Source organism: Entelurus aequoreus, linkage group LG21 (genome assembly GCF_033978785.1).
Source record: "Entelurus aequoreus isolate RoL-2023_Sb linkage group LG21, RoL_Eaeq_v1.1, whole genome shotgun sequence".
NCBI classification, from domain to species: domain Eukaryota; kingdom Metazoa; phylum Chordata; class Actinopteri; order Syngnathiformes; family Syngnathidae; genus Entelurus; species Entelurus aequoreus.
This window is the reverse complement of record NC_084751.1, coordinates 1045700-1189878: the sequence shown is the minus strand read 5'-3', so window position 1 is coordinate 1189878 and position 144179 is coordinate 1045700. Positions and strand designations below refer to the sequence as shown.

Below are 144179 nucleotides of genomic sequence, written 5' to 3'. Positions count from 1 at the left end.
GGGGAAGAGCTCCTCCTGCTACAGGCTGTGAGGAAACGCAAAAAAAGGTATGATAAAATATAATTTTTATCTAATCTTGGCATGTGCATAATAGCACCAAATGCAACATACAGGGACATAAATGCTGCTAAAAGCAGATTTTTTATGCGAAGTCTGAATTGATCAGCAAGTCTTCAGGTGTACCTAATGTTGTGACCAGGTGAATCTATATAATGTTTATGAAGTTTATTTTCGATCTTGTCTGGAAAAAAAAATGGTGGTAACGGCTTATAGATAAATTTAAACAGTGTACATTTTTAAAAGATAAATTGCAGGGTTTCCCCTCGGTTGCCAAGATACCTGTGGCAGTGGGGGCGTGATCAATATGACATGTAATTTGCTATGATGCATATATTTTCTATAATAAGGCAAAAAAAAAAGTATGCAGTACATACATTTAAAACAAATCTGTGTTATTATTAATTAGTATTAACATATATTTTCTTACATAATATCACTTTGTTCTATTTTTCAATTGTTGCTGCCTATTGTAAAATGTGTTTTGTTGAGTTTTTTAAGACTCAAGAGACTTGTCCAATCCTTTTAGTCACTTTATCTTTATTAAAAACGATTAGCAACAAATCTAGCATATTTTTCTGGTGTTATTATAGACTGCACTAGTGTTTAAAGACTCTTCTGTCGCTCACACTTGCTTTTCCTCCACTGTCTTCTTACACTTTGTAGATTGCTGAGCGCAGGTATATCTGGGATATATTAAAGTACGTCCATGCTGCCTCCGTTCCAGACATTGCCGTGTGTCTTGCTTACATCATCACAACATCCGGCTGTTCCGATGATCAAAATACGTCTTTTTTCGGTGTCCGAATTTACATTGCATCACTAGTCAATAGTGCCCAAATAATAAACTGTGTATAACCATTCATACTGTAACTACTTGCTCGTGTTGACGTGTACGTTTGTGTGTTACGATGTTCATTGTTCCAATGGTCTGTGAACACACCGTGTTAGTGCAGAATGAGGAAGTGGTTTTGTGTGTCTGATGTGTGGCACAGGAGGGAATATGTGTTGGAATTGGGCTTGTTGACAATAAATGTTAAAAAGAGCGTTAGAACTTCTGTGGTTCCTTTCTGCATGCTAAAATACATTATATTACTTTAATTTATTTCCACGGAAAAAGACCTAGTTTTTTAGGTGTGGCGGTTATATTTATCATCGTGGGTTCGAGTACATTATGGGGAACACTGATTTATGATACTTGTAGAGAGGGTGGGGCGTGGTTTCGTTTTCATTTACATCTTGTAGACACAAATTGGGTGATAAAAATACCGTATTTTTCGGACTATAAGTCACAGTTTTTTTCATAGTTTGGCCGGGGGTGCGACTTATACTCAGGAGCGACTTATGTGTGAAAGTATTAACACATTACCGTAAAATATCAAATAATATTATTTAGCTCATTCACGTAAGAGACTAGACGTATAAGATTTCATGGGATTTAGCGATTAGGAGTGACAGATTGTTTGGTAAACGTTTAGCATGTTCTATATGTTATAGTTATTTGAATGACTCTTACCATAATATGTTACGTTAACATACCAGGCACGTTCTCAGTTGGTTATTTATGCCTCATATAACGTACACTTATTCAGCCTGTTGTTCACTATTCTTTATTTATTTTAAATTGCCTTTCAAATGTCTATTCTTGGTGTTGGGTTTTATCAAATACATTTCCCCAAAAAATGTGACTTATACTCCAGTGCGACTTATGTTTTTTTCCTTCTTTATTATGCATTTTCGGCCGGTGCGACTTATACTCCGGAGCGATTTATACTCCGAAAAATACGGTAAATGATGCAATACTGCATACGCTGTAGCCACAGGAAGTTCGAATTAAAGGAAGAAAATTATCAATTAAATATAATACAGTCGGAATATATAAAACTATACAATATATAGTATAATAATTATAGATGTATAAATAATCGATTTATAATCGAATCATAGCCCCTGAATTGTAATTGTAATCGAATCGTAAGGTGCCCAAAAATTCCCACCTCTAAATGCAATCAGACCTTAACAGCCCTAGGTTAAACAAACATCTAAAGAACATTACGCATTTTTAGCACCTTTCGGAAGGGATCGAAACAGTCTTGTCAAAGCAACAGGTGGTGTTATGACCCCCATTTGTGAGGACATGTTGTAAACAACAACACTGCCTGGGCTAACCTTTCATGTTTGGTCTCCTGGGCGGCCCTTAGAAGCTCCTGAATGTTCTTGGTGATCTGCTCCGTCTTGCAGATGACGTCCTCGGTGCATGGCAGGGTGGGGTCTTCCTCAACATCCAACTCGCTCTCTGCTGCCTCAGAGGCCAGCGGCGGGCTGAGGGGAAAGGCCGTTAGGAATGTTCAAATGTTACTTTCCAAAACATGTCCTCTTACTCAGCGTCCACTGCTTCAGAGTGGTTGGGTGCAATGTCACATTTGAGAATGGTGCTCTGTCCCTCCAAACTGCAACCCTGCAGAAATATTCAACTGTTACCATCCGGTCAATCGGAACAAGCGCCTGTGCAGTAAAAAAAAAACAGCAACATGCATTGTAGAGACACAAAAAGCGAGTATTTAGGTAAGATACAGAGATGCAATTAGTAGATGCAAAGATGGCATAAATTGTGAGTGTTCTTAAAGTGCACTGCAATTGGACGGTTTGGTTCAAAGAAATTGGACGCTTTGTCTGGATTAAAGCAGCTCCACCACTCAGTGGAAAAGCAACAGGTTGTTCAGAGTCGTAAGAAAAAGAATAGTGGCGTGTTCATCCAACCAAGCTGCTTTTAGGAGACACACGTCAGTTGAAAAGCAAAACTACAGCCCAAGCACGAAGAGGGAGGGCTTTCAAAATCTCCTGCCGACCACAGGAGGGGTACACCAGTACTTAACCCTTCGAGATCTCTCATCCCACGACCAGGACGGGGAAGAGGGCAAGGATGGGAGGGAGGAAGCGGCCGTTCCCAAAGGACCCCTCCCAATCTAGGAAAGGGTCAAGTCGAGCAAACTCTAATGAGATGCGATGAATAATCAACCACTCCAAAAGAAATAAACAACACCAGCTCCAAGCCAGGCACCATCACGGTCACGTCAACAGCCGAGCGGGAGCCGTAATGCCTCAAAAGTGCTTACGTTCGCCGGGAAGGGTTGTAAGACGACTCCGTCTTCACGCCGGGCGCTTTCTTCGCGCTGAGGGTACTGTCTGGGGGAGGAGCCGGTCTCGTACATGGACATGGCGCGACCTCCGCGGGTCTGGCGTCGAGCGACAGGCCCGTGGCCGTGGTGTTGTCCGCTGGGGGCCTGCCATCGTAGAGTTGTATTTTCAGTTTGCAAGCAGGTCAGCTGAGGAGGACAGGAACAGTTCTTAACTAGAGAAGGACATCAATAATGGAGCAGAATGCAGCCGAGCTGAAGGAAATGTTTTAAGCTATTCTGTTGTTGTGTAGAGGGTTTGCTTTTAGGTAAAATGGCACTCGGTGAAGAGCCAAATTCAGACTTAATTTTAGGCTCACATAGATACACGTAGGGCTGGGCGATATATATCGATATACTCGATATATCGTGGGTTTGTCTCTGTGCGATATAGAAAATGAATATATCGTGATATTCGCGTATACGTTCTCACGTAGTTGCTTTTAGCTGCGGGCATTACATTACAGACGTTTCTCACTCTTTCTTGTCTCTCCTTCTCAATAAAACAAGCGCACCTTCTTACATCCGTCACATACGTATACGCCCTCGCGGAGCAGAGAGGTAGCGGCATGGGTAACGTTAGCTGTGGTGCGAGTGGTAATAGGAGAGAAAGAAGGTGCGAATATGGTAACAAATGAAGGAAGAATTCATTCCCAAGAAAAACAGCACCGGGTCCATCGTCTGGCGGTGGTTTGGCTTAAAGCGGGAATATGTCGAACAGACAACCGTAATTTGTCAAGTGTGGGGCAAAAGCATTTCTACAAAAAGTAGCAGCACTACTAATTTGTAGCATCATTTTGAAAAGTCACCCGCTAGAGAATGAAGAGTGCTTAGAAACAGATGTTGCCATGTAATCAGGGAAAGTCCAAATACAAGAGGAGGCGTACAATCTTTGGTCAGAGCGTGGGACGACACTGTAGGGTACAGTGTCTACGCGTTTCTCCTCAACTGAGCTACCGTAATTTCCGGACTATAAGCCGCTACTTTTTCCCCTCGTTCTGGTCCCTGCGGCTTATACAACGGTGCTCTTATTTACGGCCTGTTCTTCTCCGACACAGACGAAGAGGATTTCGGTGGTTTTAGTACGCAGGAGGAAGACGATGACACAATGATTAAAGACTGACTTTTCATATACCGGTAGGCTGGTTATTTTGATAACGTACAGGCGAGCACTTTGTATTACTTTGCACCGTTGTATTATTTGTACTCTGCACGAATGCTGTTCGCCATGTCAAAGATGTGAAAGTTTGATTGAATGATTGAAAGATTTATTGTTAATAAATGGGACGCTTTGCGTTCCCAAACAGTCATCTCTGTCCCAACAATCCCCTCCGTGGTAGCAGGAACCCCTATATACTGCGGTAATTACACATCAAAACCCTGCGGCTTATAGTCGGGTGCGGCTTATATATGGAGCAATCTGTATTTTCCCCTAAATTTAGCTGGTGCGGCTTATAGTCAGGTGCGGCTTATAGTCCGGAAATTACGGTAAATTGAATTCTGTCTCTGTTTAATTCCTTGCTTCTTGTCTTGTTTAATAGATGTCATCAGTGTTTGAACCTGACAATTGTAAAACCCACATTCTCTATTTTCATGTACATTCTAGGGGTCTCATTCAGTAAAACATTGTCAAACATTTAATTCCCTTTTTAAGGCTGTCTGTTATAACATATTTAGCATTCAATCAGACATTATTGTGAGGTTTTGTATCAGTGTTCCTGAAAATCAGATATTTTTTAAACACGTTTTTCTCTCAATTTGGCCCCCCGAGTCAAAATAATTGCCCAGGCCTGACTTAAGCCTACTACACTACTGTATTCTAATGTTGGTCATTATGCTGGTACTTGGAGAGCCCAGTTTTTTCTGAAGCGGTACTTGGTGAAAAAAGTCTTTTAACCACTGATGTAGATTAAAGCCAACTTGATGGCTTCATTAGCCAGCAGGGAGCATAAGTGTGCACTATACCAGTCAAAAGAAAAGGAAACAGGGCTGATGGATGTTTTTCTGTGAGCAAAGTAACAGGAAATGAGGCAACGTCTGATTCACTGAAACAGACTTGGTGTCAACACAAAGGATTCATGTCTAAGGGTGAAGGCAATCAGTAGCGGAGGACTTGCTTGACTAACCTTGCCTTGCATCGCTCGCAGCTCCTCGCTCAGGTGACAGTTGACTTTGAGCAGCTGCTGTATTTTGGCTTCCGACGCAGTGAGGGCGCTCTTTACCTCCATGAACTCTTGCACCGTGATCGGGCCGTCTGACATGTCCGACGACTCCGAACTCTGCAGCGAAGACCGCAAGATTCATTGGACGTGTTCAGACAGAAATCAAATAAAAGGCATCTGTGTTGTTAAAAACCTTGGTCCTCCCATCAACGCAGTTGTTACCACAGGTGGCTTCCTGGGCCGGATCTTCATCCGAAGCCACGCTGTCGTAGTCCGGCTGGTCGTTGTCCTGGCAGTCACTGTTGTGGCGACTGTTTGTTCCCTGCAAGATCAGCTCCACACTCTCTGTAGGCAGTACACACATCAGTACCTCGAAGAAGTCTAAATATACTAGGGCTGTCTTCATTTACTGGAATTGTCAACAAAGGGCATAATCGTCAATTAAACAAATAATTTAGAATTATTTCAAATTGCATGAAACTGATTGTTGATGAAAAGCATCTTGAAGAGTTTGGGGTATATTTGAGTGCACTAGTTAGCCGCAACCAGCAGAGGCGCTGTTGATTCAGGCTTAACTAGTTCGCATGATGATACGCTTGTCGTCCAATGGCAATTTACTTCATAAATTACTTATTTATATAAATTATATATATATCGTCGCCCCTTTTTTTAGCGATTGGTTCCGGACATGACTGCGAGGAGGAATCATTATTTAATACCTATCATACCTAAATACCTTTTAAATATGTGTTTCAACATTACGAGAGCCATCTATACATAAAATAAGACCCTTTAGTCACATTTACACTCTTTCTATAAAAATGGCACCCATTACCTCCCTGCTTGGCACTCAGCATCAAGGGTTGGAATTGGGGGTTAAATCACCAAAAATGATTCCCGGGCGCAGCCACTGCAGCTGCAGCTGCTCACTGCTCCCCTCACCTCCCAGGAGGTGATCAAGGGTGATGGGTCAAATGCAGAGAATAATTTCGCCACACCTAGCGTGTGTGTGACAATCTTTGGTACTTTAACTTTTTTTTAATCCAATATAATAATGCTGTCTGAGGCTGAGCCAATTAGTGCTAACGATACTGAGCAGCGCGCACTAATTGGTTTGGTCTCCTCTAATGGCCAGTACTACTGTAGTATCAATATTTTAGTTCAATTGAGCTATTTCTATGATTAAAAATGACTACGTTAAATCAAAAATGTTATATAATTTGGTTTAAATAATCTGCAATGTGGATATACAGTACAGGCCAAAAGTTTGGACACACCTTCTCCTCATTCAATGCCTTTTCTTTATTTTCATGACTATTAACATTGTAGATTGTCACTGAAGGCATCAGAACTATGAATGTGGAGTTATGTACTTTACAAAAAAAAGTGAAATAACTGAAAACATGTTTTATATTTTAGCTTCTTCAAAATAGCCACCCTTTGCTCTGATTACTGCTTTGCACACTCTTGGCATTCTCTTGATGAGCTTCAAGCACACCTGTGAAGTGAAAACCCTTTCAGGTGACTACCTTTTGAAGCCCATCGAGAGAATGCCAAGAGTGTGCAAAAAAGTAATCCGAGCAAACGGTGGCTATTTTGAATAAACTAGAATGTAAAACATGTTTTCAATTATTTCACCTTTTTTTTTGTTAAGTAAATAACTCCACATGTGTTCATTCATAGTTTTGATGCCTTCAGTGACAATCTACAATGTAAATAGTCATGAAAATAAAGAAAACACATTGAATGAGGAGGCCTGTACTGTATATAACTAACATTACTTAACATAAAAAAGCACAGAGATTGAGTCACCAACACGTGAGCTTCTTTGTTTCAGCACTTGATTAGTTTGTTTAGAAAAAAACTAAATCATACAAAAACTAACAGACCATTGTATATGGGGAGACTCACTGTTCCCTCTACAGTAAAATACTGTTCTATATTGAAAAGTATCGTAAAAAAATATGTATAAGCTATAAGCAATAAGAAACAAGTAAGTTGCCTAATGTGGGTAAGGTAACCATTTAGGAATGTTTGTACCTTTAGGACTTTCGCAGGAATTCCCCCACTGCCGACGTTTGGCATCTGTTAGGATATCGATGACCAAGGTAGCAAACTCATGGGCGCTAAACCTCGCCAACTTCTGACGACCCTTTAGAGAGAAGGTCATTTGAGTATGACAATTATATCACTAAAACACAAGTGAAAGGTTTAAAAGAAGCAAAACAACTTGCCTGGTTTCTGGTTGAGGAGTACTCAGGGTTGACCGGCAGGAAAGGAACAACTGTGGTGTCCGTTACAAGTGTGCTGTGGTTCTGCGTGGCTAAACACACTGGACAAAAAAATAAAATAAATAAACATTACAGTTTTTTGCACAGGACCAGAATATATCTGTTCGGCGGGCTTGACGTGTAAACGACGTGTTTGTAAACCTTATTTAACAACAAAAAATGACGTTACTGACTTAAGGGTTTTGCATTCAGAGCAGCAAAAAACACAGTCGATACAAAACATTTGTGATTTTTCCTAGGGTCTATGTAAGCATGCGCTGATTTTAAAGCTAATGGACACGTCATTGTACGTCTGATATATCTGTATATTGATTAACAGAGAGGGACAAGCGGTAGAAAATGGATGGATGGGTTATAATGTGCGACCAAGTCAGCTGTGTATAAGGTGTGTTAGAAGGGGCTGTTTGCAAGTTGTTTAAAGTAACATTTTTCAAACCAAAACATATACCATATCATACCATGCCAACTTTATTTATAAAGCTCTTTAAAAAGAACCACAGTTGAAGAACAAAGGACTGTACACCACAAAGAAATACAGGCAAAGGACAGACTAAAAAATAACATTTAAAACAGAGGTAAAATACACATTAAAAAAGCAAATACACATTATTTTAAGAACAATTTGTTAGATAAAAAGCAGTTAAAAAGTTAAAATCCGTTAAAAAAGTTAAAAACAGTTGAAAGTGTCAGGTTCAAACACTGATGACATCTATTAAACAAGACAAGAAGCAAGGAATTAAACAGAGACAGAATTAAATTTGGCTCAATGGAGAAGAGACGTCTGGACTGTACTCTTTGTACACCACTCTGACGAAAGATTGTACGCCTCCTCTTTTATTTGGACTTTCCCTGATTACATGGCAACAGCTGTTTCTAAGGGGCGGTGGTCGTAAACAGCCATCGTCTTTGATTACAAACCGTTCAAAGAAAAGGTCGTAAAACCGTTCAAAGAAAAGGTTGCCTGGAGGTGAGTCTGGTCCTGCTTCCTCTCTGCTTTGAAGTTCTCGGGTCAAGACAATATATTTATGTTGATTACAATACATGAAAGAAACAGAACACCTTCATGTTGCTTCCCATCCTACACAGTGGAGTTTTACAAGCCTTCTTCTTGGTAGGATCAAAGACAGCTTTTGTCTTCTAGCCGGGCGAGCTGAACTCAATGTAACACAAAGTTTTGTGATGACTTAGATACAATTATTCTGACAGAAAGTCTCATGCTGGGTTAAAAGCCAGTGAATAAAGATGGGTTTTAAGAAGGGTCTTAAAAGTAGCCAAAGAAGGGGCCTGTCTCACATGGAGAGGGAGATCGTTGCTGAGTTTGGGACCCGCAACAGAGAAGGCTCTGTCCCCTCTAAGCTTGCGCTTTGAATTGGGTACCTCCAGGAGCATCTTGATCAGCAGACCTGAGGGACCAGGTGGGGGCATAGAGGTGGAGCAGCTCAGAGAGGTAAGGTGGGGCAAGATCACGTAAGGATTTAAAAAGGAGTAAAATCATTGTAAAATGGACTCTAAAAGACACAGGCAGCCAGTGGAGGGAGGCTAAAACAGGAGTAAAGTGCTCTCTTTTTCTTGTGTTGGTTAAGAGTCGGGCAGCTGCATTTTGGACCAGCTGCAGACGTGAGAGGGAGGATGGACTAATTCCAAAATACAAAGCGTCACAGTAATCCAGCCGAGATGTGATAAAGGCATGGATTACTGTCTCAAACTGTTGCCTAGGAAGAAGGTTTTTTAACCTTGTCCAGCTGACGTATAAAAATATAACAAGGACACCACCTGCTAGCGTATGTTTTAACAAAACATATATTCATTTAAATGTCCAAATTTTTCACAATTACTAATTATATTGAACAAAAACCTGCTCGTCCATCCGAGGAATTTGTTTGGCGTTCAGGCTTGTCACTGACTGCTGCCAAGCCACACGTACGCGCAGCAAGCACGTGTGCACATACACAAAAGCATTCTAAGAGAACAACTAACAATTTGCAGTCGTGTCGTCGTTAGGAAAAAATATACACTTAATGTTAGCTATCCAGATCGCCATTATTGGCGAACAACACACAAAGCTAATGTGTTACGTACAGGCGTACTCTCTGCTGGAAGCCGTAAGAGGGCGGGATTTAATGCTTAAGACACATTAGAAAGTTAGCGCCCTCTAGGCATTTGCGCATATTACATAAAAATAAATAAAGAAAGAAACAAATAAAAGACTGTGGAGGGGGGCGTGGCCTGCGGACCTGCAGCGAAGCGGGGTGTGCCAGGACCGGCTGCGAGATCGGCGACAGGTGCGTAGATGGCCTACCTGGGCCTGCTTATCTAATCACCTGTCGCTCTGTTAAAAGGCAGCAGCCGGGGAGGAGAGAGGTGGTGGAGCAGGAGCGAGAGCGAGAGCGAGAGAGAGACAGAGACGGAAAGACAATTGCTGAAAAGCACAGAGACACTTGGAAGACAAAATAAAACAGTGTTGTAACTCCGAACCTGAGCTGTCATGTCAGTGCTTGGTGGTCCGAGGAACCCGGAGGAGAGAAACCTCCACAAGTTGGCGCCCAACATGGCCGGACCACCTGAGGCGGAAGAGGCCGACCCCCTGACGGCTCTCGCAAGCGTGCTTGCGGCGGTGGAGGCAAATTGTGGAGGTTTCTCTCCTCCGGGTTCCTCGGACCACCAAGCACTGACATGACAGCTCAGGTTAGGAGTTACAACACTGTTTTATTTTGTCTTCCAAGTGTCTCTGTGCTTTTCAGCAATTGTCTTTCCGTCTCTGTCTCTCTCTCTCGCTCCACCACCTCTCTCCTCCCCGGCTGCTGCCTTTTACCAGAGCGACAGGTGATTAGATAAGCAGACCCAGGTGGGCCATCCACGCACCTGTCGCTGATCTCGCATCCGGTCCTGGCACACCCCGTTTCGCTGCAGGTCCACAGGCCACGCCCCCCTCCACAAAGACATATAAAGTATATTTAAAGACAAAACGTTGTCAGTTTCATGTTATTTGTGACAAAGTGTATTATTGTTAGCTATTAATGGTAACATCACATATTTTTGCTTATTGTTCTTCCATTATTACTGTTCTTTTTTTGCTTGATTTTATTTCGACATTATACCCTCGGCCAACAAAACTAGAGTTGGGGGCCACAAATGGCCCCCAGGCTATACTTTGGACACTCTTGGCATTGAGGTTGCAAACAGCCCCTTTAAGAAGCAAAGCTACTGAACGGAGTTATAACAGCAACCTCCACAGAAAATGTGTTTGTGAGTGAGGGCGAATGTACAAAGTCTTTGAAAAAATCTTTCTGCGGCAGTCCAAATTTAATTGTGGCGTGCTGACACAAATACAGTGAATCCAGAAAGTATTCACAGCACTTCACTTGTTCCACATTTTGTTATATTAAAGCCTTATTTCAAAATGGAATAAATATCTAATTGTCCTCAAAATTCTACACAAAATACCCCATAAACGATAATGTGAAAAGTTATTTTTTGCAACTTTATTAAAAATAAAAAACTAAGAAATCACATCTACTCATATCCTTGGCTATATACGTTGTTGATGCACCTTTGGAAGCAATTACAGCCTCAAGTCTTTTTGACTACAATGCCACAAGCTCGGCACACCTATCTTTGGGCAGTTTCGCCCACTCCTCTTTGTAGCACCTCTCAAGCTCCATTAGGTTGGATGGGAAGCGGCGTTGCACAGCCATTTTTAGATCTCTCCAGAGATGTTCAATAGAATTTAGGTCTGGGCCCTGGTTGAGCCACTCAAGGACATTTACAGAGTTGCTGTGAAGCCATTCCTTTGATATCTTGGCTATGTGCTTAGGGCCGCTGTCCTGCTGAAAGATGAATCGTCACCCCATTCTCAGTTCAAGAGTACTTTGGAGCATGTTTCCATCCAGGATGTCTCTGTACATTGCTGCATTCATCTTTTCCTCTATCCTAAATCGTCTCCCAGTTCCTGCTGCTGAAAAACATCTCCGCAGCATGATGCTGCCACCACCATGCTTCACTGTAGGGATGGTATGGCCTGATGATTCACACCAAAGACTGCAATCTATGTCTCATCACACAAAATAATTTTGTTTCTCATGGTCAGAGTCTTTCAGGTGCATTTTGGCAAACTTTTAGGAAGGAATGGCTTCCGTCTGGTCACTCTACTGTACAGGCCTGAATGGTGGATTGCTGGAGAGATGGTTGTCCTTCTGGAAAGTTCAAAGTGTCCGCCTTGAGATCGGTAGGTTGTGAGTTCAAACCCCGGCCGAGTCATACCAAAGACTATAAAAATGGGACCCATTACCTCCCAGCTTGGCACTCAGCATCAAGGGTTGGAATTGGGGGTTAAATCACCAAAAATTATTCCCGGGCGCGGCACCGCTGCTGCCCACTGCTCCCCTCACCTCCCAGGGGGTGAACAAGGGTGATGGGTCAAATGCAAAGAATAATTTTGCCACACCTAGTGTGTATGTGTGTGACAATCATTGGTACTTTAACACTACACACAGTTTGAACAGTAACATTGTGTTTGAATGTAGGAAAATAAAACACTGTACTTTCATCAAGTGATTATTCGGCATACCATTAGACCAGACCTGGGCATTCTGCGGCCCGCGGGCCGCATCCGGCCCTTTGTGCGTCCCTGTCCGGCCCGCGTGAGGCCAATTATAAATTACAAAATAAATTTTAAAAAGTATCTATGTCGAGTGTGCAATACAACGGTGCTGCTTTTGTTTTGAAAATCGTTATTTGTATTACTTCCGTGTGGACGTATGCGTGATTGTGAGTGAATGTGAACAACTGCAATTACAAAATAAAGTTGAAAAAACATCTATGTCCTGCGCGCAATACAACTGTGCTGCTTTTATTTTGAAAAGTATTATTTATGGGCGTGTGTCCGTGTGTAACCTGCGAGTGAAGGTGCACATGCAGCGACAAGTGATGCACGGTTTACACCCGAGACGCTAAAAAGAGAAAAGTTGATGAGGAATGGCGTGTTTTCAACAACACATGAACTGCAAAGCAACGTCCCCTCACCTAAGGTGCGTGCCTGCGCAATTGCGCACTGCTCAAGCGTCCGCTGCACGCAGCAAGTATATGCCGCGCACCAAATCAAATCCCATCTGAATTATAAACAAAATAAACATATTTATTCTATGGAATTTTGCAATGCAACTTTGAGTGACAGTGACAACAAGCGGCCCTAATGGTGTTCGTCAACACCGTTCAATTGAACACCGTTCAATTATTGTAACGTCTATCGAGATGCTTCGAGGACAGGAATTATATCGATCACTTTATTGAACAAAACTGTTTATATTCGGACACAACCACACCAAAAACATGAGTAAAACAATTCTATCTCGAAAAACTAGTCATTTTCTGCCGTACAAACCAGGCCAAAACCAACTTGTCATCTGTCACCAACACGCATAGCACTAAACCACTGGTGCGTTTAAGGCCACACAAAAAGTCGGACAACTCAAACACCACACAAAGTTACACTATGACTCCTCAGTCATACGTGTGCTTATTTTACTGTCATTTATTATTAATGTTAATTGATATATATTAGTCATGGAATGCTGTTACACACACTATGTTGAAGTATTACTATTATTATTATTATTTATCTTACGGTATATATCAAAAATAATATTGAGCAAAATTTAATTGAAATATTGTCGATGTGGCCCTCCAGCAGTGCTCGGGTAGCTCATGCGGCCCCCGGTAAAAATTAATTGCCCACCCCTGCATTAGACGGAGCCTGCATATTGTACCACACAGAGCCGTGTATAGAGAGAGTTGTTCCTAAACATGACGCCCTTTAGTCATGTGGGAAGCTCACTTTTGAACTTCATGGCAAAGGCTGTGAATTTCTAAAAAAACGACTTCACAGTATCATTATGGGGTATTGTGTGTAGAAAGATGAGGACAAAAATGTATGTATTCCATTTTGGAATAAGGCTGTAACATAACAAAATGTAGAACAAGTGAAGCACTGTAAATAAATGTTTTAGAAACATTAATATCAATCCATAACAGGTCATAACAACAAGGTTCATTCTTTGACTCCTGCTGCAACATGCCAAGACTCTCAAAACAATAACAATTCAGCAACAATTTCATTTTAGGAAGGAGGATTAAGCCACAGGATGCCAAATCCACACTACAGAATGAGAAACTCGCAAGACGTGCACGCATTAGCGTTGCATTCAAGGTCTTTTTCGTTGCCTTTGTTGTCACTCAGTGAGGCAGTTGAACATTGATAATGACACTGTCAGGAACAGAGTGACGCGGCATTTTCAAAAGGTTGAGCTTGCGAATGCCCACAATGAATGACACTGCGCCTTCTCCTGCCGCAGACATTTGCTTGAGGTTTTCCGGTTCATTAAAACGCTGCAATACGAGAGGTTTTCGCTGCAACAAACTGAGCACCTTGAATTTAAAAGCCACATACCTGCATCTGTTTCCCTCCTGTCGACTTCATCGTAAACATCCATGGCGAGTTCTTCAAACTGATGATTACTTAGCTAGAAGAGAATACAGCAAAACTCAATGACAAATACTGTGCAACCAGGCAAAACAAATCCAGGGTTTTTCCTGCGTTCAAAATTGCGTGCCTCCCCAAGACAGAGCGATTGATATCGCTCAACACAGCGTAAAGCTCCGGCTGTGTTGATTGAGCACTATATCGACAGCAGTGCACCGGAAAGACCTGAAGCAACTACCAAAGAAGAAACAGATCAAATTGTGTTTTTTCTTGCTCCTTGGTGCAAAGCATTGACTGCCGTAACAAGTGAATTTCTGCCAAACGGAGCACGATACGGAGGGATCACTGGACTCCTACAGAACACTCCAGACTGTGCTGTGAACATTTTGTCTCTGGTAAGTGAACACGGCTAGTAGTGTTAGCTTCGTTTCCAACCTTTTCTGACTAATCATAATAGATCGATTACATTGAAAAATGTATTAGAAGTCTGCATAGGATCAGGTAGAGTTTCATGACGGTACAGATTGACTGGTACCAGGTCAACTAAAAGGAGTTAACCCCATAAAAGCATTACAAGCATGTCGTGTTTATTTTTAAAAAGTTTCCTCTGTGCCGGAGTAACGTTTATGTTTATTAGCATTGCAAATATGGCAGGCAAAATCAGCCACTACTTTAAAAAGCGATCTCACGATGACAAAAGTCAAGAGTCCAGGTGAAACAGAGCAGAGAAATTAACATAACGGGCAGTTAAAACGTAATAATTCATGGTGGTGACAACATGTGGACATTTTTGTCCACAGAGCGCTAGAAGGCTGCATCAAAATCATCTGTTAGTGTCACAAGCAAAGTGGCCCCACCTCACAAGCTATGAGCCCATCATTCTCTTATGCAAGCGCTTAGGCCACGGGTGTCAAACTCAAGGCCTGGGGGCCAGATATGGCCTGCGACATCATTTTATCTGGCCCGCAAACACCTGGAAATTATGTGTCAATAAAGTACTTAATATTTTCTCACTAAATGTATTAGATTTTTTTCATTTTGACAGAAAAAATATAAGTCCTGCTTGAAATTGCATGCCTTTTAAACTTTATTAGTATCCATTAATGCAACAAATATTACAGTATAATATCATACTTTCCAAACATGTTTTGTCTAAATAAAAATAAATACTTAAATATCTGCTTGACTTATGATTTTATAGCAAACTACTCATCAAATTAACAAAAATGGCAATACATTTTACGGTGTTTTTTTACAGCATATTACTGTAAATTGAAAAAACCTACCATTTTTTTGCGTTAAAATTCTGTCGCATCGTCAGGATTGTACCACCTCGCCTCAATTTGAGCCAGGAAAAACCCTGAAATCTATATAAAAAAAGGGAAGGGTCTTACAGACTGGAGCTTCTTCTTTGCAGCCTTTGCAAATTCTGACAAATCGAGACTACTTTGGAGGGGGAAAAAAATGTGCGAGTTAATTTCCAGGACACAAAGAGATATCACATCATGACAGATACTTACTTATTCCTTTAAGCATCACAAGGCAGCATTGAACAAATATGCTTGCAATTACTATCATATAATGGCTTTTATTCATTTTTTATCATAAAATCAATAAAAAAATATATTACCTGTCTGCCATTTGAGGAATGATGAAGTGTTGCCCAAATCTGTGATCTGCAACAACAAAATGGCAAATGAATTCTGAGGACAAAAAAGGAGGAGGCAGAAAGTGCCGTTAGTCTGTTTACCTGGTCGTCGTCCACAGAGGTAAAACGTTAGGCGGTCAGTGAGTTCATATTGGATCTCCACCAGGCGCTCGGCTACTTCCTGATGCCCAGCTTGCCTGCAATATAAGGTAATTTTTTGAATAATAAGTTGGATATTTATATATTGTACAATATCCAAAACCAGTGAAGTTGGTGCCGCTTTTTATGCAGTACCGCCTGAGGGATCGAAGGTCAAGGGCATTCAATGTTGATTTTCAGCCTTGCTGCTTACGTGCAGTGATTTCTCCAGATTCTCTGAACCTTTTGATGATATTACGGACCGTAAATAGTGAAATCCCTAAATTCCTTGCAATAGCTGGTTGAGAAATGTTGTTCTTAAACTGTTTTGACAATTTGCTCACGCATTTGTTCACAAAGTGGTGACCCTCGCCCCATCCTTGTGTGTGAATGACTGAGCATTTCATGGAAGCTGCTTTTATACCCAATCATGGCACCCACCTGTTCCCGATTAGCCTGTTCACCTGTGGGATGTTTCAAATAAGTGTTTGATGGCCTTCTTCAAATTTCTCAGTCTTTTTTGCCACTTGTGCCAGCTTTTTTGAAACACGTTGCTGGCATCAAATTCCAAATGAGCTAATATTTGCAAAAAATAACAAGGTTTTCCAGTTGGAACATTAAGTATCTGGTCTTTGCAGTCTATTCAATTGAATATAAGTTGAAAAGGATTTGCAAATCATTGTATTCTGTTTTTATTTACCATTTACACAACGTGCCAACTTCACTGGTTTTGTACATATGAGTGTAAGCACAAATATGAATGCCAAAGCATATGATTCCGATTATTTAAAAAACCATGAAAGCATTCACTATGATTTCTGTTAATATGGAAGCGGTAGGCTCCATCGCAGCTAAACTAAATGCTTCAGTTAGCGTTCTTGTCTACTGAATTATGTTTAACTCTAATGCGATTAGTCAGACATCATGTGACGTCATCTTCTGTTTATTGCGTTGCAAAGCTGCATGCTTTAGCCACTGTTTCTATTCAAGTTCAGTTTCTAAAATATTTATGCGCTTACCTTCTGATATGGGAGACTACACATGTGATATGATCTAAGAATAGCATGCACTTTGTTTTTTCCTCTCAGGGATGTGCTTCATATCCTGTGTGTTGATAGTTGATGGTGAGCAAGACAATACTTGCTTTCTACTGGAATAATGTATTATTAATTATTCAGCAGAAAAAGCAGGTATTGTACTCTAAGCTGGTCTGTGGTCTGTGGGACAGGGTAACGGATGATAGCTGGTGTTGCTGTGCAATAGCACTGTGACGACCCTGGATGTGGTCAGGGAGATATACGCTTTATTGACACCAAGTAACAACATACAGTGTGCATAAAGGGCCGCTATCAGCCCTTGGATGAATATACAGCGCATCTGGAAAGGTGAGAGGCATGATTTATAATCTAGAATGAACTTTCACTAGCACCCTCACTTGATTCATTATGACAATATAGCAGCAGCTCTCTGTGATCACGGCACGGCTGAAAATAGTTTGTTAGCGCTTACAATAACATAATCGTTAATATTCAAGTCACGAGATGTACTTTACTTCCATTCGCTGCATGGTTAGCCACCTCGTACTTGCTGTATTTTATGACTAAGAATGCATACAAAAAGAAAAACATGCGTTCTTGTCTTACATAAAGATTGTGAATGATAGGCAAAATTCCAAAAAAGTGCAGTTCCCTTTTAAGTTGTGCATGTAATGATACGGCAGCTAGTTGTAGATCATATAGTACTGAGCAGCAATGCACATTCCTTTGTTGCAGTAATTTCCTGTTATATGGTCATCATTACACTTCCAGACTTTGTCATCAATGGCACCGTTCTGGGGTGGCATAAAAAACTACTTTTAAGGCATTTCAAATTTAAATACGTGTGGGATGTTTGACTTTGGAAATTCCACTGCAATTGTTTTCCAGAGTAGTTATGGTTAGGGATGTGCCGAACGATCGGCCACCAATCGGTATTGGCCGAATTTCCTAAAAAAGTAACAGATCGCCATTCACGATTAACTAGACTAACCATACGTCCTCTTTTCCCCGGACATGTCCTCTTTTGCGGGGCTGTCTGGGCCGTCCGGCGGGGTTTCTTAAATGCCTCAAATGTCCGGCATTTTGAGTCAGGGTTGCGTGTATTTTCAATGTACGTCCAGGGTTAAGAAGGGGTTAAAAACAAAACAAATTGTGAAGGTGTGCGCACGCAGCTGCATTCGTGAGGGAGGGGCAGAGACAGAGAGAGCGAGGGAGCGGATTGATTGACATACTTGCCAAGCCTCCCGATTTTCCAGGGAGACTCCCGAATTTCAGTGCCCCTCCCGAAAATCTCCCGGGGCAGCCATTCTTCCGAATTTCTCCCGATTTCCACACAGACCACAATATTGGGGGCGTGCCTTAAAGGCACTGCCTTTGCATGCCGGTCCAGTCACATATTATTTATGGCTCCCCACACATGCAAGAGAATGCAAGGCATACTTGGTCAACAGCCATACAGGTCACACTGAGGGTTGCCCTACAAACAACTTTAACACTGTTACAAATATCCGACACACTGTGAACCCACACCAAACAAGAATGAAAAACACGTTTCGGGAGAACATCCGCACCGTAACACAATTTAAACACAACAGAACAAATACAGAGAACCCCTTGCAGCACTAACTCTTCCGGGACGCTACAATATACTCCCCCGGCTACCCCCTTTCCCCCCCCCCCACTTCAACCCCCCCCCCCCAACCTCAACCTCCTCATGCTCTCTCAGGGAGAGCATGTCCCAAGTTCCAAGCTGCTGTTTTGAGGCATGTTAAAAAAAATAATGCACTTTGTGACTTCAATAATAAATATGGCAGTGCCATGTTGGCATTTTTTTCCATAAATTTAGTTGATTTATTTTGGAAAACCTTGTTACATCACAACAAAATTAGGCATAATAATGTGTTAATTCCACGACTGTATATATCGGTATCGGTTGATATCGGAATCGGTAATTAAGAGTTGGACAATATCGGAATATCGGATATCGGCAAAAAAGCCATTATTGGACATCTCTAGTCGATAGTAGTTTATGCTTTTGTTTAGTTATTGTGTACTATCAAATTTGTTTGGTTTAAACAATTGGATGTAATAAAACAATAGTGTGCTGATATTGTTAAACTGTCAATAGCATTCACTATAAATAAATTGCAAAATTTCAAGTTGATACATGTGATCAGTATCTGTATCAGCCGATCTCACTCACGATGGAATTAGCAGCATCCAGTAAATCTCTGATCGGAACAACCCTTGTTATGGGAATAGGTTTTGTGGTACATTATTGATATACAGAAATAGCAAGTCATGTGGTGGATTTTATGAAAGTTATGAAATAGCAATAAATCTGGCTTTACCTTGCACAATCAATTGGTGTCTTCCCACTGGAGTCCAGAGCTCCTGGATCTGCTCCATAAACCGCCAACAGCTCGGCTTGTAACAGTTGTCCCGCTTTGGCCGCTATGTGCAGCGGTGTGTTTCCTTTCTCCTGTGACCCACCCCACACAAAAAACAGATTTGTATTATTATTATTATTATTATTATTATTATAAGAAAAAGGATATATGAGATAATGCAATAGTTTTGTTATCCACTCACTGGATGGAAGAAGTTGGCCTGCGCTCCCAAAGATAAAAGCCTCAGGCAGGTTTCCAGGTTTCCCGTGCGAACACTAGAATGCAGTTGCTGCACACACCCACACACATACACACAGAGAAAGAGAGCCAAGTGGGTGCAAGTTAATTAACCCTTGTGGAAATATCAAAGAGAATGAAGAAAAGAACAGAGGGATGGAAATCTCACCTTGCTAAGGTCTTTGGCGGTCACGCTGTCATCTTCCCGGCAAGGCATGCGATGGACGTACGCCAACATCTGGTATTTGGCCTTGATGAACTCGGTCTTATTGGGGCTGGACACAACAGGGCGTGCATGTTAAACAGGGTTTATTCACCATTGCAAGGTCAATTGCATGTCCATGTTCTAGCAAATTCTGTAGTGTGGTGTATTACACCACGGTGCAGAAATATACACATACACTGCAAAAACTAAATATCTCAAATAAGGGTGATATTTGCTTATTTTTTGTCTGATAAGATAATTCTTCTCACTAAGCAGATTTTATGTTAGAGTGTTTTACTTGTTTTAAGGGTTTTGGTCCTAAATGATCTCAGTAAGATATTACAGCTTGTAGCTGAGATTTGATGACCTATATTGAGTAAAACATGCTTGAAACTAGAATATCAAGTGTTGCAAAGCTGTGTCATCAACACTCACAAGTATAAAACTACTTTTTTAAAGTAATAATTTCTTACTTGAAGCATGACAAAAAAAATCATGATGCCGAGCGCATATCATTATGTCAAGATAATGGAACTAGCATTTACTTAATTTAAGAATATTTTTCAACATATTGAGCAAAAAGGTTGTTTTTTTTCTACCAAGAAAAGTGCACTTGTTATTAGTGAGAATATTCTTATTTTAAGGTATTTTGGGGTTCATTGAGGTTAGCTAATTTTACTTGTTTTGAAAAGTCTTGACAAGCCAAATTTTCTTGTTCTATTGGCAGATAATTTTGCTTAGTTAAAAAAAACAAACCCTCATTTTTGTTTTGTTTTTTCTTGTTTTTGAACACTTGACTTTTTGCAGTGTACATGACATGAGAATGAGATCAAATATGTTATAGTATTATAGTTAAGTTAAAAAGTTAAAGAACCAATGATTGTCACACACACACTAGGTGTGGCGAAATTATTCTCTGTGCACGCTGCCTCCCGCTGTTTCCGACATCTACAACGCAATTAGCGACCTGCTGCCACCTACTGATATGGAAGAGTATTACACGGTTACTCTGCCGAGCTCTAGACAGCACCGACACTCAACAACAACACATCATTTGCGGACTATAATTACTGCACTGCAAAAAGTCAGTGTTCAAAAAACAAGAAAAAAAAAATACAAAAATGAGGGGTATTTTATTTGAACTAAGTAAAATTATCTACCAATAGAACAAGAAAATTTGGCTTGTCAAGACTTTCCAAAACAAGTAAAATTAGCTAACCTCAATAACACAAAAATACCTTAAAATAAGTATATTCTCACTAATAAGTGCACTTTTCTTGGTAGAAAAAATAAATGAGAACTTTTTGCTCAATATGTTGAAAAATATTCTTAAATGAAGTAAATGCTAGTGCCATTATCTTGACATAATGATATGCGCTCTGCATTACATTTCTTCAAACCAGCAAACTTATACTAAAAACTAATTTAATGTTCTTAATGGGAATTCAACAAGGCAACCGCTTGTTACTCTCGTGGTCTCCTAGCCACTCAGGCAAATCCTATGGTCTAAAAATACATTTTTCCATCGATAACATGACATCATCGCGCCAAGTGCGTGCTCTTTCAGTCAATTAGTGCGCAAAACTGCGCATATATACAGCCTGGAACCCCGGCCAAAAAATGTTTTGATTGTGATTTTGAAGAATTTATCTGAATGTACATGAACTATTTCTGTTCAAAATTGTTAGAAATGTCACGCGTTAAATGTTTAAATATTAACTGGCAGTTTACTGTACTGTGCAAAGACCATTTGGCTGTCATCCGTTTTAATTATGAGACACAATTGTGTCAAAGTCATGATTTATTTCTTTGCGTGCTTGAAATAAGAAATGATTACTTAAAAAAAAAAGTAGTTTTATACTTGTGAGTGTTGATGACACAGCTTTGCAACACTTGATATTCTAGTTTCAAGCATGTTTTACTCAATATAGGTCATCAAATCTCAGCTACAAGCTATAATATCTCACTGAGATCATTTAGGACCAAAACACTTAAAACAAGTAAAACACTATAACATAAAATCTGCTTAGTGAGAAGAATTATCTTATCAGACAGAAAATAAGCATATATCACCCTTATTTGAGATATTTAATCTTACTTAGAGTTCAGTTTTTGCAGTGGAGCATTCTACACCCAAAACAAAAACACCACAATTATGAGTGAGGCGTCCCAGTCCGTCAGCTGAAAGGTTGACATTGTGCAGCACGCGCAAACACTTACTGAACACGGTCCTGCGGGCTGGCTTTGCGTTTCCCACTCGCCGAGGAGGAGGGGTCCAAAAGGCTGTGCTCCCATATGGAATTGGCGCCGTTGCCGTAGAGCGTCTGCACCATCTATAAAATACGGCGGAACAAGTCTAATTGTGCCGGGATAGAACGTTGTGTGCTCTCTGCACGGACAAGCACAAGTCACCTGGAACTGGGAGGGGGGCCACATTAAGTGGGTCAGATGCCTGACTTGGGAGCTGTGTCGTCCCAGGCCTCGATGGATACTGCAGCACTCATCGCAGATCAACACACCTCTGTTGACGGAAGCCCAGCGAGGCTCTGGAACACACAAACAATCATAACTGTCAGAATAAAAAATACCACCCTTGTGTGGTGTTTGGGTCTGTGGGACCCGTTTTCATTTTTTATTAAAAGAAAAATGATACAATTAATACATTTTTCAAACAGACTCACTGACTTTGGCTCATTTTCTGTGAAGAACATATATCAGAATACATATTTAATGACCACACACCATACACCCCTTACACATTTCTATTACATATAAGATGTCCGGGTCCACTGGACCCGCGGCTAATAGAAGTGTGGAAATTGATGTTCTGTGTGCCGCACACACACACACAACAGGCCTAGACAGGAGGAGGACAGACAGAAAGTACACAGAACATCATAGGGTCAAATGTGCGAGAAAATGAGAGCAGACAGCGTTGACAAACAATGGTGCAACCTTGTGTGGGAACCACAGGTGCAGAAACACAAAAGAAGAATCCCTCTGGGATGCAGAAACTGGCAGAGAAATTTTCCGTGCAACGTTCATATTGTTGTCACTCAGCCAGTGTTTGTGGGTCTGATGGACCCGTTGCTTTTTGTGGCTTTTTAATGCCTCACAATCAAACACTTGTATGTTAAAATACTGAACAAATGTTTATTGGGATAAAGTAACACACACACACACACACACACACACACACACACACACACACACACACACACACACACACACACACACACACACATACACACACACACACACACACACACACACACACACACACACACACACAGCAGGCCTAGGCAGGAGGAGGACAGAGTGTAGGTACACAGAACATCAGAGGGTTATCCGTTATTCAAGTTTATTCACAATACCATAGAACAATTACAATAGTAGTGAATATCATTTAAGGATGTTGGTAAGTCAAAGGGTCCCCCAAATAAGATAGAAGCTTTTGGCAGGGCGTCCAGAGGACGGTATGTACATGGAATGCTGAAACATGGTGGCAAGCACAAAAAACGCTATATGATAGACACAAAATAATAATACTAAAGCAAGCATACACATACATACATACATTCATTCATTCAACCATGCAAAAACCCAACAGTAGTCTACCCCACATGAGGCATTAGAGATAGGTGGTTTATAGGTAAGTTTTCAGTTTCTTTTTGAAGTTGGAGAATGAATACAGCATCTTGAGGCTCTCATCAAGCCGGTTCCAAATCTTGGAACAGGGTCAAATGTGCGAGAAAATGAGAGCAGACAGTGTTGACAAACAATGTTGCAACCTTGTGTGGGAACCGCAGGTGCAGAATCAGAATCACAAATACTTTATTAATCCCCGAGGGGAAATAAAAATTTTCAGCACAATCCCATTCACGATCAGACAAACATTACAGGGAGACAGAACAGGATCAAACATTAAAGGGAGACAGAACAGGATCGCTGACTGGTCTGCCAACTTCTGGCGCCCCTTACAAAGAAGGTGAGATACAGGTAAACAATGGGTGAGGGGGGGTCTAAGCTCCAATAAACATCTAACAGATGTTTATCGGGATAAGGTAAACATCTGTTCAGTATTCTAACAAAAAAGTGTTTGATTGTGAGTAGGGCTGGGCGATATATCGATATACCCGATATATCGCGGGTTTGTCTCTGTGCGATATAGAAAACGACTATATCGTGATATTTGAGTATACGTTCTCACGCAGTTGCTTTTAGCTGCTGGCATTACACTAAAGGCTCTCCTCACTCTTTCCTGTGTCTCCTTCTCACAGACGGACAAGCGCACCTTCTTACATACGTCACGTCATACGTCACATACATATACGCCCTCCCCGAGCAGAGAGGTAGCAGCATGGCTAACGTTAGCTGTGGTGCTAGCGCAGCCGTGCGAGTGGTAATAAGAGAGAGAAGGTGCGAATCTGGTAACAAATGAAGGAAGAATTAATTCCCCCAAAAAACAGCAGGGGGTCCATCGTCTGGCGGTGGTTTGGCTTCAAGTGGGAATATGTCGAACAGACAACCGCAATTTGTCAAGTGTGGGGCAAAAGCGTTGCTATAAAAAGTAGCATTACTGCTAATTTGTAGCATCATTTGAAAAGTCACCCGCTAGAGAATGAAGAGTGCTCACTCCGCATGTCAACATCTCCGTTCGGTGCCACACGCCCACACCATCAAAATGCAGAGGCAAACATTTCCAGATCAACACCGTATGAAAAAAAATAGTGATTTTTTTAGTTGTGATTTCCTTCTCTGCATGAAAGTTTAAAATGAGCATATATTAATGCAGTATGAAGAATAATGTTTTAATGTAGACACATAGAATCATCATACTGCTGTGATTATATGCATCAAGTGTTAATTCAAGGCTAAGGCAAAATATCGAGATATATATTGTGTATCGCGATATGGCCTTAAAGGCCTACTGAAAGCCACTACTACCGACCACGCAGTCTGATAGTTTATACATCAATGATGAAATCTTAACATTGCAACACATGCCAATACGGCCGGGTTAACTTATAAAGTGCAATTTTAAAATTCCCGCTAAACTTCCGGTTTAAAACGTCTATGTATGATGACGTTTTTGCGCGTGACGTCAATGGTTGAAGCTGAAGTATTCGGACACATTGTATCTCAATCCAAACAGCTCTGTTTTCATCGCAAAATTCCACAGTATTCTGGACATTCATATTACAATAGTGGTGTAGGTGGTAGCTTAAATATTATGTAAATATTACTTAAATATTGCTCCGAATAAAGTAAAGAAAAACTGGTTAAATTATCCTGAAAATCAAGCATTTTTAGAAGGGTTTTGTAAGTAGATACAAAGGTAGTTTTGAGTCAAATTTACTATCAAAGAGTGAGTACATTTTGTCTCTAAGAAAGAAAATCTCTAGTAATGTTTACTTGAGTGTTTTTGATTTAAAAAAAAAATTCTTGCTGGCAAGTAAACTTTACTTGACTATTTCCTAAGTAAAAGTTACGGTATAGCTCGGTTGGTAGAGCAGCCGTGCCAGCAACTTGAGGGTTGCAGGTTCGATCCCCGCTTCCGCCATCCTAGTCACTGCCGTTGTGTCCTTGGGCAAGACACTTTACCCACCTGCTCCCAGTGCCACCCACACTGGTTTAAATGTAACTTAGATATTGGGTTTCACTATGTAAAGCGCTTTGAGTCACTTGAGAAAAAGCGCTATATAAATGTAATTCACTTCACTTCACTTCACTTGTGTTGGTGAATCTTTTGCAATTTGTTTAATGAACAATGGAGACTGCAAAGAAGAAAGCTGTAGATGGGATCGGTGTATTAGCGGCCGGCTGCAGCAACACAACCAGGAGGACTTTGAGTTGGATAGCAGACGCTAGCCGCCGACCGCATCGATGATCGGGTGAAGTCCTTCGTCGTGCCGTCGATCGCTGGAACGCAGGTGAGCACGGGTGTTGATGAGCAGATGAGGGCTGGCGTAGGTGGAGCGCTAATGTTTTTATTATAGCTCTGATGAGGTCCTGTAGCTAAGTTAGCTTCAATGGCGTCGTTAGCAACAGCATTGCTAGGCTTCGACAGGCGGCACAGCATTAACCGTGTGGTTACAGGTCCAGTGTTTGGTTCGGTGTCTCCTGATAGTAGTATTGTTGATTTTCTGTCTATCCTTCCAGTCAGGGGCTTGTTTCTATCTGCATTTAAGCACGATGCTATCACGTTAGCTCCGTAGCTAAAGTGCTTCACAGATGTATTGTCGTGGAGATGAAAGTCACTGTGAATGTCCATTTTGCGTTCTCGACTCTCATTTTCAAGAGGATATAGTATCCGAGGTGGTTTAAAATACAAATCCGTGATCCACAATAGAAAAAGGAGAAAGTGTGGAATCCAATGAGCCCTTTTACCTAATTTACGGTCAGAGCGAAAAAAGATACGTCCTGCACTGCACTCTAGTCCTTCACTCTCACGTTCCTCATCCACGAATCTTTCATCCTCGCTCAAATTAATGGGGTAATCGTCGCTTTCTTGGTCCGAATCGCTCTCGCTGCTGATGTAAACAATGGGGAAATGTGAGGAGCCCTTCAACCTGTGACGTCACGCTACTTCCGGTACAGGCAAGGCTTTTTTCATCAGCGACCAAAAGTTGCGAACTTTATCGTCGATGTTCTCTACTAAACCCTTTCAGCAAAAATATGGCAATATCGCGAAATGATCAAGTATGACACATAGAATGGATCTGCTATCCCCGTTTAAATAAAAAAAAGTCATTTCAGTAGGCCTTTAAAATATAGCGATATTAAAAAAAGGCCATATCGCCCAGCCCTAATTGTGAGGCATTAAAAAGCCACAAAATGCAACGGGTCCGTCAGACCCACAAACGCTGGCTGAGTAACAACAATATGAACATTACACAAGGGTTAAGAGCCCAAAAATTGATTTCGCTTCCTTTTAAGATATCGGCAAACAAAACATAAGTGACCTACTAGTAACAAGCGTTCCTATTGGTTCTCGCCAGCGAGCCTATAGATAACAGACGGTTTTCATTTTTTAATTAAAAAAATTAAATAAAATTAAAAATGAGCAGAAAAGTTTGTGCCATCTCCTACACCCACAAAGAAACGTTTTAACCAAAACAAACATTTCGAAGGAATTCGAGGGGAAAATGAGCCATTCGCGGAGCTAAACTAGGCTAGCGAGTTAAGTGTTGTGCTAGCATGTTAGCTGGAGCGGCTACGGCTAGCTTGCCTGACATCACCATGATTATTATTATTATTCATACCCGGAGCACTGCAGTCGGCGCAGACCTCCTTGCTTCGCACTCGCTTTGACATCCCTCTTCAGTCAATGAGAGACGCTTTGGTTTTTGGCGAAAGCCGAGGTGAAATAATCCGGAGCGACTGACTGACTGCGGCTGGCAAAAAGCAACAACTCTGCCCATCTGCCCTGCCTACTGTTGAACAAAGATGGGCCGCGTTCGAACACTAGTGGAGGGGGCTTGCCGGTGCGTCCTTGTTCGCTTCCTTGCTCGCGTCCTTTTTTGCAAATGTAACATTTTATCTGCTTATGTTGTAACGTAACACCTACAGAGGGGTAATTCAATGAAAACCTAATCTACAAATAATCATTAAGTATAACCGTGACAACCGTTATTCTTATTTTGTTATGGCTATCTTGTAGGGGTGTGGGGGGGAAAAATCGATTCGAATTCGAATCGCGATTCTCACGGTGTGCGATTCAGAATCGATTCTCATTTTTAAAAAATCGATTTTTTTATTTTTATTTATTTATTTTTTTAAAAATTTAATTTTTTTTAATGAATCAATCCAACAAAACAATACTCAGCAATACCATAACAATGCAATCCAATTCCAAAACCAAACCCGACCCAGCAACACTCAGAACTGCAATAAACCGAGCAATTGAGAGGAGACACAAACACGACACAGAACAAACCAAAAGTAGTGAAACAAAAATGAATATTATCAACAACAGTATCAATATTAGTTACAATTTCAACATAGCAGTGATTAAAAATCCCTCATTGACATTATCATTAGACATTTATAAAAATAAAAATAAATTACACTTGCATCGCATCTCATAAGCTTGACAACACACTTTGTCCAATATTTTCACAAAGATAAAATAAGTCATATTTTGTGGTTCATTTAATAGTTAAAACAAATGTACATTATTGCAATCAGTTGATAAAACAGTGTCCTTTACAATTATAAAAGCTTTTTACAAAAATCTACTACACTGAAAAAAATGATTTTTTGGCCTTGTAATTGTTACCACAGATATTAATGTAAATTTTACAAGGATTTATTATTTCACTTCTTTTACTTTAAAATCCCACCTTTTATTTAATGTCTTACTTGATGGTTGTTTGTAACTTTGTATCCTCACTTTTATATGTAAATTTGATCATTCATTCCAAGTAAGATAATTTAATTTAATTAACAGTAGGCCAAGTTAAAAACACAACACATTCATATTACAATAGTGGTGTAGGTGGTAGCTTAAATATTATGTAAATATTACTTAAATATTGCTCCGAATAAAGTAAAGAAAAACTGGTTAAATTATCCTGAAAATCAAGCATTTTTAGAAGGGTTTTGTAAGTAGATACAAAGGTAGTTTTGAGTCAAATTTACTATCAAAGAGTGAGTACATTTTGTCTCTAAGAAAGAAAATCTCTAGTAATGTTTACTTGAGTGTTTTTGATTTAAAAAAAAAATTCTTGCTGGCAAGTAAACTTTACTTGACTATTTCCTAAGTAAAAGTTACAAAGAATTTCTGTGTGGAAATTGTTACCTAGCTTTTTTAAAGTAAATGGCACTCCAAATTTTTTTCAGTGTACTCTGCTTGCATGTCAGCAGACTGGGGTAGATCCTGCTGAAATCCTATGTATTGAATGAATAGAGAATCCTTTTGAACCGGTAAAAAAAATAGTTTTTAAATCGAGAATCGTGTTGAATTGATAAAAAATTTGATTTTGAATCGAATCGTGACCCCAAGAATCGATATCGAATCGAATCGTGGGACACCCAAAGATTCACAGCCCTACTATCTTCTAATAGATACTATTCATGGTACATTTTGAATAATTTAGTTCATTTTCTTTTTTTCCATTTTGAAAATTATATAAGATAAAAGTAGGCAAAAAGAAGGTCAAAAGTAGATTTAGGATGGTAAAAAGAAAAAATGCTAAAAAAAATCAGAATGTAATTTGAGAAATGCTAAAATGTTGTAATAAAAATATACTTAGTTTTGTCTTTACATATATAGAATATCCCCTTTTAGCATTAGGGGAGACCGGATGCAATGGACGTCGAGTGGGTCTGACATAATAGTGTGAAAGTCCAGTCCATAGTGGACCTAACATAATAGTGTGAGAGTCAGTCCATAGTGGATCTAACATAATAGTGAGAGTCCAGTCCATAGTGGATCTAACATAATAGTGTGAGAGTCCAGTCCATAGTGGATCTAACATAATAGTGAGAGTCCAGTCCATAGTGGATCTAACATAATAGTGTGAGAGTCCAGTCCATAGTGGATCTAACATAATAGTGTGAGAGTCCAGTCCATAGTGGATCTAACATAATAGTGAGAGTCCAGTCCATAGTGGATCTAACATAATAGTGTGAGAGTCCAGTCCATTGTGGATCTAACATAATAGTGTGAGAGTCCAGTCCATAGTGGATCTAACATAATAGTGAGAGTCCAGTCCATAGTGGATCTAACATAATAGTGTGAGAGTCCAGTCCATTGTGGATCTAACATAATAGTGTGAGAGTCCAGTCCATAGTGGATCTAACATAATAGTGAGAGTCCAGTCCATAGTGGATCTAACATAATAGTGTGAGAGTCCAGTCCATAGTGGATCTAACATAATAGTGAGAGTCCAGTCCATAGTGGATCTAACATAATAGTGTGAGAGTCCAGTCCATTGTGGATCTAACATAATAGTGTGAGAGTCCAGTTCATAGTGGATCTAACATAATAGTGAGAGTCCAGTCCATAGTGGATCTAACATAATAGTGTGAGAGTCCAGTCCATAGTGGATCTAACATAATAGTGTGAGAGTCCAGTCCATAGTGGATCTAACATAATAGTGAGAGTCCAGTCCATAGTGGATCTAACATAATAGTGTGAGAGTCCAGTCCATTGTGGATCTAACATAATAGTGTGAGAGTCCAGTCCATAGTGGATCTAACATAATAGTGAGAGTCCAGTCCATAGTGGATCTAACATAATAGTGTGAGAGTCCAGTCCATAGTGGATCTAACATAATAGTGAGAGTCCAGTCCATAGTGGATCTAACATAATAGTGTGAGAGTCCAGTCCATTGTGGATCTAACATAATAGTGTGAGAGTCCAGTTCATAGTGGATCTAACATAATAGTGAGAGTCCAGTCCATAGTGGATCTAACATAATAGTGTGAGAGTCCAGTCCATAGTGGATCTAACATAATAGTGTGAGAGTCCAGTCCATTGTGGATCTAACATAATAGTGTGAGAGTCCAGTCCATTGTGGATCTAACATAATAGTGTGAGAGTCCAGTTCATAGTGGATCTAACATAATAGCGAGAGTCCAGTCCATAGTGGATCTAACATAATAGTGTGAGAGTCCAGTCCATAGTGGATCTAACATAATAGTGAGAGTCCAGTCCATTGTGGATCTAACATAATAGTGTGAGAGTCCAGTTCATAGTGGATCTAACATAATAGCGAGAGTCCAGTCCATAGTGGATCTAACATAATAGTGTGAGAGTCCAGTCCATAGTGGATCTAACATAATAGTGTGAGAGTCCAGTCCATAGTGGATCTAACATAATAGTGAGAGTCCAGTCCATAGTGGATCTAGCATAATAGTGTGAGAGTCCAGTCCATAGTGGATCTAGCATAATAGTGTGGGAGTCCAGTCCATAGTGGATCTAACATAATAGTGTGAGAGTCCAGTCCATAGTGGATCTAACATAATAGTGTGAGAGTCCAGTCCATAGTGGATCTAGCATAAGAGTGAGAGAGTCCAGTCCATAGTGGATCTAACATAATAGTGTGAGAGTCCAGTCCATTGTGGATCTAACATAATAGTGAGAGTCCAGTGCGAAATCCTATGTATTGAATGAATAGAGAATCCTTTTGAATCGGGAAAAAAATAGTTTTTAAATCGAGAATCGTGTTGAATTGAAAAAAAAAATCGATTTTGAATCGAATCGTGGGACACCCAAAGATCCACAGCCCTAATAGGTTATCATTTCAACCCCAAATTTTTGCTATTGTTTTTTTTTTTTTAATGACTAAAAAAAAAACGAGCTGAGGGCCACACATGGTCCCCCAAATACCGTATAACGCTCACAACTCTCACAGAGTGACGATTCCACGCAGCGATGTTATTCCCTCTTGCGTGGTGTCGCCTAATTATGATAATTGCAGCAAGTCCATTTAATGGGGCCCATTAAGTTGAGGGCTCCTGTGGCGACGAACCCTGCAGGCTCCTGTCGTGTACTGCGTGCGAGGGGACCCGGAAGTCCTCATTTCTTTGTCACTTTAAATAAACAAGTGATTCACGCCAGGAAGGGGAGTGGGGGGGGATAGAACACGCCGCTGTGGCTTTAAAGGGGTGTTGGTTGGCGGAGGAGAGGTAGCACACAGGTCGCGTTTAGCCGCAAAAGAACACTACGTACGCTCGTCTCGTCTGCCTCTTTTCTCTTTTTTTGTTTTTGTGTGTGTGTGTGTTTGGATAGTTGACGCCTCGTTGTTGTTGTTGCGAGAAGCGAGAAGAAGCCGAGCATCCTGCATCCCGCCTGCAGCGATGGGAGGTAAATGCATTCACGTCTTTTAATATCGGCACGATCACCTTCTGTACTCACACGTATCGACTGTGTTTTTGTGCCGTGACAGAAGCTGAGACGCGGCAGAAATTGCTGCGCAATGTGAAGAAAGAGGTTCGTTTGTACCACCCCCCCCCCCCACCACCCTCCATTTTTTTGTTATTATTGCATAATGAATAGATATGATTAAAAATGGCACACTATGGTGATGACGACGGTGGTGCTGATGAGAGTGATGATGATGATGATGTGTGCATCCTCCATAACCTCAAATGTGTCACGTTCTGTCTTATATCATTAACTGTTATTATGCTGCTTTTTGCAAATGAAATAGCACGTTGCAAGCGAGACTAAGGGGGGAAAAAATAGGATGATTTATTCATGCCGGGTACTTCCAGGCGTATGGCGTCTTTGCTCCCCCTCACCTGTGACTCATTGCCTCTCAAACGTACACATGACTCCTCGCTGCGAGCTCCCGCAGCAGTCCGTTTGAAGTGTGAATTTTGGATTTTTGGAATGTAACTCGACGAGGCAGTTCCTGGAGGAATTGCGTGCGGATGCGTCAATGCTGAAGTTGAACTGAAATCCTGGAATTTTTTTTTTTTTTTAGAATTGTTGAAGTAGAGCACCTATTTTGAACAGACTGAATATTTTGAAGTTGGAAGAGTTGGAATCGGATGAAAAATGTGGGAGTTGTGGAACTTTGAAGAATGCCTCATTGATTTAAATGGGAATTTCTGGAAAAGCGGGAATTTTTTGGAAGATGGTAAAAAAAAACTTGAATGGTCTTGAATGAGTTGAAATGGTTGGTGTTGACATTTTTCAAATCGGTCGAGAAATGTCGAAGTGGTAACATGTTGAATTGAGAAATAGTATTACGGAATTCCTGGAGTTTCGGGAAAAACGGGAATTTTTCCAGTTAAAAAAAACAACTTGTTTTTTTTGTCCTGATTAAGAGGAATGTTTTGACGATGGAACGGTTAAAGTGGGTTGAAAAATGTGGTCGCCAGAAAAAAAGGGGTGGAAATAGGGCTTTGGAAAACCAGGAATTCTGGAAAATCCTGGAATTTTTTTTTTAGAATTGTTGAAGTAAAGCACACAATTTTGAACAGGCTGAATATTTTGAAGTTGGAAGAGTTTGAATCAGATGAAAAATGTGGGAGTTGTGGAACTTTGAAAAACGCCCTATTTCCCCAAAAAATTAGGGAATTTCTGGAAAAGCGGGAATTTTTTGGAAGATGGTAAAAAAAACTTGAATGGTCTTGAATGAGTTGAAATGGTTGGTGTTAAAAAATTTAAAATCGGTCGAGAAATGTCGAAGTGGTAACATGTTGAAATGAGAAATGGTATTACGGAATTCCTGGAATTTCGGGAAAACCGGGAATTTTTCCAGTTCAAAAAACAACTTGGTTTTTTTGTCCTGATTAAGAGGAATGTTTTGACGGTTGAAGTGGGTTGAAAAATGTGGTCGCCGGAAAAAAAAGGGTGGAAATAGGGCTTTGGAAAACCAGGAATTCTGGAAAATCCTGGAATTTTTTTTTTTTTACAATTGTTGAAGTAGAGCACACAATTTTGAACAGGCTGAATATTTTGAACTTGGAAGAGTTTGAATCAGATGAAAAATGTGGGCGTTGTGGAACTTTGAAGGATGCCCCATTGATTTAAATGGGAATTTCCCCCCAAAAATGTGGGAATTTCTGGAAAAGCGGGAATGTTTTGGAAGATGGTAAATGGTTTTGAATGAGTTGAAATGGTTGGTGTTGACATTTTTCAAATCGGTCGAGAAATGTCGAAGTGGTAACATGTTGAATTGAAAAATGGTATTACGGAATTCCTGGAATTTCGGAAAAACCGGGAATTTTTCCAGTTCAAAAAACAACTTGTTTTTTTTGTCCTGATTAAGAGGAATGTTTTGACGGTTGAAAAATGTGGTCGCCAGAAAAAAAGGGTGGAAATAGGGCTTTGGAAAACCAGGAATTCTGGAAAATCCTGGATTTTTTTTTTACAATTGTTGAAGTAGAGCACACAATTTTGAACAGGCTGAATATTTTGAACTTGGAAGAGTTTGAATCAGATGAAAAATGTGGGAGTTGTGGAACTTTGAAGAATGCCCCATTGATTTAAATGGGAATTTCCCCCCAAAAATGTGGGAATTTCTGGAAAAGCGGGAATGTTTTGGAAGATGGTAAAAAAAAAACTTGAATGGTTTTGAATGAGTTGAAATGGTTGGTGTTGACATTTTTCAAATCGGTCGAGAAATGTCGAAGTGGTAACATGTTGAATTGAGAAATAGTATTACGGAATTCCTGGAATTTCGGAAAAACCGGGAATTTTTCCAGTTCAAAAAACAACTTGTTTTTTTTGTCCTGATTAAGAGGAATGTTTTGACGGTCGAAGTGGGTTGAAAAATTTGGTCGCCAGAAAAAAAGGGTGGAAATAGATAGGGCTTTGGAAAACCAGGAATTCTCGAAAATCCTGGAATTTTTTTTTTTTAGAATTGTTGAAGTAGAGCACACAATTTTGAACAGGCTGAATATTTTGAACTTGGAAGAGTTTGAATCAGATGAAAAATGTGGGAGTTGTGCAACTTCGAAGAATGCCCCATTGATTTAAATGGCAATTTCCCCCCAAAAATGTGGGAATTTCTGGAAAAGCGGTAATGTTTTGGAAGATGGTAAAATAAAACTTGAATGGTCTTGAATGAGTTGAAATGGTTGGTGTTGACATTTTTCAAATCGGTCGAGAAATGTTGAAGTGGTAACATGTTGAATTGAGAAATGGTATTAGGGAATTCCTGGAATTTCGGGAAAAGCGGGAATTTTTCCAGTTAAAAAAACAACTTGTTTTTTTTTGTCCTGATTAAGAGGAATGTTTTGACGGTTGAAGTGGGTTGAAAAATGTGGTCGCCAGAAAAAAAGGGTGGAAATAGATAGGGCTTTGGAAAACCAGGAATTCTGGAAAATCCTGGAATTTTAGAGTAGTTTGAATTTCCAAGATGGTGGAATGTGTTGAAGGTGGGATGGTTTGAATTGGTTGAAAAATGTGGAAATGGGGAAAGTTTGAAAAATGGCCAATTCATTTTAAATGGGAAAATGTCCCGGAAAACCTGGAATTCTGGGAAATCTGGGAATTTTTTGAAATTGTCAAGGGAAAGCCCGCGATTCCAGAATAGGCTGAATAGTTTGAAGTTGGAACGGTTTGAATCAGATGAAAAATGTGGGAGTTGTGCAACTTTGAAGAATGCCCCATTGATTTAAATGGGAATTTCCCCCCAAAAATGTGGGAATTTCTGGAAAAGTGGGAATTTTTTGGAAGATGTTAAAAAAACTTGAATGGTCTTGAATGAGTTGAAATGGTTGGTATTGAAATTTTTGAAATCGGTCATAACATGTTGAATTGAGAAATGGTATTACGGAATTCCTGGAATTTCGGGAAAACTGGGAATTTTTCCAGTTCAAAAAACAACTTGTTTTTTTGGTCCTGATTAAGAGGAATGTTTTGACGGTTGAAGTGGGTTGAAAAATGTGGTCGCCCGAAAAAATGGGTGGAAGTAGGGCTTTGGAAAACCGGGAGTTCTGGAAAATCCTGGAATTTTAGAGTAGTTTAAATTTCCAAGATGGTGGAATGTGTTGATGGTGGAATGGTTTGAATCGGTTGAAAAATGTGGAAATGGTGGAAGTTTGAAAAATGGCCAATTCATTTTAAATGGGAAAAATGTCCCGGAAAACCTGGAATGTTTTGACGGTTGAAGTGGGTGGAAATATGTGGTCGCCAGAAAAAAAGGGTGGAAATAGGGCTTTGGAAAACCAGGAATGCTGGAAAATCCTGGAAATTTATTCAACTTGGTAAAAGAGTAGTTTGAATTTCCAAGATGGTAGAATGGTTTGAATCGGTTGAAAAATGTGGAAATGGTGAAAGTTTGAAAAATGGCCAATTCATATTAAATGGGAAAAATGTCAGTGAAAACCGGGAATTCTGGAAATTTTTGGAACTTGTCAAGGGAAAGCCCGCGATTCCCGAATAGGCTGAACAGTTTGAAGTTGGAAGAGTTTGAATCAGATGAAAAATGTGGGAGTTGTTGAACTCTGAAGATTGCCCCATTGATTTAAATGGGAATTTCCCCCCAAAAGTGTGGGAATTTCTGGAAAAGCGGGAATTTTTTGGAAGATGTTAAAAAAACTTGAATGGTCTTGAATGAGTTGAAATGGTTGGTGTTGACATTTTTCAAATCGGTCGAGAAATGTCAAAGTAGTAACATGTTGAATTGAGAAATGGTATTATGGAATTCCTGGAATTTTGGGAAAACCGTGAATTTTTCCAGTTAAAAAACCAACTTTTTTTTGTGTGTCCTGATCAAGAGGAATGTTTTGACAGTGGAACGGTTGAAGTGGGTTGAAAAATGTTGTCGCCAGAAAAAAAGGGGTGGAAATAGGGCTTTGGAAAACCAGGAATTCTGGAAAATCCTGGAATTTTTTTTTTTAGAATTGTTGAAATAGAGCACACAATTTTGAACAGGCTGAATATTTTGAAGTTGGAAGAGTTTGAATCAGATGAAAAATGTGGGAGTTGTGGAACTTTGAAGAATGCCCCATTTCCCCCAAAAATGTGGGAATTTCTGGAAAAGCTGGAATTTTTTGGAAGATGGTAAAAATAACTTCAATGGTCTTGAATGAGTTGAAATGGTTGGTGTTAAAAAAAATTCAAATCGGTCGTAACATGTTGAATTTAGAAATGGTATTACGGAATCCTGGAATTTCGGGAAAACCGGGAATTTTTTCAGTTCAAAAAACAACTTGTTTTTTTTGTCCTGATCAAGAGGAATGTTTTGATGGTGGAACGGTTGAAGTGGGTTGAAAAATGTGGTCGCCAGAAAAAAGGGGTGGAAATAGGGCTTTGGAAAACCAGGAATTCTGGAAAATCCTGGAATTCTTCTTTTTTTGGAATTGTTGAAGTAGAGCACACAATTTTGAACAGGCTGAATATTTTGAAGTTGGAAGAGTTTGAATCAGATGAAAAATGTGGGAGTTGTGGAACTTTGAAGAATGCCCCATTTCCCAAAAAAATGGGTGAATTTCTGGAAAAGCGGGAATTTTTTGGAAGATGGTAAAAAAACTTGAATGGTCTTTAATGAGTTGAAATGGTTGGTGTTAAAAAAAAATTCAAATCGGTCGTAACATGTTGAATTGAGAAATGGTATTACGGAATCCTGGAATTTCGGGAAAACCGGGAATTTTTCCAGTTAAAAAAACAACTTGTTTTTTTTGTCCTGATTAAGAGGAATGTTTTGATGGTGGAACGGTTGAAGTGGGTTGAAAAATGTGGTCGCTAGAAAAAAAGGGGTGGAAATAGGGCTTTGGAAAACCAGCAATTCTGGAAAATCCTGGAATTTTTTTTTTTTAGAATTGTTGAAGTAGAGCACACAATTTTGAACAGGCTGAATATTTTGAAGTTGGAAGAGTTTGAATCAGATGAAAAATGTGGGAGTTGTGGAACTTTGAAGAATGCCCCATTTCCCCCAAAAAATGGGGGAATTTCTGGAAAAGCGGGAATTTTTTGGAAGATGGTAAAAAAACTTGAATGGTCTTGAATGAGTTGAAATGGTTGGTGTTAAAAATTTTTCAAATCGGTCGTAACATGTTGAATTGAGAAATGGTATTACGGAATCCTGGAATTTCGGGAAAACCGGGAATTTTTTCAGTTAAAAAAACAACTTGTTTTTTTGTCCTGATCAAGAGGAATGTTTTGATGGTGGAACGGTTGAAGTGGGTTGAAAAATGTGGTCGCCAGAAAAAAGGGGTGGAAATAGGGCTTTGGAAAACCAGGAATTCTGGAAAATCCTGGATTTTTTTTTTTTTAGAATTGTTGAAGTAGAGCACACAATTTTGAACAGGCTGAATATTTTGAAGTTGGAAGAGTTTGAATCAGATGAAAAATGTGGGAGTTGTGGAACTTTGAAGAATGCACCATTTCCCAAAAAAATGGGGGAATTTCTGGAAAAGCGGGAATTTTTTGGAAGATGGTAAAAAAACTTGAATGGTCTTTAATGAGTTGAAATGGTTGGTGTTAAAAAAAAATTCAAATCGGTCGTAACATGTTGAATTGAGAAATGGTATTACGGAATCCTGGAATTTCGGGAAAACCGGGAATTTTTCCAGTTAAAAAAACAACTTGTTTTTTTTGTCCTGATTAAGAGGAATGTTTTGATGGTGGAACGGTTGAAGTGGGTTGAAAAATGTGGTCGCTAGAAAAAAAGGGGTGGAAATAGGGCTTTGGAAAACCAGCAATTCTGGAAAATCCTGGAATTTTTTTTTTTTAGAATTGTTGAAGTAGAGCACACAATTTTGAACAGGCTGAATATTTTGAAGTTGGAAGAGTTTGAATCAGATGAAAAATGTGGGAGTTGTGGAACTTTGAAGAATGCCCCATTTCCCCCAAAAAATGGGGGAATTTCTGGAAAAGCGGGAATTTTTTGGAAGATGGTAAAAAAACTTGAATGGTCTTGAATGAGTTGAAATGGTTGGTGTTAAAAAAAATTCAAATCGGTAGTAACATGTTGAATTGAGAAATGGTATTACGGAATCCTGGAATTTCGGGAAAACCGGGAATTTTTCCAGTTAAAAAAACAACTTGTTTTTTTTGTCCTGATTAAGAGGAATGTTTTGATGGTGGAACGGTTGAAAAATGTGGTCGCCAGAAAAAAGGGGTGGAAATAGGGCTTTGGAAAACCAGGAATGCTGTAAAATCCTGGAATTTTTTTTTTTAGAATTGTTGAAGTAGAGCACACAATTTTGAACAGGCTGAATATTTTGAAGTTGGAAGAGTTTGAATCAGATGAAAAATGTGAGAGTTGTGGAACTTTGAAGAATGTCCGATTTCCCCCAAAAATGTGGGAATTTCTGGAAAAGCGGGAATTTTTTGGAAGATGGTAAAAATAACTTGAATGGTCTTGAATGAGTTGAAATGGTTGGTGTTAAAAAAAATTCAAATCGGTAGTTACATGTTGAATTGAGAAATGGTATTACGGAATCCTGGAATTTCGGGAAAACCGGGAATTTTACCAGTTAAAAAAACAACTTGTTTTTTTTGTCCTGATTAAGAGGAATGTTTTGATGGTGGAACGGTTGAAGTGGGTTGAAAAATGTGGTCGCTAGAAAAAAAGGGGTGGAAATAGGGCTTTGGAAAACCAGGAATTCTGGAAAATCCTGGAATTTTTTTTTTTTAGAATTGTTGAAGTAGAGCACACAATTTTGAACAGGCTGAATATTTTGAAGTTGGAAGAGTTTGAATCAGATGAAAAATGTGGGAGTTGTGGAACTTTGAAGAATGCCCCATTTCCCAAAAAAATGGGGGAATTTCTGGAAAAGCGGGAATTTTTTGGAAGATGGTAAAAAAACTTGAATGGTCTTGAATGAGTTGAAATGGTTGGTGTTAAAAAAATTTCAAATCGGTAGTAACATGTTGAATTGAGAAATGGTATTACGGAATCCTGGAATTTCGGGAAAACCGGGAATTTTTCCAGTTCAAAAAACAACTTGGTTTTTTTTGTCCTGATTAAGAGGAATGTTTTGATGGTGGAACGGTTGAAAAATGTGGTCGCCAGAAAAAAGGGGTGGAAATAGGGCTTTGGAAAACCAGGAATTCTGTAAAATCCTGGAATTTTTTTTTTTAGAATTGTTGAAGTAGAGCACACAATTTTGAACAGGCTGAATATTTTGAAGTTGGAAGAGTTTGAATCAGATGAAAAATGTGGGAGTTGTGGAACTTTGAAGAATGCCCCATTTCCCCCAAAAAATGGGGGAATTTCTGGAAAAGCGGGAATTTTTTGGAAGATGGTAAAAAAACTTGAATGGTCTTGAATGAGTTGAAATGGTTGGTGTTAAAAAAAATTCAAATCGGTAGTAACATGTTGAATTGAGAAATGGTATTACGGAATCCTGGAATTTCGGGAAAACCGGGAATTTTTCCAGTTAAAAAAACAACTTGTTTTTTTTGTCCTGATTAAGAGGAATGTTTTGATGGTGGAACGGTTGAAAAATGTGGTCGCCAGAAAAAAGGGGTGGAAATAGGGCTTTGGAAAACCAGGAATGCTGTAAAATCCTGGAATTTTTTTTTTTAGAATTGTTGAAGTAGAACACACAATTTTGAACAGGCTGAATATTTTGAAGTTGGAAGAGTTTGAATCAGATGAAAAATGTGAGAGTTGTGGAACTTTGAAGAATGTCCGATTTCCCCCAAAAATGTGGGAATTTCTGGAAAAGCGGGAATTTTTTGGAAGATGGTAAAAATAACTTGAATGGTCTTGAATGAGTTGAAATGGTTGGTGTTAAAAAAAATTCAAATCGGTAGTTACATGTTGAATTGAGAAATGGTATTACGGAATCCTGGAATTTCGGGAAAACCGGGAATTTTACCAGTTAAAAAAACAACTTGTTTTTTTTGTCCTGATTAAGAGGAATGTTTTGATGGTGGAACGGTTGAAGTGGGTTGAAAAATGTGGTCGCTAGAAAAAAAGGGGTGGAAATAGGGCTTTGGAAAACCAGGAATTCTGGAAAATCCTGGAATTTTTTTTTTTTAGAATTGTTGAAGTAGAGCACACAATTTTGAACAGGCTGAATATTTTGAAGTTGGAAGAGTTTGAATCAGATGAAAAATGTGGGAGTTGTGGAACTTTGAAGAATGCCCCATTTCCCAAAAAAATGGGGGAATTTCTGGAAAAGCGGGAATTTTTTGGAAGATGGTAAAAAAACTTGAATGGTCTTGAATGAGTTGAAATGGTTGGTGTTAAAAAAATTTCAAATCGGTAGTAACATGTTGAATTGAGAAATGGTATTACGGAATCCTGGAATTTCGGGAAAACCGGGAATTTTTCCAGTTCAAAAAACAACTTGGTTTTTTTTGTCCTGATTAAGAGGAATGTTTTGATGGTGGAACGGTTGAAAAATGTGGTCGCCAGAAAAAAGGGGTGGAAATAGGGCTTTGGAAAACCAGGAATTCTGTAAAATCCTGGAATTTTTTTTTTTAGAATTGTTGAAGTAGAGCACACAATTTTGAACAGGCTGAATATTTTGAAGTTGGAAGAGTTTGAATCAGATGAAAAATGTGGGAGTTGTGGAACTTTGAAGAATGCCCCATTTCCCCCAAAAAATGGGGGAATTTCTGGAAAAGCGGGAATTTTTTGGAAGATGGTAAAAAAACTTGAATGGTCTTGAATGAGTTGAAATGGTTGGTGTTAAAAAAAATTCAAATCGGTAGTAACATGTTGAATTGAGAAATGGTATTACGGAATCCTGGAATTTCGGGAAAACCGGGAATTTTTCCAGTTAAAAAAACAACTTGTTTTTTTTGTCCTGATTAAGAGGAATGTTTTGATGGTGGAACGGTTGAAAAATGTGGTCGCCAGAAAAAAGGGGTGGAAATAGGGCTTTGGAAAACCAGGAATGCTGTAAAATCCTGGAATTTTTTTTTTTAGAATTGTTGAAGTAGAGCACACAATTTTGAACAGGCTGAATATTTTGAAGTTGGAAGAGTTTGAATCAGATGAAAAATGTGAGAGTTGTGGAACTTTGAAGAATGTCCGATTTCCCCCAAAAATGTGGGAATTTCTGGAAAAGCGGGAATTTTTTGGAAGATGGTAAAAATAACTTGAATGGTCTTGAATGAGTTGAAATGGTTGGTGTTAAAAAAAATTCAAATCGGTAGTTACATGTTGAATTGAGAAATGGTATTACGGAATCCTGGAATTTCGGGAAAACCGGGAATTTTACCAGTTAAAAAAACAACTTGTTTTTTTTGTCCTGATTAAGAGGAATGTTTTGATGGTGGAACGGTTGAAGTGGGTTGAAAAATGTGGTCGCTAGAAAAAAAGGGGTGGAAATAGGGCTTTGGAAAACCAGGAATTCTGGAAAATCCTGGAATTTTTTTTTTTTAGAATTGTTGAAGTAGAGCACACAATTTTGAACAGGCTGAATATTTTGAAGTTGGAAGAGTTTGAATCAGATGAAAAATGTGGGAGTTGTGGAACTTTGAAGAATGCCCCATTTCCCAAAAAAATGGGGGAATTTCTGGAAAAGCGGGAATTTTTTGGAAGATGGTAAAAAAACTTGAATGGTCTTGAATGAGTTGAAATGGTTGGTGTTAAAAAAATTTCAAATCGGTAGTAACATGTTGAATTGAGAAATGGTATTACGGAATCCTGGAATTTCGGGAAAACCGGGAATTTTTCCAGTTCAAAAAACAACTTGGTTTTTTTTGTCCTGATTAAGAGGAATGTTTTGATGGTGGAACGGTTGAAAAATGTGGTCGCCAGAAAAAAGGGGTGGAAATAGGGCTTTGGAAAACCAGGAATTCTGTAAAATCCTGGAATTTTTTTTTTTAGAATTGTTGAAGTAGAGCACACAATTTTGAACAGGCTGAATATTTTGAAGTTGGAAGAGTTTGAATCAGATGAAAAATGTGGGAGTTGTGGAACTTTGAAGAATGCCCGTTTTCCCCCCAAAATGTGGGAATTTCTGGAAAAGCAGGAATTTTTTGGAAGATGGTAAAAAAAACTTGAATGGTCTTGAATAAGTTGAAATGGTTCGTGTTAAAAATTTTCAAATCGGTCGTAACATGTTGAATTGAGAAATGGTATTACGGAATTCCTGGAAAACCGGGAATTTTTCCAGTTCAAAAAACAACTTTGTTTTTTTGTCCTGATTAAGAGAAATGCTTTGACGTGGGTTGGAAAATGTGGTCGCCAGAAAAAAGGAGTGGAAATAGGGTTTTGGAAAACCAGGAATTCTGAAAAATCCTGGAATTTTTTTGAACTCGGAAAAAGAGTAGTTGGAATTTCCAAAATGGTGGAATGTGTTGAAGGTGGAATGGTTTGAATTGGTTGAAAAATGTGAAAATGGGGAAAGTTTGAAAAATGTCCCGGAAAACCTAGAATTCTGGGAAATCTGCTTTTTGAAGGATCTACTGCATAACCAGTCCAAGATCCTTGATTTGACCGGAGTGCCCTGGGATCTATTTATAGTCAAAAATCCTCAATTAGACAGGAATACTCTGCTGTTGTCGGGATCTACTGCATAACCAGTCAAAGATCTTCTACTATATATAACTGCAAGTTCTGCATGTGTTGTATTTTGATGGAAGACTTTAGCGTGTCACTGGACACGCGTGTTGTCTCCCCACAGGTGAAACAGATCATGGAGGAGGCGGTGACCAGGAAGTTCGTGCACGCCGACAGCAGCCACATCATCTCCTTCTGTGGTAAAACCGGCGCGCTGTTTTTGTTTTACGGAGAAAAGCGCAAGCTCAGCGAGCCCCCCTGACAATCCCCATAGGCCTTTTCAATTATAGGCTGAATGTGTGATTATCTTCTGTGCAAATTGAAATGTTGGGAGGGCAGACTGTAGTCGTTATTAGAACATATTCTCCTCAGATTGCACTTGTGTGTAGGAAAAGCTGGCCTGATGTATTATAATAAGTAGGATTACACCTCCTGGAGGTGTTACTAACCAGGAGTGTGTTCACATCCCTCATATCCTAGCAACAGTGTTTTGCCCTCTTTGTGCCACCTGTGCCTTCCTGTCACCTGATTTTTAATTGTCAACCATTCTGCCCAGTGTGAGTAAAAAAAACCAACCTTATTGTGCCTTAACGAGTCTGTGTTTCAACGTGTGCAGCCGTGGTGGAGGCCTGTGTGCTGCATGGACTCAAGCGGCGCATCGCGGGGCTGCTGTGCAGTAACAAGGTCGCGGCGCTCTTCATGAAGGTGGCAAAGAGCTGCTCGCCCGCTGAGCAACTTTGTCACAAGGTCCAAGAGCTGGAGCGCCTCATAGAAAACAGGTGACGATGCAATTCCGGGTGTTTTTTCCCCTCAACTGCAGGGTCCGGGTCAGCCCATTTGTTCATATTGTCTTCCATGTTTGAAATAATAGAAGTAGAACTCATCTGTGCCAAGATCAAGTTGGTTCCTGTCAGGTTCAAACACTGATGACATCTATTAAAACAGACAAGAAGCAAGGAATCAAACAGAGACAGAATTCAATTTGGCTCAGTGAGGAGAAACGTGTACATCTGTACCCTTGCACAGTGTCATTACGCTCTGCCAAAAGATTGCACGCCTCCTTCTTTTATTTGGACCTTCCCTGACCACATGGCAACAGCTGCTTCCAAAGGGACGGGGTCGTAAACAGCCATCGCCTTTGATTACAAAACAGTTCAAAAGAAAAGGTCGGTTCAAAAAAGAGGTCGTAAGAGAGTTCAAAAAAGAGGTCGCCTGGAACTTGGGCAGATCCTGCCTTCTCTCCGCTTTGCAGTTCTTAGGTTAAAACAATATATTTCTGTTGATTACAATACATGAAAGAAACAGAAACACCTTCATGTTGCTTCCCCCCCTACACAGTGGAGTTTTACAAGCTTTCTTCTTTGCATTTGTTGACAAAGTGGTGACCCTTGCCCCATGTTTGCGAATGACTGAGCATTTCATGGAATCTACTTTTATACCCAATCATGACACCCACCTGTTCCCAATTTGCCTGTTCACCTGTGGGATGTTTCAAATAAGTGTTTGATGAGCATTCCTCAACTTTATCAGTATTTATTGCCACCTTTCCCAACTTCTTTGTCACGTGTTGCTGGCATCAAATTCTAAAGTTAATGATTATTTGCAAAAAAAAAAAAAGTTTATCAGTTTGAACATCAAAAAACTGTCTTTGTAGCATATTCAACTGAATATGGGTTGAAAATGATTTGCAAATCATTGTATTCCGTTTATATTTACATCTAACACAATTTCCCAACACATATGGAAACGGGGTTTGTACCTTTCAGCATTAATGGTGCCTTCACAGATGTGTAAGTTACCCATGCCTTGGCCACTAATACTTTGTCTTTGAATGATTATAATAAGCTTATTAATGGAATGTTTTGCGTTTTCCAGCAAACAGAACAACTCTTCGCAGAGCAACAAGCGCAGTCGGCAGTCCAAGTTGAACAACCTCCCCCCTCAAGCGCTCAAACACTTGTGGATACGAACTGCTCTGCTGGAGAAGCTGCTGGACAAGATCGTCTTGTATTTAGTGGAGAACTGCAGGTATCGTCAATAGGATCACAAGAATCATTGTGCATATGTTGGTCAATGGCCACTGGTCTGTTTCTTCTGGGTTTCCTGCAGTACGTTCTATGAGAAAGAAGCCATGCTGATGGACCCTGTGGATGGGCCCATTCTTGCGTCCCTATTGGGTATACTGTTCCTGCATCAATCCCTCTCTGTATTTGTATTATTGTGTACTTTTCGCCATTTACATCATTTTCTTTTCAGTTGGTCCTTGTGCTTTGGAGTACACCAAAGTCAAGACAGCAGACCACTTCTGGACCGACCCGTCTGCTGACGAACTGGTCCAGAGGCACCGCATCCACAGCGGCCACTGTCGACAAGACTCTCCCTCAAGAAGACCAGCCCTGGTTAGTCATTCTACGTAATTAAAAAGGCCTCCATAAGGGCCAACCCACCCTTAACGCAGAACGCGCATTGTGCTTAGGGGCCCGCGATTTTTGGGGAGCCCCCGTTTTGTGTAAGGAAGCACATGTCAGTGAATGACACAGCACTTTTTTTTGTAGCTGTGTGTATATATATATATATATGTGTGTGTCTCTCTCTCTCTATATATATACTGTATATATATATGTATGTCTCTCTCTCTCTATATATATATATAAATATACATATATGTACGTATATATATGTGTGTGTGTGTATATATGTATGTGTATGTATATATCTATGTATGTATGTATATATACAGCATATGTGTATATATGTAAGTATATATGTATATGTACAGCATATATGAGTATATGTATATATATGTTTATTTGTATATGTATATGTGTGTGTGTATATATATATATATACATATCCATCCATCCATTTTCTACCGCTTGTCCCTTTTGGGGTCGCGGGGGGTGCTGGAGCCTATCTCAGCTGCATTCGGGCGGAAGGCGGGGTACACCATGGACAGTCGTCACCTCATCGCAGGGCCAACACAGATAGACGGACAACATTCACACTCATATTCACACACTAGGGCCAATTTAGTGTTGCCAATCAACCTATCCCCAGGTGCATGTTTTTTGGAGGTGGGAGGAAGCCGGAGTATCCGGAGGGAACCCACACAGTCACGGGGAGAACATGCAAACTCCACACAGAAAGATCCTGAGCCGGGATTGAACTCAGGACTACTCAGGACCTTCGTGTATATATATATATATATATATATATATATATATATATATATATATATATATATATATATATATATATACATATACATATATATATATGAATGTATATATAGTCGAGGTTTCTGTGGTTTATCAGTTACACAGTAATCAATACCAGGGTAGAGCAGAATATACCTTAGGTCAGGAAAAAACACAGGGGCTATATCATCCCTACAAGCCTGTCAAGAGAACACAGAGCTTAAAAAGTGATTGTTTGAGCGCCTCTTCTCTCAAAAATGGACCAAACAATTGATGTTAGATTTTTCTCACACTTGGTGCTTAGAAAATAGGCCTTAGTGACACATACAGTATTAGTGTAAAAGCATCATTTTGCATGACAGGGGACCTTCATGGTGGACTGATGTATAAACTGTAATAATCCTCTTGACAGATCCAGAAGAGACAGTCCAGTGGAAGCATGGACGATCGCCCTCTGGTGTGGGCGAGAGAGTATGTGGAATCTCTCCACCAGAACTCCAGAGCCACTTTGCTGTTCGGCAAGAACAATGTTCTGGTGCAGCCGGTACGTGACTGTATGTACGTGAGGACGTTCTCAGTAGAACATGTTGGGAGTTGTGCGGTTTGTGTCTCAATGCAGAGGGACGACATGGAGGCCATCCCGGGCTACTTGTCTCTGCACCAAACCGCAGATCTGATGACACTTAAATGGACACCAAATCAGCTGATGAACGGCAATGTCGGGGAGTTGGATTCTGAGAGGAGGTCAGACCGACACAAAACTGCTCACGCTAGGAACTTGTCTTTACATCGATATGGTCTTGCAGTGTCTACTGGGACTACGCCATGACAATTCGCTTGGAGGAGATTGTGTATCTACACTGTCATCAGCAAGGTAATCTTATTCTGACATCCAAATCTATTTTCCAACATTTATTTTTTTATTATCAAGCCATTTTGGCTGAGTCGAATAAATATAGGACATTTTTAAAACATTTCAGAATTGTTCTGTTTTTTAGATTTGCCTAAAATGTCAATGGTACAGTACACACACAAATGACACATTTATTCCTCATTTGCAATCTAAAATGACATTTTTGATTCAACATTCATCTAAAGTCCTTTATGGTAAGATTTACATTTTTTATATTTTCCCACTAGATGGCGCTACTTTTCGATCCCTTTCAAAGCACCAGCAGAATTTGACACTTTTCACTCTTATTTTTTACTCCTGATGGGTGTACAGTAAACCTTTGTTTATTGCCGTTACTTTATCTGGGGCTTGGCTGTGGTAAATACATTTTTGCAAAGTTTCAGGGGACAAAGAGTGACATTTTAGTTATTTCAGTAAATTTCCGCTGTATTTTTGGCCATCATTTTTGTTGTTACTCATTTATGCATGAATTTTCCGAAGAGGTTTTTTTTTAATGTTACATTTTACAATTTCAATGTCCAATTCTTTCACAGGTACTGTATATACGTACACTGGCAGTTATTCCACAATACATCAAAACCACGCAGGACACGTAAAGTCCTTCATTTTTCAAAGGGTATAAAAACATTCATTATATATTACAACTTAAGGCCTAAACAAAAATACCAGACGTAATGTTTTTTTTTTATCCCTTCGAAGGCATTTTGATCAAATATACATTTGCATAAAATTAGTTATTTTTATAATTTAAACATGTGTCATTATCTAAGCAAAAGTCCTTCAAAATGGTCAAAAAACAAACAAAAAAACCTTACATGTTTGATATTTTTTGTTTAGGACTGAAGTTTATTGAAACATTTGAGCAAAAAAGTAAACAAAAATTGAAATCCAAAATGTTTTTACACCCCTCAAAAACGTAAGGACTTATTTCCTGTTTGTCTGTGAAGATAATCGTCCATCTGCCTTAAGTGTTTATAATATCAACATCACTCAGATTTGGTTAATTTTCAGGTCACAACATGTAAATGGAGTATTGTTAGAGCTTTCTGGATGATCTTAGAGAGAGTATAATGAGTAATATAATGAGGACCCTCAATCTTTTTACTCAATTGTTAGCTATTTATTTACGATTTCGAACGCATTAAAAAAATGATGTGTTCTTGTCTTACATAAGGATTGTGAACGATAAACAGCCCATCCCTTTCCAATGTTGACGTATTTTCCAGTATGACTGATCTGATAACATGGTCAGAGTGCAGAAGCGTTACTACCGTAATGTCAAACTCTGCCAAAGGTATTTGGAGCGGAATATTCAAAATGGCTGACTGAATTTGTGACATTTTGTGATTTTTAAAGTGTTTTTTTGGTATAAATCATGACTGGTACTGTACTTCTGAAGAACAGATAAAGAGAAGAACAATTTAAATATAACATTTTTACTGCAGTTCTTGGGATGCTGGCATTTTTTCAAGCTTTGAAAGCATTCTCCCCATTTAGTGAACAGCGGCGGAACAGTGGTTTTGGTGAGCCAGGACGGTATCCAGAGACCCCCTTTACACTTCCCTAAGGGGGGCCACCTGCTTCAATTTCTCACCTGCCTGGAGACTGGCCTGCTACCTCACGGCCAGTTGGACCCGCCGCTCTGGAATCAGAGAGGGAAGGTCAGCATGAATGCAGGACATTTCCTATTTGACCTTGTGTATCAAGAGTGTGTTTTTGTCTTTCATGCACAGGGAAAGGTTTTCCCCAAATTGCGTAGGAGGAGCCCACATGGGTCATGTGACTCGGTGTCTGATAAAGAGGATGAGGAAGCCACCGATTATGTGTTCCGGATCCTGTTTCCTGGGAATCAAATGGAGTTCAGTAAGTCATCAGGGGTTACAACTATTGGTGCAGTACTAATTTGTCATGAGGAGGGATGTATATGGTTAGGATTTTATCGATACCGGTATCCCTTATCGACACCAGTATTCATCGGTACTCTTAACTTTACTATTTGTAATTGGTGTAAATAAAGATGTGAATAAATGTATGTTTATTAGTTTTTTTTCTTTTTCTTATTATTGCTTTCTTATTTGTCATTATTTCAAGCTGATTATCAGATCCTAGGGCTGGGCAATTATGGCAAACCCCCCCCCCCCCCCCCAAAAAAAAATCATCCTATCTATATTAATATCCCAATTTAATCTCACAGTTTAAATGCATAGGTACTAAAAACAAATAAACTAGGGATTAGTTCAAAATTTTATTAACATTCCAAGTAAATAAAAAAGTTAATTAAAGGGGAATTGCACTTTCTTTTTTAAAATTTCGTCCACAATAAATATGAAAGACATGATGGATGGATTTAAAATAAATATATTTTAAATATTAAACGTAAATAAAAGTCAGCTTACAATAGAGCCAATGGGAGCTCCAGTATTTCGCCCATATAATCGGATAAATAACCATTCAAAAAGCACAAACAATACTCTATTTATTAGATTTTGTGATTCTAATATTAACCAAGTAGGGATGATGTTCGAAACCGGTTCTCCCGATTGTTCGATAAGAAAAGAACCGATTCCATGGATTCGAATCCCTTTTTAAGAAACGGTTCCCGTTATCGAAGCCACTATACCGTATTTTCGCGACCATAGGGCGCACCGTATTAAAAGGCTTTTACGTCAGTTACGGGTGCTATTTCTGTATTTAACGCATAAATAAGGCACAGCGTATTTTTGGGTGCAGGCATGGTTAAACATACGCTATCTTAAAACATACGCTAGTTTAAAACATACGCTATCTTAAAACATACGCTAGTTTAAAACATACGCTATCTTAAAACATACGCTAGTTTAAAACATACGCTATCTTAAAACATACGCTATCTTAAAACATACGCTAGTTTAAAACATACGCTATCTTAAAACATACGCTATCTTAAAACATATGCTAGCATGCAGGGACGCTGTTTTAAAAAGGTAGCAGGAGCAAAGCTGAGTTGGGTTGTACTTTATTGAAGTATTTATCAATGTACTCGGATTATTTTTTTGATCAATCCTCATCCACAAATCCATCAAAGTCCTCATCTTCTGTGTCCCAAATGAACAGCTGTGCAAGTTCTCCATCAAACACGCCAGATTCCCTCTCCTCATTTTCAAAGTCAGTCTTGTTGCCCATTAGCATAGCAAGCTAGCACAACAGTAAAAGCCGACTTCTCTTGCCCCGTTGTGCGTATGGATTGGCTACCGTACTGGTCCCTTTTTCTCCACAGTGTGCTTCACCGGGATGTCAAAAGTGAGCGGCACCTTGTCCATGTTGGTGATGTGTTTGTCGGCAATTTTTTAATTTACAACGCACATAGCAGCACTATATGCTCACTGGGGGCGTGCCTTTAGCGTCCTTGCTCACCTGAAACCTTCACTCTATAACGGCCGCATGCTGTCCTCAGTCACGTCCGCTTTTCCTCCATATAAACAGCGTGCCGGCCCAGTCATATAACATCTATGGCTTTTGGAACTCAGTGCACACACAACTACCTATCTGGATTCGATAATGAATCGGATCGATGAGAGGATTCGAAAATGGGCTCGAACTCGATAATTTTCTAACGAACATCATCCCTATAACCAAGTATTAGTGACATTGTTGTTATAAGCTTAAGTTTGTTGTAGATCATAAATCATGCATCTCACCTGGACAGAAGGTGGCTGGTCATATAGTCTGACAAGATGGGACACTTTGACCGCCACTTAGGACCTGGAACTGGCGAGAAGGACACAAAAAGTGATTTCATCAATCTCCACCACTTTCCGCATTAAGATTCTGTTTTGGCTTCCTTCCACCTCCAAAGACATGCACCTGGGGATAGGTTGATTGGCAACACTAAATTGGCCCTAGTGTGTGAATGTTGTCTGTCTATCTGTGTTGGCCCTGTGATGAGAAGGCGACTTGTCCAGGGTGTACCCCGCCTTCCGCCCGAATGCAGCTGAGATAGGCTCCACCACCCCCCATGACCCAGATCGGGACAGGCGGTAGAAAATGGATGGATGGATGATTCTGTCTGCGATTCTATTGACGCGTAAATCTATGATTCTGTTTACTTCCACAAACCGGAAGTGGGGTGGTTAACGGTCGACTCCAATTGGCTGTTCCGCCATGTCTTTTATTATGCTTTGCAGCGGCACTTGAATGAATGTGACAACATGCGCATGACATATTTACGACGGATTAAAAAAGCACCGACCCAAATAACCAGTACTAAAAAATACTGCTACTCAGTATACATCCCCAGTTATGAGCAGAAGTACACAATTAAAATATTTTAAAAACGGTGTGTGTGTGTGTCACTGTGTGCAGTGGCTTTAGAGCTGATGGACCAGGGTATGACCATGTGGCAACCAACCGCCAGGAAGTCATCCTGCTCCTCCTGCTCACAGAATGGATCATCTGACGGCTCTCTGCCTAATGGCTGCAATCAAGAACGGTACTCGAGCGTCATGTTTTCCCAGTAGGATAGAACTAACGATCTAACATTTCCCCTACCAGGGCTCCTCTAAAGCTTCTTTGCGACACCATGAAGTACCAGATCATCTCACGGGCTTTCTACGGATGTGAGCGTCTATTCAGCCAACGGTTGACCTGAACGAATTAGTGAAACAATAGCCCTCTTTCACACGCTTATCTTTCCACTGCAGGGCTGGCGTACTGCCGCCATCTGTCCACAGTTCGCACCCACCTCTCGGCTCTGGTCAACACCACTATCGTCGTCCCCGATGTGCCTTCGGATGCCCAAGGAGGCCTCTCTGTGGACGTCTGGGCCAAGTTCCTCCACGACAGCTCTGTAAGATTCATGTAACGACTTAGAAACAGACGAAGCTCTCCACATTTAATTTTTGAACTAAAGATTTCAAATTCAGGCCTACGAGGAACATGAGATACACAGGCTTGTGTATTTTGGCGGTGTGGCACCTTCTCTACGCAAAGAGGTGTGGCCCTTCCTGTTGGGACACTACAAGTTTACAATGAGTGAGAAGTGCAGGATGGAGGTATTTGTACAACAGTTCATGGATACTATGCCCACCATATGTTTATTATTGTGGATGTAACTTACATAACATTAATAATATACAGTACATAGTTGTATACTACATAACATAAATACATATATATATATATACACAGTATATATATATGTACATATATATACACACACAGTATATACATACGTACATATATACACATATCAATATACATACAGTACATACATATACTGTATACACATATGCATATATATACATATACATATATATATATATATACATATACATATATATATATATATATATATATATATATATATATATATATATATATATACACACACAGTCGTGGTCAAAAGTTTACATACACTTATAAAGAACATAATCTCATGGCTGTCTTGAGTTTCCAATAATTTGTACAACTCTGCAACAATCCTTCAGGACAACCTAAAACCATCAGCCTGGAGGTTGGGTCTTGGGTGCAGTTGGGTGTTCCAACAGGACAATGACCCCAAACACACGTCAAAAATGGTAAAGGAAGGGCTAAATCAGGCTAGAATTCAAGTTTTATAATGGCCTTCCCAAAGTCCTGACTTAAACGTGTGGACAATGCTGAAGAAACAAGTCGATGTCAGAAAACCAACACATTTAGTTGCACCAATTTTTTCAAGAGTGGTCAAAAATTCAACCAAAAGCTTGCCAGAAGCTTGTGGATGGCTACCAAAAGCGTCTTATTGCAGTGAAACTTGCCAAGGGACATGTAACCAAATATTAACATTGCTGTATGTATACTTTTGACCCAGCAGATGTGGTCACATTTTCAGTAGACCCATAATAAATTCATAAAAGAACCAAACTTCATGAATGTTTTTTGTGACCAACAAGTATGTGCTCCAATCACTCTATCACAAAAAAAATAAGAGTTGTAGAAATTATTGGAAACTCAAGACAGCCATGACATTATGTTCTTTACAAGTGTATGTAAACTTTTGACCATGACTGTATATATATATATATACAGTAAAGGCCAAAAGTTTAGACACACCTTCTCATTCAATGGGTTTTCTTTATTTTCATGACTATTTACATTGTAGATTGTCACTGAAGGCATCAAAACTATGAATGAACACATGTGGAGTTATGTACTTAACAAAAAAAGGTGAAATAACTGAAAACATGTTTTATATTCTAGTTTCTTCAAAATAGCCACCCTTGGCTCTGATTACTGCTTTGCACACTCTTGGCATTCTCTCGATGAGCTTCTAGCACACCTGTGAAGTGAAAACCATTTCAGGTGACCACCTCTTGAAGCTCATCGAGAGAATGCCAAATAATAACAGTATTAACTACATCTTTACATAGACTAACTCTTGTTAGATTCGCAGGTATACTGTTTCTTTCTGTCAGTGTATTTTGTACTTTTTAAAAATACTTTATAGTTTAAATTGGTATGCACTGACGTGTTTCAGACTGACCAGCAGATGCGCGCCTTGTACGAGCAGAACATGAAGGAGTGGCAAGGTTGTGAGGACATCGTGCGCCAAAGGGAGCGAGAGAAACACGTCGAGGCCCTCGCTAGATGTTCGTCAGGCGCCAGCGTCGAGAGGGGGCCTGTCGAGCGGGACTCCACCATCAGCACAGATGTAAGTCAACCTTTTGGTATATTATGGAACAAGTGTAAGAAAGGAAATTAAGTATTTATAGTTTTACGAGCAAACTTGACTTACAGTTCTCCTTTCCACTTTAGTCGTCGCTCAGCAGTAACTCAGATCAACAAAATGTGCAGTCACAGAGCGACTCCAGCAGTAGTGCACTGGTAAGGTCCATCTTTAGTTCAAGTCTCATAAGCATCACATAAAGTAGGAATCAACTGACAGAATCGGGCCTTGTTGCTGAAATGCTACTCTGAATTATATGATACATCAACTCAATCAATTTTGGCTTCGGTCACTGACCCTTCTTGTTCTTTAGGTGTTCGTATCGGTCGATGCCGGCGATCCGATGGAGACGAGACCGGAAGAAAGTCAAAAGCAGCACAACAGTCCAATTAAGGACATCCCTGCTGGTCCTGTTAGCTCCAGCAACCGATCCGACCCTACAGGTTCAACGGAGCCAGTGATTGGATCTTCTCAGCAGTCAATGGACACATCAGACGTCTTCAACGTACAATCTGTGGATGAATCACTGCCAGACAGTGAAAATATTCTAGACTCAAGGGCAAAGGACGGCTTCTTAGGGATTGAAAGGATGGAGACTGAAAGTGACGGGGGTGAGGATTCTGGAAACACAATGAAACTAAAGTGCTCTGACGCTGAGAAGTCCAAAAATGCTAATGAGAAATCTGGTATGGTAAAAAGTATAATTACAAAGAAGGATGTAAGATCTCCCCCAGGGAACACCAATATTATCAAGCTGGAAACTGAGATTCAGAACAAATATTTCCAAGCCCCTCCGATGGGTCAGGCTTTAAATTTTCAAGCACAAAATACAAAAGATCAGGACAGTAAGTCAGTTTCTCTGCTAACACCAGACGGAATTCCACAAATTGGGGCTGAACCAGAGTGTTTAGAAAAAGCAATTTCAGTTGAGGCAATGGATTCTGTGTGTGAAGCCAGAAAAGTATCAGACATCCCATTTGAGAAAGGCTCAAACTCACCTGTAAGGCAAGTCCTCAATGCTCTCCAGTTGGCATCCCGCGGGAGCCTTTCGCTGTCCTCCCACACCCGGCCGTCTCCGGACTCGGACGATTCCCCCTCCGCCTTAGAGATGGAGGACATCCCTGCCGGGGTGACATGTTTGAACCTGGAGGAAATTAGCATTAGGCCTTTGACTGCCCTTGCCGCCCCTCCGGCTTCGCTGGCTCGGAGAGGGAAGACAGCACCTGAGGACCTCGTCTTAGATCACCATCTGGACACAGCTTGCAACACCAGTCCTGAGGGCACGGACCTGGGACTTTCCGAAGATGAGCCTGACACCGAAAATGTGTTTACAGCACCTGAACCTGTAGAGGCCGCAGTAGAGTCTAAATGTGACAAATCCTTGGTGCACAAAACCTACTCTGTAAGAAAGCTAAGTTGTTCCACTGTATTTAAGCTTTAATCCTAAACCTAAACCTGCTTTCTCTCTCTTGCTCTTCTGCAGCAAGAAACACTGGACATGTATCTGATCAACTTGCATCGCATCGACAAAGATGTCCGACGGTGTGACAGAACCTATTGGTACTTCACTCCCGAAAACCTGGACAAGCTGAGGAACATCATGTGCAGGTGATACCATTGGAAACACATCAAGTCTATAATTGTTTTAATCTACTGACTTTTTATCTTCATAGCTATGTGTGGCAACATCTGGACACGGGTTACGTGCAGGGCATGTGCGATATACTGGCTCCCCTTCTGGTTATTCTGGATAACGGTCAGTTGTTTTCATGCATTTGTAGGAAATTGTATAGTATGCAGTATGTTTTCTAACAGTGTCTTTCTGGAGAAAATATATGAGTAGATTTCCTTACCGACTGTATACAGAAAATAAACTTGTGTTTGCTTCACAGAGGTGACGGCGTTCAGCTGCTTCACTGAACTGATGAAAAGAATGAACCTGAATTTTCCTCATGGGGGCGCCATGGACTCACATTTTGCCAACATGCGTTCTCTGATCCAGGTACCACTCATGCACATACTTGCCAAGTGTGGTCTTAATAATTATTTGTATTTAAACTAGATCCTGGACTCTGAACTGTTTGAACTGATGCAACAAAACGGCGACTACACTCACTTCTACTTCTGCTACCGCTGGTTCCTACTGGACTTTAAAAGAGGTGACCACATGTAAACACGGGTAGGATTTTATGTGACGCTGATGGATTTTGTACTTTCAGAAATGGTCTATGACGATGTGTTCTCCGTTTGGGAAACCATCTGGGCGGCGGCGTACACAACCTCTGAGCATTTTGTGCTTTTCATCGCATTGGCGCTGGTGGAGATGTACCGGGATATCATCCTGGAAAACAACATGGACTTCACGGACATCATCAAGTTCTTCAATGGTGATTTTTTTACTCTTATTGGCTGTTATAATTGTTGAGGTTAAAACATGGACAATTAAATGACAATATCGTATGAATTTCAAATGGGGAAATTAGTTCCAACCAAATCCTAGTTGTACCTAATTATTTTTTTGGATGCTTTCACAGAAATGGCAGATCATCACGACGTCCCGCAGGTCCTGATGATGGCCCGAGACTTAGTCCATAAAGTGCAAACACTTATAGAAAACAAGTGATCAGCGTACTCCCCTGTTTAGGTTGTTTTAAAGATAATGACACACACAAAAAGCTAATGAAACAATGATCAATATATACAGTTGCAAGAAAAAGTATGTGAACCCTTTGGGATCACTTGGATTTCTGCATAAATTGGACATTAAATGTGTTCTGATCTTCATCTAAGTCACAACAATAGACAAACAAAGTCTGCTTAAACTAATACTGCACAAAAAAAAAAAAATCGTCATTTTTTTATTGAACAGTGCAGGGTGGGAAAGTATGTGAACCTTTGGATTTAATAACTGGTTGACTCTCCTTTGACAACAATAACCTCAACCAAATGTTCACTGTAATTGCAGGTCAGACTTGCACTACGGTCTGAAGGAACTTTTGACCATTCCTCTTTACAAAAGTGTTTCAGTGCAGCAATATTCTTTGGATGTCTGGTGTGAAATGCTCTCTTGAGGTCATGCCACAGCACCTCAATCGGGCTGAGGTCAGGAATCTGACTGGGCCACTCCTGGAGTTCTGTTGATTTACTTTTATGCTTTGGGTCATTGTCCTGTTGCATCACCCATCCTCTTTTGGGCTTCAGTTGGCAGACAGCTGCTTCTAAGTTTTTCTGTAATATGTTTTGATACAATTGGGAATTAGTTTTCCCGTCGATGACAGCAATCCGTCCAGACCGAGACACCAAAGCAGCCCCAAACCATGATGCCTCCTCCACCATATTTCACTGTTGGGAGGAGGCTTTGATGTTGGTGTACTGTGCCTTTTTTCCTCCACACATAGCGTTGTGTTCCTCCCAAACAACTCAATATTGGTTTCATTTGTCCACAGAATATTTTATTAGTAGTGCTGTGGAACATCTAGGTGCTCTTTTGCAAACTTCAAAGGGGGACCAATATTTTTCTTTGATAGCGGTGGCTTCCTCCGTAGTGTCCCCCCATTAACTCCACTCCTGTTCAATGTTTTCCTTATTGTTGGTGGGTCAACACAAATGTTAGCATGTGCCAGAGATTTTTGTAGGTCTTTGACACTTGGATTATTTTTCCCTTCATTGAGCATTCTGCGCCATGCTCTTGCGGTCACCGAGAGAGAGTAGCAACACTGCTGAACTTTCTCCATTTGTAGACAGTCTGTCTTACCGTGGACAGATGGACATCAAGTCTTTTAGAGATACTTTTGTAATCCTTTCCAGCTTCATGTAAGTCAACGATTCTTGATCATAGGTTTTTAGAGAGCGCTTTTGTGCTAAGCAACTGTTCACATCAGACAAGATACTTTGTGAGAACAGTGAACTCAAAACTGGTGTTTTTTTATAGGGCAGCTTTAACTAACACCTGTAATCTCATCACATTGGTTGGACTCCAGGTTGGCGGACTCCTGGCTCCAATTGACTTGGAAAAGTAATAAGCTTAGGGGTTCATAGTGTGAAGGTTTACACATTGTGTTGAAAAAAAAAACAGGAAAACATAACATTTTAAGTGCAGTATAAGTTTAAGAAGATTGTTGTGACCTAAATATAGATCAGAACTAATTTAATGCCCAAATTGTGCAGAAATCCAAGTAATCCCAATGAGTTCACATACTTTTTCTTGCAACTGTAACTAAAATGCAGTAACACATGAGTGCAGCGGTTTAAAGTGGTTGCTTCTTTCTATAATTGGTGAGATGCAATTGAAGGGCGAGTAAATGTATTTTCCAAGCGGTGTTCACCTTGTGAATGTACTTTCATTGAAACTGCTTCAAGATGTTATTTTGCCTTAAATATTTTTTCAGGGATACGGCAAATGTCAGATCATTTAATCACACCGCCGCATTCAATTGTTAGGATTCAAATTGGGTGCTGCTAATGACCAAGAAAATTGATTAGTGTTGGCGTGTGTCCAAGTGGCTTGTGTAATTCCTGGTGTGTTAGTCAATAACCATTAGGCTTGATGCCTCCTAAGCCATCTTATTTCTGTCCCAATCTTTTACATCTTAACAAAAACCGTGTTGAACATTTTTTCTGTGCAGTTACATTTTGGTGCTCACCGACTCACTTTAGTGTGCTCAAACAAAGCGGATTACTAGATTTATCACTAAACACATAAATCAGTGAACTCTGGGATTTTTGTGTGATGACTAAGACAATGTGATCTTGCTTTTTGAGGTCAAATATTTTGCATTTTTAAAAGAGGTCAGTTCAGTGGTATCTTAAGTTGGGTCTGTGAATGTTGTCATGTCAGGCTTTTAACCAAATAGATGTACACTATAAATGGTAAGGTTCAGGCATCCAAAAGGGGTACATTACATCCATGGGTAACACCAAAACCATTTAAAAATTTGCCAGTCAGTTACAACCCCTCAGTGTTTAATTATCACTGCTTTAAGTGTTCCCAGACGTTCCTCTGAAACAGGCCAGTGTTGTTTGTGAATTGTCGTGCTGCTCTTTGTCAGAAGATTAACCGTATACAATGTGAGATCCATTGTAAAAACAAAGCTAGCACATATGAAATGCAATACAATGTCTATAAATGGGATTCATCTGATTATAATGAAGAGAGTTGCTAAACATATTTAATTGGAGACATTTATTTTTTTCCTGTCTTCTCAAAAATGTAAGCTGTTAGAATTAATTTATTGTGAATTAAAATATTCTATTTTGCATTGGATGTGTTGTGTGTGTATTGTTGAGCATTAAAATGGGGACAAAGTTCTGAGCTTTTAGGTTAGGTTTAACCTAGGAACAAATGCATATTTAAAAAACAAACAAACAAGCTTGTAGCAGAAAGTCTGTAAATCAAACATTTTATTGGTAAAGAAAAAATGAGTGAACAGCCAGCATGAGTCAGCATTTGAAAACATTCAGGAATTTGGTTTAGAAGATACTGATTAGCATCACAGTTTGATATTACTTCTTAAATGTGTGAGTGCTTGATATAACATGAAGTAAACTGGATTTATTAAGATGGACATCTCAAGGATTTGTTCACCAAACAAGCTACGTAATGTAATGCACATCAGACGAGTCAACATTTTGTTTAGAGAAAACATAGGCCTATATAAAGAACATGGAATCCAGGGTTAAGGCCAAGGAAAGAAACAGGGGTTATTGGGGAATGGGGACCATGGAATGTACATAGCAATAAAGAGTGTTCTAAGAAGGCTGCCTGTGGGTTAAAAAAAAGAATTAAAATAAAAAGGCAGTTACAAAACTCTCATTCTTTTCCTGGATCAAAATTGAGCCTTCATCTGTAATGACGTGGCGGTGGGCTATGGCTGGGCGGTCCGTGCCTCCGAGGTGGACTATGGCGTGACATAGTATGGCGAGGAGGGGACTGGTAGCGTGGCGGCGGTGATCCTCTGTAAGGAGGTGAAAAGCGGCCTCTGGATCTGGAGCGGGACCGCGAGCGACCCCAGTTGGGGGTGCCCCGGTCCTCGTAGACGCGGATGTACGCAGTCTCACCCTGCAAACGAGGACAACAGTGAAAGTGCACTCCGGCGAGGTACGGAGTAGGGGCGGGTTTCATCAGGTCTTCCACTCACTTGGTGCGAACGGAACTCTGTGCGATCCAGGCGTCGTAAGGCATAGTCCATGTCCTCGCGGCGAAGAAATTCCACCACACCCTCCCCGTCCCGTTGTACGTCAGCAAAACAAACGTCGCCTGCCTCACGCATGTGATCCTTCAGATCCTGCCAACTGCCACTTGGCGGTAATCCTGAGATGGCAAATACCGGATATGAAACCTAAAAACTTCTAGCACCTACAACCTAAAAAAAATATCTCTTACATTTCGACTTTAGCTACTTTGCCCACATAACTGTCTTTGCAGCAAGTCTTTAAGAGCATGAGCTCTTCGAGTAGGTGGTCCTTTAAGTAGACATTCAGGGTCTCTTTGCTGAAACAGCAAGTCTCTATACGACTCGAAGCCCTTTCCGATGTAATTTAGGATGGATCCAATATGCACATGCTTATCTACTTTGATCTTGTTCTTTGTGAAGTTGCACCACATTGACAAAAAAAGGGCAAAACTTCTGATTATGGTTCACTCTTGTGCAATATGATTAGATTGTAGAAGTTATGCAAAGGTATTCTTTTTTGTAACTATACAATGTATTGATTATTTTGCATATTCAGTTGACTGTTGCTGATCTCATTCTAATTAAATCAAATAAGTAATACGCCTTTAGCATGACAGATTTGTCAAAGACTCATAAGATCAATTTATAAGTTGCTTTGTCTTTTAGTCCGCCATAGGAAACAGCTGCCTATCCTCCTTCCTACTAGTCCTTGTCTCTCACTATGCCATCAGATTTACAGGAAGATGCGTTTACGACTCATGATGTCCCTTTCCAAGTCCCATTATGCCGAGATCCATAATCAAGAATGAAAAACATCAGCAAATCACTTTGCATGTCCACTTTCCTAATAGTCCTTCAGTCCGCCAAGAGGGAGTAAAAGACATCTGCCTATGGGCCACAATTCATCCAACTACAAGTCCCTTTGTCCTCCAGTCCGCCATGACAGAGCAAGATTTGAATCTGCCCACAAATTCATAACTTCCAACTACAAGTCCTTCCATGCCTCGGTCCGCCATGAGAGACAAACGGTCGACCTTTGACTTTGCGTGTCCGATGTCCTACTCGTCCCTTTATGCTGCAGTTCACCAAGAGCGAAAGAAAGTCTGGCGTTAGCAAGTCCTGACTATGACTCTCGACGTCCATCTTCTAGTCCCTGTCTCACTACGCCATTACATTTGCCTATGACTCATGATGTCCATTTACAAGTCCCATTTGGCTGAGATCTGTAATCAGTGTGGAAAAACATCAGCATATCACTTTGCATGTCCACTTTCCTATCAGTCCGCCAAGAGGGAGTGAGAGACATCTGCCTACGGGTCATGATTCATCCAACTACAAGTGCCTTTGTCCTCCAGTCCGCCATGAAAGGGCAAAATACACATCTGTCCACATATGTATAACTTCCAACTACAAGTCCCTTCATGCTATAGTCCACCATGAGAGACCAACGGTTGCCATTGACTTTGTGTGTCCAATGTTCTACCCGTCCCTTTATGCTGCAGTTCACCAAGGGCGAAAGAAAGTCTGGCGTTAACGAGTCCTGACTATGACTCCCGACGTCCATCTTCTAGTCCCTGTGTCACTCCGCCATTACATTTGCAAGATAGATGTCCCTATGACTCAAGATGTCCATTTACAAGTCCAATTATGCTGAGATCCGTAATCAGTGAGAAAAAACATCGGCATATCACTTTGCATGTTCACTTTCCTATCAGTCCGCCAAGAGGGAGTGAGAAACATCTGCCAACGGGTCATGATTCATCCAACTATAAGTGCCTTTGTCCTCCAGTCCGCCATGAGAGGGCAAAATACACACCTGTCCATATATGTATAACTTCCAACTACAAGTCCCTTCATGCTGTAGTCCACCATGAGAGACCAACGGTTGCCATTGTGTGTCCAATGTTCTACTCGTCCCTTTATGCTGCAGTTCACCAAGGGCGAAAGAAAGTCTGGCGTTAACGAGTCCTGACTATGACTCCCGACGTCCATCTTCTAGTCCCTGTCTCACTCCGCCATTACATTTGCAAGATAGATGTGCCTATGACTCATGACGTCCATTTACAAGTCCAATTATGCTGAGATCCGTAATCAGTGAGAAAAAACATCAGCATATCACTTTGCATGTTCACTTTCCTATCAGTCCGCCAAGAGGGAGTGAGAAACATCTGCCAACGGGTCATGATTCATCCAACTACAAGTTCCTTTGTCCTCCAGTCCACCATGAGGGCAAAATAAACATCTGTCCACAAATGTATAACTTCCAACTACAAGTCCCTTCATGCTGTAGTCCACCATGAGAGACCAACTGTTGCCATTGACTTTGTGTGTCCAATGTCCAACTCGTCCCTTTATGTTGCAGTCCAAGAGAGAAAGCAATCACTGCCTATGACTCTTGATGTCCATCTTCTAGTCACTTTGTGTTCCAGCTGCCTACAATTCAATACTTCGAACTATTAGTGCCTTCACGCTGCAGTCCACCAGAGAGACATCCGCCAATTACTCAATCCACTTTCCTACTTTATGCTGCAGTCCAAAAATGAAAGTATGGGATTAGTGAGACCTGCCTATGACTCGAGGCTTTCATCTACTAGTCCACATTGTAGTCCATTCATGTCCACCAGCTCTGCCAATGACTGAATGTCCACTTTCCTACTAGTTCCTTTGGCTTGCAATCCGCCATGAGTGAAAGATTAGCATCTGCCTGTGACTTTGTATGTCTTCCTTCCTACTATACTAGTCCCTTTGTTAGTCCGCCATAAGATCCACCTGCCTATGACTCATGTCCATCAGCTTTGAAATTGTGACTAAGTCCATTTGTCCACCATCAAGAGTGTGAATAAGATGTATCTGCATATGATTCAAGACTTCCATCTACAAGTTTCCTTTCGGCTGCAGTCTGATATAAGAGGGAGAGAAACATTTGTCTACAACTCTGTCCACATTCCTACTAGTTATCTTATCCATTGGTTCGCCAGGTGAGATTGAGACATTGGTCTATGATTCATGATTTCCACCTATACGTTTCTGAATGCTGTAGTCCGCCAGGAAAGCGATCAGAGAACCATTTGCCTGGCTGTGTCCTCTTCCTGCTGGTCCACTTGACCTCCAGGATAATTATTAACTAGTTACAAGTGTTGACGTCCACCTACCAGTCACTACGACGCGGAACTCAGACCTTCGTGTTGGAGGTCCAAATCTTCCTCTAGGTCCTCCTCCTCCTCCTCCTCCTCCTCCACCACCACCGCCGCCGCCGCCGCCACCACCACCTCCCGTTGGACCAAATTTACTAGAGGATCGGGGATACTCTACACGAAGTTTGGAGTCTCCATATCCATATCCATTCCTTCCATAGACAGCATCATCTGCATCCCTAGGAAAAGAGAGCACAGGACTCTAAAGGTAAAAAAAAAGTTAAAGTACCAATGATTGTCACACACACACACTAGATGTGGCGAAATGTGTCCTCTGCATTTGACCCATTCCCTTGTTCACCCCCTGTGAGGTGAGGGGAGCAGTGAGCAGCAGCGGTGCCGCTCCCGGGAATCATTTTTGGTTATTTAACCCCCAATTCCAACCCTTGATGCTGATACCAATGCAAGCATGCCGCAGACGTAGAAATGGACGTGACGTCTCCCATCCATTCTTTACTTCCTTTATTTGACCTACACTAAGACTTGATAGGAGACCGATCCTTCCCCAAAACTTACCGTGGGTCTTCAAATCGGATAAAGGCAAAGGGGATAGTGCCTCTATTGTTCTTCAATTCAATCTCACGGATTTTTCCATATTTGTAGAACAGATCCTCAACGTCCCTCTCCTGGACATCCATGGGAAGATTTCCGACATAGATCCGGCCATCCGACATTGTCGAGGAATTAATTGCACTGCTGACACAGAAAGCAGGGAGGCAACTTTGGATTTTAAGTTTTTTTAAGTTCAGTTGAGGTTTCCACAAATCACTAGTCCAAGCTGAATTACTTATTTCAATCAAATATAAAACTAAACAAAAACTTGTTAAAAAAAACCTACAACAAAACATTTAATGGTAAATGGGTCATTTTTGTATGTCTAAGTTAAGACAACATTACGCTGCCTGAAACTCTTCAGCGTTGTTTGTCATCTGTCGGAATACATATATTAAAAAATAATATACATTGGAAAATAGTATAGTGTTCATGGTAAATTACAATGTGATAATATATAATAAAATCTTTCTAGTTATCACATTCGGACAGGTTTTCCAGTTTGGCCACTAACGGGTTGTTTTTGAGGAGCGGCAGAACATGCAACATAAAACTGCCATCTTTAAGTTTACAATGCAATCTAACATAAAGTGTGATCGATACTGAACATTTTAGTATCTATTCAATACCAAGTAAATATGTGCTAAATTGCAGAGGTCAATGCTTTTTTACTTGAAATTTTCCAAGACCATCAAATTACGTATAGTACATGCGTAATTTGCTAATCATGATTATAAATCGGAATAAAAATTGCTCCTCTCCCATGTTATTAGGCTTTTAACACCTCTCAGGGAAAGCTACAAAACAGACTATTACAAAACAGACTTGCACATGGTGCTTTTGTCCTTCTGCACACTGACATTTAACATTATGAAACCGGAACTGTTTTACCTTATTTTGTTTTGTATATCTCTTCTATTACTTATTTTTTCCTTCTATAGTTACTGGACATTAGTTTTTTCTTGGAGATAGATAAAGTATATATTACTTTTTGGGAGAAAAATTAAATTAAAAAATAAATTGTGAATTTTATAAAAAATATATCATTGATAATCCTTTTAAAAAAAAATCCCCAGAGTTTACGTTTATTATAAGCAATAGTCTAATCTAAAATCAATACACGTATTGTAAAATACCTAAGTGAAAGCAAAAACTACTACTGACTGTCATTCAAATCACTCCAGTGTCCAAGGACTTACTGATTATGGTGAGTTGTTGTTAATAAACAATTAAAAATCTGATATTTGTGTAAAATAAACAGAAGACAACAGAAAAATGTTGTTCGTTCAGATACCGTCTATTGGAACACACTATCGCCAATGTTATCAATCAACACTTATTATAACACAGACTGAACATTGCCATTGAACATTCTATGTAGCCATTCATCTATTTGCTACCGCTTGTCCCTTTCAGGGTGGCGGGGGGTGCTGGAGCCTATCTCAGCTGCATTCAGGCGGTTGGCGGGGTACGCCCTGGACAAGTCGCCACCTCATCACAGGGCCAACACAGATGGGCAACATTCACACTCACACACTAGCGCCAATTCAGGGTTGCCAATCAACCAAACCCCAGGTGCATGTTTTTGGAAGTGGGAGGAAGCCCATGCAGTCACAGGGAGAACATGCAAACTCCACACAGAAAGACCCAAAGTGGGTCTCGAACCCAGGACCTTCGAATTGTGAGGCACACGCACCGCCGTGCACCTCTTTAGTAATTGTTTTCTAATTAATCAACAAAATTATTAGGGCTGCGAATCTTTGGGTGTCCCACGATTCAATTCAATATCGATTCCTGGGGTCACGATTCGATTATAAATTGATTTTTTCGATTCAACGCGATTCTCCATTCAAAAACGATATTTTTTCGATTCAAAACAATTCTCTATTCATTCAATACATAGGATTTCAGCAGGATCTATCCCAGTCTGCTGACATGCAAGCAGAGTAGTAGATTTTTGTAAAAAGCTTTTATAATTGTAAAGGACAATGTTTTATCAACTGATTGCAATAACGTAAATTTGTTTTAACTGTTAAATGAACCAAAAATACGACTTATTTTATCTTTGTGAAAATATTGGACACAGTGTGTTGTCAAGCTTATGAGATGGGATGCAAGTGTAAGCCACTGTGACACTATTGTTCATTTATTTATATTTTATAGATGTCTAATGATAATGTCAATGAGGGATTTTTAATCACTGCTATGTTGAAATTGTTACTAATATTGATACTGTTGTTGATAATATTCATTTTTGTTTCACTACTTTTGGATTGTTTTGTGTCGTGTTTGGGTCTCCTCTCAATTGCTCTGTTTATCGTAGGGCTGGGCGATATGGCCTTTTTTTAATATCGCAATATTTTAAGGCCATATCGCGATACACGATATATATCTCGATATTTTGCCTTAGTCTTGAATTAACACTTGATGCATATAATCACAGCAGTATGATGATTCTATGTGTCTGCATTAAAACATTCTTCTTCATACTGCATTAATATATGCTACATTTAAACTTTCATGCAGAGAAGGAAATCACAACTAAAAAAATCACTATTATTTTCATACTGTGTTGATCTGGAAATGTTTGCCTCTGCATTTTGATGGTGTGGGCGTGTGGCACCGAACAGAGATGTTGACATGCGGAGTGAGCGCTCTTCATTCTCTAGCGGGTGACTTTTCAAATGATGCTACATATTAACAGTAATGCTACTTTTTATAGCAACGCTTTCGCCCCACACTTGACAAATTACGGTTGTCTGTTCGACATATTCCCACTTGACGCCAAACCACCACCAGACGATGGACACCCTGCTGTTTTTTGGGTGAATTAATTCTTCCTTCATTTGTTACCAGATTCGCACCTTGTTTCTATCGTATTACCACTCGCACTAGTGATGGGTCCGGCAACACCGATGCATCGGCGCATGCGTCGAGCTAATAGAGCAAAACCCTGTGTCGGTGCGCGTACCGCTTTTAGAAAGTCACGTGACCGATCATGAGCTGTTTCGGTCACGTGACCGATACGCGAACTGTGTCGCGCTGACGCCTCCTCTGTGCCCTGTGAGAGGGTCTTTTCTGCAGCCGGAGAAATAATAACTAAGAACAGAAATTGTCTAAAATTGAATACGTTGGAAAAACTGTTTTTTTTAATAAAAGTGTAAAAAAAAAAAAATCCCAGTCCACAAGCATCCTCATTCACAACACGTTCTCTTAGATTTCCATGTTATGATACATGTTCACATTATTTGACTATATCTAAAAAAGATAAAAATATATTTTTATTTAAATGAAGATATGAAATAATCCTAAATGAAATACAATGACTTGGTTTATATTATTGTATATACTAGGTCATAAAATCAGTGTCAGTTGAGTCGGTCCATAGGTTGCCTGTAGGGATTTTTAATGTCCAGCAGATGTCAGTATTTAGTGACACAGTATCAATACAGTTTTGCAATGTGTCGAAACGCTTAATGACGCCTCATCAACCCATCACTAGTACACGCCCTCGCCGAGCAGAGACGTAGCAGCATGGCTAAAGTTAGCTGTGGTGCGACTGGTAATACAAGAGAAAGAAGGTGCGAATCTGGTAACAAATGAAGGAAGAATTAATTCCCAAGAAAAACAGCAGGTTGTCCATCGTCTGGCGGTGGTTTGGCTTCAAGTGGGAATATGTCGAACAGACAACCGTAATTTGTCAAGTGTGGGGCAAAAGTGTTTCTACAAAAAGTAGCATTACTGCTAATATGTAGCATCATTTGAAAAGTCATCCGCTAGAGAATCAAGAGTGCTTACTCCGCATGTCAACATCTCCGTTCGGTGCCACACGCCCACACCATCAAAATGCAGAGGCAAACATTTCCAGATCAACACAGTATGAAAAAAAGAGTCCATGACAAAAGGAGATAATGTCCCCAGGAACCTACCACATAGCGAAGGACGTACACTATTTGATTTCCTATTATGCAGCTTATTTTTATTTGACACTTATTGAAATATCTTGTGTGACATGTTTTTAAACTATTGTAGTGGCGTTCTGTACAAAAAGTGCACTTTAATTTAGTGTTGTTTTGATAAGTCATCTTAGTGACATCATGCACAAAAAAGTGCACTAATAGCTTGTTTTAAAAAGTCTCTGACAATCTTGCACTTTCTGTTTTGGAAATGACATGAATGTTTGTGCCACTGCTTAATAACAGTTTAATAAATACAGTTTTGGCAAATTGACAGTTGTGATTTCCTTCTCTGCCTGAATGATTTCCTTCTCTGCCTGAAAGTTTTAAAATGAGCATATATTAATGCAGTATGAACAAGAATGTTTTAATGTAGACACATAGAATCATACTGGTGATTATATGTATCAAGTGTTCATTCAAGGCTAAGGCAAAATATTGTGTATCGCGATATGGCCTAAAAATATCGGGATATTAAAAAAAGGCCATATCGCCCAGCCCTATTACATACACTACCGTTCAAAAGTTTGGGGTCACCCAAACAATTTTGTGAATAGCCTTCATTTCTAAAAACAAGAATAGACTGTCGAGTTTCAGATGAAAGTTCGCTTTTTCTGGCCATTTTGAGCGTTTGATTGACCCCACAAATGTGATGCTCCAGAAACTCAATCTGCTCAAAGGAAGGTCAGTTTTGTAGCTTCTGTAACAAGCTAAACTGTTTTAGATGTGTGAACATGATTGCACAAGGGTTTTCTAATCATCAATTAGCCTTCTGAGCCAATCAGCAAACACATTGTACCATTAGAACACTGGAGTGAGTTTCTGGAAATGGGCCTCTATACACCTATGTAGATATTGCACCAAAAAACAGACATTTGCAGCTAGAATAGTCATTTACCACATTAGCAATGTATAGAGTGTATTTCTTTAACGTTAAGACCAGTTTAAAGTTATCTTCATTGAAAAGTACAGTGCTTTTCCTTAAAAAATAAGGACATTTCAATGTGACCCCAAACTTTTGAACGGTAGTGTATGTATACAATTTTTTTTTTTTAATGAATTAAGTAACGATTATGACAACCTTTTACCAAAACACAATATATAATGTGAGACATAACAGGATAATGCTTACGTTTATCATTTAATTTCAAAATGCTTACAAAAGAGTGGGGCCCCAAAAATTTACTGTGGGACCCAATTTTTATGACTTGATGGGTCCCCATTTTGAAAAATTCCTAGCGCCAACACTGCCGTCAACAGGGGAGAAAAAATGTTTTATTTAAATAAATATATTATTTATAACGCAAGTTCGAGTATCATTGGCAATTGTCCACCTAGTCCCGGCCTTGGCGTGCTGCCCGCCTCGGCACGCATGTGTCCTCTTTTTGGGATTTCAGAATATGGTCAGCCTAACGTTAACTAATTTTCAAATCGGTAGTAAAATAGCTGGTGATTACGCGCGATAATTCAGTGTTTTATTTCCACAAACCAATGTCTTAAACGCCGTCTGGAGTGTCCACAATATCGGCGGAGGTTTTTTTAGCTTAGCTTAGCTAGCAGCTACGTCATGCTAACAAAAGTAGGCCTCGACGCCGAGCCGTTCCTGGACATGCAAACTCGTTGTAATTCTCCAGAAAACATATACATAAAGATAAGTGCAAACATACATGGTACCAATGGAAGGTTAACAATCGATTCCGGCGAAGAGAGGCGCTTCTTTTGTGGAGTCAAACGCCAACAAATGATGTCTCCTTTACTGAGGTGAGGCTACAGCTGCTATAAAAGGGTCTGCACGGCTTCTTCTTCTACGGCTCATTTCGGTGTTGGTGGTAGGCTGCTGCCCCTAGCGGCATACGACATTGTTTCAAGTGTTGTTATCAAAGGGCGGCTGGGCCACGCAATAGTAATGTGATGTAACTTGCCGAAGGTTGGGCTTTTTTGGAGTGAGAAAGGGAGGCGATAAGATGGGGTGTTGTACAAAGGGCTGTTACGGTGGTCTTATTACATAACGTCGACGAGAACCGCCCCTCACTTCAGGGAATAATATTACGCAACTTTGCCCACACCATTTAGTCCACAAGGCGCGTGTTTGCCGAAGGAGACGAAAGCATGTCGAGCACCAAGATCGTGTCGGCTCTCGCCAGCAAAGTCCGCTTTTGTCCGAGGCGATGCAGGTCCACGGCGGCGTCCACCAAGAGCCAGCGGCGGGAGAAGGAGCAGGATGGATGCGCGGTGGTGGAGGCGGACCCCGTGGAGCTCATCAGCCAGAGCGGCAAGGCGCCAAAAGATGGAGAAAAGCTGAGCAAAATCCACATCGACTTCAACAACACGGAGGAGGCTTATAAAAGTAAGGACAACGTCGAGCTGCTGAGGAGCCTGCTGGTCTTCAAGCTGTGCACCGTTGACGTGCTGGTGGAGAAGAACCGGGAGGTGAGTCGGGATCAACTTTCACGGTTCTCACACCAATTCAAATTCAGGCTGGTGTCGCGATACTTAGTGCAAATATACTTAGTTTTTTCAATTTGCTTACACACAATTTTACTAACTGCGTGTCTTTTCTTCATAAGGATTTACACACTTTTCCAAACACCACATTCAATTATCTTGATTCCTAGATTTTTTGCAAAATGACACAATTCGGTCAAAACAGATGCCCATTCATCAAAATAAAGCAAGCATTTGTAAAAATTAGAGATGACCAATAATGGCTTTTTTTTCCCGATTTCCGATATTGTCCAACTCCTAATTACAGATTCCGATATCAACCGATACCGATTTATACAGTCGTAGAATTAACACATTATTTTGCCTAATTTTGTTGTGATGCCCCGCTGGGTGCATTAAACAATGTAACAAGGTTTTCCAAAATAAATCAACTCAAGTTATGGAAAAAACTGCCATATTTATTATTGAAGTCACAAAGTGCATAATTTTTTTTTAACAAGGGACGGCGTGGTGAAGTTGGTAGAGTGGCCGTGCCAGTAATCGGAATCATGCTGTTTACTGGGGTTCAATCCCCACCTTCTACCACATACTTGCCAACCCTCCCGTTTTTAGCGGGAGAATCCCGGTATTCAGCGCCTCTCCCGACAACCTTCCGGCAGAGATTTTCTCCCGACAAACTCCCGGTATTCAGCCGGAGCTGGAGGCCACGCCCCCTCCAGCTCAATGCAGACCTGAGACTGAGTGGGGACTGCCTGTTCTCACGTCCGCTTTCCCACAATATAAACAACTTGCCTGCCCAATCACGTTATAACATATATGGCTTTTAGAGAGTAGAGTGCACAACAAGGAGAGAGAGTTCTTGGTTTCTTATGTGGGTTTATTGTTAGGCAGTTTCATTAACGTCCTCCCAGCGCGGTAACAACACACAACAGCAGCAGTCACGTTTAGTCTACCGTAAAGCAGTTCGTCTGCCGTAAACAGCAATGTTGTGACACTCTTAAACAGGACAATACTGCCATCTACTGGATAGCCTGCAGAACACTGAAATTCAAGTATTTCTTTATATCTCTGTATAATAAAGTAAAATAAAAATAAAAATATATAAAAATATATATATATAGCTAGAATTCACTGAAAGTCAAGTATTTCATATATATATATATATATATATATATATATATATATATATATATATATATATATATATATATATATATATATATATATATATATATATATATATATATATGTATGATATACTTGATTTGGTGAATTCTAGCTGTAAATATACTCTCCTCTTAACCACGCCCTTAGCCACGCCCCAACCACGCCCCCGCCCCAAACACGCCTTGATTGATTGATTGATTGATTGAGACTTTTATTAGTAGGTTGCACAGTGAAGTACATATTCCGTACAATTGACCACTAAATGGTAACACCCGAATAAGTTTTTCAACTTGTTTAAGTCGGGGTCCACTTAAATTGATTCATGATACAGATATATACTATCATATATACTATCATCATAATACAGTCATCACACAAGATAATCACATTGAATTATTTACATTATTTACAATCAGGAGTGTGGAGGGGGGGTGGGGTGGGGGGGGGGATATGGACATCAAGTAGTGGACATAGAGAGAGAGAGAGAGAGAGAGAGAGAGAGAGAGAGAGAGAGAGAGAGAGAGAGAGATCAGAAGGCATAAGAAAAAGAATCTGCATTTGATTGTTTACATTTGATTATTAGCAATCCGGGGAGGGTGTTAGTTTAGGGTTGTAGCTGCCTGGAGGTGAACTTTTATAGCGGTTTTGAAGGAGGATAGAGATGCCCTTTCTTTTATACCTGTTGGGAGCGCATTCCACATTGATGTGGCATAGAAAGAGAATGAGTTAAGACCTTTGTTAGTTCGGAATCTGGGTTTAACGTGGTTAGTGGAGCACCCCCTGGTGTTGTGGTTATGGCGGTCATTTACGTTAAGGAAGTAGTTTGACATGTACTTCGGTATCAGGGAGGTGTAGCGGATTTTATAGACTAGGCTCAGTGCAAGTTGTTTAACTCTGTCCTCCACCTTGAGCCAGCCCACTTTAGAGAAGTGGGTAGGAGTGAGGTGGGATCTGGGGTGGAGGTCTAGATATCGGAGGTCTCAAGGTTGGCAAGTATGTTCTACCATCCTAGTCACGTCCGTTGTGTCCTTGGGCAAGACACTTCACCCTTGCTCCTGATGGGTGCTGGTTAGCGCCTTGCATGGCAGCTCCCACCATCAGTGTGTGAATGTGTGTGTGAATGGGTGAATGTGGAAATACTGTCAAAGCGCTTTGAGTACCTTGAAGGTAGAAAAGCGCTATACAAGTATAACCCATTTATCATTTATAACATGCCTCAAAACAGCAGCTTGGAATTTGGGACATGCATGAGGAGGTTGAGGTGGGCGAGGTTGAAGCGGGGGGGGGGGGGGGTCTATATTGTAGCGTCCCGGAAGAGTTGGTGCTGCAAGGGGTTCTGGGTATTTGTTCTGTTGTGTTTATGTTGTGTTTATGTTGTGTTACGGTGCGGATGTTCTCCCGAAATGTGTTTGTCATTCTTGTTTGGTGTGGGTTCACAGTGTGGCGCATATTTGCAACAGTGTTAAAGTTGTTTATACGGTCACCCTCAGTGTGACCTGTATGGCCGTTGACCAAGTATGCTTGCATTCACTTGTGTGTGAAAAGCCGTAGATATTATGTGACTGGGCCGGCACGCAAAGGCAGTGCCTTTAAGGTTTATTGGCACTCTGTACTTCTCCCTACGTCCGGCGTTTTAAAAAGTCATACATTTTACTTTTTGAAACAGATACCGATGATGTTTAAACCAATACCGATAATTTCCGATATGACATTTAAAAGCATTTATCGGCCGACAATATCGGCAGTCCGATATTATCGGACATCTCTAGTCAAAACATATGCCCATTCATCAAAATAAAGCAAGCATTTGTAAAAAAAAAAAAAAAAAGCAGTTTTCCATTTGCTTACACACAATTTTACTAACTGTGCGTCTTTTTTCATAAGGATTTACACACTTTTCCCAAACACCACATTAAATTTTCTTAATTCCTAGATGTTTTGCACAATGACACACTTAAGTCAAAACTTCAGCCCATTCATCAAAATAAAGCAAGCATTTGTAAAAATGCAGTTTTCTATTTGCTTACACACAATTTTACTAATTGTGTGTCTTTTTCTCAAAATGATTTATACACTTTTCCAAACACCACATTCAATTTTCTTAATTCGTAGATTATTTGCAAAATGACACACTTTGGTCAAAACATATGGCCATTCATCAAAATAAAGCAAGCATTTGTAAAAATGCAGTTTTCTATTTTTTTCCATTTGCTTACACACAATTTTACTAACTGCGTGTCTTTTCTCAAAAGGATTTACACACTTTTCCAAACACCACATTCAATTTTCTTAATTCTTAGTTTTTTTTGCAAAATGACACACTTCGGTCAAAACATATGGCCATTCATCAAAATAAAGCAAGCATTTGTAAAAATGCATTTTTCCTTTTACTTACACACAATTTTACTACCTGTGTGTCTTTTTTAAAAATGATTTACACACTTTTCCAAAACACCACATTCAATTTTCTTGATTCCTAGAGTATTTGCAAAATGACACACTTCGGTCAAAACATATGCCCATTCATCAAAATAAAGCAAGCAACTGTAAAAATGCAGTTTTAGTGTCATCTCACTCACACAGACTTTAAATGATAAGACACTATTGGAGTGAGTTACCCAGAAGAGTGATGAATACAAAACACATTTGTAAAAAAAAAACTATTTTTCTATAAGAAATCACATGTTTGGGGCATTTTGCTTGACTTTTTTAGCTTATGTGATGAATGATTACTGTAACTTGACAAAATATATTGGCAAATCCATAGCAATCGTCATTGTTTACTTTGAAGTGGGCCTATACGTAAGGACCTAAAGAGAAAGTAAAAATATCCTGTAATCTTTTCAAGAACTGCTCAACAATGATGCTGCAAACTGCAAATATTTATTCTTACCACATTCAGGTAAAGTAACATATCACAGTAGTCAACAATGACATGCAGTACAAATTCAAATCTGAGATGAATAAAAAGGTTTGAAAAAAAATCTGGAGATAAAGATGTGTGTATCACAATCCTAGTGTGTGTGAAAATGGGTGTATCACAATCCTTATCTGTGTGCAAGATGTGAAGATGTGTGTATCACAATCCTTATGTGTGCAATATGGGAGGGTGTGTGTAAAGCATTGTGTGTAATACTTCGCAAAACTGTGAAGCAGAGTCTATGCCTGAAATTAGGCAAATCTGCACAGTGGTTTTGTTTACTGTGTGTAGACTTTGCTAACTGTGTGAACATTTAACATTTAGTGTGTAAGCTATTGGAAAAAACTGTAAATGTGTGAGCTGCAATTTGAAAAGTTGTGTATTTAAAATCATAACACGTCTCAAAATGTACTTCAATTATGAACAAAGTTTAGTTAGTTAGCTAATTAAAATACAATAATACTAACTTAGGAATTAATTAATTAGACAAATTACAACAACGATAACTAGATGAGGAAATTCCTGAAGGGATTGGTCTCCTGCTGGCCCCACTATGGACTGGACTCTCACACTATTATGTTGGATCCACTATGGACTGGACTCCCACACTATTATGTTGGATCCACTATGGACTGGACTTTCACACTATTATGTTAGATCCACTATGGACTGGACTCTCACACTATTATGTTGGATCCACTATGGACTGGACTCTCACACTATTATGTTGGATCCACTATGAACTGGACTCTCACACTATTATGTTGGATCCACTATGAACTGGACTCTCACACTATTATGTTGGATCCACTATGGACTGGACTCTCACACTATTATGTTGGATCCACTATGGACTGGACTCTCACACTATTATGTTAGATCCACTATGGACTGGACTCTCACACTATTATGTTGGATCCACTATGGACTGGACTCACACTATTATGTTAGATCCACTATGGACTGGACTCTCACACTATTATGTTGGATCCACTATGGACTGGACTCTCACACTATTATGTTGGATCCACTATGGACTGGACTCTCACACTATTATGTTAGATCCACTATGGACTGGACTCTCACACTATTATGTTAGATCCACTATGGACTGGACTCTCACACTATTATGTTGGATCCACTATGTGAAGTGAAGTGAAGTGAAGTGAATTATATTTATATAGCGCTTTTTCTCTAGTGACTCAAAGCGCTTTACATAGTGAAACCCAATATCTAAGTTACATTCAAACCAGTTACATTCAAACCAGACTCTCACAATATTATGCTAGATCCACTCGACGTCCATTGCACCGGTCCCCACATCTGCGGTCCCCTCCAAGGTTTCTCATTGTCCCATTGGGTTGAGTTTTTCCTTGCCCTGATGTGGGATCTGAGCCGAGGATGTCGTTGTGGCTTGTGCAGCCCTTTGAGACACTTGTGATTTAGGGCTATATAAGTAAACATTGATTGATTGATTGATTGATTGATTGATTGATTGATTGATTGATTGCGTATGAATGCTCAAATGCTGACGTTGAACTGAAATCCTGGAATTTTTTTATAATTGTTGAAGTAGTACGGTGGTACAGTGGTTAGGAAAGCGGGATTTTTTTTGAAAAAGATAAAAAACTTGAATGGTCTGAAAGAGTTGAAATGGTTGGTGTTTCAATTTTTCAAATCTTTTGAGAAAAGTTTGAGTTTGAGTTTATTTCGAACATGCAACATGATACATCACAATTTCCAGTTTCTCTTTTCAACATGTTCGAAAAGGAGTAGGAAGAAGCAGAGAGCTAAGTTGAAGTAGTAACATAATGATGTACATTTTTTACTGTTGACAGTTAATGGAGCTGAGCAAGAAGCTGCTGGGTCAGCGGTTGTTCGAGAAGCTGATGAAGATGACCTTCTACGGACAGTTTGTGGCCGGGGAAGACCACAACGCCATCAAACCCCTCATCCAGAAGAACCAGGCCTTTGGCGTGGGCGCCGTGCTGGATTACAGCGTGGAAGAGGACTTGACCAAAGAGGAGGCGGAAAAGAAGGAGATGGAGTGAGTTGCTTCGTATTAAATCTGGAAGAAGCCGGGGATTTAAACCAAACAGTAAAGTTGTCCTGTTTGGGCACAAGTTAGGCGGGATGTGTTATGTAATTAATACAATTTGCTAAAAAATAAAAAAATACAACTCAGTGAAAAAGAAGCCTCAAAAGGAACTATGTGATCCAAAGACATGCTTTAGGGCACAGGTGTCAAACTAGTTTTCATTGAGGGCCACATCGCAATAATGGTTGCCCTTATGAATATGCATGTATATATATGAATATATAATACATTGGCAATATATTTTTTTACATAAGTTGCAAAAAAAAAATTAAAATTTTACTTAAAAAAACTGGCAGCTCAGTCACCAGAATTTTACAGTAAAAGGAGTGGGTTTTTTACAGCATATAAAAAAATTTAATTAATGGAATGGAATGGAGAAACAATACCACTGTTTTTAGCGGTAAAATTCAAACAACAGACCTGCCAGTTTGTTTTTTTACCGTAAAATCTTGTTGTTTTAATTTTTTTGTTTTGTTAGTTTTTTAATGTTTTAATGTCTTACTTTAAATGGGAAAAAAACAGTACCAAAGTAGATTTTACGGTACAAAACTCAGTCGGCGGAATTTAACCGTAAAATCTATTGTCAATTTTACAGTCTACAATTTGATTGATAATTTTTTTTGAAATAATAAGTCAAGCAGATTTTTAAGTACAGTATTTTTATTTAGACAAAACATTTTTGGAAAGTATGATAATATACTGTAATATTTATTGCAATAATGGATACTAGTAAAGTTTAAAAGGAATGCAATTTCAGGCAGTACATATATTTTTCCTGTCAAATTAAAAAACTTGTACTTTTAGTGAGAAAATATTGAGTACTTTATTGACACATATCATTTCCTGGTGTTTGCGGGCCAGATAAAATGATGTCGCGGGCCAGATCTGGCCCCCGGGCCTTGAGTTTAACACCTGTGGTCTATAGCTTCCCTATAAGTAATATTGTTGAGTTATTACCAAATAAGGATTAAACAATACATGGTTTTCTGTGGTGTTGGATTGAACAGGTGTACCTAATTCGAAAACATTTTCACCTTTTATGATTTACCTAACTGTGGCCATTCGAAAACATTTTCCCATTTTATGACTTACCTAACTGTGGCCTTATCAGGTGTGTGTTTTACACATAATCCCGCTTCTAATGCTCCCAATAAGCCCACAATTTCCTCCTACCGGTTATTATCACACTAAGTACCTTGTCTAACCTGCATCATGATCAAATAGGCACACCACTTACTTGGAAGCAGCACAAAAAAATGCTTGTGTACGATTGGCTGGTGGGGACAGACCCATCTCCTCTGATTGGCTACCCAGCCGGTTGAGGGGCGGTACTTGGCAGTCCTGTTGCCTTGCCTTTTACAGAAATGTGCTGGATCCCTGCAAGTTATGCAATGGCCCTAATAGAGGAAATAGGATTAGAATTTAACTCCATTGTTGTTGTTTGAACAAAAAATCCAAAATGGGAACCTTTGTAATCAGTTAATGTATCATAAAATGATGCAAAATGGAATCACATCACTCTCATATTGTGCAACTCATGCAACTCTTTTTTTCTTGTTCTTTTTCAGTTCATGTCTGTCTCAGGCAGAAAAAGAAAGTCCAGGTGAGTGTTAGCTGACTTCCTGCTTTCAAACAGAGTCAAGCGTTTAGACACACTCTTTAGTGTTACGCCGTGACAACGTGTCTCCAAACTGTATGGAACATTCTGTTTGTCTGCTCCGGTGCAACGTGAGCCGCGTTTGGGGTAAAGGTTATGGTATGTCCATGCAAACATAATATGCTCTACCAGGAATGGCTATATTTAGACGCAGGGGCGTCTGCAATAAACCGGTTTAAACCTGGTCGGGTTCATGTTAGATGCAGCAATATAGACTTTCTAATAACCCTCCAAAGGGTATTTTGTTGGGATGTTCCGATCATGGTTTTATGACACCGATTCCATGAGTGATATCAGGCGATACCGATCACGTGTATTAACTGTAAATGTTTTAATTCATTTATGGTGAGTGATATTAACATTTAAAAATTGTGTAAAGGATATCACCACATGGGCTCAGGAACACTTCAGAAAATCACTGTCAGTAACTACAGTTGGTTGCTACATCTGTAAGTGCAAGTTAAAACTCTACTATGCAAAGCCAAAGCCATTTATCAACAACACCCAGAAACTCCGCCGACTTCGCTGGGCCCGAGCTCATCTAAGATGGACTGATGCAAAGTGGAAAAATTCTGTGGTCTGACGAGTCCACGTTTCAAATTTTTTTTGGAAACTGTGGACGTCGCGTCCTCCGGAACAAAGAGGAAAAGAACCCTCCGGACTGTTATAGGCGCAAAGTTCAAAAGCCAGCATCTGTGATGGTATGGGGGTGTATTAGTGCCCAAGGCATGGGTAACTTACACATCTGTGAATGCACCATTAATGCTGAAAGGTACATACAGGTTTTGGAGCAACATATGTTGCCATCCAAGCAACGTTATCATGGACGCCCCTGCTTATTTCAGCAAGACAATGCCAAGCCACGTGTTACAACAGTGTGGCTTCATAGTAAAAGAGTGCGGGTACTAGACCGGCCTGCCTGTAGTCCAGACCTGTCTCCCATTGAAAATTAATATACCGTAATTTCCGGACTATAAGCCGCTACTTTTTCCCCTCGTTCTGGTCCCTGCGGCTTATACAAGGGTGCGGCTTATTTACGGCCTGTTCTTCTCCGACACCGACGAAGAGGATTTCGGTGGTTTTAGTACGCAGGAGGAAGACGACGACACAATGATTAAAGACTGACTTTTCATATACCGGTAGGCTGGTTATTTTGATAACGTACAGGCGAGCACTTTGTATTACTTTGCACCGTTGAATTATTTGTACTCTGCACGAATGTTGTTCGCCATGTCAAAGATGTGAAAGTTTGATTGAATGATTGAAAGATTTATTGTTAATAAATGGGACGCTTTGCGTTCCCAAACAGTCATCTCTGTCCCAACAATCCCCTCCGTGGTAGCAGGAACCCCTATATACTACGGTAATTACACATCAAAACCCTGCGGCTTATAGTCGGGTGCGGCTTATATATGGAGCAATCTGTATTTTCCCCTAAATTTAGCTGGTGCGGCTTATAGTCCGGAAATTACGGTATACTTTTCTCTTCAGTATAATATTTAATCACAACCTTTCCCTAGAGTGAAAACATAGCTGATGACGGCTTTGTTCCCCACCCAAAACCTCCAGATGCTGAACACCGTGAGAAGAAGTACAAGGCCCATCGGCAGTTCGGGGACAGGCGCGGTGGCGTCATCAGCGCCCGCACATACTTCTACGCAGACGAGGTCAAATGTGACAACCAGTTGGAAACCTTCATCAACTGCATCAAAGCCTCAGGTAACAAGACTCCTTATATGCATAACAGTAACACACTTTTAGATGCTAACTGACATACATAATCACAACATTGTCTCATTTCAGGCGGCGCCTCTGCAGATGGCTTTTCGGCCATCAAAATGACAGCCTTGGGACGCCCACAATTCCTTGTGAGTGGAACAAAATGTCCCCAATATTATCCGTAAAAGTTCAACAGCGTTTAGTTGATTAGTATTTTGGTAGCATTAGGACTATCTCGTCTGGTAATGACTCTTTATCTCGTTCCGGAAGTCAATCATTTGCTATTTATTGCTAAAGTTATCTCGCTACAGTAGATTAAAGGACCTGGTGCCAACTTTTATGATTGTACTTAACTTTACGTTTGTTGTGTGGTCTTCAAACACTGACACTTGGAATAACTGTAGTGGGGATAAAATTGGATAGAATGTTGAACAAATGTCCCGTTTGTTTGCTCAGCTCCAGTTTTCCGAGGTCTTGGTCAAATGGAAGCAGTTCTTTAAGTTCCTGGCAGCACAGCAGGGCAAGTCGGAAATGACGACGTTGGAGCAAAAACTGGAGCCGGAACAACTCAAGGTGTGTGTGGGAGAATGTTAAGTTAAGTTGAATTAGCCTGCCAAACAAGGCAATTCACACACGTGGTGATCACAGTGTCTCCTCAGAGGAGGTAGGAAGTGGAGAGTTGTACACTATGGAAATGCAAACAACAGGTGCAAATTTATGACTGACATGAATTATCGCAAAAAGCCGCTGCCTGACCAGGGCTCAGAAAATCTGCAGGGACTCCTCCCACCCCCACCAAGGACTGTTTTCACTGCTGGACTCTAGAAAGAGGTTCCGTAGCCTCCGTAGCAGAACCTCCAGGTTCTGTAACAGCTTCTTCCCTCAGGCCGTAAGACTCTTGAACGCATCATAATAATCCCCTCAATTCTCCCCAAAAATGGATTAACTCGCTGGAATATAAAAGACAATATAACGTACATCTGTAAACGTGGATGCATATGCAAAAGTGCAATATATTTATCTGTACATTAATCTATTTATTTATATCTGCACCTTATTGATTTTTTATCCTGCATTACATTGAGCTAATGCAACAACATTTCGTTCATATCTGTACTGTAAAGTTCAAATTTGAATGACAATAAAAAAAGGAAGTCTAAGTCTAAGTACAAAAATAAACCAAAATGTGTATGTACACTACCGTTCAAAAGTTTGGGGTCACATTGAAATGTCCTTATTTTTTAAGGAAAAGCACTGTACTTTTCAATGAAGATAACTTTAAACTAGTCTTAAAGGCCTACTGAAATGAATTTTTTTTATTTAAACGGGGATAGCAGATCTATTCTATGTGTCATACTTGATCATTTCGCGATATTGCCATATTTTTGCTGAAAGGATTTAGTATAGAACAACGACGATAAAGATTGCAACTTTTGGTATCTGATAAAAAAAAGGATTGCACCTACCGGAAGTAGCGTGACGTAGTCAGTTGAACATATACGCAAAGTTCCCTATTGTTTACAATGATGGCCGCATGAAGTGAGAGAGATTCGGACCGAGAAAGCGACAATTTCCCCATTAATTTGAGCGAGGATGAAAGATTTGTGGATGAGTAAAGTGCAAGTGAAGGACTAGTGGGGAGTTGAAGCTATTCAGATAGGGAAGATGCTGTGAGAGCCGGGGGTGACCTGATATTCAGCTGGGAATGACTACAACAGTAAATAAACACAAGACATATATATACTCTATTAGCCACAACACAACCAGGCTTATATTTAATATGCCACAAATTAATCCTGCATAAAAACACCTGCGTGTTTGTTATGCTAGCTCCTAGCTCCTCTGCTAGCTCCTAGCTCCATAGAACACGCCAATACAATTCAAACACCTGATCAACACACACAATCACTCAGCCCAAAAGACCGTTTACCTAACCCAAGGTTCATGAAGCTTATATATTTTTAAAAAGTTACGTACGTGACGCGCACATACGGTCAAATTATCGAATGTTTTGCAGCCAAGGCTGCATACTCACGGTACCTGATATTCAGCTGGGAATGACTACAACAGTAAATAAACACAAGACATATATATACTCTATTAGCCACAACACAACCAGGCTTATATTTAATATGCCACAAATTAATCCTGCATAATAACACAATGCGTGTTTGTTATGCTAGCTCTTAGCTCCTCTGCTAGCTCCTAGCTCCATAGAACACGCCAATACAATTCAAACACCTGATCAACACACACAATCACTCAGCCCAAAAGACCGTTCACCTAACCCAAGGTTCATAAAGCTTATATATTTTTAAAAAGTTACGTACGTGACGCGCACGTACGGTACGGTACGTGTTATGCTAGCTCCTAGCTCCTCTGCTAGCTCCTAGCTCCATAGAACACGCCAATACAATTCAAACACATGATCAACACACACAATCACTCAGCCCAAAAGACCGTTCACCTAACCCAAGGTTCATAAAGCTTATATATTTTAAAAAAGTTACGTACATACGCAAAAAAAAGCCAAAGCTGCATACTCACAGTAGCACGTCTGCGTCTTTGTCATCCAAATCAAAGTAATCCTGGTAAGAGTCTGTGTTGTCCCAGTTCTCTACAGGCGTCTGTGTATCCAAGTCAAATGTCCTCCTGGTTAGAGTCTCTGTTATCCGAGTTCTTCCATCTTGACTGCATCTTTCGGGAATGTAAACAAAGAAGCGCCGGCTGTGTACTGTTGTGGCTGACTACGTTCGAAAAATACGTCCATTTCGCACCGACAACTTTCTTCTTTGCTTGCTCAGCTTCCTTCTTCATAATGCAATGAACATGATTGAAACAGATTCACGAACACAGATGTCCAGAATACTGTGGAATTATGAAATGAAAACAGAGCTTTTTCGTATTGGCTTCAATGTGGAAGGCATACCCGTGTTCGCCGGTCTACGTCACGCGCATACGTCATCCTCAGAGGCGTTTCGAACCGGAAGTTTAGCGGCAAATTTAAAATGTCACTTTATAAGTTAACCCGGCCGTATTGGCATGTGTTATAATGTTAAGATTTCATCATTGATATATAAACTATCAGACTGCGTGGTCGGTAGTAGTGGGTTTCAGTAGGCCTTTAACTTTAAAGAAATACACTCTATACATTGCTAATGTGGTAAATGACTATTCTAGCTGCAAATGTCTGGTTTTTGGTGCAATATCTACATAGGTGTATAGAGGCCCATTTCCAGCAACTATCACTCCAGTGTTCTAATGGTACAATGTGTTTGCTCATTGGCTCAGAAGGCTAATTGATGATTAGAAAACCCTTGTGCAATCATGTTCACACATCTGAAAACAGTTTAGCTCGTTACAGAAGCTACAAAACTGACCTTCCTTTGAGCAGATTGAGTTTCTGGAGCATCACATTTGTGGGGTCAATTAAACACTCAAAATGGCCAGAAAAAGAGAACTTTCATCTGAAACTCGACAGTCTATTCTTGTTCTTAGAAATGAAGGCTATTCCACAAAATTGTTTGGGTGACCCCAAACTTTTGAACGGTAGTGTATGTATGATAATAAATTAGTATGATGAGGAATTATAATTGCAAAAAAAAATGAAGAAGTGGGAAATAAAATAAATGGACATCATAATTAGAAAGGGAAACTGTGCGTTTAAAAACAATTTTTTTTATTGATGCTAATATTTGCTTGTAGGAAAGTTTGACCAAGCTGGGTGTTGCTGCCAAGGAAGACATTGAAAACTGGTTCACTGGAGAGAAGCTGGGTCTGTCGGGGTAAGAGGAAACACTGGATTTCTAAAGACGTGATGCAAAGTACAGAAGTCAAAGATCTTTTAAACCAGGAATTCTCAAACTGCGGTACGTGCACCACCAGCGGTAAGCAGGCTCCATCTAGTGGTACGCCAAATAATTACTTGATTTAAGTAAGATTTAAGTAAAATTTAAGTGTTCAAACTGTGTGTAATGTTACAGTGGCCAACATATTAAATAGACTTGTTGAATCAAACCTCTGCCTTGTTTTTAATGGATTCTTAGGCCTACTACGCGTCTGTATTTTAATGTTGGTCATTATGGCGGTACTTGGAGAGTCAAGTTTGAGAACCACTGTTTTAAACGACAGGAGCACACTGCTGTTTTTACCAACCAACTGCAAAAACATTAGTCAAAAGGAGCGCTGTGCTCTTTTTCAAGCAAACATTCGAGTCAAAGATCTTCTATTGGACAGTAGCGCCCTGCTGTTTTTTTAGGGACCTATTGCAAAACTGCTGGTCAAAGATCCTCTCCTTGACAGGAGCGCCCTGTTTTTTTCAGAACCTACTGCAAAAACATGAAACGAATATCATCACCTACAGCAGTGTTTTTCAACCTTTTTTGAGGCAAGGCAGGTTTTTTTCATTAAAAAATTCTGGAGGCACACCACCGCCAGGTCGTCGTGCCTTATTTTGAGTTCGTTGGTGTTTTCCTGTGTAGTGCTTTAGTTTTTGTCTTGCGCTGTTATTTTGGTGGCCCTTCCTGTTTTGTCTGTGTTTTCCTGTAGCAGTTTCATGTCTTCCTTTGAGCGCTATTCCCTGCACCTGCTTTGTGTTAGCAAGCAAGGCTATTTAAGTTGTTGCTATCCTTCTTTGTGTAGACATTGTTGATTGTCATGTCATGTACGGATGTACTTTGTGGACGCCGTAAGTTTTTGCTGTCGTCCAGCATTCTGTTTCTGTTTACTTGGGAGCCAGTACAGTTTTACTTTTGTTTTCCGTAGCCATCCCTATGCTTCATTGCCTTTTCCTTTTCCTTTTGTTCATTTTTGGTTTAAGCATTACATACCTTTTTTACCTGCACGCTGCCTCCCGCTGTGGTCTGCATATTGGGATGACAACAAACCATCCTCGTCTCACCCGACACATTCCGACTTTTACAAAGCAATTAACTACCTGCTGCCACCTACTGACATGGAGTATTACACGGTTACCCTTCCGAGCTCTACACAGCAAAGACACTAAGTAACGGCACATTATTTGCAGATTATAATTATTGATTTGCAAAAAAGAATTTTTGGACCAATTAGGTGAAGTTGCATAATTTCCCACGGCACACCAGACGATATCTCACAGCACATTAGTGGTTGAAAAACACTGATCTACAGTATATGACAGGACAATTGTGTGTGTGTGTGTTTTTGTAGGATTTACGCCATAAAGGTAGTCAAAGAAGTTCCTTAGGACAGAAGCAATTCATTTTCAAGGACCTGCAATTTTTTTTTCGACTTTTAATGACAGAGGTGCGTTGCAGTGTGCTTTCATGCTTTTGAGGACCTACTGAAAAACACAGAGATGAAGATCCCCTCCCTATACGACAGTATAACTCTGCTGTTTTTGAGGATCTACTCCAAAAATGCTCGTCAAGGGTTGTCCGATGACAGAAGCACTATGCTGTTTTAAGGAACTAATGAAAAACAAACGCTGGTCAAAGATCCTCAGTAAGACAGGAGCGCCCTGTTGTTTTTAAGGACCAAATGTAGAAAAATGCTTGTCAAAGATCCTCTACATGCCAGTGTCCTGCTGTTTTTAGGAGAAATGTGCAGAAATGTGACTAGTCGTCATGAATAACCTTCTGCTCGCATCTTTTTATTCCCAGGACCATAGATATGCTGGATTGGAACAGTTTAATCAATGATACAACAAAAATCTCCAACCTTCTTATGGTGCCAAACCTTGAGGTAAGTGAACAATGGTTTTATTGTGTAGCTCTATTTGTGGTTCCGTTATAAATGCAAATGTGTGTGTGTGTGTGTGTGTGTTGCAGACGGGCCAGCTGGAACCTTTTCTGAACATGTTTACAGCTGAGGAGGAACGACAAATGAAGCGAATGCTGCAAAGAGTGGACGTTCTTGCTAATGTGAGCATCAATAATCCTTTACAGCAGACCTGGGCAAATTAAGACCTGGGGGCCGCATGCGGCCCATTAAGCTTTTCAATCTGGCCCAAATCATTTTTTTTAGATCTTTAAGGTGGAAAGTGTAGCTTCCATTATGATGTGCAGTGATGTTTTCAAATGGTCGTAAGTCTTGAACTATACAGAGTATTTCAATGGTTGGAATATGCGCTTTTGCATGATATACTAGTTACTATGGTAATCTAATTAGTTACTACGGTAATCTAAGTCACAGCAGCTCAGACGAGGCACCAAGCAGTGTGGGTGGGGAGCGTTTCCACAGAGTGTTTCCAGAGTGTCAGCCTGAAATGCGGGCGTCAGGGACAGACGAGGAAGGGGATTTTTACAACAAAGTTCTAAAGCTTAGTGATATATCAGATATATCAGATTGTAGGTGAGTTTATTTACCCTTTGCGTTCATATTTTGCTGTTTGTTGCATTTTTGTTGCGTTTCGCTTGATTGTAAAAAATGTCAATTCATATGTTGTCAATATTCAGTGTTTTATCCTTCAAAGTTAATATTGTTAATCCCACTGTGGAAGTCGCTTCCTCGCAGCTCCACTGTAGACACGGCACAAGAGCCAAGCGTGCAGGTTTAACAAAGTTTTAATGTTTTTAACAAGATCTTTCCAAAATGTTTTTCAGCATGTCGTGACATTGCAGTCACTCCCAATCCTCTCTCTTGCTCTGCTCCCGGCCGCTTACTGTTAAAGACAACAGATGATTAGATTAGCACGTACCACCTGTGAAATCTAATCACCTGCCAGCTGTGTCTCGCCGGCAGCCCGCTGGTGCTCGTCCTCAGTACCATGGACAGCGGCGGTGACTTTTCCTCCATCAGGCAGCGCTGACTACACCTCCCCCCACACCCACATTCTTTATTGTCATGTACATTCTGGGTGTCTCATTCAGTAAAAATTTTTTTAATTCCATTCCGTTTTTTAAGGCGGTCTGTCATAACGTTTTTAGCATTTAATCATACATTATTGTGAGGTTTTGTATTAGTGTTCCTAAAAATAGATGTACCGGCCTCCAGACACATTTTTTTCCTCTAAATTTGGCCAACTAAGTCAAAATAATTGCCCAAGCCTGCTTTACAAAAAGAGTTTCCACTGGGATTTTATTTTTATGCTGTGTGTGTGTGTCCCAGTACGCCGTGGAAAACGGCGTGCGGCTCATGGTGGACGCCGAGCAGACGTACTTCCAGCCAGCTATTAGTCGCCTGACGCTGGAAATGCAGAGGAAGTTCAACAGAGAGAAACCAATCATATTCAACACGTACCAATGCTACCTGAAGGTGAGCACGCTGTGTTTGACTTAGCCACACACTGGCTATCTTTTTCTGGCCATTTTGAGCGTTTAATTGACCCCACAAATGTGATGCTCCAGAAACTCAATCTGCTCAAAGGAAGGTCAGTTTTGTAGCTTCTGTAACGAGCTAAACTGTTTTCAGATGTGTGAACATGATTGCACAAGGGTTTTCTAATCATCAATTAGCCTTCTGAGCCAATGAGCAAACACATTGTACCATTAGAACACTGGAGTGATAGTCGCTGGAAATGGGCCTCTATACACCTATGTAGATATTGCACCAAAAACCAGACATTTGCAGCTAGAATAGTCATTTACCACATTAGCAATGTATAGAGTGTATTACTTTAAAGTTAAGACTAGTTTAAAGTTATCTTCATTGAAAAGTACAGTGCTTTTCCTTCAAAAATAAGGACATTTCAATGTGACCCCAAACTTTTGAACGGTAGTGTACGTTCATGTTATTCCATGACAGGGTGTCTCCAAATAGGGATGTGGATGAACAGATGTTTTTTTACAATATTTGAATAAATATTTCAGGAAGCCTACGAGAACGTGACAGTGGACGTGGAGTTGTCGCGCAGGGAGGGCTGGTACTTTGGCGCCAAGCTGGTCCGCGGCGCCTACATGTACCAGGAAAGGGCCCGAGCCGAGGAGATCGGCTACGAGGACCCGATAAACCCCGACTACGAGGCCACCAACAGGATGTACCACAAGTGAGTCGAGGCGGACGCTGACGCTCGTCGACGCTGAGACTTGTCCTCACCCTGTGGGTGCTGTTGGTTCCAGGTGTTTGGAGTACTTGCTGGAGGACATCGACCACAGCCGTAGAGCAAACATCATGGTTGCCACTCATAACGAGGACACGGTGAAATTCACCTTAAAAATGTAAGTAATGGGGTTGCTGAAAAATGTTTTACTCATATCAAAATCACGGTTCTTATTTATTACGATTTTAAATGGATTTATCATTTTCAAAAATCGCAAAAAATGTTTTTTTTTAAAAATGTATTTATGTTTTGTTTTTATTTGAAATTTTTTTTTTTGTGAACATAAATTCTGAAGTTTGTGGTGTGTACTAAAGGAGCAGGGGGAACTCTTTTATTCTGATTACTAATTTTAAAAAAATAATTAAAAAACATTTCAAGAATACATTTTTTGAAATATATTTTTTAGGCAAAATTTATGAAAATATCTTTTTTAGGCAAAATTTAAAAAAAAAAAAATGTTTAGGCTAAATTTTAAAAATATATATTTTTAGGCTATCTCCGCACTTACTCGCCACGCGTATACATCAGAAGCGGGACATTTGTAAACTGCAAGGGTTTATCATGTTTTTTATACCAAATGGTATGGGGCGGTATAGCTCGGTTGGTAGAGTGGCCGTGCCAGCAACTTGAGGGTTCCAGGTTCGATCCCAGCTTCTGCTATCCTAGTCACTGCCGTTGTGTCCTTGGGCAAGACACTTTACCCACCTGCTCCCAGTGCCACCCACACTGGTTTAAATGTAACTTAGATATTGGGTTTCACTATGTAAAGCGCTTTGAGTCACTAGAGAAAAGCGCTATATAAATATAATTCACATCACAAATAATTCACATATGGTGGGATTTGGTGTGAAACGAGAATCGTGTGTTGAATCGGGAATTGATTCTGAATCGAATCGAAATGGAATCGTGAGTTGTTGTAAGATTCACAACCCCAGTAAGTAAGTTTTTTCTCAAATAGTAAGTCGCAACCCCCTGAGGTGCGGGTGGGGAGCGACTTGGGGGATTTTTATTGTTTGTGGCTGCACTCTACTATTCATGTTAGAACAATGCACACACCTGCAGCTAGGTGGCAGCACAGCTTAATTTAATGAACAGGCTGCCTGTTCTACCCAGTATAAGTAGTAAGAACCGTATTTTGTGGACTATGGAGCGCACTGGTACATGAGCCACATTCAGTAAATTTTAGAAGGAAAAAATATTTTCCATTTATTAGCCACGCATTAGTTAATGTTTATTTACATACCTTAATTGTTTCCAAACGATGCCTGTAACACGGCAGTAAACCGGCTGATCCAACAAAACAGAAGTCATCGTCATGGACCCGGTAGCTGCGGAAGCTAGCTCTTCAAACAGCTAAACTGACTCAATAACTCCACGGCGACAATTTGGTGAATTTACCGAAGAATTTTTAAAACTGAAACAATACAAAATAATCCCATTGTAAGTTAATAATACTAACACAGACACTGATAAACATGTTAGCATATTAGCTAATGCCAAGGACGCTTGCTTGATTACATTACGATAGCACGTAGAAATATGCATGAAAACATTCCTACAGACATCACACATGGGGGCGGTTTAGTAAGTATAAATAGTTTTAGTTACGTTGTAAACCTTGCAAACGTTGCTTGAGTGATCAATGAAGAATCCATACGAGTAGGAACGCTATGGACGGTGGGGCGGTATAGCTTGGTTGGTAGAGTGGCCGTGCCAGCAACTTGAGGGTTCCAGGTTCGATCCCCGCTTCCGCCATCCTAGTCACTGCCGTTGTGTCCTTGGGCAAGTCACTTTACCCACCTGCTCCCAGTACCACCCACACTGGTTTAAATGTAACTTAGATATTGGGTTTCACTATGTAAAAGCGCTTTGAGTCACTAGAGAAAAGCGCTACATTAATATAATTCACTTCACTTCACTATGGACGACTAGGACAGTGTTTTTCAACCTTTTTCGAGCCAAGGCACATTTTTTGCGTTGAAAAAAATCCGGAGGCACACCACCAGCAGAAATCATTAAAAAACGAAACTCAGTTGACAGTAAAAAGTCGTCGCAATTGTTGGATATGACTTTAAAGCATAACCAAGCATGCATCAACACAGCTCTTGTCTCAAAGTAGGTGTACTGTCACCACCTGTCACATCACGCCTTGACTTATTTGGAGTTTTTTGCTGTTTTCTTGTGTGTAGTGTTTTAGTTCTTGTCCTTGCGCTCCTATTTTGGTGGCTTTTTCTCTTTTTTTGGTATTTTCCTGTATCTTCCTTTGAGCGATATTTCCCGCATCTACTTTGTTTTAGCAATCAAGAATATTTCAGTTGTTTTTATCCTTCTTTGTGGGGACATTGTTGATTGTCATGTCATGTTCGGATGTACTTTGTGGACGCCGTCTTTGCTCCACAGTAAGTCTTTGCTGTCGTCCAGCATTCTGTTTTTGTTTACTTTGTAGCCAGTTAAGTTTTAGTTTTGTTCTGCATAGCCTTCCCTAAGCTTCAATGCCTTTTCTTAGGGGCACACAACTTTTGTTTATTTTTGGTTTAAGCATTAGATACCTTTTTACCTGCACCCTGCCTCTCGCTGTTTCCGACATCTACAAAGCAATTAGCTACCGGCTGCCGCCTACTGATATGGAAGAGTATTACACGGTTACTCTGCCGAGCTCTAGACAGCACCGACACTCAACAACAACACATCATTTGCAGACTATAATTACTGGTTTGCAAAAAATATTTTTAACCCAAATAGGTGAAATTAGATCATGTTCCACGGCACACCAGACTGTATCTCACGTGTGCCGCGGCACATTGGTTGGAAAAACTGAGGACTAGAAGACAAAACTTGTCCAAAGGATGGCGCCATAGCACAAACAATAATGCTTCTTGTTGTTTTTTGAGAGCAAAATGAATAAGTCTGCAGAAAGGAAAAGAAGTGACAATAACCAGAATAAAAATACCTACATACTGTACAGCAGCCTTTACATTCACTGTAGGAAAGACCAGTGTGTTTTTATGCCATTCTGCTAGCTTATCTCTGTGGGAGGTTTTTATTTTACTGTTGCTGCAGTAAAAACCAAGACCAGATCCTAATCGGAACGTGGAGCCAAAGTTAAGAGTAAAGCCATATGTGCACTGTAGCCACTAAATATCTTTAATCCGCTTCTTAATACTAATTCTCTTTAGACGGTCCTGGTACAATTTTCGTAGTGGTCCTGAGAGAAAATAAATGAGAAACACTGGCCCTACACAAATTCTTCAGATGGGTCATCGAGGATATTTCTGCAGTTCCACCCTCCGGGCCCCCTGAGCTGGGACCTCGTTATGTAAGAACCTCTTTTAACGAACATGTGTTCTTTCTCAGGATGAACGAGATGGGCCTGTCACCCACTGAGAATAAAGTCTACTTTGGGCAGCTGCTTGGTATGTGTGACCAGATCAGCTTCCCGCTAGGTATGTCTCGCGCACACACACACACACACACACGCACACACACACACACACACACACAAACTGGTTATCATTTGGAATGGGGACCAAGTTTTTGATCATCACTTGTGGGGACCACCCTTTCTACAGGTTGTGGAGGCATAACATTTTTTGGTAAAAACACATTCAGCCCAGTTAGCTCATACACGTCTTTAAATGTCTGGATTGATGAAGTAATGTGCTGATCATTCTTACTGGGGACCCTGGGGAAAAAGAGTTAATATGGTTCATGGGGACCAAATTTAAATAATTTTGCATAATTCACACAAATTTGTACGTGACTACTGAGGACCATTTAAAAAAAAAAAAAAAAGTTCAAATGAAATATCACATGATGGTCAGAATACAGCACTACAGCTGTCCTCTTATAGGAAGTTTCACCACTTAAATGTTAAAGCAAATCCTGCATCTTCTGTGACATTACTGAAAACTGCTATTTAGCAGTAATGAAGTTGTCTGCAACTCCAACTACCATATATAGAAGGATGGAAAATTCTGAATGTGAATCATACTTTAAGGCAGGCCCTGGCAATTATTTTGACTCGGGGGCCACATTCAGAGAAAAAAATGTGTCTGGGGGCCGGTATATCTATTTTTAGGAACACTAATACAAAACCTCACAATAATGTCTGATTGAATGCTAAAAACGTTATGACAGACCGCATTAAAAAAAACGTAATGGAATTTTACATATTTCTATGAAGGATAAATCATTGAATATTGACAAAATATGAATGTCACACCCTTTTTCGATCGACATATTTTACAATCAACTGAAACGCAACAAAAATGCAACAAACAGTGAAATATGAACGTGAAGGGTACAAAATAAACCCACCTACAATCTGATATATCACTAAGCTTTAGAACTTTGTTGTGAAAATTTCCTTCCACGCCTGTGGAAACGCTTCCCGCCCACACTGCTTGGTGCCTCGTCTGAGCTGCTGTGACGTAGATTACCATAGTAACTAATTATATTACCATAGTAACTAATTATATTACCATAGTAACTAGTATACCATCCATAAGCGCAGAGTCCAACCATTGAAATACTTTGTATAGTTCAAGACTTACGGTCATTTGAAAACATCATAATGGCAGCTACAGTTTTCATCTTAAAGATCTAAAAAAATTATTTGGGAATGTCCGGCGGGCCAGATTGAAAAGCTTAACGGGCCGCATGTGGCCCCCGGGCCTTAATTTGCCCAGGTCTGCTTTAAGGTAATAATGTTTTATAATCATGCTGTATGAAAATGTCATCCTAAGGAACACTAAACCAGATTTTGTTTTTGGAAAAATATATTAGTTTTAAGTAAGCATGGATACCATACAGAATCACAGTACTATTAATGCCAGGATAACAAATGTTTCACTTTTCAAGAAAATAAATTTTCTCTTTTAGCAATATTTGAAACACGTAAACAAAGTAACCCAAATTTCCCTGTTGTGGGATCAATAAAGGACCGGTACCGGTCCGTGGACCGATTGGTACCGGGCCGCGGCCGCACAAGAAATTAAAAAATTTTTTTTAAATTTTTTATTTTTATTTTTTTAATTTATTAAATCAACATAAAAAACACAATATATACATTATATATCAAAATAAATCATTACAGTCTGCAGGGATACAGTCCGTAAGCACACATGATTGTATTTCTTTATGACAAAAAATATATATATATATATATTTTTTTTTTACTACTGCCCCCTCCCCCTTCCGGTCCGTGGGACAAATTTTCAAGCGTTGACCGGTCCGCAAGTACAAAAAGGTTGGGGACCACTGCATAAACCACATAAATGCACTGCATTTGCACTGCTGTGCAAATGTCTCACACTGAAACTAACCAATAAACATGTTTTATGGGCCAAAGCTTACAAATCACTTAGGCATCTTCAGAATGGATCTGACTATCATTTTAAAAGGTTTCCCTTTAGGGCAGTGGTCCCCAACCACCGGGCCGCGCCCTCATACCGGTCCGTGGACCGCACAAGAAGACAATTTTTTTTTTTTTTAATTTTTTGTATTAAATCAACATAAACAACACAATATGTATATTGTATATCAATATAGATCGATACATTCTGCAGGGATACAGTCCGTAAGCACAGATGATTGTATTTCTTTATGACAAAAAAAAAAAAAATACAATAACACCCCCCTCCCCCCGGGTCCGTGGGACAAATTTTCAAGCGTTGACCGGTCCGCAGCTACAAAAAGGTTGGGGACCACTGCTTTAGGGGACCTGTTTTTGTTGTCCCCATACCGTCAGAGGTCCCCTAAATGTGACTGTGTAAACAGAGCGATGTCCCCATTAAGTAAGCATTGCCAGAAAACACACTCACACACACACACATAGCGCTGGTTACTAACAATAAACAGACGTGGCGTGATCACGCAGGCTTGCGTCACACGCTCATGTGGCCACCCGGCGGCCGCTTCAGTGGGCTTTGAAGTTCAGACAAGAGAGAGTTTAACCTTTAAGGGTCCCGAGATATCTTGGGAACAAACTACAGAAGGTTATCAGTGTTACAGTCGTAATGTAAGAGTCCATAGGGTGCTCAGCGTTTACCAGGGGGGTAAAAGTACTGCAATGATAAAGTAATTGACTAATAAAAGCCGGTATTGACCCCCAATATAAGACGGTATTTTTCCCAATAAAAAGACACGGTACCCGCTCGACAAGCTTTTCTTCCTGTCACTCACACACTGCAGTTATCTGGGAGAGAGGCGGTGTGTGAGCAGGGCTACCGAACATCGACTTGACCGTAGCGTGTGTCCTCGTTTCTCCAGGTCAGGCGGGCTTCCCGGTCTACAAGTACGTCCCGTACGGTCCTGTCAACGAGGTCATCCCGTATTTGTCCCGCCGCGCTCAGGAGAACCGCGGCTTCATGAAGGGCTCGCAGAGAGAGCGCAGCCTGCTGTGGAAGGAGCTGAAGCGCAGGCTGCTGGGGGGGCAGATCCTCTACCGCCCCGTCTACTGAGTCACATGACCGCCCTCAGGCATCCGTGACTCACCACACCACTAACTCTTTTTCCCAACAACTGGATTCGTGTTGTTTCTTGCAAGTATATTTATTCTACTCTGCAGTGACAATCACAAATCTTCACTTTTGGGTTGTTTGTCCAACCAAGAAGAGACACAACACTAACACTAAACAACACAAATTGTGGGCGGTGGGTGTTCATTCGTTAACAGCTGGGTCAGCTTGAGCTTGCCAAATAGTGATCCTCACTCATTGACACCCTGCAAGTGTTTACAAACACGTCATTAATGAGACATTTGGACTAACCTTACAACATGTTAACAGGCGTGCAAGAGGTCGGCTCACTATTTGGCAAGTTCCACCTTGCCACAGTTGCTATATTAGCTTTAAAACTGTATTTAAATACTGTGGCCACTGATTGGCTCAGCCCCAGGAAGCATTACTATTTTAGATTAAAAGAGTGTATATGTCGTTAAGGTGATAATTAATTAACAGCTGAGTCAGCTTGAGTTTGCTAAATAGTGATCCCCACTCATTGACACCCCGCAAGTGTTTACAAACACGTCATTAATGAGACATTTGGACTAACTTTACAACAAACATGTCATCAATGAGACATCTAGACTAACCTACAACATGTTAACGGGCGTGCAAGAGGTCGGCTCACTATTTGGCAAGTTCCACCTGGCCACAGTTGCTATATTAGCTTTAAAACTGTATATAAATACTGTGGTCATTTGGAGGTTCTGCCTTTTTAGTGAAGTATAAGCACTAATATCTATAGTATATATCACTAAAGAGGAAATACCAACATAAAAACATAAAAATCGTCACATCCAGCTTCTAATATTGCCACATCGCACATTTTTTTAAAGCATATTTCACAACATTTTTGCCTTAAATTAGGTATTTTTATGCATGAAAATGGCTAAATGAACTAAAAGTGTCAACATTGCAGTAGTATTGGCCATTAGAGAGGAGCAAACTAAGTATCAGTATCGTGGCCGCTGATTGGCTCAGCCCCAGGAAGCATTACTATATTGGATTAAAAGAGTGTAAATGTGACTAAAGTTTGTTATTTCCTGTCAAGAGGGCTTTCATCATTTTGAAAAATGTGGGCGGTGACATAACAAGTCGTTTAGGTGTTAATTCGTTAACAGCTGAGTCAGCGAGAGCTTGCCAAATAGTGATCCCCACTCATTGACACCCTGTAACTGTTTACAAACATGTCATTAATAAGACATTTGGACTAACCTTACAACATGTTAACAGGCGTGCAAGAGGTCGGCTCACTATTCGGCAAGTTCCACCTTGCCACAGTTGCTATATTAGCTTTAAAACTGTATATAAATACTGTGGTCATTTGGAGGTTCTGCCTTTTTAGTGAAGTATAAGCACTAATATCTATAGTATATATCACTAAAGAGGAAATACCAACATAAAATGTTATACAGTCGTCACATCCAGCTTCTAATATTGCCGCTCTACCACATTGCACATTTTTTTAAAGCATATTTCACAACATTTTTGCCTTAAATTAGGTATTTTTATGCATGAAAATGGCTAAATGAACTAAAAGTATCAACATTGCAGTAGTATTGGCCATTAGAGAGGAGCAAACTAAGTATCAGTATCGTGGCCGCTGATTGGCTCAGCCCCAGGAAGCATTACTATATTGGATTAAAAGAGTGTAAATGTGACTAAAGTTTGTTATTTCCTGTCAAGAGGGCTTTCATCATTTTGAAAAATGTGGGCGGTGACATAACAAGTCGTTTAGGTGATAATTCATTAACAGCTGAGTCAGCGAGAGCTTGCCAAATAGTGATCCCCACTCATTGACACCCTGCAAGTGTTTACAAACACGTCATTAATGAGACATTTGGACTAACCTTACAACATGTTAACAGGCGTGCAAGAGGTCGGCTCACTATTTGGCAAGTTCCACCTTGCCACAGTTGCTATATTAGCTTTAAAACTGTATACAAATACTGTGGTCATTTGGAAGTTCTGCCACATAGGAGGCAAAAGGGGGCCTTTTTTAGTAAAGTATAAGCACTAATATCTATAGTATATATCACTAATGAGGAAATACCAACATAAAATGTAATACAGTCGTCATATCAAGCTTCTAATATTGCGGCATTTTTGCCTTAAACTAAGTATTTTCATGCATGAAAATGGCTAAAAGTAGCAACATCACAGTAGTATTGGCCATTAGAGAGGAGCAAACAAAGTATCAGTATCGTGGCCGCTGATTGGCTCAGCCCCAGGAAGCATTACTATATTGGATTAAAAGAGTGTAAATGTGACTAAAGTTTGTTATTTCCTGTCAAGAGGGCTTTCATCATTTTGAAAAATGTGGGCGGTGACATAACAAGTCGTTTAGGTGATAATTCGTTAACAGCTGAGTCAGCGAGAGCTTGCCAAATAGTGATCCCCACTCATTGACACCCTGCAAGTGTTTACAAACACGTCATTAATGAGACATTTGGACTAACCTTACAACATGTTCACAGGCGTGCAAGAGGTCGGCTCACTATTTGGCAAGTTCCACCTTGCCACAGTTGCTATTATAGCTTTAAAACTGTATTTAAATACTGTGGCCACTGATTGGCTCAGCCCCAGGAAGCATTACTATATTAGATTAAAAGAGTGTAAATGTGACTAACAAGTCGTTAAGGTGTTAATTCATTAACAGCTGAGTCAGCTTGAGTTTGCCAAATAGTGATCCCCACTCATTGACACCCTGCAAGTGTTTACAAACACGTCATTAATAAGACATTTGGACTAACTTTACAACAAACATGTCATCAATGAGACATCTAGACTAACCTACAACATGTTAACGGGCGTGCAAGAGGTCGGCTCACTATTTGGCAAGTTCCACCTTGCCACAGTTGCTATATTAGCTTTAAAACTGTATATAAATACTGTGGTCATTTGGAGGTTCTGCCTTTTTAGTGAAGTATAAGCACTAATATCTATAGTATATATCACTAAAGAGGAAATACCAACATAAAATGTAATACAGCCGTCACATCCAGCTTCTAATATTGCCGCTCTACCACATTGCACATTTTTTTAAAGCATATTTCACAACATTTTTGCCTTAAATTAGGTATTTTTATGCATGAAAATGGCTAAATGAACTAAAAGTGTCAACATTGCAGTAGTATTGGCCATTAGAGAGGAGCAAACTAAGTATCAGTATCGTGGCCACTGATTGGCTCTGCCCCAGGAAGCATTACTATATTGGATTAAAAGAGTGTAAATGTGACTAAAGTTTGTTATTTCCTGTCAAGAGGGCTTTCATCATTTTGAAAAATGTGGGCGGTGACATAACAAGTCGTTTAAGTGTTAATTCGTTAACAGCTGAGTCAGCGAGAGCTTGCCAAATAGTGATCCCCACTCATTGACACCCTGCAAGTGTTTACAAACACGTCATTAATAAGACATTTGGACTAACCTTACAACATGTTAACAGGCGTGCAAGAGGTCGGCTCACTATTTGGCAAGTTCCACCTTGCCACATTTGCTATATTAGCTTTAAAACTGTATTTAAATACTGTGGCCACTGATTGGCTCAGCCCCAGGAAGCATTACTATATTAGATTAAAAGAGTGTAAATGTGACTAACAAGTAACAAGTCGTTTAGGTGTTAATTCATTAACAGCTGAGTCAGCGAGAGCTTGCCAAATAGTGATCCCCACTCATTGACACCCTGTAACTGTTTACAAACACGTCATTAATAAGACATTTGGACTAACCTTACAACATGTTAACAGGCGTGCAAGAGGTCGGCTCACTATTTGGCAAGTTCCACCTTGCCACATTTGCTATATTAGCTTTTAAACTGTATTTAAATACTGTGGCCACTGATTGGCTCAGCCCCAGGAAGCATTACTATTTTAGATTAAAAGAGTGTAAATGTCGTTAAGGTGATAATTAATTAACAGCGGAGTCAGCTTGAGTTTGCCAAATAGTGATCCCCACTCATTGACACCCTGCAAGTGTTTATAAACACGTCATTAATGAGACATTTGGACTAACTTTACAACAAACATGTCATCAATGAGACATCTAGACTAACCTACAACATGTTAACAGGCGTGCAAGAGGTCGGCTCACTATTTGGCAAGTTCCACCTTGCCACAGTTGCTATATTAGCTTTAAAACTGTATATAAATACTGTGGCCATTTGGATGTTCCGCCTTTTTAGGGAAGTATAAGCACTAATATCTATAGTATATATCACTAAAGAGGAAATACCAACATAAAAACATAAAAATAGTCACATCCAGCTTCTAATATTGCCACATCGCACATTTTTTTAAAGCATATTTCACAACATTTTTGCCTTAAATTAGGTATTTTTATGCATGAAAATGGCTAAATGGACTAAAAGTGTCAACATTGCAGTAGTATTGGCCATTAGAGAGGAGCAAACTAAGTATCAGTGTCGTGGCCACTGATTGGCTCAGCCCCAGGAAGCATTACTATATTGGATTAAAAAAGTGTAAATGTGACTAAAGTTTGTTATTTCCTGTCAAGAGGGCTTTCATCATTTTGAAAAATGTGGGCGGTGACATAACAAGTCGTTTAGGTGTTAATTCATTAACAGCTGAGTCAGCAAGAGCTTGCCAAATAGTGATCCCCACTCATTGACACCCTGCAAGTGTTTACAAACACGTCATTAATAAGACATTTGGACTAACCTTACAACATGTTAACGGGCGTGCAAGAGGTCAGCTCACTATTTGGCAAGTTCCACCTTGCCACAGTTGCTATATTAGCTTTAAAACTGTATATAAATACTGTGGTCATTTGGAGGTTCTGCCTTTTTAGTGAAGTATAAGCACTAATATCTATAGTATATATCACTAAAGAGGAAATACCAACATAAAATGTAATACAGCCGTCACATCCAGCTTCTAATATTGCCGCTCTACCACATCGCACATTTTTTTAAAGCATATTTCACAACATTTTTGCCTTAAATTAGGTATTTTTATGCATGAAAATGGCTAAGTGAACTAAAAGTGTCAACATTGCAGTAGTATTGGCCATTAGAGAGGAGCAAACTAAGTATCAGTATCGTGGCCACTGATTGGCTCTGCCCCAGGAAGCATTACTATATTGGATTAAAAGAGTGTAAATGTGACTAAAGTTTGTTATTTCCTGTCAAGAGGGCTTTCATCATTTTGAAAAATGTGGGCGGTGACATAACAAGTCGTTAAGGTGTTAATTCATTAACAGCTGAGTCAGCGAGAGCTTGCCAAATAGTGATCCCCACTCATTGATACCCTGCAAGTGTTTACAAACACGTCATTAATGAGACATTTGGACTAACCTTACAACATGTTAACAGGCGCGCAAGAGGTCGGCTCACTATTTGGCAAGTTCCACCTTGCCACATTTGCTATATTAGCTTTAAAACTGTATACAAATACTGTGGCCACTGATTGGCTCAGCCCCAGGAAGCATTACTATATTAGATTAAAAGAGTGTAAATGTGACTAACAAGTCGTTTAGGTGTTAATTCATTAACAGCTGAGTCAGCTTGAGTTTGCCAAATAGTGATCCCCACTCTTTGACACCCTGCAAGTGTTTACAAACACGTCATTAATGAGACATTTGGACTAACTTTACAACAAACATGTCATCAATGAGACATCTAGACTAACCTACAACATGTTAACGGGCGTGCAAGAGGTCGGCTCACTATTTGGCAAGTTCCACCTTGCCACAGTTGCTATATTATCTTTAAAACTGTATATAAATACTGTGGTCATTTGGAGGTTCTGCCTTTTTAGTGAAGTATAAGCACTAATATCTATAGTATATTTCACTAAAGAGGAAATACCAACATAAAATGTAATACAGTCGTCACATCCAGCTTCGAATATTGCGGCTTTACCACATCGCACATTTTTTTAAGCGTATTTCACAACATTTTTGCCTTAAATTAGGTATTTTTATGCATGAAAATGGCTAAATGAACTAAAAGTATCAACATTGCAGTAGTATTGGCCATTAGAGAGGAGCAAACTAAGTATCAGTATCGTGGCCGCTGATTGGCTCAGCCCCAGGAAGCATTACTATATTGGATTAAAAGAGTGTAAATGTGACTAAAGTTTGTTATTTCCTGTCAAGAGGGCTTTCATCATTTTGAAAAATGTGGGCGGTGACATAACAAGTCGTTTAGGTGATAATTCGTTAACAGCTGAGTCAGCGAGAGCTTGCCAAATAGTGATCCCCACTCATTGACACCCTGCAAGTGTTTACAAACACGTCATTAATGAGACATTTGGACTAACCTTACAACATGTTAACAGGCGTGAAAGAGGTCGGCTCACTATTCGGCAAGTTCCACCTGGCCACAGTTGCTATATTAGCTTTAAAACTGTATATAAATACTGTGGTCATTTGGAGGTTCTGCCTTTTTAGTGAAGTATAAGCACTAATATCTATAGTATATATCACTAAAGAGGAAATACCAACATAAAATGTCATACAGCCATCACATCCAGCTTCTAATATTGCCGCTCTACCACATCGCACATTTTTTAAAGCATATTTCACAACATTTTTGCCTTAAATTAGGTATTTTTATGCATGAAAATGGCTAAATGAACTAAAAGTGTCAACATTGCAGTAGTATTGGCCATTACAGAAGAGCAAACAAAGTATCAGTATCGTGGCCGCTGATTGGCTCAGCCCCAGGAAGCATTACTATATTGGATTAAAAGAGTGTAAATGTGACTAAAGTTCGTTATTTTCTGTCAAGATGGCTTTCATCATTTTGAGAAATCTGGGCGGTGACATAACAAGTCGTTTAGGTGTTAATTTGTTAACAGCTGAGTCAGCGAGAGCTTGCCAAATAGTGATCCCCACTCATTGACACCCTGCAAGTGTTTACAAACACGTCATTAATGAGACATTTGGACTTACCTTACAACATGTTAACAGGCGTGCAAGAGGTCGGCTCACTATTTGGCAAGTTCCACCTTGCCACAGTTGCTATTATAGCTTTAAAACTGTATTTAAATACTGTGGCCACTGATTGGCTCAGCCCCAGGAAGCATTACTATATTAGATTAAAAGAGTGTAAATGTGACTAACAAGTCGTTTAGGTGTTAATTCATTAACAGCTGAGTCAGCGAGAGCTTGCCAAATAGTGATCCCCACTCATTGACACCCTGCAAGTGTTTACAAACACGTCATTGATGAGACATTTGGACTAACTTTACTACAAACATGTCATCAATGAGACATCTAGACTAACCTACAACATGTCAACGGGCGTGCAAGAGGTCGGCTCACTATTTGGCAAGTTCCACCTGGCCACAGTTGCTATATTAGCTTTAAAACTGTATATAAATACTGTGGTCATTTGGAGGTTCTGCCTTTTTAGTGAAGTATAAGCACTAATATCTATAGTATATATCACTAAAGAGGAAATACCAACATAAAAACATAAAAATCGTCACATCCAGCTTCTAATATTGCCACATCGCACATTTTTTAAAAGCATATTTCACAACATTTTTGCCTTAAATTAGGTATTTTTATGAATGAAACTGGCTAAATGAACTAAAAGTATCAACATTGCAGTAGTATTGGCCATTAGAGAAGAGCAAGCTAAGTATCAGTGTCGTGGCCACTGATTGGCTCAGCCCCAGGAAGCATTATTGGATTAAAAGAGTGTCAATGTGACTAAAGTTTGTTATTTCCTGTCAAGAAGGCTTTCATCATTTTGAAAAATGTACTTAGAAGGTCATGAACAGGTGTTTTATGCTCTCGCTATGAAATATTACATTTATAATGAATGATTCTTACTTCAAATTCATGTCCGCAACCAATTAGCAGCGACAAAAGAGGGATTACTGTATATTATTTTATAAATGGTGGTATTTAATTGTGTACTTTACATGAACGATGCGTTTTCTATTTGTGCGCTCTTACCTCGCATACAGTCGTCACTCCAAAGTGCCTTCAAGGATTGTTTCCATGTGAGTTATGTCTCCTATTACCTCCAACTGGTTTGTTTTGTTTTGTGGCACTATGTGTATTTATGATTGAAAAAAAAATACGTCAACCGAGTGTCAGTAATAAAGGTATTTTTTGTTCTTTGTACATGTTTCACATTGCTGTGTGTGAGACACGTTGCTCATGTTGTGTCGATGGACTTGTCACACATTATTGGTGACAATTATATGTGTGTGTCATGTTGCCCTGGAGCACATCTTGACCTCTCTTTGTCAAAGCACGGTAAATAATTACTTATTTTGACTAGGAAGGACCATAATAGACGGCGTGGGAGAAAGTGTGTTCCCGCATGGGGAGAAAAAAAAAAGTAGATTATGTGATTGGAAGCCGTGTTCAAATCAATGACGCACAACAAAGTGGACTGTTTGTGTTGCAACAAAAGCACATGATGTGTTTCTAGAAGTGTGTCGCTGCAACTCGGCAGCTTTGTTTTCTGCTGGATCATCACATTTTGTACAGTTGTAAAATAAATGATTTTCAAACAATTACAAATATTAGACAACTTTCACTGTGTTTGAACTTGATTGCCCACATTCAAATGTAAATTATGCTTAGCTTTAACTATATATTTAGTATTATTTAGTATTTGTTATCAGAGCTGGGGGGAAAAAATAGTCCTGTTACTCCAGACACAAATGTCCACTGCAGAGGACGCTGGTTCCCAGGAGGATATGGTAAAGCAGATGTTAGGTATGGGGTGGGCGGGGCAAGGGGGGGCGGCGTTAAGGGGGGAGGAGTATATTTATAGCTAGCTAGAATTCACTGAAATTCAAGTATTTCTTTATATATATATATATATATATATATATATATATATATATATATATATATATATATATATATATATATATATATATATATATATATATATATATATATATATATATATATATATATATATATATATAAAAGAAATACTTGACTTTCAGTGAATTCTAGCTATATATATATATGTATATATATATGTATATATATATGTATATATGTATGTATATTAGGGGTGTGGGAAAAAATCGATTCGAATTCGAATCGCGATTCTCACGTTGTGCGATTCAGAATCGATTCTCATTTTTAAAAAATCGATTTTTTTATTTATTTATTTTTTTTTATACTTTTTTTTTTTTTTTTTAATTAATCAATCCAACAAAACAATACACAGCAATACCATAACAATGCAATCCAATTCCAAAACCAAACCCGACCCAGCAACACTCAGAACTGCAATAAACAGAGCAATTGAGAGGAGACACAAACACGACACAGAGCAAACCAAAAGTAGTGAAACAAAAACAAAAATGAATATTATCAACAACAGTATCAATGTTAGTTACAATTTCAACATAGCAGTGATTAAAAATCCCTCATTGACATTATCATTAGACATTTAGTTTATGAAATGCGATGCAAGTGTAAGCCACTGTGACACTATTGTTCATTTTTTGTATTTTTTTTTTTTATTAATGTTTGTAATGATAATATCAATGAGGGATTTTTAATCACTGCTATGTTGAAATTGTAACTAATATTGATACTGTTGTTGATAATATTCATTTTTGTCTCACTACTTTTAGATTGTTCCGTGTCATGTTTGTGTCTCCTCAATTGCTCTCAATTGCTCTGTTTATTGCTATTCTGAATGTTGCTGGGTCGGGTTTTGTTTTGAAATTGTATTGCATTATTATGGTATTGTTGTGTATTGTTTTCATTTTAAAAAAAATAAAAAATCGTTTTTGAATCGAGAATCGTGTTGAATTGAAAAAAAAAAATCGATTCTGAATCGAATCGTGACCCCAAGAATCGATTTTGAATCGAATCGTGGGACACCCAAAGATTCCCAGCCCTAATGTATATATATGTATATATCCATCCATCCATTTTCTACCGCTTATGTATGTGTATATATATATATATATATATATATATATATATATATATATATATATATATATATATATATATATATATATATATATATATATATATATGTATGTGTGGGGGAAAAATCACAAGACTATTTCATCTCTACAGGCCTGTTTCATGAGGGGTTTACCTCAATCCTCAGGAATTTTCTGAAGATTGAGGTAAACCCCTCATGAAACAGGCCTGTAGAGATGAAATAGTCTTGTGATTTTTTCCCCACACATACATATTACGCTCTACCATGGTATCGAGCACTATTTTTTGGATAATCTAATTAAGACATATATATATATATATATATATATATATATATATATATATATATATATATATATATATATATATATATATATATATATATATATATATATATATATATATATATATATATATATATATATATATATATATATATATATATATATATATATATATATATGTATATGTGTGTATGTATGTTTGTATGTATTTTATTATTATATATATATAAATAAAATAAATACTTGAATTTCAGTGTTCATTTATTTACACATATACACACACATAACACTCTACTCATTGTTGTATTTGAAAGTGCAATGCTTTGCAGCCAGTAGCACAGCCTTTGAAGCAGCATAGGTATGGGCAGCATCTGGGAAATTTAATTTGCAGGAAAGGAGTGAGTTTAGGGTTGAATTGTCCACCCTCGTTCTATTCTCTGTCACTCGTCGTCGCCATGACTGCCTCTTCTTCGTTCTTCTGCTTCGTCTCCTTCTTGTTGCGTGTGCAGTTGTGCACTCTCCAAAAGCCGTAGATGTTATAACGTGACTGGGCCGGCACGCTGTTTATATGAAGGAAAAGCGGACGTGACGACAGGCTGTCCTCACTCAGGTCCGCACGGCCTTAAGTCCGGCTGGAAATCGGGAGAATGGTTGTCTCGGGAGAGGCACTGAAGTTCGGGAGTCTCCCGGAAAATTCGGGAGGGTTGGCAAGTATGATATGGTGTAACATATTTAAAGTAAGGATTGGGAAAATAGAGCATACTATCATACAGTATAGTACAGTCTAAAAAGAGTATGGACAGTACAAATATGTTACATATAGTTAAAGTACATGTAATACAGTCAGGTTTAATGTGGTATGTGGAGGGGGGTGTGGTCGGTGCGCCTCCTGCGGGAAGAGTGTGTGTATGGCCCGGCTTCGACGCCCAGCTGACAGGTGAGTAGATTGCCCAGCTGGGGCTAATTACTGTATCTAATCACCTGTTGCCTTTATCAGCAGCGTCCGAGGCCATGAGGTGGAAGCGAGCTGATGACAGCAGAAACGCCCGCACGGGCGAGAAGGAGGAAGCTCGGAGTCCGCTGGCGACACAGCCCTGAACATTAGAGCACGCAGAAATAAAGACTGGTTCAAACCCGTATTAGGGCTCACGAGAGTTCTGTCGGTCCGAAGGAGAACCCACCGCGCAGGAGACGTTCACATGGTATAGCACAGGGGTCACCAAAGCGGTGGCCGCGGGCACCAGGTCGCCCGTAAGGACCAGATGAGTAGCCCGCTGGCCGGTTCTAAAAATAGCTCAAATAGCAGCACTTACCAGTGAGCTGCCTCTATTTTTTAAATTGTATTTATTTACTAGCAAGCTGGTCTCGCTTTGCCCGACATTTTTAATTCTAAGAGAGACAAAACTCAAATAGAATTTGAAAATCCAAGAAAATATTTTAAAGACTTGGTCTTCACTTGTTTAAATTCATAATTTTTTTTACTTTGCTTCTCCTAACTTTCAGAAAGACAATTTTAGAGAAAAAATACAACCTTAAAAATGATTTTAGGATTTTTAAACACATATACCTTTTTACCTTTTAAATACCTTCCTCTTCTTTTCTAACAATTTAAATCAATGTTCAAGTAAAAAAAATGTTTTTATTGTAAATAATAATAAATACATTTTAATTTAATTCTCCATTTTAGCTTCTGTTTTTTCGACGAAGAATATTTGTGAAATATTTCTTCAAACTTATTATGATTAAAATTCCAAAAAAATATTCTGGCAAATCTATAAAATCTGTAGAATTAAATTTAAATCTTATTTCAAAATCTTTTCAATTTATTTTAAAATTTTTGTTCTGGAAAATCTAGAAGAAATAATGATTTGTCTTTGTTAGAAATATAGCTTGGTCCAATTTGTTATATATTCTAACAAAGTGTAGATTGGATTTTAACCTATTTAAAACATGTCATCAAAATTCTAAAATTAATCTTAATCAGGAAAAATTACTAATGATGTTTCATAAATTCTTTTTTAAATTTTTTTCAAAAAGATTCGAATTAGCTAGTTTTTCTCTTCTTTTTTTCGGTTGAATTTTGAATGTTAAAGAGTCGAAATTGAAGATAAACTATGTTTCAAAATGTAATTGTCATTTTTTTCGTGTTTTCTCCTCTTTTAAACTGTTCAATTAAGTGTAAATATAATTAATTATTAATAATAACATAGAGTTAAAGGTAAATTGAGCAAATTGGCTATTTCTGGCAATTTATTTAAGTGTGTATCAAACTGGTAGCCCTTCGCATTAATCAGTACCCAAGAAGTAGCTCTTGGTTTCAAAAAGGTTGGTGACCCCTGGTATAGCAATTGTTAAAGGTGGATTGTAGTATACATATTTATATATTATTGTATAGTGCAGTATGAGAAGTCTGATATAATTACAGCACACTGAATATTGAAGTGTGACACGGCATAAGTTAGGTATAGTACTGTATAGTAGTATAGTGTAGTGTATTACAGTGCAGTATGATAAGTTTAATTTACAAAACCAGTGAAATTGGCACGTTGTGTAATTCGTAAATAAAAATACAATGATTTGCAAATCCTTTTCAACTCATATTCAATTGAATAGACTGCAAAGACAAGATATTTAATGTTCGAACTAAAAAATTTTATTTTATTTTTGCAAAAACAATTTGAAATGTGGACTCGTCAGACCACAGAACACTTTTCCACTTTGCCTCAGTCCATCTTAGATGAGCTCGGGCCCAGCGAAGCCAACGGCGTTTCTGGGTGTTGTTGATAAATGGGTTTGGCTCTGCATAGTAGAGTTTTAACTTGCACTCACAGATGTAGCGACAAACTGTAGTTACTGACAGTGGTTTCCTGAAGTGTTCCTGAGCCCATGTGGTGATATCCTTTACACACTGATGTCGCTTTTTGATGCAGTACCGCCTGAGGGATTCAAGGTCCGTAATCTCATTGTTTACGTGCAGTGATTTCTCCAGATTCTCTGAACCTTTTGATGATATTACGGAGCGTAGATGGTGCAATCACTAAATTCCTTGCAATAGCTGGTTGAGAAAGGTTTTTCTTAAACTGTTCAACAATTTGCTCACGCATTTGTTGACAAAGTGGTGACCCTCACCCCACCCTTGTTTGTGAATGACTGAGCATTTCATGGAATCTACTTTTATACCCAATCATGGCACCCACCTGTTCCCAATTAGCCTGTTCACCTGTGTGTGATGAGCATTCCTCAACTTTCTCAGTCTTTTTTGCATCAAATTCCAAATGAGCTAATATTTGCAAAAAAATAACAATGTTTTCCATTTCGAAAATTAAATATATTGTCTTTGCAGTCTACTCAATTGAATATAAGTTGAAAAGGATTTGCAAATCATTGTATTCTGTTTTTATTTACCATTTACACAACTTGCCAATTTAACTGGTTTTGGGTTTTGTAGTATATTATAGTGTAGCATGGCATAAGTTAGGTATAGAACAGTACATTATAGTGCAGTATGACAAGTTTAATATAGTATATGGTGTAGCATGATATACATTAGGTATAGTATAGTAAAGTACAGTAGTTTATGATAAGTTCAATATAGTATACTACAGTTTAGCATGGCATAGTCAGGTACAGTATAGTACGGCACAGTACAGTATGATAAGTTGAATATAATATACTATAGTGTAGCGTGGTATGAACTAGGTATAGTATAGTAGTGTACAGTACAGTACAGTGCAGTAGATCACTTGATTACAGTATACTATAATGTAGCATGGCATAAGTTAGGTAGAGTATCGTATAGCACAGTACAGTACAATACAGTATGATGAGTTTATTATAGTATACTATGGTGTAGCTCTAGTGTGCCGTGAGATACAGTCTGGTGTGCTGTGGGAGATTATCTAATTTCAACTATTTGGGTAAAAAATATTTTTTGCAAACCAGTAATTATAGTCTGCAAATGATGTGTCGGTGCTGTCTAGAGCTCGGCAGAGTAACCGTGTAATACTCTTCCATATCAGTAGGTGGCAGCCAGTAGCTAATTGCTTTGTAGATGTCGGAAACAGTGGGAGGCATGGTGCAGGTAAAAAGGTGTCTAATGCTTAAACCAAAAATAAACAAAAGGTGAGTGCCCCTAAGAAAATGCATTGAAGCTTAGGGAAGGCTATGCAGAACGAAACTAAAACTGAACTGGCTACAAAGTAAACAAAAACAGAATGCTGGACAACAGCAAAGACTTACTGTGGAGCAAAGACAATGTACATCCGAACATGACATGACAATCAACAATGTCCCCACAAAGAAGGATAAAAACAACTTAAATAGTCTTGATTGCTAACACAAAGCAGGTGCGGGGAATATCGCTCAAAGGAAGACATGAAACTGCTACAGGAAAATACCAAAAAAAAGAGAAAAAGCCACCAAAATAGGAGCGCAAGACAAGAACTAAAACACTCGCACAGGAAAACAGCAAAAAACGCCAAATAAGTCACAGCGTGATGTGACAGTTGGTGACAGTACACCTACTTTGAGACAAGAGCTATAGTGATGCATGCTTGGTTATGCTTTAAAGTCACATCCAACAATTGCGATAACGACTTTTTACTGTCAACTCAGTTTAATTTTTTAATGATTTCTGCCCGGGGTGTGCCTCCGGATTTTTTTCAACGCAAAAAAATGTGCCTTGGCTCAAAAAAGGTTGAAAAACACTGATGTATAGTATGATATAGTACAGTACAATATGATAAGTTTAAATGATAAATGATAAATGGGTTATACTTGTATAGTAAACTTTATTGTAGCATGTAGTACCTTATAGTACGGTATAGTTTGTTTGAAATGATATTTATCGTATACTGTAGTATAATATAGTATACCATAATATTAGGCTATACTGGTAGAGCACGGCATAAGTTGTATATAGTACAGTGTATGTAAGTTCTGGGTTAGTATACTATATTGTGAAGTAAAGATAAGTTTAGTATAGTATAGTGTAGCATAGCATGCGTTAGGTGTATAGTATAGAGCAGTGGGTTGTTTTGTTTTTTTTGTCATAAAAAAATACAATCATGTGTGCTTACGGACTGTATCCCTTCAGACTGTATTGATATATATTGATATATAATGTAGGAGCCAGAATATTAATAACAGAAAGGAACAACCCTTTTGTGTGAATGAGTGTAAATGGGGGAGGGAGGTTTTTTGGGTTGGTGCACTAATTGTAAGTGTATCTTGTGTTTTTTATGTTGATTTAATTTAAAAATAAATAAATAAATAAAATAAAATTTCTTTCTTGGTTGGGGACCACTGGTATAGAGTGTAGTATTGTGTGGTATGTGTTTTGTTTGTCATCATGCAGCATGGGTGTTAGTCTCCCAAGGAACAGGAGGAGTGTTTGTGTTCATTTCCTTGTCAGCCAATGAATAACTTTTCCATATCTGGGGAATCTTTGAAGACAGAAGCCAATGTTGTATTCTTTGTTGTCTTCTCCACTTGATACTGTACCTCCACACTGTCTTCTGCAGGTAAATATCACCTATTCACACACTATATACACATACTTGTGTTGTTGATGATGAACATACAGTACAGTCGGTTCATGTATGTACAGTCGTGATAGTTGGTTAGAATTAAACTGAATTGCTACCATTTTTAAATTATTTGTATTAATGGTGACCAAGCAATCACACAACTTTGGGTTTGTATTTGATTGAGTTTTCATTTGACGAATCCTTGTTGAAGTCATTCCAAGACTTTATGTGTGAAATTTGACTCCATTCATTCTGTTTTTTTTTTTAAGTCAGCTTAAAAACTATAAATATGTTGAGAGGGTAAACATGAGGGTTGAGTGGGCTCAGCACTTTTGCTATCTGTGGGATCTCTCCTGACTTGACTTCATCAGCATTAACTACTAGTGTAATGTCACTTAACTAAGCCAGTCTTCTAGGTTTGCATTCCTGCAGCAGTCACGCGTGGAAACATTTAAAGAAACGTGAAAGGGTTTCCTTTTTTAGTGACAGTTAAGGAAAAAACATTTTTTTTCCGGGTGGACAAACGAAGAAATGTAAAATAACGATAATAAAAATAACTAGGTGAGGCCATTTTTGAAGGAGTTGGGTGTGAATGCTCCAATGTTGAAGTTGAAGTGAAATGCTGACAGAACGTAGTATGAATGTAAGAATAGTTTGAATGTTGGAATGTTTTGAATGTTGAAAAGCTGACGCTGAACTGAAATGCTAATGGTACGTAGGATGAATGTAGAAATGGTTTAAATGTTGAAATTGTTTAAACGCTGAAATGGTTTGAATGTTGGAATGGTTTGAATGTTGAAGAGTTTGAATTTCCAGGAAAACTGGAATTTGGTTTGGAACTTGGGAAAGTGTTGATTGATTGATTGATTGAAACTTGTATTAGTAGATTGCACAGTGAAGTACATATTCCGTACAATTGACCACTAAATGGTAACACCCGAATAAGTTTTTCAACTTGTTCAAGTCGGGGGTCCACGTTAATCAATTCATGGTTAGTTTGAATGTCCATGATGAGAGGAATGTGTTGATGTTAGAATGGTTTGAATCGGTTGAAAAATGTCGGAATTGTGCAACTTGTAAAAATGTCCCATTCATTTCAATGGGAACTTCCTGGAAATTTGGGAATTTTGGAAAAAGCGGGATTTTTTTGGAAAATGATTAGGAGCATGAATGTCCTGGATGACCTGAATTGGTCTGTGTTGGATTTTTTTTAATTGGTCAAGAAATGTTGAAGTAGTAACCATTTTTTAATTGAGACATTTTATTATGGAATTCTTGGAATTTCGGGAAAACCAAGAATGTTTCCAGTTCCTAAACCGACTTGTTTTTTTGTCCTGTCTAAGAAAAATGTTTTGACGGTGGAACAGTTGAAATGGGATGAAAAAAGGAAAAGGAGTAGTCAAACGAAAAAGGTTGGAAATAGGGTTAAAAAAAACAAAACAGGAATTCCCATAAATTTGTTGAACGTAGAAGAATGATAGTTTGAAGGTCCAGGATGAGTTGAATGTGTTGAAGGTGGAATGCTTTGAATCGGTTGTGGGAATTATGGAAGTTTGAAAAATGGACAATTCATTTTGAAAGGGGAAAATAAAAAAGGAATTGTGGGAAATCCGGGAATTTTTTTTTAGAATTGTTGAAGTAGAGCACACAATTCCTGAGAAGGCTGAATATTTTGAAGTTGGAATGGTTTGAATCAGATGAAAAATGTGGGAGTTGCGTAACTTTGAAGAATGTCCCATTGATTTCAATGGGAATTTCCCAAAAATTTTGGGAATTTCGGGAAAAGCGGGAATTGTTTTGAAAATGGTAAAAAAAAAAAAAACTTGAATGGTATAAATGAGTTGAAATGGTTGGTGTTGGAATTTTTCAAATCGGTCGTGAAATGTTGAAGTAGTAACATGTTGAATTGAAAAATGGTATTACGGAATCCCTGGAATTTCGTGAAAACCGGGAATTTTTCCAGTTCAAAAAAACAACTTCGATTTTTGTCCCGATTAAGAGGAATGTTTTGACGGTGGAACGGTTGAAGTGGGTTGAAAAACGTGGAAGGAGTAGTCGCCAGAAAAAAAGGGTGGAAATAGGGCTTTGGAAAACCAGGAATTCTGGAAAATCCTGGAATTGTTTTTAACTTTTTTCCCCCCAGGATGGTGGAATGTGTTGAAGGTGGAATGGTTTGAATCGGTTGAACATTTTGAAAATGGTGGAAGTTTGAAAAATGGCAAGTTCATTTTGAATGGGAAAAATGTCCCGGAAAACCTGGAAATCTGGGATTTTTTGGAAATTTTCAAGGGAAAGCCCGCGATTCCAGAATAGGCTAAACAGTTTGAATGTAATTATTTAATAACGTAATCAATTATTTCAATATTTTATTAATTATCAAATAATTTACTGTTAATTGTTTTATGATTTATCAGTATTTATGTATAATTATTTGTATATTTATATATACTTATATTACACATTAACTATTAAATCATAAATTAGTGAAATTAATAGTACATAGGCTCCAGCACCCCCCCCCCCCCTGAAGGTACAAAAATTATAAAACAAATTAATGACACATTTGTTAACTCATTTATGTATTTCATTCAAACTTTAGCAAATTGACACATTGAATAATTCCTTGAAAATATATTTGTTTAATTTTGTTTCTTTAATTTAATGATTTATTTATCACTTATGTATTTTTTAAATTTTTTATATATGGTTATTTTAAAATGATTAAATATTTTAAATCGTGAAATAAATGATCAGATCATAAAATAATGAAATCAACAAATATCAAAATAATTAATACAATTGTTTATTAATTAAATGCACTTTCATATAAAAAACATTAACACATTTACTTACTCACTTATGTATACAATTCAAATTATAAACAATCAATGACACAAATATTTATTTCAAGATGTATTTATTGCTTCAATTTTGTCCCATTAGACCAGGGGTGTCAAACTCATTTTAGATCGGGGGCCACACGGAGAAAAATCTACTCCCAAGTGGGCCGGACTGGTAAAATCACGGCACGATAACTTAAAAATATAGACAAACTTCAGATTGTTTTCTTTGTTTAAAAACAGAACAAGTACATTCTGAAATTGTAGAAATCATGTTGTTGGTTTTTTTTTTACACTTACATGTTGCAGTTAATAGACTTCTATCTTTATTTGTTGTTACTTATATTTTCTGAATAAATGATATGGTAATGTTAATCAGTCATTGGTGTTCATTTTCAATCTATCAAGATAAAAAACTTGTATCAATATCAAATTACAGTATGTTATTTATGTAGTTTGATCATTTTCCTCGACTGGTGCACTAACCTTATGTGGTTTATTTTGTACATATATAGCATCATCTACAACGATACAAAGAATTGCTATTGCGACATCCAGTGGACACATTTAAAACAGCTGTTTCTTTCATTCATAAATTTCAGGTACATTTTTATACTTAGCAAACTCATCCCGCGGGCCGGCTAAAACCTGTTTACGGGCCTGATCCGGCCCCCGGGCCGTACGTTTGACACCCCTGCATTAGACCCTCCATACAAAAGGTGCATATGGTATTGTTTATCTACATCCATCCATCCATTTTCTACCGCTTGTCCCTCATTTGGGTGTGATTTAACGAGGGACGTGTGTGTGTTTCCAGGATGTTGCGGCTGACAGGAAGTAAGTGTGTGGCAGTAACTCTCAGCCTCATCTTGTGGTTCCTGCTGGCCAACATCATGTTGCTGTTGTACTGCTTGAAGTTGCCGAGCCAAGACGGCCGCCAAGACGAAACGTGCCTCGGCAAGAACTCAAGCGGACCTTCTAGAAGCCTCCGGAAAGGCGCGTGCTCGCCCGTGGAGAACATCATGTTCATGAAGACGCACAAAACCGCCAGCAGCACGCTCCTCAACATCCTCTTCCGCTTCGGACAGAAGCACCGGCTCAAGTTCGCCTTCCCGGACGGACGCAACGATTTCTTCTACCCGTCGCCGTTTCGCCGCTCGCAGGTGAGGAACTACACGCCCGGCGAGTGCTTCAACATCCTGTGCAACCACATGCGCTTCCAACCCCGGGAGGTGGCCAAGCTGCTGCCTGCAGACGCCGTCTACGTCTCCATCCTGCGTGACCCCGCCCACCTCTTCGAGTCGGCCTTCCATTACTACCACCGCGCCGTCCCCTTCACCTGGCGGATCGGCGCCAAGGACAAGATGGCGGCGTTCCTGGACGACCCCTGGGGTTTCTACAGCGTGGACGCCTACAACTCCTTCTACCTGAGGAATTTGCTTTCCTTCGACTTTGGTTTGGACAACAACTTGGAGCCGGACGACGCCGGAGTGACGGCGTCCATTTGGGATCTCTCCACCAGGTTCCATCTGGTTCTCATCGCAGAACACTTCGAGGAGTCCCTCGTCCTCCTCAAAGAAACCCTCTGCTGGACCACCGAGGACATTTTGTACTTCAAGCTCAACGCCCGCAAGGCGTCGGCGGTCACGCGCCTGACCCCGGAGATGCGCGCCAAGGCTCTGCGGTGGAACGGCGCCGACTGGAAGCTGTACCGCCACTTCAACGACACCTTCTGGGCCAAGGTGGAGGCCTACGGGAGGGAGAGGATGGAGCGGGAAGTGGCGGAGCTCCGCAGGAGGAACGCTGAGATGAGAGCCGCCTGCATCGAGGGCGGAGAGGCGGTGGACGCCGAGATGATTCGCGAGGAACGCTTTCTACCCTGGCAGCCCGTCGGAGGAAAGTCCATCGTGGGTTACAACATGAACAAAGACGTGGACGCCGAGTTGAGGAGCACGTGTGAGAGAATGCTCACACCTGAAATACAATACTTGGACCACTTGGGGGTCAACCTGTGGCTGACCAGACTGTGGGGTTGGTTCAAAGATGCCATTTACTGACTTTATAAGGCAGTCAGCACTATTTATTGTTTTTTATTGCTATTCAAACCGTTTATATTTGACCCTTAGGGAGACCTGAAGACGTTGCCTTTGAAGACGACACCATGGAAAGGAATGTTCCTTTTCAAAGTTAGTGGGATGTAATTTGGCCACAGAATCAAATTTCTTTGCTTTGCTAAGTTTCTTTTAACATTTCTTTTTTACATCAGAGTTCCATTGACTCCCTTTCACAAAACCCCAAACCTGTGAAGTTGGTACATTGTGTAAATGGTAAATAAAAACAGAATACAATGATTTGCAAATCCTTTTCCACCTATATTCAATTGAATAGACTGCAAAGACAAGATATTTAATGTTCCAACTGAGAAACATAATTCTTTTTGCAAATAATCATTAACTTAGAATTTAATGGCAGATTAGGTGACCACAAATGACGCGCTAGCTGTCCAAAGTCAGGACCCAGGGTGGACCACTCATCTGTGCGTCAGTTGGTGACGTCTCTGCGCTGCTGACCTGTCTCCGCTCAAGATGATCTCCTGCTGACCCCACTATGGACTGACTCTGACACTATTATGTTACAAACGTTTGTAGATCCACTATGGACTGGATTCTCACTATTGTGTTAGATCCACTATGGACTGGACTCTCTCACTATTATGTTAGATCCACTATGGACTGGACTCTCACTATTATGTTAGATCCACTATGGACTGGACTCTCACACTATTATTTTAGATCCACTATGGACTGGACTCTCACAAATATGTTAGATCCACTATGGACTGGACTCTCACTCTTATGTTAGATCCACTATAGACTGGACTCACACTATTATGTTAGATCCACTATGGACTGGACTGTCACACTATTATGTTAGATCCACTATGGACTGTACTCTCACACTATTATGTTAGATCCACTATGGACTGGACTCTCACAATATTATGTTAGATCCACTATGGACTGGACTCTCACACTATTATGTTAGATCCACTATGGACTGGACTCTCACTATTATGTTAGATCCACTATGGACTGGACTCTCACACTATTATTTTAGATCCACTATGGACTGGACTCTCACAAATATGTTAGATCCACTATGGACTGGACTCTCACTCTTATGTTAGATCCACTATAGACTGGACTCACACTATTATGTTAGATCCACTATGGACTGGACTGTCACACTATTATGTTAGATCCACTATGGACTGTACTCTCACACTATTATGTTAGATCCACTATGGACTGGACTCTGACACTATTATGTTACAAACGTTTGTAGATCCACTATGGACTGGACTCTCACTATTGTGTTAGATCCACTATGGACTGGACTCTCACACTATTATGTTAGATCCACTATGGACTGGACTCTCACTATTATGTTAGATCCACTATGGACTGGACTCTCACACTATTATTTTAGATCCACTATGGACTGGACTCTCACAAATATGTTAGATCCACTATGGACTGGACTCTCACTATTGTGTTAGATCCACTATGGACTGGACTCTCACACTATTATGTTAGATCCACTATGGACTGGACTCTCACTATTATGTTAGATCCACTATGGACTGGACTCTCACACTATTATTTTAGATCCACTATGGACTGGACTCTCACAAATATGTTAGATCCACTATGGACTGGACTCTCACTCTTATGTTAGATCCACTATAGACTGGACTCACACTATTATGTTAGATCCACTATGGACTGGACTCTCACACTATTATTTTAGATCCACTATGGACTGGACTCTCACAAATATGTTAGATCCACTATGGACTGGACTCTCACTATTGTGTTAGATCCACTATGGACTGGACTCTCACACTATTATGTTAGATCCACTATGGACTGGACTCTCACTATTATGTTAGATCCACTATGGACTGGACTCTCACACTATTATTTTAGATCCACTATGGACTGGACTCTCACAAATATGTTAGATCCACTATGGACTGGACTCTCACTCTTATGTTAGATCCACTATAGACTGGACTCACACTATTATGTTAGATCCACTATGGACTGGACTCTCACACTATTATGTTAGATCCACTATGGACTGGACTCTCACTATTATGTTAGATCCACTATGGACTGGACTCTCACACTATTATGTTAGATCCACTATGGACTGGACTGTCACTATTATGTTAGATCCACTATGGACTGGACTCTCACTATTATGTTAGATCCACTATGGACTGGACTCTCACACTATTATGTTAGATCCACTATGGACTGGACTCTCACTATTATGTTAGATCCACTATGGACTGGACTCTCACACTATTATTTTAGATCCACTATGGACTGGACTCTCACAAATATGTTAGATCCACTATGGACTGGACTCTCACTCTTATGTTAGATCCACTATAGACTGGACTCACACTATTATGTTAGATCCACTATGGACTGGACTGTCACACTATTATGTTAGATCCACTATGGACTGGACTCTCACACTATTATGTTAGATCCACTATGGACTGGACTCTCACTATTATGTTAGATCCACTATGGACTGGACTCTCACACTATTATGTTAGATCCACTATGGACTGGACTCTCACTATTATGTTAGATCCACTATGGACTGGACTCTCACTATTATGTTAGATCCACTATGGACTGGACTCTCACACTATTATGTTAGATCCACTATGGACTGGACTCTCACACTATTATGTTAGATCCACTATGGACTGGACTCTCACACTATTATGTTAGATCCACTATGGACTGGATTCTCACACTATTATGCTAGATCCACTATAGACTAGACTCTCACAATATTATGTTAGATCCACTATGGACTGGACTCTCACAATATTATGCTAGATCCACTATAGACTGGACTCTCACACTATTATGTTAGATCCACTATGAACTGGACTCCCACTATTATGTTAGATCCACTATGGACTGGACTCTCACACTATTATGTCAGATCCACTATGGACTGGATTCTCACACTATTAACTAGATCCACTCAACGTCCATTGGACCGGTCCCCTCCAAGGTTTCTCATTGTCATCCCATTGGGTTGAGTTTTTCCTTGCCCTGATGTGGGATCTGAGCCCAGGATGTCGTTGTGGCTTGTGCAGGTCTTTGAGACACTCGTGATTTAGGGCTATATAAATAAACTTTGATTGATGATTGAATCACACGCCAACAGTGACCTCTTGTGGCAAACAAAGGTATAACACAACTTTACTGTACTATACGGGCAGTGCCCTCTAGTGGCCAACGAAGGTAAAACATTAGCACAGACATTTTAAAGTGCTTGTTTTTGCTTTTATTGGGGTAAATATCACTGGCAGCAAACACAACAAGCATGAACACGTTTAATTTAACCATGTACAACATGGGACGATGACAATAAAGGCATTAACGATCGAGAGGGAAAGGGATGGTGGTGAGAGGGGGTCCTTTGCTCCAACTTCCGGTGGTCTGGTCAAGATGTTGGGCACACCTGCAGCACATTTAGTCCATGGTTGTTGTTGTTTACTCTTCAGTCCATGGTTGTTGATGTTGTTCTTTACTCTCCAGTCCATGGTTGTTGATGTTGTTGTTTACTCTCCAGTCCATGGTTGTTGATGTTGTTGTTTACTCTCCAGTCCATGGTTGTTGTTGTTGTTTACTCTTCATCCACCCTGGACTCCCGACACGCGTCCCTTCATCACTCTTCGTCCTTCTCGTAGTTGTGCTTGATGTGTTTCCATAGTTTCTGTCATGAAATGCACATGAATTAAAATGACTATCATAACACAATGCACTACCAACAGGTGTAAAAGAAAGGGCCTAAACTAAACTAACACCCTCCCTTCCACATCCCCGGATTGCAAATAATCAAATGTGAATAATCTAATGTAGATACTTATTCTTATGCTTTCTGATCTCTCTCTCTATGTCCACTACTTGCTGTACATATCCTACCAAGTCAGTCCTGCACTGTTCCAATGTCCATTTCTCTGATGATGCAATTGTTGATGACTGAAGTGTTGATACCAACCAAACCTAACCCCCCACACTCCTCCACATCCCACACCCCGGATTGTAAATAATGTAAATAATTCAATGTATATACTCTGATGATTATCTTGTGTGATGACTGTATTATGATGATAGTATATATCTGTATCATGAATCAATTTAAGTGTACCCCGACTTAAACAAGTAGAAAAACGTATTCGGGTGTTACCATTTAGTAGTCAATTGTACGGAATATGTACTGCACTGTGCAATATACTAATAAAAGTTTCAATCAATCAATCAAACAACGTGTCCATCCATCCATTTTCTACCGCTTGTCCCTCATAATAGCTATAGTTAGCGGACAGGCTAGCTGAGCTACGTGGTTAGCATCTGCCCGTCCTCTGCTTACAAGGTCAGGGTACTTTAGCGACAACAGAATGACTTACCCCGCGGTTCATTTGCTCAAAAATAGCGTCGCCGCCTTGGTCGAATATCCGCTCAAACAAGACGGCTCCGACTATGATGGTCACGGCGAAAGTGGACGTCCTCCTGAAGAGGAGGTTGTACACGGTCTTTGTCAGCGCCATGTTGGGACGGCTTCAACCACGTCAGTGCGCATGTGCGGTGACTAACATCCGCTGCTTGCATATCCGCGCACGCCCATATTCCCTTTTTTTAAATAAAATATATGAATTGTATTTCATGTGGCTTGTAACTTTTATGTGCACGTTTTCTGTCAATATGGGCATTTAAATAGTGTTGAACGGCAGTAAAAAGAAGAACAAAAACGCCTATGTAGCCAGTCAGTGCGCATGTGCAGGGACTCGCTTCCACTTCCGTTAATATGTGACTCTACACGGCTTCCGTTGTTTGTAATCGTTGTTGTTTCTCTTTAAAAAACATGTATTTTTTTATTCAAAGCGGCTTTTCTGAGGTAAGCAACATTTTATTGTAGTTTTTTCGTCGTATATGTAGTCTTAATGTCAGTAAACACAGTAAGAACGTCGTTTTTTTTTGGACGGTGTATGCTAAATGAAACCAGCAATGTAATTTACGATTGTATTCATGTGTACAGTGCAGTCTTCTATGGTTTGGTCGTGTAGCTTGAATTAAACCGTATAATATAATGTATATATTATATACTATATATATATATAGTATATAGATACAAGTGTGTTGTATGTTGTTGTGAGTGGCGCCTTTAACTACCAGGCTCGTAATCTCGCGAGACTTCATGTAGAACACCATCTGCAGATGTACATTCATTTTTTCATATTTTTTATTTATTTATTTCAGGCAATGACATAAAATAATACAAAGTTGACAACACATAATAATATAAATTAATATAGTGCAAAAGGTAATGTACAGTATGTAATGCATGATTGTCCTGTTTTGCCTGAAAGGGAGTGGGAAGAAGATCATTTATTTAATCCCACCCCCAGTTCTCCATTCAGTGATTATTCACATGAGTTTCACTCTTACTTGGTTCAAGGATTATAATACAGATGTTGTATCATAGTGGCATTACCACAGGTAACAATAATTATTACACTGTAACAATAATTTGTATCAACAATGTAGGAATAATGAATATCCCAACAATGGTAATAGACAACATAGCAATAATGGTAATAGACAACATAGCAATAATGGTAAGGAATCATTGAGCACATGTTAACACTTTGAGACAGAGTATAGCAGCAGGTCAAATTAAAGACCCTCATCTCTATATTTTAACCAGACCCCATGTTTGTATAATAGTTTAAATCGATTAATAGTTTGGCATTGCTTGTGTTGTAAGTCCAGTTTGTTCCATAGTTCTACTCCGCATACAGACACACAAAAACGTTTACGAGTGGTTTGAGCTCTCGGCAATAAGAAATATCCATTGTGTAATAATACCTACCTTCTGATATACACTTTTAATGAACAGTATTTAAATTTTTTCCTCAATTTCTTGTTAATATTCCAATGCACGTGTATGTGCATGTGTGACTTTGACATTCCAATGACTTCCACTAATATTTCTTACAGTGACCAACACATTGCTGTTATTTAAAATTTGAGGCACATCCTGCAAGCTGAGCCATGGGTAAAAGATACTACTGCGACTACTGCGACCGCTCCTTCCAGGACAACATGCACAACCGGAAGAAACATCTCTTTGGTGTTCAGCACCAGAGATCTAAAAAAGCATGGTTTGATCATTTTAGAGGTGAGGCAGAACTACCATATTTGTATCATGCATGGACTTATACTTATTTTTCTTTTTTTTTGTAGGTTTTTCAGATATTTTAAAAGATGAACAAGCAAAGAAACCCTGCAGGAAGTTTCTCCAAAGAGGTGGCGACCGTCATACATGCAACTAATAGAAACTAACAGCATATTTGTATTTAACTCTTTGTGTTTTGTGTATTAGGGGTGTGTGACTTTGGGCCATCCTGCAGGTTTTCACACATGACTGAGGTGGATCTTATGAATTTACAACAAAAAGTGCAAGGTAGGTTGAGAACACACGAGGGCGCTGTTTACTTATTTTTTCATGCAAACTTGTCACACACTTAAAATTGAAGTTGCTTTGGGCAACGAGGTTGCTTGTGTGATGCCTTCTATGTAATGACATCTACAAGCTCCACATTTGGTTGCAAAGAAACAACTTAAACTGGCTAAGGCAACATAAAACCTGGCAGAGTTAGTTGCAAAGACAATTCAAACAAGAAGAGCAGCAACATTTTTGGTTGGACCTCAAGATTTTAATGCATAAACGGATAAAATATGAGGGAAAATACGCCTTTAGCAGCTTGCACTAGTCATACTTGGGTTATTAGTTTATTTCCAACATTTATAAAAACATTTACATAGTAGTGACTAAATGACATTTTCACAAGTCAACATATCCGAAAAGGAGTACGAAGAAGCAGAGCTCATTTAATTGTACCAATTCTTAGTTTCACAGCAATTACTGATACATTTATTCACTTCCTGTATTTAATTTGTACTAATAACCAATTATGTTAAAATAAAAATATATTGTTTAAAACAAGCAAATCAATACCTTTTTACTCTCATGGAACTTTGTGACATTTAGGTTAAAAAGACGAGTAATTTAAATATTTCAATTACATAAATTAAATGATTAAAGTAATAAGTTTAAAAAAAAAAAATACATAACATTTTCTAAAATCTACGTTGTCATAATTATTGCAGCAGTACAGAACATGTAAAAAGTGAAAAAACTTTGTGACATTTAGGTTAAAAAGACGAGTAATTTAAATACTTCAATTACATAAATTAAATGATTAAAGTAATACATTTAAAAAAAAAAGAAATACAATTTTCTAAAATCTATAATGTTGTCATAATTATTGCAGCAATACAGAACATGTAAAAAGTGAAAAAACTTTGGGACATTTAGGTTAAAAAGACGAGTAATTTAAATACTTCAATTGCATAAATTAAATGATTAAAGTAATAAGTTTAAAAAAAAAAAAACATAACATTTTCTAAAATCTACGTTGTCATAATTATTGCAGCAATACAGAACATGTAAAAAGTGAAAAAACTTTGTGACATTTAGGTTAAAAAGACGAGTAATTTAAATACTTCAATTACATAAATTAAATGATTAAAGTAATACATTTAAAAAAAAAAGAAATACAATTTTCTAAAATCTATAATGTTGTCATAATTATTGCAGCAATACAGAACATGTAAAAAGTGAAAAAACTTTGGGACATTTAGGTTAAAAAGACGAGTAATTTAAATACTTCAATTGCATAAATTAAATGATTAAAGTAATACGTTTAAAAAAAAAAGAAATACCATTTTCTAAAATCTACAATGTTGTCATAATTATTGCAGCAATACAGAACATGTAAAAAGTGAAAAAACTTTGTGACATTTAGGTTTAAAAGACGAGTAATTTAAATACTTCAATTACATAAATTAAATGATTAAAGTAATACATCACTGGCTAAGTGCCTTATGTGGGTGTGTTAGTGCAGGTGAGAGACAGCGGGTGGCTGCAGAAAAGAAGCCCTCTTATCTAGGGAAACGCAAAAAACACAAAATGTGCACAAATGGAAAACACGCAATTGAAGCGCCAAGGTTAAGGTACAAGCAAAATAATCCAGTCTTGAAAAGCATCCTAAAAGGTGACGGAGCCAGTGCTGAAACCAGAGTAGTGGTATGACATGGAGGCAAACAGGATAAAATACAAGAAATGAATAACCGTCATGTGGGATCATGACAAGTTTTATACATCTTGAATGTACAAAAAAAGCACAAAGTGGCCTCTACACTGCAAAGACATACTTGCCAACCTTGAGACCTCCGATACCGGGAGGTGGGGGGGGGCGCGGTCGGGGTGGGGCGGGGGCGTGGTTGGGGGCGTGGTTAAGGGCGTGGTTAATAGGGGAGTATATTTACAGCTAGAATTCACCAACTCAAGTATTTCATATACATATATATATATATATATATATATATAAAATGTATTAAATACTTGACTTTCAGTGAATTCTAGCTATATATATATATATATGTATGTATATTTATTTTATTATACATATAAATAAAATAAATACTTGAATATCAGTGTTCCGGGGGCTATCCAGTAGATGGCAGTATTGTCCTGTTTAACTTCTCCTCCGTTCATGACTCGGCCACCGTGTTCAATGGAGAAGTCTGTTCTACATAATGTACAGGCAACATAATTACATTCTCCTTCGAACTGTCCTGGATGAACTGAAATTCTTGTTTCCATTCGTTTTGGAAGTTGCAAGCATATTTCTTCATCTTGCTCGTCGACGGCGTCGCCATGTCTGTAACTTCCTCGTTCTTCTGCTTCGTCTCCTTGTTGTGTGCGCAGTTGTGCACTCTACTCTCTAAAAGCCGTAGATGTTATGACGTCATTGGGCAGGCAAGCTGTTTATATTGTGGGAAAGCGGACGTGAGAACAGGCTGTCCCCACTCAGGTCCGCATTGAGCTGGAGGGGGCGTGGCCTCCAGCTCCGGCTGAATACCGGGAGTTTGTCGGGAGAAAATTTCTGCCTTGAGGTTATCGGGAGAGGCGCTGAATACCGGGAGTCTCCCGCTAAAAACGGGAGGGTTGGCAAGTATGAAGTAAGATTAAATATCTCAAATAAAGGTGATATTTGCTTATTTTCTGTCTGATAAGATAATTCTTCTCACTAAGCAGATTTTATGTTAGAGTGTTTTACTTGTTTTAAGGGTTTTGGTCCTAAATGATCTCAGTAAGATATTACAGCTTGTGGCTGAGATTTTATGACCTATATTGAGTAAAACATGCTTGAAACTAGAATATTTAACTGTTGCAAAGCTGTGTCATCAACACTCACAAGTAGGGATGTCCGATAATGTCGGACTGTTGATATTATCGGCCGATAAATGCTTTAAAATTGAATATCGGAAATTATCGGTACCGGTTTCAAAAAGTTACATTTATGACATTTTAAAACGCAGCTGTGTACACGGACGTAGGGAGAGCAGAGCGCCAATAAACTTTAAAGGCACTGCCTTTGCGTGCCGGCCCAGTCACATAATATCTACGGCTTTTCACACACACAAGTGAATGCAAGGCATACTTGGTCAACAGCCATACAGGTCACACTGAGGGTGGACGTATAAACAACTTTAACACTGTTACAAATATGCGCTACACTGTGAACCCACACCAAACAAGAATGACAAACACATTTCGGGAGAACATCCGCACCGTAACACAACATAAACACAACAGAGCAAATACCCAGAACCCCTTGCAGGTCTAACTCTTCCGGGACTCTACAATATACACCCCCCTCCAGCCCCCTCCCCTAACCCCGCCCACCAATAATGCACTTTGTGACTTCAATAATAAATATGGCAGTGCCATGTTGGCATTTTTTTCCATAACTTGAGTTGATTTATTTTGGAAAACCTTGTTACATTGTTTAATGCATCCAGCGGGGCATCACAACAAAATTAGGCATAATTATGTGTTAATTCCACGACTGTATACATCGGTATCGGTTGATATCTGTATCGGTAATTAAGAGTTGGACAATATCGGAATATTGGATATATCGGACATTTTCTATATAGTGTGTTCTTATTACAAGCATTTTTTAAAATCATTTTGTCATCCATGGTTGATTATTATTTCTCTGCTTTCTACTGAGTTGTTGCCATGGACAATGTTTGTCATAAGTAGATACCGATACCAGTAGAAATCAAACATACTTTTATTGTTTTGTAGTGTGGGATGCTACTATAGAAAAGGTTTGATCAAGTAAAATTATTCAAACAGAGAACAATGGAAGGTATGATCTGTATATATCGGTATCGGTTGATATCTGTATCGGTAATTAAGAGTTGGACAATACCGGAATATCGGATATCGGCAAAAAAGCCATTATCGGACTCTCTACTCACAAGTATAAAACTACTTTTTTAAAGTACCGGTAATAATTTCTTATTTCAAGCATGAAAAAAAAAATCATGACTTTGACACAATTGTGTCTCATAATTAAAACAGATGACAGCCAAATGGACTTTGCTGTTTTATTTCCAATGAAACAGAAGAAAATACGTACTCCTAGAGTAGTACAGTTGTTATTAGTGAGAATATACTTATTTTAAGGTATTTTTGGGCTCATTGAGGTTAGCTAATTTGACCTGTTATGGAAAGTCTTGACAAGCCAAATTTTCTTGTTCTATTGGCAGATAATTTTGCTTAGTTCATATAAAATACCGCTCATTTTCTTGTTTTTGAACACTGACTTTTTGCAGTGTACAGCCTTCAACTTCTCTGTATGTGGCCCTCGCTGAACAAAGTTTAGACACCCCTGTTTTAAATCACTTTTAATGGTATTTTTTTGAAATGTAACCACATTTACTTCTCTTTATGCCATCACTTCTAAACAATAACATTGTAGTGTTGTTTACTCCGACGCTAACAAGTGTGCTCGCAGGCACAGCGGTGATATATGACTTCTGCGCTGTCATAAAAGCACCAGGAACACAATAAAGCTGACAAAGCACATTGTTGATGTATTTTAATCATAAAAGGAGGCAGGTGAGGTTTGTTATATTAGTAGGAAAATATGAGGGGACCTCAGGACAACGCCTGCTTGTCAAATAAATTGATTTTGGACACAAACAAGCGCCGGCTGTCTAGACGAGTGTAAATAAGTCATGTTGAGAGAATGCTTTTTTTTTTTTCTAATTTATTTTATAGATGAAAGCCGGCGCAGGGAGGGCCTGGAGGACCCTGTGAGGCCCGAGCCCACTGGAGAGGAATGGCTCAGCAGGAGGGAGAAGAGACAAAGTGGCCTGGCCAGCAAAGGGTAGGAACACGACACTCCATCGTCATTGTCAGAATAATTGTATCTGAGTTATCACAAAACTTTGTGTTGCCGTGAGTTCCCGGCGAGAAGACAAAAGCTGCCTTTGAACCTACCAAGATGAAGTTTGGGGCGGGGGGCGTGGTTAAGAAGAGAGTATATTTACAGCTAGAATTCACCAAATCAAGTATTTCATATATATATATATATATATATATATATATATATATATATATATATATATATATATATATGTATATTATATGTATGAAATACTTGACTTTCAGTGAATTCTAGCTATGTATATATATATATATATATATATATATATATATATATATATATATATATATATATATATATATATATATATATATATAATTTTTTTATTTATTTATTTATTTTTATTATACATATAAATAAAATACTTGAATTTCAGTGTTCTGCAGGCTATCCAGTAGATGGGAGTATTGTCCTGTTTAAGAGTGTCACAACATTGCTGTTTACTGCAGACGAACTGCTTTACGGTAGACTAAACGTGACTGCTGTTGTTGTGTGTTGGTACCGCGCTGGGAGGACGTTAATGAAACTGCCTAACAATAAACCCACATAGGAAACCAAGAACTCTCTCTCCTTGTTGTGCACTCTACTCTCTAAAAGCCGTAGATGTTATGACGTCATTGGGCAGGCAAGCTGTTTATATTGTGGGAAAGCGGACGTAAGAACGGCTGTCCCCACTCAGGTCCGCATTGAGCTGGAGGGGGCGTGGCCTCCAGCTCCGGCTGAATACCGGGAGTTTGTCGGGAGAAAATCTCTGCCGGGAGGTTGTCGGGAGAGGCGCTAAAAACGGGAGGGTTGGCAAGTATGGGCTTGTAAAACTCCACTGTGTAGGATGGGAAGCGACATGAAGGTGTTCTGTTTCTTTCATGTATTGTAATCAACAGAAAGACATTGTCTTGACCCGAGATCTACAAAGCGAAGAGGAAGCAGGACCTGACTCCCCTCCAGGGACCTTTTCTTTGGTCTGTTCTGTAACCAAAGGCGATGGCTGTTTACGACCCCCGTCCCTTAGAAACAGCTGTTGCCATGTAATCAGGGAAAGTCCAAATAATCTTTCGTCAGGGGCGTGGGACGACACTGTGCAAGGGTACAGTGTCCACGCGTCTGAGCCAAATTTAATTCTGTCTCTGTTTAATTCCTTGCTTCTTGTCTAGTTTAATAGATGTCATCAGTGTTTGAACCTGACAGTCATGCTTGTCTCATTACTATGTGACGTGTCACTCATCCATCTGTGCAGAGACGGCAGCAGAACAGAAGAGCAAGTGGAAAGACACGACGACGTACCCTCACAGCTCTACTCCATTCCTGACCTGCCGCCCTCCCTGCTGCCTCCCCCACCAGGCGGCTGGAAGGTCCACGCCAACACAGAGTGGGGTTGAAAAACGGTATTTTGGAATAAATGTTAATTTTTTTCCTAAAGCCTACTTATTTTGCGCTGGGTACCGCAAAGTGTGACGATAACCATAGAATTGTAAAAGGAACTTCTAATGGAGGAAATAGGGAACCGGTTCCATAATTTACACAGTAGTAACTGGACTGAGAGAACAAGAAGATATGAAAGTACCGCATTTTCCTGACCATAGGGCGCACCGGAGTATAAGGCGCACTGCCGATGAATGGTCTATTTATTTATCTTTTTTCATATATAAGGTGCACCGGATTATAAGGCGCATTAAAGGAGTCATATTATGATTTTTTGTCTAAATGTAAAAGACTTCCTTGTGCTCTACATCAGGGTTCCCCAACCTATTTTCCACCAGGGACCGGTTTAATGTATGCATTATTTTCACGGACCGGCAGATAAAAAAACAGCCCAAAAAATAATCCTTTGGCTACAATCTGGCACATTAACATTTGATATGTCCATTAATGTGCATTGTCCCATGTACTATAACAAAGGAGTAATACACATCTATTAACAAGCTTATTAGTGTTTAGTGGGACAGGCGAAAGTTAAGTTGGAGAAAATGCGTTCGTTCATAAATTAATTAGTGTTTCTGTGCGGCCCGGTAGCAAATGCGTCACGGACCGGGACCGGTGGTTGGGGACCACTGGTCTACATAACATGTAATGGTGGTTCTTTCGTCAAAATGTTGCATAGATGATGTTTTACAGATCATCTTCAAGTCGCTTTCTGGCAGTCGCTTCACGATGCGCCGTTTTGTGGGCGGTCTTATTTACGTGGCTCACCTTCGACAGCGTCTTCTCCCCCGCCATCTTTGTTGTAGCGGTGTAGCGTGCAAGGACGGGAGTGGAAGAAGTGTCAAAAGATGGAGCTAACTGTTTTAATGACATTCAGACTTCAATCAATAACGGAGCAGCATCTCCTCATCCGTGGCTCACTAGTGCAACAACAACATGTGTCCCGTGAAAAACCGTCCGACCGGAACTCTCTAATAACTAAAGTTCCTTGGGTGAATAATGTAAACTCACTACACCGGTATGTTTTAGTGCTTTCATGGCGAGTTTACTGACAGATATAAGTAAGAACTTTACACTCATACTTGCCAACCCTCCCGTTTTTAGCGGGAGACTCCCTGTATTGAGCGCCTCTCCCGATAACCTCCCGGCAGAAATTTTCTCCTGACAAACTCCCGGTATTCAGCCGGAGCTGGAGGCCACGCCCCCTCCAGCTCAATGCGGGCCTGAGTGGGGACAGCCTGTTCTCACGTCCGCTTTCCCACAATATAAACAGCTTGCCTGCCCAATGACGTCATAACATCTACGGCTTTTAGAGAGTAGAGTGCACAACTGCGCACACAACAAGGAGACGAAGCAGAAGAACGAGGAAGTTACAGACATGGCGACGCCGTCGACGAGCAAGATGAAGAAATACGCTTGCAAGTTCCAAAACGAATGGAAACAAGAATTTCAGTTCATCCAGGACAGTTCGAAGGGGAAGGGGTATGTAATTATGTTGCCTGTACATTATGTAGAACAGACTTCTCCATTGAACACGGTGGCCGAGTCATGAACGGAGGAGAAGTTAAACAGGACAATACTGCCATCTACTGGATAGCCCCCGGAACACTGAAATTCAAGTATTTATTTTATTTATATGTATAATAAAATAAATATATATACATATATATATATAGCTAGAATTCACTGAAAGTCAAGTATTTCATATATATATATATATATATATATATATATATATATATATATATATATATATATATATATATATATATATATATATATATATATATATATATATATATATATATATATATATATATATGTCTTAATTAGATTATCCAAAAAATAGTGCTCGATACCGTGGTAGAGCGTAATATGTATGTGTGGGAAAAAATCACAAGACTATTTCATCTCTACAGGCCTGTTTCATGAGGGGTTTCCTCAATCCTCAGGAGATTCTCCTGAGGATTGAGGAAACCCCTCATGAAACAGGCCTGTAGAGATGAAATAGTCTTGTGATTTTTTCCCACACATACATATATATATATATATATATATATATATATATATATATATATATATATATATACCGGTATATGAAATACTTGAGTTGGTGAATTCTAGCTGTAAATATACTCCCCTATTAACCACGCCCCCGCCCCACCCCGACCGCGCCCCCACACCCCCCACCTCCCGGTATCGGAGGTCTCAAGGTTGGCAAGTATGACACTACTTTATATTAGAAATGGCAACAGCGGAGGATGAATGTCCCATAACAAGAAGATAGAGAAAAAGAAGAAGCTTATCGACTCCGGTGTTGGCACGCACTACTAAGGCGGATGCCCGCCATTTTTCAGGACTTATGCAGATCCCAAATACACATCAGAGGGTAAGAAAAGTTGCTTTTGCATAATATTGTGAAAAAAAACCCCGCCAGATAATATGTTTACCTTATACACACACACCATAATAATAGTGGTATGTTGAAGCACAGCACAATCCATCAAGCGGTGCGGCTTCATAGCTTACCAAAGTCGTATTAAAACATTTCGATAGATTTTTGAGTGTTGTGTGTAATGTTCTATATTTTCAATGGAACATATAAAATGTTGGTGTTTTTTACTTGAGTCATATTGCCATCATTGTGCAGCCTACACTTATCTCTTATGTTTGACTGCCATCTACTGGTTTATTTATTTTATTTTATTAAGGATCCCCATTAGTCTACACTGCAGTGGAGTCTATTCCTGAGGTCCAGGCAAAAAACATCACACAATCACAAAACAAAAGATTACAATGCTGTACAACATGATGAAATAACAAAATGTTGTAATACAAAAATAGCAACAACAAAGAACAAAAAAAAACCAGTAACTTTGAGTTTACATAATAATGTTCATACCAAAGATAAAAAGAGCAATATATATATATATATTTTTGCAAAAATAAAACAAAGAACCAATGGCCTATAATATACACATTAGTGTACCAAAGACAACCAATAAGTGACACTTATGGTCACACTTATCATTACACCATGTACCAAATAAAATAGCTTCGAGGTGGGTAAGCGCACCGGGTTATAAGGCGCACTGTCAAGTTCTGAGAAGAAAAAAAAGGATTTTAAGTGCGCCTTATAATCCGGAAAATACGGTAACATTTTTGCAAGTAACGTATCTCAGTCAGACTTTTAAAACATTTTTTTTTAACTTTATTAGTAGCCACAGCGCTTCCTCATTATACACCAATGACGGTTACCACCAGTTAGGTTGCATTCAGGAACACCCGGAATTTTGAGCATCCAACGTTGCAACTCAAGTTTGTTTTTTTTCGCACTATTGATATGCAATCATGATGATTTGTTTCAGATTGTAGTCCTTATTTTGAATGTATTACATAACTGAATTATTTATTGTGTGTTCAACTTGAATGTCACAAAATTACTCAAAAAATACAAAAGCCTTTTTATATTAAAAAAAAGAAGAAGCATGTTTTCCATTTTTTAAGCACTGGTTTGGGCACCGATTTGGTATTAGTGTCGGTTAAAATGTAAATGATGCTCATGTGTCACGGCTGCTCAGTACAATATAGCTAAAGCATAATTAACAAGCGACCCCCTGTGACCCCGAAAGGGACAAGCGGTAGAAAATGGTTGGATGGATGGAAATGGACACACACAAAAAAAGGCATTTTAAGGATTAATTCCACAAGTCTTTTTTTGTGTGACGCTGACACAGCAGGCTATAAGCAAAAAAAAAAAGGGGGAAATGTGACGATAACCATAGAACAAAAATATTGACCTTATTGCAACAAAAGGGGCTCTACATAAATGAAGATATGTGAAGAGACTCACCTCCCAAGCATTCACAGCAATCTCCCCCTTTGAACATGATGTGGAAAAAAAACAAAAACGTCCTGGGATTTCCTTTTTGTGAGAAGACTCACTTCACGAGTGACGATAACCATAGAACTGAAAATGGAACTTCATTAGGAATGTAAAATGTCTGTCCTGGCTGAGGAAACAAAGTGAAGAGACTCACCTCACAAGCCCACATCCACATTTTTACACTTGTAGGAATGTTTATTTTTTTCTGGGGGTTTTGACCCTGGAACAGACTTGAGTCCCAATGATCAGACATGGATTCATTTTGTGTTGCTTAGGTTTTTATTGTCAGTCATGCGTGGGCACAGCAAGTACATTACATTGCATGATGGACAACACCTGATGCATGGACATAATCATATATTGCTCATCATGTAGAAATAGATATCCAGCATTTAAACTACCTTTTGTTTTTTCCAATCTAAAAATGTTCACCACTATCAATGCAAAAAGGCACCGGACAGAATCCTATTATTTTTTTTATTTTTTTAAATTTTTTTTAAACAAGTTAGGACGATAAGACACGAATGAAGACAATATTTGGTACAATCACGGTTACATTCATGATGTGTTTACATGTCATAATACAGGTGAGAGCTACAGCAGGTTGCTTTTATTGCAAGAGTGATGCCTCTTCTCGTGAATAAAAATAATGAGGGACATTTTTTTAATTTTTTTTCAAGGGAGTAAAAAATAAGTAATAATAAGCAACCATGTTTTCTACATTTAGTCATATATTTGTGTTTTTTTTTAATTTTTTGTAGAAAAAAATGAATGCATCCCCTTGTCAAGTAAGAAAATATAACCATCCTAAAACAATATCCTTTTTTTTTGGAATGATATGTTAAATTACAGCAAAGTGATATGCATACCATATTTCAAAGTAACGTTTACAGGAAAATGTATTTTCTCTTTGCAGTGGTCACTTGTTAAGTTGCATAATTGTGTTTTTTTTAAATGCATCCAGACTTGATGAAGTCACACAAACACAGGTTTACTTCCACGCCGCATGCACGTGTACTCGTTGACCTTACTAGTTATTGAACATATTCACAGGACTATTGGTTGATAAAACACAGAAATGTGTCACAGTCTTGTCTTGTTTTTGATGACTTCCTCACTTGGACGTGATCATAGTTAAAGTCAAGCACAGTGTAACAGTGTTGTTCCCATTTTTCTACCAGTTTTATTGCAAGTTATAGATAGTGTTGATCGGGAAGACGGGGGATAAAGACGTCAAATTTAGTGTTTACGTGACAAATACAACTGTTGGGTGCGTGTTATTATCAAGGTTAAATCTCTCATCGTGAGTTCCATTTATGACGGGCATAAAAGCAGCAATGTGTATAACAGGAATATCATTATGTAATCATTTGATAAAACAGTACAGTGGAACTCGCTTAAGTTGATAAACCCCTGCACCGCATTCTTCTTATTTATTTTACTTTTATTATACAGTACAGCCCAAAAGTTTGGACACACCTTCTCTTTCAATGAGTTTTCTTTATTTTCATGACTATGAAAATAGTCCTGATCTGTTGTAGATCAGGGGTCCCCAAACTTTTTGACTCAGGGGCCAAATTGGGTTAAAACAAACAAACAAACAAAAAAAACAAAAGACAAAAAAAAAAAAATATATATATAAATAAAAACAATAATAAAAAAAAAAAAGAAATATTAAAAAATATATAGATATATGATATATATATATATATATATATATATATATATATATATATATATATATATATATATATATATATATATATATATATATATTTGTTGTAGTTGTTGTTGTTTTTGTTTGTTTGTTTGTTTTTTTAACCCAATTTGGCCCCTGAGTCAAAAAGTTTGGGGACCCCTGATCTACAATAGATCAGGACGATTTTCATAGTCATGAAAATAAAGAAAACTCATTGAATGAGAAGGTGCCTTGTTTCGGTTTCGATGTATGTATATATATGTATATATATATATATATATATATATATATATATATATATATATATATATATATATATATATATATATATATATATATATATATATATATATATACACACATATATACACATATATATATATAATATAAATACCTATATACATATATATATATATATATATATATATATATATATATATATATATATATATATATACATATATATATAATATAAATACCTATATACATATATATATATATATATATATATATATATATATATATATATATATATATATATATATATATATATATATATATACACGTGTACACACATTAGGCCAGGAAAAAACACAGAGGCTTTTTCATCCCTACAAGCCTGTTTCACAGATTTCCCTGCTCTTCAGGGGATTTTATAATATATATAATATAAGTATATTCCGCTCTGAATAACGGATAAACCACAGAAACCTAGAGTATATATATATATATATATATATATATATATATATATATATATATATATATATATATATATATATATATATATATATATATATATATATATATATATATATATATATATATACATGCACACACATTAGGTCAGGAAAAAACACAGAGGCATTATTGTTTTTGTAGGCAAGATGTATTACATTTCTGCTGCATGTTGTCGTATAAAAAGATTGAAGAATCTAAATAATATGTAAATAAATATATAAAATATGACATATACAAATAAACGTAAATATTAAAATATATAAAAAAATAAACAAATATAAGACTATATGAAGCAACATTTTTCCACTAAGGGTCGCATAACAAAAAGTCAAAACATTTTGATGTTTTTTAATTTTGTAAAAAAGAAAATGCTGAAAAGAGACAATACATATGTTTAAAGACAACACTTAGTGTCAGCTTTTGTGTTGTAGGTGACCAAGTATTCTATCATTGGGTATTTCAGGGCTGCAAAAAGTGTGGCCAGGGGGCCATTTGTGAACCGCAGCATGGTTTTTTTGGATGTTGGGAAAAACCAATAGTGGAAATTCAAAGAAAAAAAGAGTAAAAAGAGGTATTACAATAAGGAAAATTGATACTAATAATGCAATTTGGCACTTATAACACAGAGCTAAGTTTTTATATATAATCTTTGTTTGTAGCACTTTTAAGAACATATCAAAGTATCCCCCCCATACTTTTCACATTTTGTATCAAATTCTCAGCTTTTTTCTCATTACAACACGTATTTTTGCTCCTTTTTCTTACATTTTAATGTTATTTTTTTTTGCGCCGACAACACTCCCTAACCGCACTTTGGACACGCCCAATACAAACAATTATAACCAATAAATACAAAGAATAAAAATATTAAACTTAAGTCCTTTACTGGCCAAAGTCAAGACAAGTGAATGTGCAAGTAAATGTCTTGTTTTGGTTTCTATGTGGGTTAAGTCGCCAACCGCTTGTGTTGACGTCCGCCGGCCAAATCCGACATAAACGGGTTCCACTGTACCGTGTAGGAAAGTGCAAAATGAGTGGAGCAAAATGTGGGCTCACTATTTGTCAAGTAGAATAACACATTTAGAAAACTATTTATAAACCCTTTAACATTCATTCTTGATATACATTCAACTTCATTATATAAACAGTACAGGCCAACAGTTTGGACACATCTTCTCCTCATTCAATGTGTTTTCTTTATTTTCATGACTATTTACATTGTAGATTGTCACTGAAGGCATCAAAACTATGAATGAACACATGTGGAGTTATGTACTTAACAAAAAAAAAAGGTGAAATAACTGAAAACATGATCTTTATTCTAGTTTCTTCAAAATAGCCACCCTTTGCGCTGATTACTTTTTCGCACATTCTTGGCATTCTCTGGATGAGCTTTAAGAGGTAGTCACCTGAAATGGTTTTCACTTCACAGGTGGGCTTGAAGCTCATTGAGAGAATGCCACGAGTGAGCAAAGCAGTGATCAGAGCAAATGGTGGCTATTTTGAAGAAACTAGAATATAAAACATGTTTTCAGTTATTTCACCTTTCATAGTTTTGTTAATAATAAGAATATATTTTATTTGTAAAAAGCACTTTACATTGAGTAAACAACCTCAAAGTGCTACAGTGTATTAAAAAAATAAAAAGATAATAAAAATAAATAAAAACTACAACAGCCTAATAGCTAGAACTAGTATGCATATATCTAAAAAAAAAGAAGGCTTTTTTTTAAAAAGAAGGGTTTTAAGCCTTTTTTAAACGCATCAACAGTCTGTGGTGCCCTCAGGTGGTCAGGGAGAGCGTTCCACAAACTGGGAGCGGCGGAGCCTTCAGTGACAATCTACAATGTAAATAGTCAGAAAAATAAAGAAAACACATTGAATGAGGAGAAGGTGTGTCCAAACGTTTGGCCTGTACTGTACGTATTTTATTTATATAATATCCTTCATAAACCATGGACTTATTAAATTATTTTAGACGTCCACATTTCACACTTCAGCAATTGGAGTTTTACTACTTTTTATTTAAATTTTTTATTTACACATTTTTGTGCTAATTGAGTGTTTTAATAATTTTCAATAATATCCTTTTTATTCCTTGCATCCTAAATTGTGTCTTTTAAAGTTTTTTTTTAGAGATGTCCGATAACGGCTTTTTTGCCGATATCCAATATTCCGATATTGTCCAACTCTTAATTACCGATTCCGATATCAACCGATACCTATACAGTCGTGGAATTAACACATTATTGTGCCTAATCTTGTTGTGATGCCCCGCTGGATGCATTAAACAATGTAACAAGGCTTTCCAAAATAAATCAACTCAAGTTATGGAGAAAAAAAATGCCAACATGGCACTGCCATATTTATTATTGATTTATTTTTAACATGCCTCAAAACAGCAGCTTGGAATTTGGGACATGCTCTCCCTGAGAGAGCATGAGGAGGTTGAGGTGGGCGGGGTAGGGGGTAGCGGGGGGTGTATATTGTAGCGTCCAGGAAGAGTTACTGCTGCAAGGGCTTCTGGGTATTTGTTGTGTTGTGTTTATGTTGTGTTACGGTGCGGATGTTCTCCCGAAATGTGTTTGTCATTCTTGTTTGGTGTGGGTTCACATTGTGGCGCATATTTGTAACAGTGTTAAAGTTGTTTATACGGCCACCCTCAGTGTGACCTGTATGGCTGTTGACCAAGTATGCTTTGCATTCTCTTGTGCGTGTGAAAAGCTGTAGATATTATGTGACTGGGCCGGCACGCAAAGGCAGTGCCTTTAAGGTTTATCGGCGCTCTGTACTTCTCCCTACGTCCGTGTACACAGCGGCGTTTTAAAAAGTCATACATTTTTACTTTTTTAAACCGATACTGATAATTTTGAAACCGATACCGATAATTTCCGATATTACATTTTAAAGCCGATATTATCGGACATCTCTAGTTTTTTTTTTAACAATAAATCTGGCACCTCCATAAGTTGAGCTGTGTTAAAGCCCACACATTTAATTATATATCATAAATAAGAGAATCATTGACTCTGTATTGCATTGGATTGTGAAGTTTCTCTCCATTTTTTTTTTTACCGTCTGACATCATTTGTTCTCAAGAAGCTGGTGACAAGTTGGAAACGTTGCGAGACAGAAAAGATATTTGGTTTATCGCAAAAAAACGCCGGGAACATTCACTTCATCCCTCGTCTGAGCATCTGATTGGCGGCGATGAGCATGACGCTGATGATGAAAGCGATGGCGAAGGCACAGATCAGACTTTTACGCACGCAGGTGTGTTTCTCCTGCTGCGTGGGGCTGGCTGCGGGAAAGACGCACACAAGGACGGGTCAGAAGGGGGACTCGTGAGAGAGGGAGCGTGTGTGGGGGGGGGGGAGACACCTACTGTCGATGTCCACGTGGGACTCGGGGCTGTTCAGGTGGCTCTCCTCGGTCATGATGATGTTCTCGATGTCCTTCATGGTCAGGTGGTCCCGGAAAGTGTCGTAGAGAAGCCTCTTCAGCTCGTCCACCGTCAGTTTCTGCATGTCGCACTGACGCACAGCAGGAGGAATGGAGAGATTTACATCAGGTGTATATTGTAGCGTCCCGGAAGAGTTAGTGCTGCAAGGGATTCTGGGTATTTGTCCTGTTGTGTTTATGTTGTGTTACGGTGCGGATGTTCTCCCGAAACGTGCTTGTCGTTCTTGTTTGGTGTGGGTTCGCAGTGTGGCGCTTATTTGTAACAGTGTTAAAGTTGTTTATACGGCCACCCTCAGTGTGACCTGTATGGCTGTTGATCAAGTATGCTTTGCATTCACTTATGTGTAAAAGCCGCATATATTATGTGGCTGGGCCGGCACGCTGTTTGTATGGAGGAAAAGCGGATATGACGACAGGTTGTAGAGGACGCTAAAGGCAGTGCCTTTAAGGCACGCCCCAAATATTGTTTTTCGGGTGGAAATCGGGAGAAATTTGGGTTGCCCCGGGAGATTTTCGGGAGGGGCACTGAAATTCGGGAGTCTCCCGGGAAAACCGGGAGGGTTGGCAAGTATGATTGTAATCCACAGGAAGATTTTGTCTTGACCCGAGATCTACAAAGCGGTGAGGAAGCAGGACCTGACCCCCCCTCCAGGCACCTTTTCTTTGAACTGTTTTGTGACCAAAGGCAGCGGCTGTTTACGACCCCCGTCCCTTTAGAAACAGCAGTTGCCATGTAATCAGGGAAAGTCCAAATAAAAGAGGAGGCGTAGAATCTTTCGTCAGAGCGTGGTGGGACATTGTGCATGGGTACAGGTGTACGCGTTTCTCCTCAAATGAGCCAAATTTAATTCTGTCTCTGTTTAATTCCTTGCTTCTTGTCTTGTTTAATAGATGTCATCAGTGTTTGAACCTGACATGTTTTTTACGGAAAAAGCTGGCAGCTTAGTTGCCAGAATTTTACTATTAAATTGATGTTGGTTTCTACAAGATGATATTGTTCATGGAAAAAGAGTACAAGTTTCTTTTTTTATTCTGGCAACTTAGCTGCCAGTTTTTCTACCGTAAAAACAAATGTACCGTCTTTCCATTTACAGTAATACACCGTTAAAAACAGTACCACTGTTTTGTATCGAAGTTATCACAAAACTTTGTGTTTCAAAGAGTTCCTGGCGAGCAGACAAAAGCTGTCTTTGATCTTACCAATCAAAAGGCTTGTAAAACTCCACTGTGTAGGATGGGAAGCGACATGAAGGTGTCGGTTTCTCTGATGTATTGTAATCCACAGGAAGATTTTGTCTTGACCCGAGATCTACAAAGCGGAGAGGAAGCAGGACCTGACCCCGCCTCCAGGCACCTTTTCTTTGAACTGTTTTGTGACCAAAGGCAATGGCTGTTTACGACCTCCCTCCCTTAGAAACAGCTGTTGCCATGTAATCAGGGAAAGTCCAAATAAAAGAGGAGGCGTACAATCTTTCGTCAGAGCGTGGTTGGACACTGTGCAAGGGTACAGGTGTACGCGTTTCTCCTCATTGAGCCAAATTTAATTCTGTCTCTGTTTAATTCCTTGCTTCTTTGTCTGTTTAATAGATGTAATCAGTGTTTGAACCTGACTAAGCTGGCAGCTTAGTTGCCAGAATTTTACTATTATATTGACGTTGGTTTCTACAACATGATATTGTTCATTGAAAAAAAGAACAAGTTGTTTTTTTTATTCTGGCAACTTAGCTGCCAGTTTTTCTACCGTAAAAACAAATGTACCGTCTTTCCATTTACAGTAATACTCCGTTAAAAACAGTACCACTGTTTTGTATCGAAGTTATCACAAAACTTTGTGTTTCAATGAGTTCCCGGCGAGCAGACAAAAGCTGTCTTTGATCTTACCAATCAAAAGGCTTGTAAAACTCCACTGTGTAGGATGGGAAGCGACATGAAGGTGTCGGTTTCTCTGATGTATAGTAATCCACAGGAAGATTTTGTCTTGACCCGAGATCTACAAAGCGGAGAGGAAGCAGGACCTGACCCCGCCTCCGGGCACCTTTTCTTTGAACTGTTTTGTGACCAAAGGCGATGGCTGTTTACGACCCCTGTCCCTTTAGAAACAGCTGTTGCCATGTAATCAGGGAAAGTCCAAATAAAAGAGGAGGCGTAGAATCTTTCGTCAGAGCGTGGTGAGACTCTATGCGTTTCTCCTCATTGAGCCAAATTTAATTCTGTCTCTGTTTAATTCCTTGCTTCTTGTCTTGTTTAATAGATGTCATCAGTGTTTGAACCTGACGTGTTTTTTACGGAAAAAGCTGGCAGCTTAGTTGCCAGAATTTTACTTTTAAATTGACGTTGGTTTCTACAACATGATATTGTTCATGGAAAAACAGTACAAGTTTTTTTTTTTATTCTGGCAACTTAGCTGCCAGTTTTTCTACCGTAAAAACAAATGTACCGTCTTTCCATTTACAGTAATACACCGTTAAAAACAGTACCACTGTTTTGTATCGAAGTTATCACAAAACTTTGTGTTTCAATGAGTTCCCGGCGAGCAGACAAAAGCTGTCTTTGATCTTACCAATCAAAAGGCTTGTAAAACTCCACTGTGTAGGATGGGAAGCGACATGAAGGTGTCGGTTTCTCTGATGTATTGTAATCCACAGGAAGATTTTGTCTTGACCCGAGATCTACAAAGCGGAGAGGAAGGAGGACCTGACCCCCCCCCCCTCCAGGCACCTTTTCTTTGAACTGTTTTGTGACCAAAAGCAGCGGCTGTTTACGACCCCTGTCCCTTTAGAAACAGCTGTTGCCATGTAATCAGGGAAAGTCCAAATAAAAGAGGAGGCGTAGAATCTTTCGTCAGAGCGTGGTGGGACACTGTACAAGGGTACAGGTCTATGCGTTTCTCCTCATTGAGCCAAATTTAATTCTGTCTCTGTTTAATTCCTTGCTTCTTGTCTTGTTTAATAGATGTCATCAGTGTTTGAACCTGACATGTTTTTCACGGAAAAAGCTGGCAGCTTAGTTGCCAGAATTTTACTATTAAATTGATGTTGGTTTCTACAACATGATATTGTTCATGGAAAAACAGTACAAGTTTTTTTTTTTATTCTGGCAACTTAGCTGCCAGTTTTTCTACCGTAAAAACAAATGTACCGTCTTTCCATTTACAGTAATACACCGTTAAAAACAGTACCACTGTTTTGTATCGAAGTTATCACAAAACTTTGTGTTTCAATGAGTTCCCGGCGAGCAGACAAAAGCTGTCTTTGATCTTACCAATCAAAAGGCTTGTAAAACTCCACTGTGTAGGATGGGAAGGGACATGAAGGTGTCGGTTTCTCTGATGTATAGTAATCCACAGGAAGATTTTGTCTTGACCCGAGATCTACAAAGCGGAGAGGAAGCAGGACCTGACCCCCCTCCAGGCACCTTTTCTTTGAACTGTTTTGTGATCAAAGGCCATGGCTGTTTACGACCCCCGTCCCTTTAGAAACAGCTGTTGCCAGGTAATCAGGGAAAGTCCAAATAAAAGAGGAGGCGTACAATCTTTCGTCAGAGCGTGGTGGGACACTGTGCAAGGGTACAGGTGTACGCGTTTCTCCTCATTGAGCCAAATTTAATTCTGTCTCTGTTTAATTCCTCGCTTCTTTGTCTGTTTAATAAGATGTAATCAGTGTTTGAACCTGACTATGCTGGCAGCTTAGTTGCCAGAATTTTACTATTATATTGACGTTTGTTTCTACAACATGATATTGTTCATTGAAAAACAGTACAAGTTTTTTTTTTTATTCTGGCAACTTAGCTGCCAGTTTTTCTACCGTAAAAACAAACGTACCGTCTTTCCATTTACAGTAACACACCACTAAAAACAAGATTTTTTACAGTAAAAATATGGCAGCTCAGTCAACACAATTTTAACGCAAAAAACAGTTGTAGTTTTTTTCAATTTACAGTAATATGCTGTAAAGAACACCGTGAAATGTATTGTCATTTTTATTAGTTTGTGGGGTAGTTTGCTGTAAAATCATAAGCCAAGCAGATTTTCTTTGAACTGTTGTGTAGTCAAAGGCGATGGCTGTTTACGACCCCCGTCCCTTTAGAAACAGCTGTTGCCATGTAATCAGGGAAAGTCCAAATAAAAGAGGAGGCGTACAATCTTTCGTCAGAGCGTGGTGGGACACTGTACAAGGGTACAGGTGTACGCGTTTCTCCTCAATTGAGCCAAATTTAATTCTGTCTCTGTTTAATTCCTTGCTTCTTGTCTTGTTTAACAGATGTCATCAGTGTTTGAACCTGGCATGTTTTTTACGGAAAAAGCTGGCAGCTTAGTTGCCAGAAGTTTACTATTAAATTGACGTTGGTTTCCACAACATGATATTGTTCATGGAAAAACAGTACAACAAATGTACCGTCTTTCCATTTACAGTGATACACCACTAAAAACAAGATTTTTTACAGTAAAAATATGGCAGCTCAGTCAACAGAATTTTAACGCAAAAAACAGTTGTAGTTTTTTTCAATTTACAGTAATATGCTGTAAAGAACACCGTAAAATGTATTGTCATTTTCATTAGTTTGTGGGGTAGTTTGCTGTAAAATCATAAGCCAAGCAGATTTTCTTTGAACTGTTGTGTAATCAAAGGCGATGGCTGTTTACGACCCCCGTCCCTTTAGAAACAGCTGTTGCCATGTAATCAGGGAAAGTCCAAACAAAAGAGGAGGCGTACAATCTTTCGTCAGAGCGTGGTGGGACACTGTGCAAGGGTACAGGTGTACGCGTTTCTCCTCAATTGAGCCAAATTTAATTCTGTCTCTGTTTAATTCCTTGCTTCTTGTCTTGTTTAATAGATGTCATCAGTGTTTGAACCTGACATGTTTTTTACGGAAAAAGCTGGCAGCTTAGTTGCCAGAATTTTACCATTAAATTGACGTTGGTTTCCACAACATGATATTGTTCATGGAAAAACAGTACAACAAAAGTACCGTCTTTCCATTTACAGTGATACACCACTAAAAACAAGATTTTTTACAGTAAAAATATGGCAGCTCAGTCAACAGAATTTTAACGCAAAAAACAGTTGTAGTTTTTTTTCAATTTACAGTAATATGCTGTAAAGAACACCGTAAAATGTATTGTCATTTTCATTAGTTTGTGGGGTAGTTTGCTGTAAAATCATAAGTCAAGCAGATTTTCTTTGAACTGTTGCGTAATCAAAGGCGATGGCTGTTTACGACCCCCGTCCCTTTAGAAACAGCTGTTGCCATGTAATCAGGGAAAGTCCAAACAAAAGAGGAGGCGTACAATCTTTCGTCAGAGCGTGGTGGGACACTGTGCAAGGGTACAGGTGTACGCGTTTCTCCTCAATTGAGCCAAATTTAATTCTGTCTCCGTTTAATTCCTTGCTTCTTGTCTTGTTTAATAGATGTCATCAGTGTTTGAACCTCACAGTGCCATACGTAAACATCCAACAATCATATATACGGCTGATTTAGTGCGACTAAAAACTAGTCAGGAGTGTTGATAACAGATTTTACAGATTTGTTTACATTCAAAGCAGCCATCTTTGAAAACGTCAACTTCCCAATACAAATGGAAGCAGGTGCACTAGGCTTTTCTTCATGTGGTCCCCGTTAATTGTTGCACTGTGCAAATGTTCCCACGTTATTATGAGGATGTGTTGCCGTGTCAGCGGCCCGACTCACCTTCCAAAACACAGAGTCAAAGTCCGCCCCGTGGAACTTATCCGGCATCCCGGCTGCTGACAGTTTGGGACCCAGCAAGGTGACGAACTCATCGAACCCCACCTGGCCGTCCCCTGAGAAAAAAGACACATGGGTGGACCACAGAGCGGTCACCTCACTGACCGGGCTGGGAAAAAAGACACATGGGTGGACCACAGAGCGGTCACCTCACTGACCGGGCTGTCAAAAAGGAAGCAAGAGCTCACCGTCCATGTCCAGTCTTTGGATGATGACCTCCAGCTCCACCTCGTTGGGCATGTAGCCCAGGGACCGCATGGCCATGCCCAGCTCCTGCTTGGAGATGAAGCCGTTCCCATCCCGGTCGAACACTTTGAACGCCTCGCGGATCTCTAATGGAAAGAAGCAGGGGGGGAAGAAGACGTTATAGGGGGGGAAGTCTGCTTGCTTATGTACGCTCACAGACACAACATTAGGTACACCAAAGGCTGTGGGGTCTCAAACTTTCCTCAGCAAGTACCCACCTCAGAAAACCCTTGGCTCTCCAACCAAGTGGGCCTAACTATCATTACAAACAAGTAGTGAAGTGAATTATATTTATATAGCGCTTTTCTCTAGTGACACAAAGCGCTTTTACGTAGTGAAACCCAATATCTGAGTTACATTTAAAGCAGTGTGGGTGGCCCTAGGAGCAGGTGGGTGAAGTGTCTTGCCCAAGGACACAACGGAAATGACTAGGATGGCAGAAACGGGGATCGAACCTGGAACCCTAAAGTTGCTGGCACGGCCGCTCTACCAACCAAGTTGTACCGCCCCACAAGTACCGTATTTATAAAGCGCAATGCCGATGTACGGGTCTAATCAGGTCTATTTTCATACAAAAGTGTCAAAACGTGGACCTTGGAGGGTTGTGTTTTCCCGGAATGCAAAGGAAAGTTGGCGCGGGCAAGGCGTGAAGGCGAGGACATGTTTATTTTTACACTAACAAAAAGAACAAACGAAAAGCGCGCACAAGGCGGAAGTACAAAAAACGTGGCCAATGAAACAAAAACTTGCACAAAGGCAAAAACTATAAACGTGAAATATACAACACTTACTGTGGCATGAAAAACGTGCATGGAACAATGGCTTGGAATGACAGGTAGCAGAGGTAGAAAGGATAACGTCACCAGGCCGATGGCCTGGCGACAACAAGCTTAAATACTGGTGACATGATGAGTGAAAACAGGTGCGTGACTCAAAATGTGAAAACGTGAGACAGGTGCGTGACATGAGGATGTGAACCAGGTGAAACTAATGGTTGCTATGGTCACAAAGCAAGGGAGTGAAAACAGGAACTAAAAAGTGTCCAAAAACCAAGCAAAAC

At 39.3% G+C, this 144179-nt stretch overlaps 8 protein-coding genes and 1 long non-coding RNA gene across 15 annotated transcripts in view; 4 read left to right on the top strand and 5 right to left on the bottom strand.

Moving 5' to 3' along the window:
* LOC133639063 (ARF GTPase-activating protein GIT2-like) overlaps window positions 1-27290 on the bottom strand; it is a 30237-nt gene extending 2947 nt beyond the window's left edge. Inside the window, exons 1-18 of one of the 4 annotated variants that reach the window (XM_062032148.1) lie at window positions 27085-27290; window positions 22232-22365; window positions 22040-22152; window positions 19784-19889; window positions 19580-19666; window positions 19339-19481; window positions 15915-16009; window positions 15795-15840; window positions 15559-15610; window positions 14132-14204; window positions 7630-7727; window positions 7436-7547; window positions 5589-5740; window positions 5360-5512; window positions 3174-3383; window positions 2934-3023; window positions 2439-2515; window positions 2227-2379 (exon numbers count right to left, since the gene is read on the bottom strand). In XM_062032148.1, the coding sequence (XP_061888132.1) occupies window positions 2227-2379; window positions 2439-2515; window positions 2934-3023; window positions 3174-3383; window positions 5360-5512; window positions 5589-5740; window positions 7436-7547; window positions 7630-7727; window positions 14132-14204; window positions 15559-15610; window positions 15795-15840; window positions 15915-16009; window positions 19339-19481; window positions 19580-19666; window positions 19784-19889; window positions 22040-22152; window positions 22232-22365; window positions 27085-27136 (1946 nt within the window). In that variant the 5' untranslated portion in view covers window positions 27137-27290. The remainder of the gene's footprint in view (window positions 1-2226; window positions 2380-2438; window positions 2516-2933; window positions 3024-3173; window positions 3384-5359; window positions 5513-5588; window positions 5741-7435; window positions 7548-7629; window positions 7728-14131; window positions 14205-15558; window positions 15611-15794; window positions 15841-15914; window positions 16010-19338; window positions 19482-19579; window positions 19667-19783; window positions 19890-22039; window positions 22153-22231; window positions 22366-27084) is intronic. The other 3 variants (XM_062032149.1, XM_062032151.1, XM_062032152.1) reach the window with 3 other exon arrangements.
* A 4132-nt stretch (window positions 27291-31422) lies between these two features.
* sgsm1b (small G protein signaling modulator 1b) lies at window positions 31423-58746 on the top strand. 2 transcript variants are annotated; one of them, XM_062032140.1, is made up of 24 exons: window positions 31423-31634; window positions 31717-31760; window positions 42821-42896; window positions 43313-43475; window positions 44572-44724; window positions 44806-44873; window positions 44953-45095; window positions 46306-46437; window positions 46513-46637; window positions 46700-46767; window positions 48304-48669; window positions 51148-51274; window positions 51337-51401; window positions 51486-51631; window positions 51708-51836; window positions 53300-53473; window positions 53578-53646; window positions 53802-54890; window positions 54972-55096; window positions 55162-55244; window positions 55381-55490; window positions 55551-55647; window positions 55708-55875; window positions 56023-58746. In XM_062032140.1, exons 1-24 carry the CDS (start codon window positions 31628-31630, stop codon window positions 56109-56111), a joined length of 3816 nt encoding a protein of 1271 aa, XP_061888124.1. In that variant the 5' UTR covers window positions 31423-31627; the 3' UTR covers window positions 56112-58746. The 2 variants fall into 2 exon arrangements, with proteins under 2 accessions (XP_061888124.1, XP_061888125.1); XM_062032141.1 differs by lacking the exons at window positions 31423-31634; window positions 31717-31760 and having other exon boundaries at window positions 42806-42896; window positions 48304-48467; window positions 48540-48669.
* Window positions 41707-55200, bottom strand: LOC133639060 (uncharacterized). The gene is made up of 8 exons (XR_009823725.1): window positions 53558-55200; window positions 53306-53483; window positions 51714-51799; window positions 51527-51629; window positions 50484-50553; window positions 48401-48648; window positions 43713-43832; window positions 41707-43629 (listed from the first exon to the last, which is right to left on the bottom strand). It is a non-coding gene; the product is annotated as an uncharacterized LOC133639060 (long non-coding RNA).
* Window positions 58747-58870: 124 nt separating the features above from the next.
* On the bottom strand, window positions 58871-69324 carry srsf9 (serine and arginine rich splicing factor 9). Of its 2 annotated transcripts, none has more exons than XM_062032145.1 (5): window positions 69031-69324; window positions 63372-63551; window positions 62814-63034; window positions 59626-59798; window positions 58871-59546 (listed from the first exon to the last, which is right to left on the bottom strand). In XM_062032145.1, exons 2-5 carry the CDS (start codon window positions 63527-63529, stop codon window positions 59328-59330), a joined length of 771 nt encoding a protein of 256 aa, XP_061888129.1. In that variant the 5' UTR covers window positions 63530-63551; window positions 69031-69324; the 3' UTR covers window positions 58871-59327. The 2 variants fall into 2 exon arrangements, with proteins under 2 accessions (XP_061888129.1, XP_061888128.1); XM_062032144.1 differs by having other exon boundaries at window positions 63372-63548; window positions 69031-69316.
* prodha (proline dehydrogenase (oxidase) 1a) lies at window positions 69181-101984 on the top strand. The gene is made up of 14 exons (XM_062032143.1): window positions 69181-69793; window positions 75734-75942; window positions 77562-77596; window positions 79220-79369; window positions 79454-79518; window positions 79826-79942; window positions 83075-83154; window positions 85009-85090; window positions 85177-85269; window positions 86456-86602; window positions 87157-87332; window positions 87406-87504; window positions 90741-90829; window positions 93657-101984. The coding sequence occupies exons 1-14, from the start codon at window positions 69473-69475 to the stop codon at window positions 93845-93847; spliced, it is 1854 nt and encodes a 617-aa protein (XP_061888127.1). The 5' UTR covers window positions 69181-69472; the 3' UTR covers window positions 93848-101984.
* Window positions 101985-109503: 7519 nt separating this feature from the next.
* Window positions 109504-114980, top strand: gal3st1b (galactose-3-O-sulfotransferase 1b). 2 transcript variants are annotated; one of them, XM_062031809.1, is made up of 2 exons: window positions 109504-109601; window positions 113265-114980. In XM_062031809.1, exon 2 carries the CDS (start codon window positions 113266-113268, stop codon window positions 114502-114504), a length of 1239 nt encoding a protein of 412 aa, XP_061887793.1. In that variant the 5' UTR covers window positions 109504-109601; window position 113265; the 3' UTR covers window positions 114505-114980. The 2 variants fall into 2 exon arrangements, with proteins under 2 accessions (XP_061887793.1, XP_061887792.1); XM_062031808.1 differs by lacking the exon at window positions 109504-109601 and adding an exon at window positions 110133-110250.
* Window positions 114981-117806: 2826 nt separating this feature from the next.
* Window positions 117807-119145, bottom strand: LOC133638826 (cytochrome b-c1 complex subunit 9). The gene is made up of 2 exons (XM_062031807.1): window positions 118956-119145; window positions 117807-118261 (listed from the first exon to the last, which is right to left on the bottom strand). The coding sequence occupies exons 1-2, from the start codon at window positions 119094-119096 to the stop codon at window positions 118214-118216; spliced, it is 189 nt and encodes a 62-aa protein (XP_061887791.1). The 5' UTR covers window positions 119097-119145; the 3' UTR covers window positions 117807-118213.
* Window positions 119146-119322: 177 nt separating this feature from the next.
* Window positions 119323-127331, top strand: zmat5 (zinc finger, matrin-type 5). The gene is made up of 6 exons (XM_062031806.1): window positions 119323-119443; window positions 120547-120727; window positions 120793-120855; window positions 120932-121012; window positions 125753-125861; window positions 127156-127331. The coding sequence occupies exons 2-6, from the start codon at window positions 120601-120603 to the stop codon at window positions 127295-127297; spliced, it is 522 nt and encodes a 173-aa protein (XP_061887790.1). The 5' UTR covers window positions 119323-119443; window positions 120547-120600; the 3' UTR covers window positions 127298-127331.
* A 9165-nt stretch (window positions 127332-136496) lies between these two features.
* The window catches only part of cabp7b (calcium binding protein 7b), a 58872-nt gene continuing 51189 nt past the window's right edge, over window positions 136497-144179 (bottom strand). Inside the window, exons 2-5 of the mRNA XM_062031805.1 lie at window positions 143062-143205; window positions 142817-142929; window positions 137052-137199; window positions 136497-136967 (exon numbers count right to left, since the gene is read on the bottom strand). Coding sequence (XP_061887789.1) covers window positions 136840-136967; window positions 137052-137199; window positions 142817-142929; window positions 143062-143205 — 533 coding nt within the window. The 3' untranslated portion in view covers window positions 136497-136839. The remainder of the gene's footprint in view (window positions 136968-137051; window positions 137200-142816; window positions 142930-143061; window positions 143206-144179) is intronic.

Coding starts and splice junctions, on each gene's coding strand:
- sgsm1b (XM_062032140.1), top strand. Junction 51,275..51,336: donor AATGGCTGCAATCAAGAACG/GTACTCGAGCGT, acceptor TTCCCCTACCAG/GGCTCCTCTAAAGCTTCTTT. Junction 55,097..55,161: donor CTGAGGAACATCATGTGCAG/GTGATACCATTG, acceptor TTATCTTCATAG/CTATGTGTGGCAACATCTGG.
- srsf9 (XM_062032145.1), bottom strand. CDS start 63,529: ATGTCGGATGGCCGGATCTATGTCGGAAATCTTCCCATGGATGTCCAG. Junction 63,035..63,371: donor ATCCGATTTGAAGACCCACG/GTAAGTTTTGGG, acceptor CTCTTTTCCTAG/GGATGCAGATGATGCTGTCT. Junction 59,547..59,625: donor CAGAGTTCCGTTCGCACCAA/GTGAGTGGAAGA, acceptor CCTCGTTTGCAG/GGTGAGACTGCGTACATCCG.
- prodha (XM_062032143.1), top strand. CDS start 69,473: ATGTCGAGCACCAAGATCGTGTCGGCTCTCGCCAGCAAAGTCCGCTTT. Junction 75,943..77,561: donor GCGGAAAAGAAGGAGATGGA/GTGAGTTGCTTC, acceptor GTTCTTTTTCAG/TTCATGTCTGTCTCAGGCAG. Junction 85,270..86,455: donor GAGTGGACGTTCTTGCTAAT/GTGAGCATCAAT, acceptor TGTGTGTCCCAG/TACGCCGTGGAAAACGGCGT.
- LOC133638826 (XM_062031807.1), bottom strand. CDS start 119,096: ATGGCGCTGACAAAGACCGTGTACAACCTCCTCTTCAGGAGGACGTCC. Junction 118,262..118,955: donor TTGAGCAAATGAACCGCGGG/GTAAGTCATTCT, acceptor ATTTCATGACAG/AAACTATGGAAACACATCAA.
- zmat5 (XM_062031806.1), top strand. CDS start 120,601: ATGGGTAAAAGATACTACTGCGACTACTGCGACCGCTCCTTCCAGGAC. Junction 120,856..120,931: donor CAGGAAGTTTCTCCAAAGAG/GTGGCGACCGTC, acceptor TTTGTGTATTAG/GGGTGTGTGACTTTGGGCCA. Junction 125,862..127,155: donor AGTGGCCTGGCCAGCAAAGG/GTAGGAACACGA, acceptor CCATCTGTGCAG/AGACGGCAGCAGAACAGAAG.